The sequence below is a fragment of the Sorex araneus genome, chromosome 5, assembly GCF_027595985.1.
Source record: "Sorex araneus isolate mSorAra2 chromosome 5, mSorAra2.pri, whole genome shotgun sequence".
NCBI lineage: Eukaryota > Metazoa > Chordata > Mammalia > Eulipotyphla > Soricidae > Sorex > Sorex araneus.
In genome coordinates this window covers 56,692,688-56,828,839 of record NC_073306.1, presented here as the reverse complement: position 1 = coordinate 56,828,839, position 136,152 = coordinate 56,692,688, and the positions used below count along the sequence as shown (strand labels likewise).

Here is a 136,152-nt window from a genome sequence, read left to right as displayed (position 1 = left end):
TCCCCCAGCAGCCTGCAATGAGTAGCCCCTGAGCACTGCCGTTTATGGACCCAGACAAAAGCTGAACAGATGATCACACAGCTACCCTTGTACACATGATTAAGTAGAAAAATATTTGGGTAAATACTTAAAGATTTAACCAAGGGGCCGGAGCGATAGCACAGCGGGTAGGGCGTTTGCCTTGCACGCGGCCGACCCGGGTTCGATCCCCGGCATCCCATATGGTCCCCCAAGCACTGCCAGGAGTAATTCCTGAGTTCAGAACCAGGAGTAACCCCTGAGCATCGCTGGGTGTGACCCAAAAAGCAAAAAAAAAAAAAAAAAAAAAGATTTAACCAAATCTGGAGATACCGTGGTAGGGTGCTTGCCTTATACCTAGCCAACCCAGGTTTGATCCTTGGCACCCCATATGGTACTCTGAGCACCGTGAGGAGTGATCCCTGAGCACAGAGCCATGAGTAAGCCCTGAGCATCTCCAGGTGTGGCCCGCAAAAACAAAGCAGACAAATTTAAGGCACCTACAGATAGGCATATGCAAAAGACGTTTCTCGCTCCAATTTTTGCTTGCTAAGTTGGTGCCTCATTGTACTACGGAGAGTTGTAATTAGTCAGTGCACGGGAGATGGGGTGGGCCAGACCTGGCTGTGCTCAGGGTCCACTCCTGGCAGTGTTTCAGGGTCCACATGCAGTGGCAGGGATCAGACTGGGGTCTGGCGCACGCAAGACAAGCGCCTAACCCCTGTACTGTTACTGTCTCTTCAGCCCTCTGTGTTTTTTGTTTTAGTGAAGCAACATAGTTTTTACTGAGTGAAACTTGCTTAAAAAGATGTGAGAGAGGGGGCTGGAGTGATAGCACAGCGGGTAGGGCGTTTGCCTTGCACGCGGCCGACCCGGGTTCGATTCCCAGCATCCCATATGGTCCCCTGAGCACCGCCAGGGGTAATTCCTGAGTGCAGAGCCAGGAGTGACCCTTGTGCATCGCCAGGTGTGACCCAAAAAGCAAAAAAAAAAAAAAAGATGTGAGAGAAATCACATCGGATGGGATGTAAAGTAGAAGGCAACTAATCTTGATTAAGAGAATATTAACACACAAGGCTCAACCTATTAGTAATGTTAGTAATCTGTTAGCATGTTAGTAATCTCTTCTACAAGAACTTAGTGGCTCCAGTGTGAGATACAGCAATCTTCACACACTTTCTTTTAAGGAAATCATTTTTGATCATTTCAGCAAATTGGTCAGAGCAAGCAATACAAAATAAATTATTTAGGGCCTGCCATTGGGCCAGGCATGTGCTGTGGTTGGGAAAATAGGAAATAATGGTGATGGGAAGGTGTGATGGTGGTGGGATTGGTATTGGAACATTGAATGTAATAAATCACTGAGCAATTTTATATAAATAAATAAATTTTGTTTAGAAAAGGATACAAAGAGGCCATATCTACCTGCTCTTGTTAACTATATTAAAGACTGGGGTTGAACGTGCTAAGAAAAAAATAGGGGACTACATAAATAAATGAGATAGTGGCAAAAAAGAGAGAAAGATGTGAGAGGAGAGAAAGAGGAGAAATAGGTGTTCAGAGAGAATATGGGCTTACCCAGAGTGGAAAGGCTGAGCCAGAGTGATAGTGCAGCAGGTAGAGCATTTCCCTCTATGTGACTGACCTGTGTTCAGTCCCCATATGTTCCCCCAAGCCTGCCAGGAGTAAGACTGAGCATGGATAATGGATAGCTGGGTGTGGCCCAACGACCAAAAAAAAAAAAAAAAAACCACTGGCAGAAAAAGCAAAGAAACAAAGAGATAAGCTCAAGAACATGGGCTTGCGAGCCAGCCATTCTTCTGTCTCCCTATCCTCCTGTCTCCCCTTCCCCCTCCTCCCCCTCCTCCCCCTCTCTCTTTATTTTTCTTATATTTTACTTAAAGAAAACCCTGCCCTCACTGTGCATACCAGTCCTAGGCCGGCCCCCCTGCACTGTGGCGGATGTTAATGGAGACAAAGACTTGCACACACACACAAGCCACGCACCCGCTCACCGTCCTCTCACACTGGCAGGGGCTCCTCTGGAAACCCGTCACTTATTTTGTGGGGTGAGGATTGGGCCATCTTTTTTTTTCTTTTTGGATCACACCTGGCAATGCTCAGGGGTTATTCCTGGCAGTGCTCGGGGGACCATATGGGATGCTGGGAATCGAACCCAGGTCGGCCACATGCAAGGCAAATGCACTACTCGCTGTGCTATTGCTCCAGCCCCAGGAATGGGCTGTCTTTGGCAGGCCTCAGGGGCTCCTTGGGGCTGTGCTGCTCAGGGGACCATATAGCGCCGGGGTCCAACCCAGCCTCCCTTGTGCAGAGCAAGTGCTCTCGCCCTGGCCCCCAGAAGACAGGTCACTCTTCCGTCCTGTCTCTGCGGTTACGTTAGGTCAGCCTGCTCCAGCTACCTCCCACAGAGGTGTGCTCCTTCCCACCACGTCCCCAGCCCCTCTGCAGTCTTTCCAAGGTATGACAGACCCACCTGCCCCAGCATCCTCACCGCCAGGGGCCAGGCGACCAGCCGCTCCAGCCATCGTCCTCAGGGTGGAGCTCCCGCATTACTAGAGTGCGCAAATGTGCAAAGGGCCAGGGTTGAAGCTACTTACCTTGCCCGAAGCTAACATGGGTTTGATCCCCTGCACCCCATATGGTTGTGGTCTCCTCGCTGCCTCCCGTCCCAGCAACTGCCGGGCGTGGTCTCTGAGGGCAGAGACAGGAATAAGCTCTAGATACCACCAAACTCAAAAGAAAAAGAATGGGCCAGGCATTTTATTATGTTCCATAGAATCTGTTCTCAGTGTTTGGCAGTTTGAAATATGAGGGGATGAGATCTGTAAGCAGGCGCTCCTGCCCGCATGTTTCCGTGGCCCAGAGTGGGCCTGGTCTGGGTTCCAGAGGGCAGTCTGCCTGCCCGTGTCACGGGAGTGAGCCCTGCAAGAACAGCCTCAGAGGGGAGGCCGCAGGCTGACCCTGGTGTATGCTTTCAGGGGAGCTCTTTGCCCAGGCCCCAGTGGACCAGTTTCCTGGCACAGCCGTGGAGAGCGTGACAGACTCCAGCAGGTACTTTGTGATCCGCATCGAAGATGGAAACGGTAGGTGCGGGCCGTGGCGCGTGATCCCCCAAAAGAGGGGCTGTCTTCCTTGACAGTGGCCCTGACCATGTGCCATCCCCAGGGCGACGGGCGTTCATTGGAATCGGCTTCGGGGACCGAGGAGATGCCTTTGACTTCAATGTGGCGTTGCAGGACCATTTCAAGTGAGTGGCACCTGGTGCTGTCTCCTGTCTCCGGCCAGACACCCAGGAGGTTGGGTGTGCTTCTTCGGCTCGGAGGGCCTCAGGAAAACCTGGGGCTCCTGGGGGGCAGGTCCCACCTCTCTTCCCTCTGTGGTCTCTGTGCAACTGTCTCCTTTACCTGACACCCACCCCTGTCACCCGGTCAGCTGCCCTGCCTTTAAGGGGTCCATCTCCTCTGTCAGACCCCCGTGTTTTTCCTGGTCTGTCTCTGCGACATGGCTGATGCACTTGATTCCTTCCCAGACCCTAGGTAGTCCTTTCCGGGACTTCAGACAGCAGGAACGACTGCTCCTTCCCTTGGGCAGGCTCCCTCCACTGCCCATGAGTCAGGGTGCCGCTGACTCTGCCTGGCCTTGTACCATATAGCTGCTGGAGGGTGTGTGTGGGATGGGGGCCAATGCGTTGCTCTGTTGCTCTGTATTCCCCAAGCCTGTGTGTGCCTTATCTCAGTCTCTGTATGTGATACATTATCTCCATCTCAGTCTGTGTGTGTACCTTATCTCAGTCTATCTGTGTGTACCTTATCTCATTCTCAGGTTCTGTGTGTGTGTGTGTGTTCCCTTCCTTATCTCAGGCCAAGTTCTAGGAGAAGAGGGCCTGGCCCTCTGGTTTCCTGGAGACGAGTGGGCCCTTTGCATAGACAAGTGCCTTCTTTGAGTTTCCCTCCGTTCTGTAAGAGGTATAGACTTCTCATTCCCTCAGACTGGTAAAGTAATGTCATTCAGTGAGGCCCGAATTCAGCAGCACTGCCACACCTGTTCTCGCCATTCCTCCTCTCGGGGGCTGGCAGGAGGCCTGACGTGGGGGTGGGGGTGCAGAGTTTCTGGTTCACCCCCTTCTTTCTCCTCTCCTCAGGTGGGTGAAACAGCAGTGTGAATTTGAAAAACAGGCTCAGAACCCAGACCAGATCCCCAAGTTGGACCTGGGCTTCAAAGAGGGCCAGACCATCAAGCTGAACATTGCGGTGAGTGCCCTGCACCCTGGACGGGGCGGCCCCAGCCCGAGGCCCATCGCTCCTCCCGCAGAGCTCCAGCGCTTCCCGATCTGTTGCCAGGAGCTGAGCTGAGGGAGAAACACATGGTGACAGAAGAGCTTGTCCGACCTAGAGCCACCCTCAGTGCAGCCCAGAGTTAGGGCTCCAGGGAGGCATCCTGGGAGGGGCCTGAGGTGACTCCGCAGAGGGGACGGCGTCTTCAGAGCCTTGTCCTGGGTGGGAGAGCGGGGGTCCGCATGCTTGTCCCCAGCTGTGTCTTGGCCTTGGGCCTGTCGTGAGGGCCACTTGGGAGTTGGGTCCTGCTCCGTCCTGGTGCTGCTGTGCCTGGTCCCCCGGGGTCTTGGTCCTGAGCAGACTGCAGACTGCAGGCCTGGCACCCCCTCAGCTCCTGCTGGGAGTCGGGAAAGGTGGGGCTGGGCTGGGTTGCCAGTGTTTGGCTTTTCACCTGCCTACGAAAGTGGAGACGAGTGACTTGGGGGAAACCAACAACCTCATGGATTTTTTTTTTTTTTTTTGGTCAGAAGCAACCTGTAATGCTTAAATAATGCTCTTTCTCTTTACTTCTATCTCTCCTCTCTTCTGCTTCGCGCTGGTGATGATTTGGGACCCTTGAAGTTGGCCGGCTGGCCTTAGGAGGAAATGCAGGTCCTCCCCAGTGGACTGGTTGGGCTGAGATTCTTTCTCTTGCTTGGAAGAACTAACATTTAATGATCATCGGCTGTGTGCCAGGTAGTGTTGGTTTTTCTGTTTTATTTTTCAGGCATTTTCTCATGGAAATCAAAGAGTCGCCCTTTTTGTAGCAAAGTGGACACTCAGAGCTCAGGACCCCACGCGGCTGCACTCTCACTGCGGTCTGGCCCCAAGGGTCACTACCTGTGATTGAGCTGCTGTTCTCCTCATGTGCAGGGCCCACGTTTGCTCCAGTTTTGTTACTTATGCTGGTTTCTGGCTCCAATTTGGTGCCCAAGGGTTTGGCCACGTGCTTGGGTTTTGCTTTTCCAGGGGTGGGGGTCAAACATGGCCTCACACCTGCAAGACAAATCTGAGCTACAAACAAACCAGCCTGGGTTTGTTTGCCTTTTATGTTTTTCATCAAAGTATATATATGATACACGAAAGTGCATGCTTCATTAAGTGCAGGGCTCAGTGAAATTGGTTTTTCTTTTTGTGGGGAGGCCACACCCAGCAGTGTTCAGGGTTTACTCCGGTTTTGTGCTCAGAGGTCACTCCAGTTGGCACTTGGGGGACCCTGTGTGGTGCCAGGAAGCCAACTGGCATTGACCACTTGCACAGCAAGCACCTTCATGCTTGGGCTATCTCATCTGCCCTTGTGAAATTCTTTTGTGTATGTGACATAAGACAGTTTCTATTAAAAACTATTAGAAAGTTGTGAGGGGAGAGAGAGAGAGGGAGAAGTACATGTTTGAGAGAGAACACGGGCTTCTCCAAAGTGCAAATTAATAAACGGATAAGCAAGTAAGATGCATGTTCAAGGGAGAAATTGGTCTTGAAGAGCAAGGCCCTCAGTGAATTATTAAAAGCCAAATGTTGGGGCTGGAGCGATAGCACAGCAGGTAGGGTGTTTGCCTTGCACGTGGCCGACCCGGGTTCGATTTCCAGCTTCCCAGATGGTCTCCCAAGCACCGCCAGGAGTAATTCCTGAGGGCACGAGCCAGGAGTAACCCCTGTGCATCGCCGGGTGTGACCCAAAAAGCAAAAAAAAAAAAAAAAGTCAAACTTGTCTACATACAGCGTTCCCAGATCAAGAAGCGGATCATTTGTGCTCAAGGGCCCTCGCCTCTTTCCTTCTGCTCAGCACTCCTCCTATAACGGCTCTCCTGACGCTACCGCTCTAGGCTCTGCTGTTGACTTTCTCAGGGATCGTACACTTCCTACTCCTTCGTAGGTCAGCTCTTCCTTTGCTAGCGTAGGCTTGGTGAAGCATGCGTGCTGCTGCGGATGGCTTCTTCCTTCTCGTTGTCGGGAGGGTGTAGCCGCTCCCTTCCCCGTTGAGCGGTGAGCATTGCACTTCGGGCCACTTACGAGTAGTGTCGCTGCGATGGGCCAGCCTTGTGTCTTAGGAGCCCAACCTGCGTTTCTGCTGAGGATCTAAATGTCTGGGGTGGAACCTCACCTCACCAGTTCACGTGTCCAGCCCTGGTTGCTCCACCCGCTGCTCAGTACTTAGCAGCCTCTGATTCCGCCATTCCGGTGCCCGGAGCTTTGCTGAGCCATGAAGCCGGGCGCTGGGATTTCCACGAAATGCACTTGTGTTCTCTGTCAATGGGGGGTGATTGAGTAGCGCCCAAGGGTGGATGGCTTCGGGCCAGGTTTAGTTACAGATGTCTGGGCCCAGAGGACAACATGGGTCTGCTCGGAGGATTTTCTGCTGGCCGGGGGACTCCTGCAGAACTGACGCGTTCGCGTTCCTCTCCTTTAGAACATTAAGAAGAGGGAAGGGACAGCTGGGACCCCGCGAGCCCGGCCTGCGAGCACCGGGGGACTGAGCCTGCTCCCGCCTCCCCCAGGGGGGAAGGCCTCCACCCTGGCCTCTCCCCCTGGGGAGCACGTGGCCATGGAAGGGTCAATCATCCCACCAGCAGTGGCTCCTGGCTCAGGTGAGTGCTGACCGTCTACCCTGGGGCCCGTGGGTGCAGCTCTGTCCTCTGGCTTCCCTCCCTCGTCTCCGGACATGATGAGCAAAGGGGAGCACCACACGGGGTCTCCCGCACAGACGCACAGCTTCCTCTGCTCCCCTGGTGCTCACTGCTCACCCCAGGAGGGCCTGTCTGCCTCTGCCCACTGAGCCCGTGGAATCATCAGCAGGTGGAATCCTAGTTCTTGGAGGCTGTTCCGTGGGTACTGAGCTAGTGGGGGAGGGAGACGGGCTCCTGTCTGGTAGGAGAGAAAGTCACAGTCATAGCCACCAAACATACGGAGACCTCTGGCATAATCTGGGATGGCTTCATGGTAGAGGTGTCACTGAGCTGGGCCTTGAAGGGAGGAGAATGGGGCAGGGGACATGTCGCCTTCCAGACAGAGAAGGGCATGAGTAAGGCTTGAGCACTAAAGCCCCGGTGCACTGTGGGAGATGGAGGCAGTATGCAGTATGGGGTCTGCTGGTAGGGTGGTGAGAAGCAGTGAGCGGTAGACTGGGAGCATGCCCCTCGGGGAGATCGTGGGGTCCTGGGGGCACACTGGCCCCTCCCCCAGGCAGCAGTGCTGGTGCTGTTCCATGCATGAGGGTGTCTGTGGCGACCCTGGTATTCCAGGAGTGTCTTTTTTATTCTATTTGGGTCACACCCGGCGATGCTCAGGGGTTACTCCTGCTCTGCACTCAGGAATTACCCCTGGCGGTGCTCGGGTGACCATATGGGATGCTGGGAATGGAACCCGGGTCGGCCGCGTGCAAGGCAAACGCCCTACCTGCTGTGCTATTTCTCCAGCCCTCCAGGAGTGTCTTGTGCCAGCCTCTGACAGTCCCTCTACCTCCCCTCCTGGCTTCTTGGCCCAGTCAGAAGCTCATCTGGTGCCCCCAGCACATGATTGTCCCAGGCCCTCCCCCACCAGGCACTCTGGGGCAGGGTCAGCAGGAAGCTGCTGCTTTTTCCCTCTGAAGCCTGGACATTGGGGACCTTGAACCCCTGTGTGGAGGACCCATCTCCCCGGAGCGTGGCCAGGGTAACCGACAGTTGACCACTCCTGAGACCAGGCGTCTTGTTTTGGGGGGTGAGGGACGCTGGGCCTCCTGGCTTCTTGGCCCAGTCACAGTTACAACCGGCTGTGCTCAGAGTCACAGCAGCTTGTTGGGAAGGACGGGGCAGACACGTGGCAGCGCCGAGGGAAGTGCCACAGAGACCGGTCCCACTGCCTCCTGGTTTGCCTCTCAGTGAAGAGTCAGAAGAAGTACTGGAGTGTGTGATGCTACCGCGGGTAGGGCGTGTGCCTTGTACGCAGCCACGTGGGTTCCATACCTGGTATCCCATATGGTCCCCTGTGCCTGCCAGGAGTGATCCCTGAGCACAGAGCCAGAAGTAAGCCTTCAGCTTCACCAGGTGTGGCTCAAAAAAGAGCCACCAAAAATACCAGCTTTTGGTGGGCTCCCTCCAGCCCCAGTCTTTGACTCATGAAACTCAGAGCCTGCCTGGCTTATAATTTCCTGGGTCTAGCCCAGTCACTTTGAAGCAGGCTTTCTTGGGCAGTCACCTTGGCTTGGGGGTGGATGTTCTCCATTCCCAAGGCCGGGGCTGGTGAGAGTAAGTGGGAAGAGAGTTCCAGCATAGGTGGTTGAAGGCAAGGCGAGCTTAGAGGGTGCGGAGAGATGTGGGGCTCCCCTCTCTGTGTAGCTGTCCTCGTCTCCGGGGTGTGGGAAGGCGGCAGACACGTGGCCGAGTGCTCATTGGTGTTGGCGGCTCAGAAGCCCATCTGCGTCTCACTCAGCCACTGGAATCATGAGGCCTATCCCAGGGCCACCGGGGCCATCAGAAAGAGGTTTCTGACTCCTGTCTTTTCCTCCCTGGCCAACTCAGGGTCATCAGCAGGAAGTGCCACTGTTTCCTGGCCTCAGCCCAAGCCTACGGCAACGACCCCCACTGCAGACATCTGGGGTGACTTCACCAGATCCACCAGGTGAGGAGAGGGGTGTTCTCCATGGGGCCGTGGGGCCGGGACTGTTTCCCTAAAATCCCTGGGCCACTGCGGGTGTCCGAGCAGCAGCTTGGTGTGGACCTTGCTAGGACAGAGCCCCGATGTCTGCGTTTGGTGCCGCTCCCCACTGCCCCGTGTCCTGGGCCAGCTGTGGCAGCCTTTCCAGTCTTTCCCTCACCCACACCCCAGGACCGCCATCTCCCATCTCCCCAGATACCCCAGAGCTCTGGACTGAGAGACAGTAGGGGTTCTAGCCATGGCCCAGCCTCCAGACACATCTGCCCTCAGCACCTTCCCTCCCCTGGTTCCAGAATGTTCCTTGCCTTGCCCTGGGGCAGAATGAAAGGATGCCCACTGCCTCTTGCCCTCTTGTTACAGGGACAAGCAGTAGGACAGGAATGAGGACACCTTTTAAAGGAGAGCAAAGCATTCCCACGGTGTGGGTCATCTGGCCTCAGCTCTGCACCCGTGGCTCCAATGGGCGTGGCCCATTTACAGGAAAACTTAATAAAACCAGGCCGAAGTTTGGGTGCGTTTGGGTTGTAGTTTGCATTTTCAAGCCTATGAATCTCTGACTTCTTCCCCCCATCTTTCCCTTTACAGACCCGCTTCCAGCCAGACCCAGCCAGGCACAGGCTGGGTGCAGTTTTGACTGGGCACAGCTCCCTCTTCCTCACTCGGTTTCTGGAGAGGCACTGCCACCTCCAGCCTGAGGAAGGAAGGAGGAGCACACACTCCCCGGCCAGCCTGACTCTCGACCCACGGGGCCCATGAGACCGTAAATCGGCACCACGTCACTCCTTCCCGTGGGATCCCAGTGTGTCCCCTGAGGGCAAAAGTGAAGCTCCGCCGGCATCCCTGGCCCCGTCTGTCCTCGGGACACGAGCGAGTCCTGAGACTGCTGCTTCCGTCACGATGACCCGGTTAAGCGCCCAGCCCGGAGAGGGACTGCAGCTTCCCAGGCACGGCCCGCTCACGTGCTCCCTGTCCAGGAGGGCTTTCTGCACTCCCGCTGGCGGTTCCGCACGTCCCGGCGCCTGAGGAGAGGTTCCTTTCTGATCTCCAGCACCTTGATGGGCTGCCGCCTGAGCGGAGAAGCAGGAGGGAACTGTGGAGTATCGGCCCACTTTTAAGAACTCGTCCTTGTGTCGCTAACATACTGATCTGCACTCACTTGTCTTTGCAAAAGGAACCGCCCGCGCCGCTTGCCCCACGGGGCGCTCTGAAAGCACCCACAGGCCTGGGCAGGAAGCTGCCAGAAGCAGCGCTCAGCTGGGCCCAATGGCCTGGTTTCCGTTTCCCAGGCCAGGTGTGCACTGAAGGGCCTAGACGGCTCTGTAGCCTGGTGGAAGTGCTTGGACAGGAAAAGCCATTTCCATGGTGGGGGGAGGGGGGCAAGGCCCTTCCTGTCCCCTGGCGGCTCTCTGAGCTCTCGGCAGTTTCCAGTGGCCTTAATTGTCTCCTTGGTGGCTCCTGAAGTGCCTTGTCTGCAGACAACCTCTTTGTTTCTGTTTCTGGAACTGTACCTGCCAGGCAGAAGGAACTCAGAACAAACCGGAAGTCCAAGGTTGTCTGCATTACTGGTTTGTTAGAAATTTTATCTGAGTGCATCTCTGAGTTTGCTTTTATTGACTTATTACCTCTTAATTGTAAGATTACTTTTCTGAAGGAATAAGACAGCTGAAGAAACGAGTTGACCTTTCTGTGGGACCAGATTTCTGATTTTAAAAAAAATAAAATGTTTTTACTTCTGTTGAGTAACAGAACCTGAGTGGCATGTTGAGTTTCAACATGTTTTTAGATGCTCAAACCTCCAGGTGTCAGAGCTGCCCTTCGTACCTCTGGAAGAGCCCAGTCTTTGTCATTCTAGGGGCAGCCCTGAAAGTCACTCACATCGTTCATTTGCTAAGGACCCTGCAGTGAAAAGGCTGTGCTAGGTGCCTGACCCCTTCTGACCCAGAGGGGCTCCTGCCTCTAACCGAAACCTCTGCCGAAGTTTCTCCCTAGATGGTTGGGACAGATGCTATAGGACTAAGGCTCTTGCCTTGCCATGTCACCAATCCCAGTCTAGTCCCCAGCACTGTCAGGGGTTACTCCTGAGATCACCAGAGAATGAAAAGGGCCTTAGCACTTCCTGTGCCTTTGGGTTCTATAAGAAGGACCCTTTTCTTGTAGTCCAGAGGAGACAAAGATTAGCATGGAGGATCCCTTTTGCTGCTTTAGGGGCCCTGTCTAGAGATTGCTCCTAGCTCTGCACTAAGGAATTATGCCTGGCAGTGCCCCGGGGACCACATGGGCACCACATGGGGTGCCAGGGATGAACCTGGGATTCAAGCACCTACCTGCTATACTATCACTCTGGCCCACATCAAAGGATTCTTGAGGAGTGAACCTCTTCCTTTATTTCCCATTACTTCCCATCTTGTAAGTGCTTGAAGTCAGGAAATGAAGATCAGATTTAGAAAATTCTCCAAAGTGTAGTTCGGTAATCCAAGGTAAGCCTTTTGGTTCTAGAGGTAGATTTGGGATTTGGATCTCGGGTGTTTCTGGTTAGATGTGTGACCACAGGCTCTGCTAATAAGTCTTAGGGGAGGCATAGAAAACCCTGTAAGTGGGGCTGGAGTGATAGCACAGCGGGTAGGGCATTTGCCTTACATGCGGCTGACCCGGGTTCAATTCCCAGCATCCCATATGGTCCCCTGTGCACCACCAGGAGCAATTCCTGAGTGCAAATCCAGGAGTTTTGCACTCAGGAATTGTGCATCGCACACCTCTGTGCATCGCCAGGTGTGACCTGAGAAGCAAAAACAAAACAAAAAAAACCCTGTAAGTTCCTATTCCTGCAATTTGATCTTAAGCCTTTATCTGGAATCACTGTGATGGAGTAAGCAGCACAGATCTCACCAGAAATATACCTGGAGGCATTTGAAGGAGGCACAGGACAGGAGAATGTGCCCCATCATCAAGACAAGTCCCAGCTGAAAATCAACTGTGGCATCAGGGTCCCCCAGGAAAGCCACATTGTAAACAAGGCTTCTCTTTAAGTAGACCCTTGACTGGAGTTTCCAAACTGGTGGGAGACGGGGTGGTTAAAATAGCAGATGAGGGGCTGGAGCAATAGAGCAGGTAGGGTGGTTGTCCTGCATGTGATCCACCTGGGCTCGATCCCTGGTATCCCATACGGTCCCCCAACCCTGCCAGGAGTCAGCCCTGTGCTCTGCCAGATGTGGCCCCAAAACCAAGAATAAAAAGCAGATGAACATGGAGTGTGGTTTGTGATTTGCTGTGCTCCGTGCCAGGAAAAGCAGGTACTCTCGAGTGGGAGCGACAAAATGACCCTCCTGAGCCCCACTCATGGTATTCGTGCCCTGGTGTAGGCTGGGTGGGTGGCTTCAGCCAACGGTACAGGTGAAATGCTGCCCAGACAATGAGCTTGGAGCCATCCTCTGGTTGGTCCCTGAGCAGAGGCCCGACTAGATGCAGGGCACCCAGCTAGGCTACTGACTCCTGACCCACGGCACTCAACCAGTGTGCTACTGAAAGCTGCCCAGTTGTGTTACATGGCTGGGAGGAGAGAGGAAACAAGGGTATTTGAAGATGGAAATGTGAAGCATCTAGTGGCTGGGAGGTCACAGCATGCTTTTCCCATGTTGACAGCTTTGCTGATGTAATAATTCACTGCTCTGCACTGTCCTATACACAAGTAAAACTCATTTCATTGTGTCCCCATTAGCCCTGCGAGGGCTCACTCCCGTTTTATAAACGAGGCTGAGCCAGCTGAGATGATGGAATTTGCCCAAAGGCAGATGGGAATGGAACCCAGTCTGATTCAAGCATCTTTAAAAAAAAAAATTGTTTTAGAGCCACACCCAGTAGTGCTCAGAACTTACTCCTCACTCTGTGTTCCTGGATTGCTCCTGGTGGTGGTTAAGGGACTATATGTAGTGCCAGGAGTCCTGGGTTGGATGCTTGTGAGGCAAGTACTTTATCCCTGTGCTGTCTTTCTGGTCCCAGCATGTTTTTTGTTTTCTGTTTTGGCTTTTTGGGTCACACCCAGTGATGCACAGGGGTTACTCCTGGCTCTGCACTCAGAAATTACCCCTGGTGGTGCTCAGGGGACCATATGGGATGCTGGGAATCGAACCTGTGTGGGCTGCGTGTAAGGCAAATGCCCTACCTGCTGTGCTATCGCTCCAGCCCCCCACCATGTTATTTTTAATCAGGTCGATCTACTTGAACATACTGCCCGAGGAGTTGGCACATAAGATGAGCTTGATCCACAGAAAAACTCCCATTCTCTTCATTTGGGTTAAGGAAAAAAAAAAAAGACGATAATAGGAGCCAGAATGATAATACAGCGGGTAGGGCATTAGCCTTGCACACAGGATTTGTGTTTGGGTTTGACCCTGGCATCCCATATGGTCCCTAGAGTACTGCCAAGAGTAATCCTGAGTGCAGAGCCAGGAACAAGCCCTGAGCATTGCCGAGTTTGACCCAAAAAGCATCCCCCCACCACGTACACACAACAATGTGGCTAGTGTTGTGCAATGGACGGCGGGTGGGCCATTATTCCACAGGTCACTGGGAGCCTGGAATGCAGCATGGGCACACGCTTCAGTGGCTGTTGACTTCTCTCTCAGAGACAGACTGGACAGTACCAGTCTCTGTGGACACAGTGGACTGGAGTGAGGAGTTTTTCCTCGCTGCAACTTGAATCAGTCGTCATTTTTTTCCTGGAGGGTGAGGTGGGGGTTTAGGGCATACTAGCAGTGGAAGTAGTCCTGGTAGTGCTCAGGGAACCACATGTGGTGCCAGGGATTCAAACAGGGTCAGCAACATACAAGGCAAGCGCCTTCACCTCTGTACTATATCTTTGGCTCTAGACATAGAATTTTCTTTGGGATTGGGGCCGGAGTGATAGCACAGCAGGTAGGGCGTTTGCCTTGCACGCGGCCGACCCAGGTTTAATCCCCGGCATCCCATATGGTCCCCCAAGCACTGCCAGGAGTAATTCCTGAGTGCAGAGCCAGGAGTAACCCCTGAGCATCGCTGGGTGTGACCCAAAAAGCAAAAACAAACAAACAAACAAAAAACGCTTTGGGATTAATGACAGAAAGTGAAAGAAAAAAAAAAAAGAAAACAGGTGCCAGGGAGATAGAGGCTGGTGTGCATTCCAGGCATCTGTGAGGCCCTGAGAATGATCCCTGACATTGCATGGCCCCCCGAGCACTGTTCACCAACAACCAGAAAGATCCAGAACACAGACCAGGAAGACACTAAGACACTAAGATGTATACGGCCCCTGCCGACCTTGTTTGATGTCTGCGGGATTCAACCCCATATTGTTCCAGGAGTCCCACCAGGACTGATCTCCCTGAACACAGACCCAGAGCCCTGGATACTGCGGGGTGTGAGCCCCCTTCCCACCAAAAAAAAAAAAAAAACAGAAGTAATAGAGAATTTTGTTTTGGGACACACCTGGTGGGGCTCAGGGGTTACTTCTGGCTCTGCCCTCGTGGTGGGCTCTAGGGATCATATGGGATGCTGGGGGTTGAGTCTGTCGCTGCATGCAAGGCAAGTGCCTTGTCCACTGTACTGTCGCTCCGGACCTTGAAAGAACTTTTTAATTAAAAAGAAAATAAATTAAACCCAACCAGGCATTAGAGGACCAGGGATGGGGCTGGAGCGATAGCACAGCGGGTAAGGAGTTTGCCTTGCACACGGCCGACCAGGGTTCGATTTCCAGCATCCCCTATGGTCCCCTGAGCACTGCCAGGCGTAATTCCTGAGTGCAGAACCAGGAGTAACTCTTGTGCATTGCCAGGTGTGACCCAAAAAGAAAAAAAAAATTTTAAATAAAAAGGACCAGGGATATAACTTGGTGGTAAAGCATTTTCTTTGTATGTGTGAGGTTCAAGATTTGATCCCTGAAATCTCACACACACACACACACACACACACACACACACACACACACACACACACACACACACACACTCAATGGCAGGGGGTGGGGGATTGTGGCTGGAATGATAGTACTGTGGCTGGTAAGGTGTTTGCTTTGCATGCAGCTGACCCGGGTTCTACCTCCAGCATCCCATAGGGTCCCCTGAGCGCCATCAAGTGTAATTCTTTCTGTTTTTTTTTTTTTTTTTTATCACATTCGGCGATGCACAGGGGTTACTCCTGACTCATGCACTCAGGAATTACTCCTGGCAGTGCTTGGGATGCTGGAAATTGAACCCAGGTCGATCACGTGCAAGGCAAACGTCCTACCCGCTGTGCTCTTGCTCTAGCCCCAAGAGTAATTCTTGAGTGCAAGCCAGGAATAAGCCCTAAACATCACTGGGTGAAGCCCAAAAACCATAATGATGATGATAACAATAGTAATAATGAAGTCAGGCATTATAGTAAGACTTTGCAAGCTAGGGGCAGAAAAGTACAACAGACGGGGCGCTTGCCTGCCCTGAACCTGACTCAGGTTCGATCCCCAGCGCCCCATATAGTTCCCCAGCCACAAAGGAGAGGTCCCTGAACAGAGTCAGGAGGAACCCCTGAGTACCAACAGATGTAGCCCCCAAACAAAAGACTTTGCAAGTTAGCCTTAGGGTATCCTGTGAAGCAGCCAGAGGGGTAGTGCAGGAGCTACTGGGCTTGCCCTGCCTGTGCCCACCACAGCCTACTTCCTGTTCCCAGTCACCAGCACAGAGCACTGGTGGGTCACTCCTGAGCACTGTGGAGTGTGGCCTTAAAAAAAGAAATCCAGTGACTCCAATGAACTGGAACACTCCTCCTAAACCCCCTGGTTAATGTGGTTCTGCTGGTGGGCAGAGTCCAGCCCCGCTCAGCGCCCTGGGCCGGCAGGGACTACGTCGGTGCCAGCAGCCTGAGGTGGGAACTCCAGTCACTTGTTTCCCAGCTCCCTGAGTCGCGGGGTTTGGATCGTCCACGTTGGACAGGTGAGCACTGACAAGTCCTTCAGGGACCAGTCCTGGGTCTCTGCTTAGGGGGCAGGGGCTGGGGAAGGGCAGCCCTGGGATTCCAGCAAAGCCACCGAGTCAGCACAGCCGGAGAGTCAGTCTCCCTGCGGAAGGGGCTGGAAGGGCCTCCCGGCAGCTGTCCTCTGGGGGCAGCCGGGCCTGCTGTGCCTCCCCGGTGTAGGGATGAGCAGCACTACAGAGAGTCAAGACCATCCCTCCTTATTGGAGGCCCCGGAACTTCCTGCTGTGTGTCCTGAGGCAAGCGACTGCTACTCTCTGAGCTTTGTCTCTGAAACGAAGTCAGCCTAGCACCTGTTTCAGAGCCGAGATCCTGCCTTACAAAAGGATCGAGAGGGACTATGGGCAGAACGAGGAACTACAGAAGGATGATTCGCGGCTGGTGGGGGCTGCTGGGAAGTCCAGAGACCAGGGGTCTGTGCAGGTGTGTTGCAGAGAAGGGGAGCCCCAGGGCCTGAACCTGGAGCCTGGTGCTGTGAGGAGCCCTGAGCGGACCCTGGAATGGACTGTGAGGCCAGAGCCTGCCTGAGTTGGGTAGGACCCCACGGCCTAGGGGCTACAAAGGTGACACAGATGTGGCAATGTTGGGGGACAGGTGGGTGCCAGCTGTGCTCTTTCATCAGTCTGCCTTCCCTTGGCTAGGCCAGGTACACCTTGTGGAAACTGTCCTCCTGAGAGGCTGGAGAGAGTACAGTGGGTAGGGTGTTTGCTTTGTACATGGCCAACCCAGGTTTTGTCCCCAGCATCCCATATGCCTCACCCCCACACCAAGTACCTCCAGGAGTAATTCTTTTTTTTTTTTTTTTTGCTTTTTGGGTCACACCCAGCGATGCTCAGGGGTTACTCCTGGCTTATGCACTCAGGAATTACTTCTGGCAGTGCTCAGGGGACCATATGAGACACTGGGAATTGAACCCAGGTCGGCTGAGTGTAGGGCAAATGCCCTCCCCGCTGTGCTACTGCTCCAGCCCCATCCAGGAGTAATTGTTGAGTGCAGAGCCAGGAGTAACTCCTGTATTACCAGGTTCGGCCCCAAAACAAATAGGGTCCGGAGAGATAGTACTGTGGGTAGGGCGTTTGCCTTGCACGCGGTCAACCGGGTTTCATCCCTGGCATCCCATATGGTCCTCTGAGCACCACCAGGAGTAATTCCTGAGTGCAGAGCCAGGAATAATGCCTGAGCATCGCCAGGTGTGACCCCCCAAAAAAAGCCACAAAAAAAAATGTGTCTTTGCAATCTCTACCTTCCCCCCCTTCACACACACACACACCCAAACCACCACCTCCTAAAAACAGGGATTTTCTCAAATCCACTTTGACCAATAGTTCTCAGCTTGGTCCAAGTCCTGCCTGAGCTCACCGGGGCCCTTCCTGTCCAGCCCAAAGGGCACAGTCACTAGTGCGTGTCTCAGAGTCTCAGACATTAAACTCCAGTTCCTGTGGCCTGAGAGATAGCACAGCAGGTAGGGCACTCTTCTTGCATGGAGCTGACCCGGGTTTGATCCCTGGTCCCTTGAGTCCCCCTCAAAATGACCTCTGAGCACAGAGTCAGGAGTCAGCCCTGCGGCACCGCCAGGTGTAACCCAACACAAAACAAAACCCAGCTCCTCTGCGTGTGGGGGGACTCCCACTCAGGTCCAGGGCGGTGGCTCAGGCAGAGCCTCTGCGTGGGTCAGGGGAGGTTCCGGCTTCAATCCCTGGCGCCACAACAATCTCCCTGCCGCTGCCACGCGGAAACAGAACCATTAATCAGCTGCCTGCCTCCTTCCTGGTTTGTCTACTGTTACCAAGTCAGCAGGCTCCTTCAAAGCACAGGTTCCGAGCCCTAGAGTCAGACGCGCTTCTCCCCTTAAAAAGGAATCATCTCATCTGGTGCTTTGGATTTTTTTTTTTCAGGAGTGGGGAGTTGGATGGGTTGGGGATTGGAAAGGAAAAATGATTTGTTCCAAAGTTCAGGAACAGAGAGGGTGGTTGAGGAACCGTGAATGGGACGAGTGGGCGCAGCATAATTTCAACGGGAAGGAAACATCGCTGCCTCTCCGAGGCATGCATTTCTCCGCGCCGCCTCCTCCCTCCGCTTTGGAGGAGAAGGTGCAAGAGCCGGGAGCCGGTGAGCGAAGTCGGCAGCCCGCGGGGCCCAGATGTATTCTAGAGGAACAAGCTGCAGCCAGGGTGTCTTTTCCAAGCCCTGTGCGGATTTCTGGGGTTGTCTTTTTTGGGGTATGTTTGTATGTGGGACCACCTACAGAGAAGCGGGGATGTGGGGTCGGGGGAGGGGGGGGATTCAGGTGATAACATGTGGTTGGTACCCAGCGTTCCAAGACTGCAGGATAATCAGGAAAAACAAAGCACCCTCTCCCCTATGCACATGTTGGAGCCCCAGAATTGCCGCGGCGGGACTCCCAGGGGTCGGGCAGGAATCACTTCGGGGTTAGGGTTAAGGTGACTTAGGGGTCCGATCACAGTGGGATACCAAAACAGCTGGGTCTGGATTCCGCCCTGCACCGTGAGCTGCGAGGCCCGGGAGCTTGCAGAGGCGCAGATCCTCCTCCGGGAAGCCCTCCCTCCAGCGGCTCGCCCACCCCGCCGCGCCCCGCCCCGGCTTCAGGGGCGCGCCCTGGGCCCCGGCCGGCGCCGACGCGGGCACGCGGGCGGGACGTTGCGCCGGCTCCGCCCCCAGCTCGGCCCGGCCGGCCCGCTCGGCGCCGGCCCGAAGGTAGGAGCCCGGGGCGCGCGCTCCCGCGGGCAGGGCCGAAGGCGCACGGGGCGCGCTCCGGCCGGGGAGGCGCGCGGGCGCGGGGGCGGCGCGCGCGGAGGGCGGGAAGGCGGGCGCGCGGCAGGGGGCGGGCCGGAGCCGCGGGCCCCGCGGCCTGGGGGCGCTCTGGGGGCGCTCAGCGGGCGCGGGCTGCACGCCCCGCGGTGCCCGGCCCGGCCTGCGGGGCAGCGCGCCGCCGCCCCTGCGGACATCCTGCCAGGCGCCCTGCGGCGAATCGCGCCCGGATTCTGGCGGGCTGCGGGGGCGGGACGCGGCCTGTCCGGGCGCAGTGGCCTGCGGGCTCGCGGCGGGGACCCTCCGGGCCCGGGTTCCCCGCGCGCCGTGGACACCCTCCCCAGCAGTCGCGGCAAACAGCAGGTCCCTTCCCGCGGCGTCGGGGACCCGCAGTGTGCCCACGCACCTTTCATCTTCCTGGAGCCCCCAGGAGTGGACAGTGGCCGTGGCTCCGTTTTATAGACGGGGAGACTGAGGCCCAGAGCGGCCCCATTGAATGGTTTTTGGTGTTGACTTTTTGGGGGTATGTTTGGAGGTGGGACCACATACAGAGAGGCGGAGATGGGGTGGGGGACCCGCAGCTGGGCGCAGGGGACCACATGTGGATGGTACCCATCCAGCGCTCCAACTCCACGCCGTCTTCTCCACCCTGACATTTTGAACAGGCGATTCTGGTGCAAACCCAAGAGAAAGGTGCTCTTTTGGGGTCTGTCTCTCTAGGTTCCTTTGGACTTGCCGGTGGGGAGGGGCAGTGGGGTTAACTGGGCTTTCAGCTGAGATTTCCGGTTTTCCCTAGCTGAGCTCACAGCAGGGGCAGCAAAGTAAATCTCTTAGCAGGAGCGGACCAAGTGGCTGGGAGTGGAGGGGGGTCGAAGGGAGTGACCTCGGAGACAGAACCGGTCTTAGGGTTATCCCTGACTTCTTGTGGAGGCCTTGGAGACTAGGCTCCTCATGATGTGACCAAAACTTGGCCCATGTGTCCCCCACACCAAAGCCCAGGGGAAATTCTCCCCACCCCTATGTTTTCACTTAGTTTTCTATTCTCGGTTATCTTATAGTTTTTAATTTCACAGGACACCAAGTAGTGCTCAGGGGCCACCTCTAGATCTGTGGTGGCCTCTGGGCTGTGCTCTGGGCCCTTCCTAAAAGTGCTTAGGGGACCTGAGTGTGGTGCTGAGAATCAAGCCTGGTTCTTCTTTAGTTTTTTTTTTTTTGGTCACACCCAGAAATGCACAGGGGTTACTCCTGGCTCTGCACTCAGGAATTACTTCTGGTGGTGCTCAGGGGACCATATGGGATGCTGGGAATCGAACCCAGGTTGGCCACGTGCAAGGCAACCACCCAACCCACTGTGCTATTGCTCCAGCTCCCCTTTAGGGTTGTTTTTGTTTTGTTTTGTTTTATTTTTGCCTTTTGAGTCACACCCGGCAATGCTCAAGAGGCTACTCCTGGCAGTGCTTAGGGGACCATATGGGATGCCGGGGCTTGAACCCAGGTCGGCCATGTGCAAGGCAAACCCCCACCCCCTCACTGTACTATGGCTCCGGCACCCCTCCTTTAGGATTTGACCAGCTTTGCATACAGGAGGCAGGGCTCCAATCCTAGCACCGAGCGCCATCAAGCATGGTCCCCCCACAAAAGAAGTAATACTAGCTGATGGGACTGTGAAACTCTGTTCCAGTTTGTTTCTCATTCTTGAGATATCCGATTGGGTGTTTGACCAGTACCTTTTCACTCGGTGCCTCAGGAACCAGGCCCCTTCTTTTTTGACTTCTGGGCCACACCCAGCGATGCTCAGGGATTACTCTTGGCTCTGCATTCAGGAATCGCTACTGTGGTGTTTTGAGAACCATATGGGACACCGGGTATGAACCCAGGACGGCTGCGTGCAAGGCAAACACGTGTTCACTGAGCGCACCCAGGGATATTTTGTGTAAAGTCCCAGAGCACCCTATTACCCCACTCTATGGTCTCTGGTGCATTGTGAGAGCTGCAGGGGGCGTGAGTTCAGGTTCTCAGCCTTCCTTCTTCCCATGTTGGAAAGTGCCTTCCTGGCACTGTGGAAGAGCAACTATGTCACCCCCATTCTGGGTCCCCTCAGAGCATCTCCCAGACTCTGGCCTCTGCTGCCTCCTACATGCTGACCATCCCCCAACACACAGACACAGACACCACACATGCACACACCACACATACCACACTCCCCCCACAGTGCACACCCCCCACATCACACATACCACACATACCACACAGTACACACACAAGCACACACTTCATTAACACCACACATACACCACACATACAGTACACACCACATATACCACACAGTACGCACACAGGCACACACACCACACACACAAACAACACCCACCCCACACATACATGGTACACACATATGCATACACTACACACACCACATATACCACACGATACACAAAGGCACACACTACACACACCACAAACACACCACATATTCACTACACACATCATACGCTGCACACATACCACATCCTACACACATCACACACAGCATGCGTACAGCACACACACCACATATGACACACACTACTCCCTACCTACACATCATACACACCACACATATGCACACACCACACACACACCACATGCTGCATACATACGACATGCTGCACACACACCACAGGCTATACACACACATACCACACACACCAGACACATGCACACTCCACCACACACACGACACGCACACCACACGTGCATACACACCACACACATACACACCGTACACATACCACACATTCCCCCCCCACACACACACAGACAGACACAAACACCCGCACACACTGGGATGGAGGTCTCTAGGACCCAGCATCGGGAAGGGCGGAGAATGTGCCCGTGTGGAGTGGGGGTGTCTTCCCTCTCCCCTCCCCTCCTCTCCCCAACCTCTCTCCCGCCGCTACCGTCCCGATTCTTCTCTGCTTCCCCTTTCCCGCCAGCCCCGCCCACCTCCTTGGTCACGTGGAGCGCGGCCGGATTTAATCCCTAATCTCCCCAGTGCTTGTCCAGCAGTCCGGTGGGGTGGGTGGGTTGAGTTAGTGCTCCGGCCCTGGCCCAGGGGCTGGAGGGGTGCCTTGGAGCCTCCCCCATGAATTTGGGACAGGAGGGGTCGTTGGAAGCCCAGCTGGCACTGGAGACAGTCATCGAGGTGGGTCTGGGGGCTGCTCCCACCCTGTCTAGGATGGGGGCGATAGGCCAATCAGGAGGGGTGAGTGAATCCTGGGGGTTGCAGGGTGTGAGAGAGAGAGAGAGAGAGGTGCACTGGGACCCCTCTGGATTGAGTTGCAGGGGTGAGGAGTATCGGTCGTGCATCTTCTCCCGCTGTCTGTGTGTGGATGGGGGGGTCCCCACTCCCAGAGTTCAGGGCTGGGGTTACCTGCTGGTGCAGCGTGAGCCTCACTCTAACCCTGTCTGAGCGGGGTGGGAGCCCCCACACGGTGCTGCCCCGCTGGGATCTGTGAGTGCTTCTCGGGCCAGGAGGGGGTCCCCGAGAGTGTCCACCCCTGGGACTCTGTAACTCCACTGGGCTTCCAGGCACCCCCTATTTAGGGATTTCATCAAGTTTTCCTGGGCACCCACCTCTTGGGGGGGTCCCGGGTCTTGCCCCCCACCCACCAGACTCTCTTTCACTGCAGACCCTGGAGAGCAGCACCGTGGGGCCGGGTCAGGACGAGGGCCCGAGTGTGCAGGACCCGGCCCCAGACTCTCGGTCCACGTGCCTGCCCGCCCGCATCAGGGAAATCGTCACCCGCAACCTCTCCCCAGCCGCAAGCCCAGGTACCAGCCCGGGAATGGCCCAGACTCCCCAGCAGCTCACCGCTCTGTCTGCCCACAGTCCCACCGCTTCTTAAATACCCTCCGTGAGGCAGGTCTAGCCCTTCAGCGGAGAGACCCGTTTGGCAGACGAGAAAACAGAGGCACTGAGGTCGTGGGCATGGATTTGTCCTGCAGGTGGTGCAGCTGCAAGGCAGGGCCCAGCATCTCCTCCGTGCTGGCCTGTAGCCGCCTGCAAAGACAAACTCCCGGGGGTTGGAGAGACAGTTCAGCCTTTGCATGCCAGAGACCCGCAGTCAAGTCTTGACACGGCGTGGTCTCCTCTCCAGAGCTGTGCCAGGAATGACCCACCTGCCCAGCCCCCCAGAGCGGAGCTGGGAGGACCCCTTCCTCCACAACACTGCTGTGGAGTATAACAGTGTTGTGGGTATAACCTACAAAAAAACAAAGCAAACGAACAGAAAGGACCCAGTCCAAATCCCGGACTTCTTCCCAGGGCAGGTGTGAGGTGGTAGGGTGAGGGCCGCTCAGCTGGACTTGCATCTCGGAGGCTGACAGGAGGATGTACGCTCGTCTTGGATGAAGGCAGCCAACCCCGGTGTGATCCCTGGCTCCACTTACAGTTTGCTGAGCACAGAGCCTATAGAAGCCCTGAGCACTGCTGGGTGCTGGCTGGCTCAACGCCTCCCCCATAAAAGACACCTCCACCCACCGCCCCGGGGCTGGAGTGATAGTACAGCGGGTAGGGTGTTTGCCTTGCACGCGGCCGACCCGGGTTCGATTCCCAGCATCCTATATGGTCCCCTGAGCACTGCCAGGAGTAATTCCTGAGTGCAGAGCCAGGAGTAACCCCTGTGCATCGTCGTGTGTGACCCAAAAAGAAAAAAAAACAACAACCCAAACCCAAAACAAACAAAAACCCAAACAGACAAAATTCCCAACACCAAAACTTGGGTTTGTGCACAAGTCCAAGAAGTGGGACTGTCCATGCCCCACCAGGGCAGGAAGGCTGGTGGGCCTCTCCCTCCTGGTGGGGCGCCGCAGGTGCCCTGGATGGTTTGAGTCCAGGGTGGGCACGCTCAGTGGCAGCTGCCATTTGTGGTGTCCTGCCAGCCCTCAGTCTCCTTGGGAAGACCTCGGTTGTTGGGCCCTGGAAGCTCCGGGTGGGAAGAGACAGAGAAATCTGGGGCTGGAGTGATGGTACAGTGGGGGAGGCATTTGCCCCTGCATCCCACAGGGTCCCGTCAGCACTGCCAGGAGTAATGTCTGAGTATAGAACCAGGAGTCACCCTTGAGCATTGCCAGGTGTGCCCCCCCCAAAAAAAGAAAGGACCGAGAGATCCCAGCACCCAGGCTGAAAGCGTCCAGAGCAGAGCTTCTTCAGAAGTCCCTCGTCAGTAAAACCCATCGTTCAGCTTCCTCCAGAAATGTAGCTTTTAACTTTTTGGGGGGTCTTGGGGCCACACCCGGTAGTGCTCTGGGGTCACTCGTAGCTGGGCTTAGGAGACCGAACCTGGTTGGTGACAGGGATTGAACAGGGTTGGCTGCATGCGAGGCAAACGCCTTCCCCGCTGGGAAGCGCAGCTCTTTAGAGCAGGCAGAAAGCACCCCTACCTCAGTTGCACCTGAGGCTGCCACTGCTCCCCCCAAGTTACTCCAGGGTCCCCTGTCCCAGAGGGTGGTGTCACCCACTTTGGGAAACACTGACCCAAACACCGACTTGGGCTGTGTCCAGTTCTCCCAGAATGGAAAAGGGGACGCCTGGAGGGGGGATACTGGTAATTCTCTTCCTCTAACTCTTCCTTCTTCTTCCTCCTCACAACCTAGTCTATGCTATTTTGAGCTCCGGCCTCGGAAGTTTCCCGAACCTCTTTCCTTTAAAGTGAGACGGTTTCTGCTCACTGGCCTGGCCTGGCCTGGTGACTTTTCTGTCCATTTCACAGATCAGCCAAACTGAGACCCCCAGGGACGTGTAGTCATGGGGGAAAGAGGAGCGGCATGCCAGGCCCAGCCTCCCTCCCGTGCTTCCTCACCCGGAAGCAGCCCCTCCGCACCCGTAGCCCTGTCCCTTCCGTGTGTGCAGAAAGGGGCCTGTCTGCACCTTTCTTCTTACTCTTCAGCTCTTTCCGTGCATCCTGAGCGCTGCATCCACCCCCACCCCCAAAACCCCAAAACATACACACAGATACACACGCACACACCTGTACACACACAATCTCTCTCTCCCCCCTTCCTCCCTCTCCCCCTGGCCTGTCTTCCTGCCTCGAGTCCCGGGGGGGGGGCCCTGCAGGGGGAGGGCACAGCCCAGGAGCCCAGGTGGGAGCCAGTCCTGTGCCCCTGTCTCTCCAGCCCCGCGGCCCGGCCCGGAGATGGCGTCCCTGCTGTCCGTGCAGGAGGAGAACCAGCTGCTGCAGCAGGAGCTGTCGCGCGTGGAGGACCTGCTGGCCCAGAGCCGGGCGGAGCGCGACGAGCTGGCCATCAAGTACAACGCAGTCAGCGAGAGGGTGGGTGCGGCCGGCGTGGTGGTGGGACGGGCAGGAGATGCCCAGGCCAGGCCTGCACCCGGGGTGCGGGGCTCCCGGAGTCAGGACGTCGGGGCTGCAGGCTGCATGGCCGCAAGCAGACCCTCCACTCTCAGCCCCTCTCCTGCCCGGAGGGTGGTCGGGCGCCCTGGCGTGCCTGCATGCTCGTCCCCTCTCCCCCGAGCCTGCTCGCCCGGCTGCCCCCGGGCCCTGGGGGTCACCGTGTGCTCCCATTCACGAGAGTCCCCCTTCCTTGGGGTCTGCCCAGCCTGGTGTGGTCTGGGGAGGGGGGCCTGGGCACCGCTGCCCTGGGGCTTGGAGGGAGGGAGGGGTGGAGGGAAGAGCCAGGCCTGCCAGGACTCCCCCGCCCGGGTCGGCCCTGCTCTCTCTGCCTTGGCCTCTGGGCGGTGACCCCCGGGACCTGAAGGGAGCTGAGAGGTGGGGCGGGTTGGCAGGAGGGAAGCGTGCGTGCCAGTGGGAAGCAGGGCTGGTAAGAACCGCACAGCGACGGTGGGCTACCCGGGCCTGCTCTGTGCCAGGCACACCCTGGCACATGCCCCGAAGGCAGCACCCACCACCGTGGTGGTGCCCCTAAGTGCAGAGGAGAGAGCAGAGGCCCAGAGAGGGGGAGCACCGTGCTCGGGGCCACACAGCCAGTTCTGGCTCTTGATAACCCAACCCAGGCAGGGCTCTGTCTTGCCAGTTTGATTTTCTGGGCGCTGAGAGAGACAAATGGGCCAGCAGAATCACTGGCCCTGCTGCAACGCTGCGGGGACCTCGGATGTGATTCTCGGATGTTCCAGATGGGAGCCTGGATCCTGGAATCAGAGCCGGGCTAGGGTCCCCTGCGGGATTCTGGCAGAGCCAGGCCCAGCGGCTTGGGGGCTGTGTGTCTGGACTCTGGTGCCACCCTGATGTCTGCCCGCCTAGATAAGTCCCCAACTTGTTGGGACTTGCACAGAGGCAGCTGGGGGCCCTTGCGGCCCCACTGACCGGGATGGTTTCCCAGGGATTGCAGGGGACGTGGCGGGTGGGCTGGCCTGCGTCCACTGTCTGTGGTGGCGGCGTCCTGAGCCAGCCGCCTCCCGCAAGGCCTTTCTTCTGGGGGCCCCTGGCTCAGAGCCAGCCCCCCGGGGTCTGCCTCTTAAATGCCTATGTGCAGCTGGCAGAAGAGGTGGGAAGTGGCAGGTCCCCTTGCTGCGGGGACACGGGGGACTGCAGCTGGGGCACGGGCTAGAAAATGTTCATCGATCAAACTCGCTCCCAGGTCCCAGGGGGCCCCTAGTGAGGAGGAAAGGGAGCGTGGGGTGGGACTGACTTCGGCTGAGATGGGGGAGTGATGCCCCGATGGACAAGAAGGGCCTCGGGCCGGACTGAGAGAGTCCAGGGGGTAGGGCGTTTGCTTTGCACTCATTCAACCTGCGTTTGACCCCCCAGCATCCCATATGGTCCCCTGAGCGCTGCCAGGGGTAATTCCTGAGCATCACCCGCTGTGACCCAAAAAGCACCCCCCCGCCCCCTAAAAATGGGCCTCAAGGCCTTTCCCAGGGGTGGATCCAAGGACACCCACGAAGCCAGGAGATTTCCCCCTTATACAGATGGGGAAACTGAGGCCTGGAGGGGAGCCCAGCAGGCCTTTGGTCGGTGGCTGGGCGTGTGCCCCGGTGTGTTCTGCTTGTGTGTGTGTGTGAGCAGGATGCTGGCATCTGTGATTTCCAGGGCTCCAAGCAGTGCCCAGGGACCTGCGCCCACTCCCTAGCCCCAGGTGACTCCTGGCCACTCTCACCCCTCCCCAGCATGGTCACCAGCCTCTGGGCCAGGACTTGTGCCTGTAGTTTGAGCCCTCCCCTTACTGGTCCTATGTTCGCCACCCTGTGCCCAGCGGTATCCTGGGGGGTGCGGCTGGGCAGCATGCAGCAGGATTGGGCCCCACTGTGTTCCTGGGATGGTGAGGTCGCTGGGCTGGAGGCTCAGTGGCCCAGGCCTCCCCCCAGGCCAGAGGGAGGACCCCGGGGCACTGCAGATTCCACCCCCCCTCCCACGCCGCCAAACCCCCATTTCTTCCTGTCCCCAGGAGCAGGTGCAGGGTGGGGCAGCTGGGATGAGGGGAGGAGTGGCCGTGCCCCCTCGGCTCCTCCGCAGGAGGGACCCCTGGGCTCCCGCGTGGCCATGGCAACCTGGCCAGAGTGAATTGAGCTGCAGCACTGGGGTAGTGGTTGCCGGGGAGACCGAGAACTTTCCCCCACACTTGGCGGAAGCCCCAAATCACCAGTTAAACAGTTGGGTGAGGTGCCAGGGAACGCGGGGGAAGGGCGAGCGTGGCCAGGAGCCGCCCGTGGCTGGCCAGGAGCTCAGGGGAAGTGGGTGCGGTCCCTAAGCACTGCCCACACCCCGGGAAATCATAGGTGCCGACACCGGTTCACGGTCCCAGAACCCCAAACCACGGCTCTGGGCACCGCCGGCCAGTCCCGGCCAGGTGCACAGAGTGTCACCCCGTCACACTTCTGCTTACAGGCCCTCCGCCTCCACCCAGCACACACCTTTCTCTTCTTGGGTGGCGGGGGGAGGGAAACACCTCGCAGCGCTCAGGGCTTGCTCCTGGCGCTGTGCTCAGGAATCCCGGCAGGCTCGGGGGGCCGTATGGGGATGCTGGGAATCAAACCTCCGTTGGCCGTGTGCCAGGCAAGCGCCTCCCTGCTGGTCTGCGGCTCCAGCCCCTCAGCACACACCTTGCCTCATGTCTCACGGCCGTCCACGGCCGCACAGTCTCCGACACGATGCGTCCCTTTCAAGGTCCCCACCGGGACCTACGGCATGGGGGCTCTGACCGGCCCCCCACCCACAGGACACTTCTGTCCACATACCAACAAGCCCAGCGCCCAGCTGGGTCAACTCCCACACCCGCTGCCACTTCAGGCAGGCCGGGCCGAGTGACGCCGCGTCCGTCAGCCCCTCAGTGACGGGCGCCCCACTTCCCTGCACAACACCAGCCGCGCTGGGTGCCACACAGCTGGGTGCCCACAGCCCTCCTTTCGCCCTCCTCCTGCACCTGGCCAGTGCTATCCCTGGAGGTGGGGCGGAGTGCAGAGCCGAGGGGGCCTTCTCTGTGGCTGGAGGTCCCCTGGGTGTGTCCTGGGCATGGGGGCTTGACAGAAGCAGGCAGGGCGGTTGCATGAGAATGCCCGACACACTGAGGAGTGGGGGCTGTGAGTCGGGCGGGAGGGACTCTGGTGCTCTACCTCCCTTGGTCCTGCTCCTCCCAGCTGCCTCCTCCCTCCCGGACCACAAAAATGAAAGGATGCTTCCGTCTATGGGGGCAGCCAGAGCCAGGCAGGCCCGAGATCTGATGTCCAGGGGGCCGCACGCAAGCTGGAAGGGCCTGGAGGACGCGGGTGGCAGCAGGGGCTTCAGCGAGGCCCGAGAGAAGTGGGCATCTTAGCCCTGGCTGGGGCGGAGAGGGCCTTCGCCAGCCGGCAGCGCTCTGGGTATCAGAGGCTCTTACGGATCCCCGCGGGGTGGGAGGGCCAGGGGGGCGGGCCACCTGTGTGCAGTGCCCCTGTGCTAAGATCTGCAAGTGTGTCTCGATACCTCCTTTATTTGTTTTCCCTTTTTTCTTGTGTTTTGCGGTGAGGGGCTGGAGCCTCAGTGCCTGCAAAGCCTAGCGAAGGTGTTCCCGGGTGCTGCGGCCTTAGCCCATGATTGCAACAAATGTGCTACAACGGAGAACAGAAATCCAGACTCCCCCGGCTCGCTTAGGGTGGGGGTGGGGAGGCGCCGCGGGGAATCTAACAACCATCCTCCTGCGAGACCGTGTGCGTGGGCGGGCGGCCGAGACTCCTCCACCCCACCCCCTCGGCATCTGTGCCGTTCTGCACGTTGCCACTGCAGCTCAGCCGCGTGTCCGTGTGTCCGTGCGCGCTCTGTCTGTGCATGCCGGGTCTGTATGTCCATGCACGGCCGCCTTCATCCATGCACCTGGATGCATTGCATCATGGGCCTGCCCACACGTGCCTGCAAAGCATTGTGGGGCTGAGCTCTGCCTGGCGCGCCCCACCCCCCCAGCCCCCCAGAGACCTGGGCCTGCCATCTCCCCTGGGGCAGGCCCACGACTCTTTCCCCCCACGGGGGTCCTTCCCTGCAGCTGGAACAGGCTTTCCAACTGGAGGCCGGGGAGCTGGAAACGCAGGAGCCGCGGGGGCTGGTGCGGCAGAGCGTGGAGCTGCGCAGGCAGCTGCAGGAGGAGCAGGCGTCCTACCGGCGCAAGCTGCAGGCCTACCAGGAGGGCCAGCAGCGGCAGGCGCAGCTCGTGCAGCGGCTGCAGGCCAAGGTCAGGGTCGGGGCCAGCCCTCTCCTGCTCCTGCCCGCCCCCCCCCCCCCCGTGTGCCCACACTCCCTAGGGCCTCACCCCTGCCCCCCACACACACTCCCACCCACCCCCAGATCCTCCAGTACAAGAAGAAGTGCTCAGAGATGGAGCAGCAGCTTCTGGAGAGATCCACGGAGCTGAAGCAGCAGCAGCTGAGGGTGGGTGCTGCAGGGTGGGCCGGGGCCGCCCCTCCTCCCCGCTCTCCAGGGGCCCGCCTTGATGCCGCCACTCTCTCACCCAGGACACCGAGCACAGCCAAGACCTGGAGAGCGCCCTCGTCCGCCTGGAGGAGGAACAGCAGAGGTGCGCGCCGCAGGGGCGGGGTCCGCTTGAGGCCAGCACGCGGTGGGGGTGCGCCTCCCCGACCCCTGCCCGACCAATCGCCCCGCCTGCCCCACTCAGGAGTGCCAGCCTAGCCCAGGTGAACGCCATGCTTCGAGAGCAGCTGGGCCAGGCCAGCTCGGCCAACCAGGCTCTGAGCGAGGACATTCGCAAGGTGACCAGTGACTGGACACGCAGCCGCAAGGAACTGGAGCAGAGGGAGGCAGCGTGGAGGCGCGAGGAGGAGGTGGGCATGGAGGTGTGGGAGGTCCCCGGCCGCCGCGGGAAAGGGGACCCAAGGAAGAGGGTCTGCAGAGGGAGAGGGGGTCCTGCTGCCTTACCTTGACCCCACGCGGTAAGCGCTACCGTGGTCGCACGCTCAGTTTATTTAATCAATTTTTTTGTGGGGGGGACACACCAGCAGTGCTTGGAACTTGCTCCTGGCTCAGCGCTCAGGGACCACTCCTGGCCGTGTTCCACAGACCATTTCGGGATCAAAATGGGGTTGCCGTTGAAAATACCTAAACTCCTAATTTGAAATTTTTGGTAGAGCGCCCCACGCAGTGCTCAGGGGCTCACGGGCCACTCCTGGCACTTCTCGGACAGCCAGAACAGTGGTTCAGTGCTCAGGCCTAGGATTTGCTTCTGTCCTGGTCCTCCAGTGTTGGAGCCACGTACCCAGCCATGCTCAGGATCCTCAGGGCTGTTCTGGATGATGCTGAGGGGTGGGAAACATGTGATTCTGAGGATCCAACCAGGGTCAGGTCTGTGCAAGAGATAACTCTAACTCTGCACTAATGTGGTTTGATTTTGGTCTCCCCTGGCAGTGCTCAGGGCTTACTTCTGGCTCTGTGCCCAGGGATCACTCCTGAGGGGCTCAGTAACATGTGGGGTAGCACTGTAGCACTGTCCTCCCATTGTTCATCGATTTGCTCGAGCGGGCACCAGTAACGTCTCCATTGTGAGACTTGTTACTGTTTCTGGCATATCGAATACGCCACGGGTCGCTTGCCAGGCTCTGCCGTGCGGGCGGGATACTCTCAGTAGCTTGCCGGCCTCTCCGAGAGGGACAGAGGAATCAAACCCAGGTCGGCCGTGTGCAAGGCAGACGCCCTACCTGCTGTGCTATCGCTCTATATATTACTAAGAAAAAAAAAGTAGACCATGTGGGGTATCAGGAATTAAGCCCAGGTCAGTCGCATGCAAGACAAGCACCCTACCCACTGTACTATCTCCCAGGCCCTACTTGAGCTTAGTTTCTTTGGGGGGGTGCACATCTGGCCATGCTTAGGGTTTGCTCTTGGTTCTGCAATCAGGAATTACTCCTGGCAGTGCTCAGGGGACCATATGGGATGCCAAGGATTGAACCTGGGTCAGCCGCATGTAAGACAAGCACCCTACCCGCTGTGCTATCGCTCTGGCTCCTCCCAGGCCCTGTTTTATTTATTTATTTATTTATTTATTTTTTCTTTTTGGGTCACACCCGGCGATGCTCAGGGGTTACTCCTGGCTCTGCACTCAGAACTTACTCCTGGCAGTACTCGGGGGACCATATGGGATGCTGGGAATCGAACCCTGGTTGACCACATGCAAGGCAAATGCCCTACCTGCTGTGCTATTGCTCCAGCCCCAGGCCCTATTTTAGACATGCATTCTCACATGCTTACACTGAGATACTCCTCAGCTCCTCGCATCCTTAGTTTCATTTGGGGTTAAAGGGCCAGGCAGAGAGATCAGTGGGCAGCGCAGAGGTGCAAGGAGGAGGTAGACATGGAGGTGCAGGAGGTCCCCGACCTTGCTGGTTTGCCCTGACCCTCGGGAAAGGGGCCCTTGGAAGGCGTTCTGGAGGGTGGGCGGTCCCCACTGCCTTACCTTAACCCTACAGGGTTTAAGTACAGAAGATTTGGGTGTAATCCTCACTGCGTGGTCCCCTCCGCACACCAGGAGTGGAGGCACCGAGCTGGGAGTAGAGCATCAGAGCACCCCCGGGTGGGGCCCCCAAACCAGAAACACTTTCTAGTTAAACAAACTAACAGATAAATGATGCAGTGAGCTACCCAGGCAGTCGTGCCGCTGAGAGCTTCCTGCAGCGCCCCGGGAGAGAGGGAGGTGTGGGAGGACCCACTGGCTGGGCAAAGGTGCCCCCCAGCTGGCCAGAGCCCAGGGGTTGTGGTCGCCTGTCTGCAGCCCTCGTCCTGTTCGTTTCCCTGCAGTCCTTCAATGCCTACTTCAGCAGCGAGCACAGCCGCCTTCTGCAACTGTGGAGGCAGGTGGTGGGCGTCCGACGGCTGGTTAGCGAGGTGAAGATGTCCACCGAGAGGTGAGCGGGGGGCTGGGGGCACCCTGCGGCTGGAAGCCCTGCAATTTCGTCCAGGGCCCAGGGTGGGACGGAGGACCTCCCGTGTCGCAGGCCGCTGCGCTCCCGCTGAGCTGGCCTCTGGCTTCTCTGCTGATTGTTCTTTTCTCACTTTGTTTCCCGGACCCAGACCCGCTCGTGCTCAGAGATTGTTCTTGGCTCTGACTGAGGGCTCGCTCTAGCAGTGCTCTGGGGGATTGAGCCCAGGCCTCCTGCCTGCAGAGGGTGCACGTACCCCGCTGAGCTACTGCCCTGGTCACTCGAGCACCCACAATGTGATAGACACTGAGATTGTGACAGTCTTCGTTTGTTTGGGGACTCATCCCGAATTGCCCTGGCTTTTTCCCGGCTCTGTGCTCCGGAGTGACTCCTGGCAGACTTTGGGGGACCATATGTGGTATCTGGAATCCAACCTGGGCAGCCACGTGCAAGGCTGTAATCTGTACTGTTTGTACCTGCTGTACTATCACTCCTGCCTGGTCAAAGGGGTGTGTGTGTGTGTGTGTGTGTGTGTGTGTGTGTGTGTTTTGGGCCACACTGGTGATGCTCCGAGCTTACTCCTACTCTTCACTCAGGAATTACTCCCGGTAGTGCTTGGGGGACCATATGCAAGGCTAATATGTGTGTGTGTGTGTGTGTGTGTGTGTGTGTGTGTGTGTGTGTGTGTGTGTGTGTGTGTGTGTGTGTGTGTGTGTGTGTGTGTGTGTGTGTGTGTGTGGTTTTTGGGCTATTCTTTACTCAGGAATTACTCCCGGCGGTGCTTGGGAGACCATATGCAAGGCAAATGCCCTCCCTGCTGTACCCCTCTTATCACTGGGGCCCTTGCTCCCAGTAGTATTTCTTATTGAACAATGCTGCGCCCTGTCACCGTACATCCGAGGTCTTTCTCCTGGTCCTGGGGCTGTGCTGCAGTTCAGCGGGCTGGAGTGGGGGGTGGAAACGCTTCTTGCCCATTTGCAGTTTTCAGAGCTCCACTGATTGTCCTCCATGCCGGGCACAGTCACTTACCCCTGATGGCCGTCTCCCCAGAGCCTCCTCTGTGCACACGGGGACCTTTTTCTCTTGGGGCAGTCTGACAGGTCAGCCCAGTGTCATGGGTTTTGTTTTTTTGGGCCACACCCAGCAGTGCTCTAAGGGCTCCACCCAGCTCTGGATTTAGTGGTGCAGGGGCTCAAACTCCAGCCTCCCTCATGCAAAATATGTGCTCACGGGCCGGAGCAATAGTACAGTGAGGAGGGCACTTGCCTTGTGTGGCTGACTCAGGTTCAATCCCCTGCATCCCATATGGTCCCCTGAGTCTGGTGTGTTTCCTGAGTGCAGGGCCAGGAGTAACCCCTGAGCATCCCGGGTGTGGGCCCCAAACCAAAACCAAATATGTGCTCTGCCCCTTGAGTCATCTCTCTGGCCTGGTGTAGTTTATTATTTTAAAAATTAAATTAAGGGGGGCTGGAGCGATAGCACAGCGGGTAGGGCGTTTGCCTTGCACACGGCCAACCCGGGTTCAATTCCCAGCATCCCATATTGTCCCCTGAGCACCGTCAGGAGTAATTCCTGAGTGCAGAGCCAGGAGTCATCCCTGTGCATCGCTGGGTGTGACCCAAAAAGCAAAAATAAATAAATAAAATAAAAAATAAAAATCAAATTAGGGGGCTGGAGAGATAGCACGGCGGGTAGGGCATTTGCCTTGCACGCGACCAACCCGGGTTCGATTTTCAGCATCCCATATAGTCCCCCGAGTACCACAGGGAGTAATTCCTGAGTGCATGAGCCAGGAGTTACCCCTGTGCATCAGTGAGTGTGACCAAAAAAACATAAATAAATAAATAATTAAGGGGCTGGAGCGATAGCACAGTGAGTAGGGTGTTTGCCTTGCATGCAGCCGACCCGGGTTTGATTCTCAGCATTTCATATAGTCCCCCGAGCACCGCCAGGAATGATTCCTGAGTGCAGAGCCAGGAATAACGCCTGTGCATCGCCGGATATGACCCCCAAAAAATTAAATTGAAAAAATTTGCGGGGGGTCACACCTGGTGGTGCTCAGGGCTTACTCCTGGCTCTGCACTCATACATCTCTGCTGATGGAGCTCAGGGGACCATATGGGGTACCGGGATTGAATCTGGGTCCACCATGTGGCAAGCAAACGCCCTACCCGCTGTGCTATCGCCCTGGTCCCACGCTTTGATTTGCTTTTTGCACCACACTTGCTGGTGCCCAGGGCCTGCTCCTGGCTCTGTGTGTGGATGATTGCTCCCTGTGGTGCTCAGGAGACCATGTGGTGTCGGAGAGCAAGCTGAGTCTCTGGCATGCGAAGCTCGCACTTGGCCCTTCGAATAACTCTGCGGACCCCCAGCCTAGTCTTTCTGCTTTGGGGGTCTCTTGTGAGTCTGTACTCAGGGGAAGTTAGGTGCCGGGGATCAACTCTGCCGGCAAGGCAAGTGCCTCACCCCTGTCCAGTCCCTCCAGCCCGCCCCCTGGTGCAGCCCTCACCCACCCCCACCCCGTGTCCTCCCTCCTAGGGACCTGCTGCAGCTGGGCGGAGAGCTGGCCCGCACCTCCCGCGCCGTGCAGGAGGCGGGCCTGGGGCTGAGCTCCGGCCTGCGGCTGGCCGAGGGCCGCACCGAGGCAGCCCTGGAGAAACAGAGCCTGCTGCAGGCGCGGCTGGAGGAGCAGCTCCGCGACAGGGAGCTCCGGGACAAGGAGCTGGCCCAGCTGCGGGCGCAGAGTGACCTGGACAAGGCTGACCTCACCGCCAGGTCGGTGCCCCCCAGGCGGGGTGGAGGCTCTGCAGACTGGGGGGCGGGGGGCGGGATCAGTGTTTGTTGGCAGGCCCGGGCCCTTCCCTGGTGTGAGCTCAGCCATGCTGCCCGGGTACCCCATTTGGCAGAGGGCAAGACCGAGGCTCAGAGGGCTCTTGATTGAGGCACATGTGCCACCCTCTGATGTCAGGCCTTTTGCTGCAGTGACTTGGGCACTTCTTGAGACCCTCCCCTGGAACTAGAAGGAGAGATCACCTCATTCTCATTTCCTCGGAATGAGGTGGGGGGAGGGGAAGTGACTTGCCCAAGGTCACACAGCTAGGGAGCTGCACCCCAGGGGACAGTCTCAGGTTCGTGGAAGATACTGGGATTACAGACACGCTGGGGGTGGGTCTCCCGCTCACCTGTGTGGCCACTGCCCCTCCCCTCCAGAGTGTCCGAGCTGGCCCTGACGGTGGAGCATCTTCAGAAACAGCATCTGGAGAAGGATGAGCTCAACAAAGCCCTCACGGAGAAGCTGGAGGCTCTGGTGAGATGCAGGGAGGGATGGGAGCGAGCCAGGCCCAGGGTCGCGGCTGGGCACGGGGATGCTCAGGTCCCCCCTCATGGGTGGAGCCCCCAGACCGCGCCCAGCTCAGTGGCGAGATGTTGACCTTGATCCATTCAAGCCCTTGCGGCTTGTAGCTTGGCCCCCACTGGACAGTTGCAGAGACCCATGAGACCCTTGTCCAGTGTCTCAGTGAGTGGGGAGTTAGGACGTGAGCCTCCCCTGCCAGCTCAGGGCTCTTTCCCTCACAGCTCCATGGCCCTGGGGGAGAGTGCAGGGGCCGAGGTGCTTGCCTGGTATGCAGACGGCATGGTTTGGTCCCCAACACTGCACGGGCCTTGAGCACTGCCAGGAAGGAGCCCTGGGCCCAGAGTCGGGAGTAGCCCCCAGGCACTGCGGGATGTGGCCCCAAGGCCCCCCACCACCACCCCCTCTCAGGGACATTCAGGGGTACTTATAGGCAGCTGCCCGTCACTCTTTTGTTGCCCACCCAGCCTGGGTTCTCTGTCCAGCTGTCTCCTGTGGGCCGTGGGACCTGGAGCGGCCATGCCCTGCTTGAACCCTTCTGTCCAGGGGAGGGTTATGGGGCTGCTGTGAGGTCACTAGGGGTGGGAGGCAGGGAGGGGGGGTGAAGGTGGCTTCCAGATTCAGGCGTGGACCCCCTACCCCCTGTCTCATCTCTCCATCACCACTCCAGGAAACGCTGCGGCTCCAGGAACAGGTGGCTGTGGAGACTGAGGACGGCGAGGGCCTGCAGCAGACCCTCCGGGACCTGGCACAGGTGCGACCCCTGGGCTGGGCCGGGTCAGGCAGTCCGGGGCCATCGCGCCCTCTGGCGGCCATGGACTAAACTGCAAGCAGTTGCGGGCCCCAGGGACCCAGTCCCGAGGGATCAGAGGCCCTCGGCCGCTGCCCTGTCCACCCCGGAGAAACTGGTGTCTTCCCAGGCAAGGAGAGAACTGAGCTCGGGGGTTGAGGGCTGTGGGCTGGTAGGAGTGCCGTCAGGAAGACTTCCCGGAGGAAGGGAGCTTGGGGCGCGCGGCGGAGAGGGGGCGAGGCCGACGCCCCGGGCTTCTCCCGCCCGCAGGCCGTCCTGTCGGACATGGAGAGCGGGGTCCAGCTCAGTGGCTCCGAGCACACGGCCGAGACGTCTGAGGGCAGCCTGCGGGGGCTCTCAGGCGCGCGGACCCCGTCCCCGCCGCGGCGCCCCTCTCCCAGCCGGGGCCGGTCCCCACGGCGAGGCCCGTCCCCCGCCTGCTCCGAGTCCTCCACGCTCGCCCTCATCCACTCTGCCCTGCATAAGCGCCAGCTGCAGGTCCAGGTAGGAAGGGGCCTGAGCGTCCCGGGGGTGGAGCTGGGGTCCCATCGGGGAGGCCTGAGCATCCCGGGAGTGGTGCTGGGTTCCCATAGGTGGGGGTCTGCCCTTCCCGGGGCTGGACCTGGGGTCCTACAGGGATGGACATGCCAGGGGTGAAGCTGGGGTATCATAGGGGGGAACTGAGCATCCCAGGGGTGGGGTCCTACAGGGATGGACATGCCAGGGGTGAAGCTGGGGTATCATAGGGGGGAACTGAGCATCCCAGGGGTGGAGCTGGGGTATCATAGGGTGGACCTTGCACATCCCAGGGGTGGAGCCGGGATTTCCATAGGGCGGGGCCTGAGCATCCCAGGGGTGGAGCTGGTGTCCCATAGGGCGGGGCCTGAGCATCACGGGGGTGGGGCCAGGGTCCTGTGGGGCGGGGCCTGAGCATCCAGGGGTGGAGCTGGGGTCCCATAGGGCGGGGCCTGAGCATCACGGGGGTGGAGTCAGGGTCCCATAGGGAGGGTCCTGAGCGTCCCAGCATAGAGTCTGGAGGACTCTATGTGCCCAGCTGAAGTTGAGCCCATGGGCCTAGACCTGGGGGCGTGGCCTGGGTGGAGCTCGAGTCCTGGTTTAGGCAGGTGAAGGTCTTTTTTATTTGGATATTTTTTATTTTGGGGCCACACTTGGCCGTGCCCAGTGGTCACTCTTGGTGGTGCTCAGGGGACCATATGATGGTATGCTGGTGGTCGAGCCCGGGTCGGTTGTGTGCAGGGCCAATGTTGTACGTGCCCCCGTAGATGAGGGTCTTGGATTAACAGCCCTGGGCGACAGAAGCAGGAGGGAGAGTATTCCCCCCTCCTCTCTCCCTCTTTCTCTCTCTTCTCTCTCTCTTCTCTCTTCTCTCTGTTTTTCTCTCTCTTCTCTCTCCCTGAGATAAGATTGGGGGAAGAATCAAGCAGGACGAGAGGGACCTAGAAACCCCCCAAATTGGGACACAGAGGGACACAAGGGGCCTGGGAGCCCCTTGATAGAACCCAGGTGGGGGGGGAGGGCAGAGCCCTGACAGGCGCCTGGATTTCACCAGAGATTCCCAGGACCCCAGGGAGGTGGAGAGCCCAGGAGGGGGTCTGAGCCTCACTCTCCGGAGCTTCCCAGGCCCCCCACACCGAGCCGTTTCCCGTGCCGCAGGACATGCGCGGGCGCTATGAGGCCAGCCAGGAGCTGCTGGGCACCGTGCGGAAGCAGCTCGCGGACAGCGAGAGCGAGCGCCGGGCGCTGGAGGCACAGCTGCGGCGGCTGCAGGACCAGACCGACGCGGCCGCGCTCGCCCACGAGGAGGCGCGGCGGGAGGCCAAGCGGCTGCAGAGTTCCCTGGACCTCCTGACCAGGTGCCCGGGAGGTCAGAGGGGGGCCTGGGTCCTGCGAACAACAACGGGGACCGCGGGGGACGAGCCGCGTGTGGTTGCTAAAGGTCTAATGAAAGGGCATTCACTATTTTAAAATGAGTTTTAGTTTTTGATTTGGGGACTCACCTGACAGTGCTCGGGGATTGCTCCTGGCTCTGCACTCAGGAATTATTCCTGGTGGTGCTCGGGGGACCATAGGGGAAGCTGGAAATTGAAGCTGGGTTAACCATGTGCGAGGGAAGCAACCTACCCACTGTACTTTCGCTCCAATCCCTTCAATTTTTTTTCTTTTTCTTTTCTTTTTGGGTCACACCTAGTGATGCACAGGGGTTACTCCTGGCTCATGCACTCAGGAATTACTCCTGGTAGTGCTCGGGGGACCATATGGGATGCTGGGAATCGAACTTGGTTCTGCCGTGTGCAAGGCAAACGCCCTACCCGCTGTGCTATCGCTCCAATCCCTCCCTTCAGTTTTTAAAAATAAATTTCAGAGAGAGAGAGAGAGCGAGAGAGAGAGAGCGAGCGAGAGCGCGAGAGAGCGAGCGCTCAGCAGGATGTGGCACCTGCTTTGCATTCAGGAGATCCAGGTTCTCTTTGGCACCACCTGGTCCCTCAAGGACCCGCAGGAGCAGTCCCCAGACACTAAACCAGGGATAAACCCTGAGCACCGCTGTGTGGCCTAAAAGCAAATAAACATATACTTTTTTCATTAAAAGACATTTTGGAGGGGCTGGAGCAATAGCACAGCGGGTAGGGCGTTTGCCTTGCACATGGCCAACCCAGGTTCGATTCCCAGCATCCCATATCGTCCCCTGAGCACCGCCAGAAGTAATTCCTGAGTGTAGAGCCAGGAGTAACCCCTGTGCATCGCCGGGTGTGACCCAAAAAGGAAAAAAAAAGACATTTTGGAGGGGGCCTTCGTCTCAGTGCTCAGGAGCCGGAGGTCATTGTCAGCTGTGCTCAGCTCACAGCCGTAGTTCTGGCAGCCTTTGGGGTCCCGTCCTGCAAAGATGGCCTGACGGAGCCCGGCCTGTGGAGCTATGGGTTGAACTCGGGGCTTTGGGGTTTTTTTTTGTTTGTTTGTTTGTTTCGTTTTGATCTGGGGCCACATCTAGTGATGCTCAGGGGTTACTCCTGACTTTGCGTTCAGAAATTACTCCTGGTGGTGCTCACGGGGCTACATGAGATGCCAGAGATCAAACCCCAGTTGTCTGCATGTAAGGGAAGTTCCCTTCCTTGTGCTCTCACTCTGGCCTCCTGACTCGGGGCTATGTACATGTCACACATTTCTTCCAACCATTGGAGTCATCTCCCTGGATCTCTCTTTTTTTTTTTTTTTCTTTTTGGGTCACACCCGGCGATGCACAGGGGTTACTCCTGGCTCTGCACTCAGGAATCACTTCTGGTGGTGCTCAGGGGACCATATGGGATGCTGGGAATCAAACTCGGGTCTGCCACATGCATGGCAAATGCCCTACCCGCTGTGCTATCGCTCTAACTCCAGCATTCTGCAGTTTTTACTTACTAGCCAGCTTGTATTTCCCTCCTCCCTTCCCCCCTCCCCCTGAAGGGGGTCACACCTGGCAGTGTTCAGGGATCAGTCCTGGCGGGGGTCCGGGGGACCATATGGGGTGCTGGGGATTGAACCCAAGCCTGCAGAATTCCAGGCAAGCGCCCTCACCATGGTAGCGTCTCTCCAGCCCCAAGGTGGTGTTTTCCCCACTGGCCTTTATATCTCATGGGGGGGGGTTGTTTGTTTTGATTTTGGGCCGAGTCCCGTGTTGTTCAGGGGTCACTCCTGGCGGGGCTCTGGGAACCACATGGAATGCCCGGGGGGGCACCCAGTGGGTAGGGCATCCAAGGCACGCATCCTGCCCGCTCTCCTATTGCTCTGGCCCGTTTTGCTTTAGGGCCACATCTGGTGGGAGTCGGGCGACTCTCCGTTCCCAGCTCAGGAGACCGCGCGGTGCCAGGGCTTGAACCCGGGGCTCCCACGTACGTGCTCCCGTCCCACGAGCCGTCTCTCCAGGCCGTTTCTAGTGTACTTGTAGATGGACAGTGGGGGGCGGGGCTGGGGCTGGGGCAGGAGGCGGCCCCGGAGCCCCACCAGCCCGCTGTCCCCTGTCGTCCAGGGAGAAGAGCGGCCTGGCCGGCAGCCTGCAGACGGCCCAGCAGCGGGCCGAGGAGCTGCGGCAGGAGCGGGAGAAGCTGCAGGCGGCCCAGGAGGAGCTGCGGCGGCAGCGGGATCAGCTCGAGGAAGAGCGGGAGGACGCCGCCCAGGACCGGGCGCGCATGCGCAGGGAGCTGGAGCGCAGGTGAGGCGCCCCGCGGCCCTGCGCTGGGGGAGGGGGGGAGAGAGGGGCGGGGTGTGTATTCACGGGTGCAGCTGGGCCAGATGGCACTGTCCTGTCCCGGGACTCCTGCTGGGCTCCCACCTCCCCTCCCGTGCGGGTCTTCTTGCACACCGTCCCACTTAGGGAAACTGAGGCTCACGGGGGTCAGTCACTGACTTAGCATCAGAGAGCTGGTCCCAGGGAGGGAGGCTGTGGATGATGATTAAAAGCAATGATGCGGGTTGGGTGTGTGGGTGGGGGTCTGGAGAGATAGTACAGAGGTGACCCTGCTTTTACCCCACCGCACCTATGGTCCCCTGAGCGCGCCAGGAATGAGCCGTGAGCACAGAGCAAGGTTCCCCTGAGCACCGCTGGGTGTGGCCCAACACCCACTAACACCCCCCCCAGAAATAAAGGAAAACAATCATTAAAATGGTAGCAGTGGGGCCGGAACGATAGCACAGCGGGGAGGGTGTTTGCTTTGCTTGCAGCTGAGCTGGGTTCGGTCCCTGGCATCCCAAACAGCACTGCCAGGGGTAATTCCTGAGTGCAGAGCCAAGGGTAACCCCGGGCATCGCTGGGGTGACCCCAAAAGCCAAAATTAATTAATTCAGTGGTAGTAGTAGGGCTGGAACAATAATACAGCAGGTGACTCACATTCGATCTTGATATCTCATATGGTCCCCCAAGCCCAGCAGGAGTGATTCCGGAGCACAGAGCCAGGAATAACCCCTGAGCATCACTGGGTGTAGCCCCCAAAACAAACAAAACAAACTGAAGCATAAAAAAATAATAAAATAGTCGTGATCTTCATTCTTTGCTGATTTGGGGTCACAGCTGGCTCAGGGGTTACCCTCAGCGCCATGCTCAGGGGACCACACCCAGGCCTCCTGTCTGCTGCGGATGTGCTCTTGGAGCATCTGCCAGTCAATAGTAGTTTTAAGTTGACAGTTACGGCAATGGTGCCACCGAGATATCCAGGGACTAAGGTGCTCACTTTGCATGTGGTCATCCTTGGTTTGATTTCTGGCACCACACATGGACTCCCAAACACTGCCCAGTGTGGCCCCAGAACAAACAAAAAAATAAGTTACAGGCACAGAGAGGTCATGTGACTTGGCCAGGGTCAAGTGGCTCATCAGCAGAAGCCAAGCCAGATTGGGAGCTGGGCGTCCTGCACTGCATCCTTCCCGAGCCCTGGGCGACAGAAGCAGGAGAGAAAGTATTCCCCCCCCCTCTCTCCCTCTCTCTCTCTCTCTCCCTCTCTCTCTCTCTCTCTCTCTCTCCCTCTTTCTCTCTTCTTTCTCTCTTCTCTGTTTTTCTCTCTCTTCTCTCTCTCTCCTCTCTGTTTTCTCTCTCTCCCTCTCTTTCTCTCTTTCCCCCTGGTTTTGGGGGCACATCTAGTGATGCTGGGGGTTACTCCTGGCTCTGCACTCAGGAATCACTCCTGGCAGTGCTCAGTGGACCATATGGGATGCTGAGGATCAAACCTGGGCCATGCAGGACCCACGCCCTACCCGCTCGGGCCCCTGTATTCTCAGTACAAACGACCATGAATAATAGCCTTGTCACAACTTCCCCGGGCAGGTGTTGGCCTAGTTTGCAGCGTCAGATTTGAGGACTCCGCGTCTGTCCCGGGTGTGGCTGTCCCTGTGTGTGTGTGGGGGGGGTGGGGGTGCCTGGCTGCAGCAGCCTCAGGGCGGGGGGAGACCTGGCTCCCTGCCCTCTGCACACAGCCACCGGCAGCTGGAGCAGCTGGAAGGGAAGCGTTCGGGGCTGGCCCAGGAGCTGGTGGAGGTGCGGGAGGCGCTGAGCTCCACCACCCTCCAGCGGGACATGCTGCAGGCCGAGAAGGCTGAGGTGGCCGAGGCACTGACCAAGGTGAGGCCCTGTTGCCCCACGAGCACGGAGGGACCCCTGTCCTCGGCCCACGCCCTCTCACCCCAGCCGCGGACTGGCCCCGGTTGCAGGCTGCTCCTCCCCTGGACGGATCCTTCTGAGCACAGGCTGACATTCATTCCCAGGACAATCTGGGGACTGCCCTTGGCAGGTGCCTGCCCCATTTCCCATAACTGGGCCTGCGCTGGGCTGCTTTTCTCCAGCCACGGGGACCCTGTGACCTGCCCTGGACTCATTGCTTCTTGCAAGGCCCCCCCAACCCCCTGAGCTTGGGACATCCACCTCACCCTGCAGCAGCTTTTTGCAGATTGTTTCCCGCCACATGGTGGCGCCCTCGTCCCCTCCAGCCCCCTCACCTGGGCGGCAGCTTTTTGCAGGGATTGTTTCCCGCCACAGGGTGGCGCCCTCGTCCCCTCCAGCCCCCTCACCTGGGCGGCAGCTTTTTGCAGGGATTGTTTCCCGCCACAGGGTGGCGCCCTCGTCCCCTCCAGCCCCCTCACCTGGGCGGCAGCTTTTTGCAGGGATTGTTTCCCGCCACAGGGTGGCGCCCTCGTCCCCTCCAGCCCCCTCACCTGGGCGGCAGCCTTTTGCAGGGATTGCTTCCCGCCACAGGGTGGCGCCTTCATCCCTCTCCAGCCCCCTCACCTGGGTGGCAGGCTTTTGCAGGGATTGTTTCCCGCCACAGGGTGGCGCCCCCGTCCCCTCCAGCCGGGCTCTGGGCTCTCTGTCTCTCCCCGTCTCTCCCTCCTGTCTGGTCCTCTCTGGTGCCCGACACCCCGGCCCCGGCCCCGGCCCCCACCCTGCAGGCGGAGGCGGGCCGCGTGCAGCTGGAGCTCTCGCTGACCAAGCTGCGGGCCGAAGAGGCCTCTCTGCGGGATTCCTTGTCCAAGATGAGTGCGCTCAACGAGAACCTCGCACAGGACAAGCTGGCTCTGAACCGCCTCATTGCCCAGGTACGCTCTGCACCCCCCAGGCCACACGCCCACCTCTCCGGACCCCTCAACACTTGGACCTGCTTTCTTGGACCTGTCCTCTCTCTCTCTCTCCCTCCTCTTTTCTCTTGGCATCAGAGAAAAGAAAGCTCCTTGGGGGAGGTGGTCAGAGCGAGTACAGCAGGTAGGACACTATCTTGCACCCAGCCAACCCAGGTTCCATCTCCAGCATGCCATATGGTCCCCTGAGCACTGCCGGGAGCAATCCCTGAGTGCAGAGCCAGGAGGAACCCCGAGCATTGCTGGGCATGGCCCAAACCAAAAGAGAGAGAGACATAAACAAAGAGAAGAGAGAGAAGAGAGAGACAGAGAGAGAGATAAAGAGTGTGTGTGTGTGTGTGTGTGTGTGTGTGAGAGAGAGAGAGAGAGAGAGCTAGCTCTCCTTGGGGCGGGGCTTCGGTGCGGAGGGCTGGGATCCAAACAGGCTTCTCTCTTTGGGGGTCAGCCTTGGGGGTGCTCAGCAGTTGCTCTTGGCAGTGCCTGGGGGCTAGATCGTGTGGTGCTGGGGCTGGAAGCTGGGTTTCATACGTGCTCTGGCCTTTGAATCATCTCCCGGAGCACCTGCTTTGTATGCGGGAGCCCCAGGTTTGATACTTGCCCCCCCCGCCGTCCCCTAGGTACTTCCAGGAGTGCCCCCAAATGCTGTGCCCGGCAGGCAGGGGGGTGTAGAGAGAGAATACAAGGGCTAAGGTTCTTGGCTGGCAAGTGGCTGGCCCCAGTGTATTTATTTATTTTTTGCCAGACCAGGCAGTGCTCAGTGCTTACTCCTGAATCTGTGCTCTGGGATTCCTGTTTCAGCTCCAGTTCGATCTCTCGCACCAAAGTGCTCAGGGCTTACTCCTGACTCTGTGCTCAGGGATCACTGTTTAAGCTCCACTTCGATCCCTCACACCACACACAGGGTCCCCAGAGCACCACTCAGAACAAGCCGTGAGCACTAAGCCAGGAGCAGCCCCGGACCAATCCTGGGTGTGACCATCCCCCCGCTCCGCCAAAATCTTTAACAGTGAAGCTCCCCAGGGCCCCCTCGGTGCCCAGGCGCTGAGGCCGCTGTGCTGCGGGCTGCGGTGGGCGCGGGGCCGGGGCTCCGGGGCAGACCCCCTCCTGCAGGCAGGGCGGGGCTGAGCTGCTCCCTGGCCCCTCAGCTGGAAGAGGAAAAGGCAGCGGTGCTGGGCCGCCAGCGGCAGGTGGAGCAGGAGGCCAGCTCGGCGCGGGAGGAGCAGGAGCGGCTGCAGCAGGAGCGGCTGGAGCGGGAGGTGGAGCGGCAGGGCCTGGAGGGCTCCCTGCGGGCGGCGGAGCAGGCGCGAGAGGCCCTGGAGCACCGGCTCCCCACGCTGTGCTCGGAGCGCGGCAGGCTGCAGGAGCAGCTGGCCCAGGTGGGCGCGGGGGCGGGGCGGGGGGCGGGGGGCGGGGCGCGGCGCGGCGCCTGAACTCGGGCGGCCCGTCCTGGCTTTCCGTCCCGACGCGCTCGTTGCCCCACTTCCGGAGCCCAGTGGACTCCTTGGTGTGATGGGGATGGTGGGGGGAGGGGAGGAGGGCAGGAGGTCGTGTAGTCGCGTCAGCCCGGAGCTGCTCAGAGAGCACTGTGCGTGAGCACTGAGCAGGAGTCCACGTGGCCAAGGGAGAGGCAGGAGCTGAGAACCGGGGCGTGGGCTGTTGGCTCTGAAGGTTTCGGGGCGCCGTCTCGGGCCTCTGTCCTGGAGCTCGGGACTGGCCCCCACGTCCCCACTCTGGGGTGCCGCAGCTCTGTCTGTTCCGTAGATTCAGCCTCTCTGGAGGCGTCAGGACGCAGAAAGGCTAAAAGCAAGGGCCGGAGCCGCAGTCCAGTGGGGAGAGCGCGTGCCCTGCGTGCCACTGACCCCGGTTCCGGGCCCCCGGCCTCTCCTAGGGTCCCCTGTGTGCTCGGTCAGGAGCGGGCCCTGAGTGCAGAGCCAGGCGTGAGCCCCCTGTGCCTTGCCAGGGGGGGCTCAGAAAGAAGCACCGAGACGGGAGGAATGGCTGGAGCAGGCTTCCTCGGCTTTTTGCCTTGCTTTGTTTGGGAGCCACACCTGGCGCTTGGAGGCCGCTCTGTCTGTCGTCTCCCTGCCGTGCTTGGGAGACCGTGTCGTGCCAGGGATCGGCCCGGGGCTCCCACTTGCAGAGCCTGTGCCCCAGCGCGCGGCGCCTCTCCCCAGCCGAGGAGCCTCATCTCTGCACGCACGAGCACTGTAGCTCAGGGCAGGCCGAGCCTCCCCTGCGGCCACACGGCAGGGGCCAACTCCAGCCTAGGTCCTGGGGGCCACCACAGGCTGTGTGCAGAGCAGGGCCGGGTGCTGCCCGCTGAGCTGGCCCAGGGGCTCCTGCCGGGGGTGCTCACGGTGCCCGGGTGGGGGTCAGCTCTCCCGGCAGCTGAGCAGCCGCGAGCAGGAGCTGGAGCAGGCGCGGCGGGAGACGCAGCAGCAGGTAGAGGCCCTGGAGCGCTCGGGCCGGGAGAAGGAGGCCCTGGCCAAGGAGCAGGCCAGCCTGGCCGTGCAGCTGGCCGCCGCCGAGCGGGAAGGCCGGAGCCTGTCCGAGGAGGCCGCACGCCTGCGGTGAGGCCCTGGGGCCGGGGGTGGGGGGAGTGGGGCCAGCCGGGCCTGCCCTGGCCCCGACTCCAGCTCCCTGAGGGAGTGCGGGCAGGTGGGCTGGCCCCGCCCTGGCGCGGGGAGGCTGAGTCTCGGCTGTGCTGCAGCGTGGAGAAGGAGGCGCTGGAGGGCAGCCTGTTTGAGGTGCGGCAGCAGCTGGCCCAGCTCGAGGCCCGTCGGGAGCAGCTGGAGGCGGATGGACAGGCCCTGCTCCTGGCCAAGGAGGCCCTGACCGGTAGGAGGGGCTCAGCGCGGGCGCGAGGGACGGGTTAGCAGGCCTCAGCCTGGGACCCCACTGCCCTCTGGGGTCACACGGAAGCCGGAGGCCCTGGCCTCGGAGTCGGGCTGACCTGGGTTCGGGTTGTTCGCCTCCCCCGCTTCCTTGAGCAAGTTCCCGTCTCCCCGGGCCCAGCTCCCTCGCCTGGCAATGAGAGGTGGCCAGCACCTGCCTGCCCTGGTGGTTGCTGGGCAACGGGGAGGGAAGCGGGCAGAGGCCCTGGCACGGTGCCTGGCTCCGCCCACTTCACCTGCCGTCATGGGGCACTTGGGGAATTCGGGGTTCTCTGCGGAGCCATCGGTGCCTTGCCAGGAACTCAGCCCCACAGCACCCGCCCCGCCGCCCTCTCCGGCACAGCCCGGCTCTGAACTCGGGGCTCTTCCTGCCCAGCCTCTGCTGGGGTCACTGGTTCGTCTTGGCGCCCCTGTCCCTCCGGGCCTGAGCGGTGCCCGCCCCGAGGAGGGGTGCCCTGGGCCGTGTGTGTGGTGGTCCGAGGGGCAGCGGTGCTGCTTTGGTGAGGTTGTCACTTCCCTCCTCTGCGCCTCCACGGCCTCACCTGTGAGCTGGGGGTGAGTGCGGATCCGGGGAATGTTAGGAGGCTGCCAGGGGCCCAGCCAGGGCCCAGACCAGCACTCGGGAGCCGAGAGGGTCACTTCCGGTGCCTCGTTCCTCATCAGTCCTGGGCTTTGTTCCTTTCGTGGAGGGACAGAGGCGGCCAGGGCTAGGTGGGGAAACTGAGTCCCAGAGAGACAAGGAGCTTCTGAAAGGGAAGTCGGTGTGACCGGGTGTGTTCCCCCCACACACACACACACACATACACACAAACACTGTCCCTGCTCTGGGATTTTGCCCACTGGACTCTCCTGGCTTGAGCCCGCAGGGCCCCGGGGGGTTCCACTCCATGGCTCTGTCCCCACCTCCCTCCTGTGCAGTGGAGCTGGCGGGCCTGCGGCAGCAGATGGCAACAGCGGAGGAGAAGGCGGCGCTGGACAAGGAGCTAATGGCCCAGAAGCTGGTGCAGGCCGAGCGGGAGGCCCAGGCCTCGCTCCGGGAGCAGCGGGCAGCTCACGAGGAAGACCTGCAGCGGCTGCAGCGAGACAAGGTCTGTGTGCCGCTGGGGGTGGCGGCCAGGGCCTGGCTGGGGGACCTCGGGCACCACCCTCTGCGCTGGTCTCCACACCCACGAAGTGGCGCCTCCTGTCTGCTCCAGCAGCCCTGGAGGGCAGGGCTAGAGAGATGGCACCGCGGGCAGGGCGCCGGCCTCACACAGAGGCGACATGGTCCGATCCCTGAGGCTCCATTCGGGTCCCCGAGCACTGCCAGGTGTAAGCCCTGAGCATCACCGGTGTGGCCCCCACCAGGCGTCTGCTGAGAAGCCCTGTCTGCACAGGGGCGACCTGAGCACCTGGGGCGGGGCTGCCAGGGCCCCGGGAGCAGAGGGATTGCCACCACCTGCCGGGGTTTGGGTCTGATGCTGCCCGGGATTGTAGTTGTTAGGATCTGGGATACTCTCCTCATTCTGGACAGGGCGACTGCTGGCAAAGGGGCCCACTCTGGGGGCTGGAGCGATAGCACAGCGGGTAGGGCGTCTGTCTTGCACGCGGCCTACCCGGGTTCGAATCCCAGCATCCCATATGGTCCCCTGAGCACCGCCAGGAGTAATTCCTGAGTGCATGAGCCAGGAGTAAGCCCTGAGCATCACTGGGTGTGACCCAAAAAGAAAAAAAAAAAAAAAAAAGCCCACTCTGTCCACCAGGGGGCACCCTTCACCCCGCGCGCTGGCAACAAAGTACCCAATTTATCACAGTTTCTGGGGCAGGATTGTCCAGCCCCTGGGGCAGGGGCCAGATAACCTCGCTGGGGACCCAAATGGGCCCTTCTCTGCACATGGGTGCTTCTCAGAAGCCCAACCACCGGTTCCCAGCGAGCCGCCCTCTGCACTGCCCGAGTTCCCTTTGCACTGCCTTCTGCTATCGCCAGATCTCTCCAGCCGTTCAGCGGCCCCCAAAGCCCCTCCTGACCCATCGCCCCTTCGCCCCGCGCCCGCACTCTTCCTCAGCATCTACCAGCCTCCGGTCTGAATTTCAGATGGCTGGGCCTGGACCCGGTGAGGCCCTGGGTTCGATCCCTAGCCCTGCACATGACAGACATGATCCAGTCAAGTCCAGATTGCTTCTTGTCCCCCAGCCTTAGGCGCTCCGTTGTGCGCGCTGTCCCCAGCCAGGCCAGACCCCTGCGTGCAGCCACAGGGCAGGGCTGGCCCCACCGCTCTCCCCCGTCCAGCCGCAGTGAACAGCGGCTCCCCTGCTGGCTGGGTTGCTCTGCCCTCCTGGCCATGTCCTGCGGCCTGGGGTCCACTCCTGGGGTTTGCTTTGTCTTCTCTCTGGCCCACTGCGGCTCAGCTGCCCCCCGGGGAACAGCCTCCGACCACCCCCTCCACCAGGCTGCTCGGCTGCTGTTCCTCGCGCCCCTCAGCCTCGCCGTGTCCCCCACCCGCCTCCCAGTGACCCGTCCGCCCCTCGGCTGACCTCTCCCCCCCCTCCCTGGTGGTGGGCTCCAGGTGGGCCGTGCTGTGCCCCAGCCGCCAGGGTCCCACATGCCCGGTCCCGGCCCCCAGGAGGCGGCCTGGCGGGAGCTGGAGACGGAGCGGGCCCAGCTGCAGGGCCAGCTGCAGCGGGAGCAGGAGGAGCTGCTGGCCCGGCTGGAGGCCGAGAAGGAGGAGCTGAGCGAGGAGATCGCGGCGCTGCAGCAGGAGCGCGATGAGGGCCTCCTCCTGGCCGAGAGCGAGAAGCAGCAGGTGCGTGATTCCTGCGGACGCGGACGGGGTGGGGGCGGGGGCGGGGCAGGGGCAGGGGCGGGGGGAATGGGGGAGAAGGGGCTCCCAGTTTGGGGCTGGTCTCCGCTCAACCGCAGGAGTCCGGGGACCCTCTGGGGCTCAGTCTTCTTGCCTGCAGGATGGCAGAGCTGAGGGGGTGTCCTTGGGGCCGGGGAGTCCCCTTGCGTGTTTGGTCTCAGCCGTGCCGGAGAAGGGGGCGGCCTGTACCCTGTCTTAAGTGAGCCCAGGCCCGCAGCGGGAGCTGGCTGAGGGCAGCCACCCTTGGGACACGGAGCACTGTGGTTCCAGGGAGGGAGCCCACATTCTCACTGCCGTGCCCCTGCCCCGGCCCCGGGGTCCCTGATGGTCTTCAGAGGAACCACCTCCTGGTTGGGGTGAGGGGTCGGAGGGCTGGAGCGTGGGCTGCCCACAAGGCGGCCCTGGGTTCCGTCCTGGGTGCTGCTGGCTGTGGCCAGCATGAAAGGAAGAACCAGCTCCCGCTTTCCCAGCCTGTGACGGAGCAGGGATGCCCGTGACCGCTGGCCGCCCTGGCCAGTCCTGGCACTTTCCTGCTCGGGGCCTCCGTGTCCTCCTCTATGCACCGGCAATAACCAGAGTCCACCAGAGTCCAGGCGTGGATGTGGCCTGGACTTGGGGGGTCCGTTGGGTGTGTCATTGCCAGGGGGTGACTGGTCCAGCCCTTTTCTGAGGCCTCCAGGGCCTGAGGCTTTGCTTTTGCCCAGGGTCCACCAACCCCGAGCGAGGGCGGGCGGGGGAGGGGGCGAGTCCCACGGGCGCCCAGCACGGGCTGGTGGACAGCGTGGGCCGTGCCCCTGCGCAGGCCCTGTCCCTGAAGGAGTCGGAGAAGACGGCGCTGTCGGAGAAGCTGATGGGGACCCGGCACAGCCTGGCCGCCATCTCCCTGGAGATGGAGCGGCAGAAGCGGGACGCGCAGAGCCGGCAGGAGCAGCACCGGGTAGGGCCCGGGGAGGGTCGCGCCTCCGGGGAAGGGAGTCCCCGGCCGAGGGAGGGGGCGAGTCTGGGGGAGACGCCCGCTCCGTGGGGGCTGCGGGCGCGGCGACCCCGTCTGAGGGTCCTCGCGCTGCGGCCAGAGCACGGTGAACGCGCTGACGGCCGAGCTGCGGGACCTGCGCGCCCAGCGGGACGAGGCGGCGGCGGCGCACGCGCAGGAGCTGGAGCAGCTGCAGGAGCGGGCCCGGGAGCTGGGCCGGCAGCGCGAGCTGGGCGTGCGCGAGGTGAGCGGGCGCCCCCCGGCCCCAGCAGCGCGCCCCTGTGCCTCCGGGGCCCCAGAGGGAGGAAGGCTCCCCGGCATCCCAGAGGGACCCCCCAAGCACCCCCAGACCGGAAAATCTCACGGAACACAGAGTGAGGCATTGCCCCTGAGCATCATTGGACCCTGGAGTGGGGGGGGGGGGTTAAGGTTTGTTTCTGCCGGGGCCGGAGCGGTAGTACTGCGAGTAGAGCCCCCTTGCCTGGCACATCGCAGACCCAAACCCAGGTTTGGTTTTTAGCATCTCAAAGGCACCCCCCCCCCCAGCCCGCTAGGAATGAGCACTGCCAGGTGTGCCCCTGCCATCCCCAATAAGGTTCTTACCTCCCCCGCCTCCGCTCCGTCTGCAGGGACAGTGGCCGTGGTCAGAAGCAGGTGGCTAGCAGGTGGCTTGCACTTCTTTCTTTCGTGTTGCCATTCCCGATAATGGTCAGGCCTAGGAGTTCTGGGGGTCACCAGGACCGCACCCCCTCCCAGGGTTCAGGGAGCCCATGTGATGCCGGAGATCCAACCCAGGCCCACCCTCCGCTCCTCAGGCCAGAGGCCCTGGCCTCTGGGCGTGCCGGAGGGGCCTATTTGTCCGTGGGGGTCCCGGCACGCTCCGGGAGGGGCAGGTTGGGTGCACGCCATGAGCATTCGAGGCGCGGGCATCGCCGACGGCAGCGTGATCCGCTGCGCCGTGCCCCGTGCTGGGGGTGTGGGGACGGGCTGGCGCGGGGCCTCACCTGTCCCCTCCACCGGCCTCGCAGGCAGAAGAGCTCCGGAAGCAGCTGCAGCTTCTGGAGGAGGCCCGGGACGGGCTGCGGCAGGAGCTGCTGGAGGCGCAGCGGCGCGCGCGGGAGAGCCTGGACAGCTGCGAGGCCCAGCGGCAGGGGGCGGCCGGCCTGCGGCGCAGCCTGGCCGAGGGCGCCCAGGAGCGCGAGGCCCTGCGCAGGTCCAACGAGGAGCTGCGGGCCGCCGTGAAGAAGGCCGAGAGTGAGCGCATCAGGTGGGCGCCCGGCCTCCCCGGCACCCCTGACCGCCCGGGCGGGGGTCCCTACTGGAGCCCCCGCCTGCAGCTGGGGTGTCCTGGTGCTCTCCCCATCTGGAGGAGGGGAAGGGTCATGGCAGTGGTGGTGTGGGGGTGGGTACAGATATTTTTGTGGGGGGCCAGAACGACAGCACAGTGGGGGAGGGCATTTGCCTTGTACGTGGCTGACCTGGGTTCAATTCCCGGCATCCCAGATTTGTCCCCCAGCACCACCAGGAGCAATTCCTGACCACAGAGCCAGGAAGACTCCCTGAGCATTGCTGGGTGTGGCCCAAAAACTTAAAAAAAAAAAAATTAAAAGGGCCAGAGAGATGGTACAGCAGGGAGGGCGTTTGCCTTGCATGTGGCCAACCCGGGTTCGATCTCTGTCATCCCATTTGGTCCCCTGAACCAAATCAGGAGTGATTCCTGAGTGCAGAGCCAGGAGTAATCCCTGAGCATCACCAGGTATGACCCGAAAAAGCAAAACCAAAACAAATCAACAAAACCCCAGATGATCTCTGTGTATTGGGGCGGGAGGGGGTGTGGAATTTGCTTAGGGACTACACCTGGCAGTGCTCAGAGGACTGTGCATGACAAGCGCCTTACCCCCATGCTGTCTGTCCATGGGCCCAGGTTCTGCCCATCCCCCCACCCCCCACTGGAGGCCATGTGCCCGTCCCCTCCGCCCCCATGCCATCACTGGCCCCCTGCCTGACTCGGCTCAGAGGGCGCCAGCGGACCGGAGCCCCCGAGACCCGTTGTGGGGACGGACTGTCCCCCACAGCTGAGGCTGCCTCTGTCCTCTCCGACCCACCCCAGCCTGAAGCTGGCCAAGGAGGACAAGGAGCAGAAGCTGGCGCTGCTGGAGGAGGCGCGGGCAGCCGCGGGCAAGGAAGCCGGGGAGCTGCGCGTGGCACTGCAGGAAGTGGAGCGGTCCCGGCTGGAGGCCCGCAGGGAGCTGCAGGAGCTGCGGCGCCAGGTAGCCCCGCCCACACGCTGCCCCGCCCCTGCCCCGCCCCGTGCGCCGGACCGGCCACGCCCCCTCTGGAACTGGGACCGCCCCCCCATCTGTGAAAGCAGGAGCTTGGACTAGAACAGGACTTCTTCCTGCCTTCCGTCCTCCCTCAGCCCCAGGGCGGCCCTGAGCCCCTGCCACTGTGCGGGAGTGAGTGCGTGCGTGCGGGGTGGTGACCCGGCCCGCATTCACTCTCTGCACGGAGAGGGTCTGGACTTCTTCGCCCGCCCTCAAAGATCTGGGAACAGGGCCGGAGCGATTGTTCAGTACAGCAGGGAGGGTGTCTGCCTTGCATGCGGCTGACCTGGGTTCAATCCCTGACACCACCTCTGTGCCTCCAAGCCCACCAGGAGTGACCCCTGAGCATCGCCAAAAAAAAGCCAAAAAGAAGTAAGGCATCTTCAGGCTGGGAACGTGGCTGTGCACAAGAGCACTTGCCTTGCGTGCCCGAGGCCCTGAGTGTGCTGTCTGCGCTACGAGGAGACTCAGAGCCAGGCATCGTGGGGCCCGCAGCCATAGGACAGTGGGAGGGCGCTTGCCGTGCTTTCGGCAGACCCGAGTTCAATGTTACGGTCCCCTGAATCCCGCCAGGAGTGAGCCCTGAGTGCAGAGCCAGGAGTCATCCCTGAGCACTCTCAGGTGTGGCCTTCCCCCCAAAAAAAAACAAAACAAATGTCAGAGGTTGCGTGGAGGGGAGGGTGAGGAGAGCTGGGCTCCTAGTGTGAGAGGAATTCAGCCCTTCCTCCCCCGCCCCACCACTGGGGGTTCTGATGAGGGGGTAAACTGAGGCCGCAGGGGCCCAGCTGCCAGCCCGGCCTATCCTGGGGCTATCAGGTGCAGGCCCTGGGTGGGGGTGGCTCTCCGTGTCCCCTGAACTGGGCAGGACAGGGCAGCCTGGACTCTACGGGCTGTTTGGGGGCCACACCCGGCAATGCTAATGACTCCCTCCTGGCAGTGCTCGGGGAACCGAATGGGGCCTCAGGGATGGTGCCATGTCGGCTCCGAGGCCTCCAGCCAGGCCGTCCTGGCTGAGTGCCCACAGCGCTCAGGCTCCCGCACCCGCCCTGTCTCGTAGATGAAGGTGCTGGACAGCGAGAACGCCCGGCAGGCCCGAGAGCTGGCGGACCTGCAGGGCCGCCTGGCGCTGGGCGAGCGGGCCGAGAAGGAGGGCCGGCGGGAGGCCCTGGGCCTGCGGCAGCGGCTACTGAAGGGCGAGGCCAGTGTGGAGGCCATGCGGCAGGAGGTGAGCAGGGAGGCAGCCCCGCAGGGACCACACGCCCTAGCACCTGCCCCCGGCGCGAAGACTGTCGCAGGGCTGGGAGTAGGAGGGGGTGGGAGGGGGAGTTCAGTCCTTGCAGCAGCCCCGTGAGGTTGGCACAGTCAGCCCCCGTCTACAGAGAGAGCCAGCCACGGAGATTCAGAGAGGTCAAGGCAGCTACCCAGGGTCACACAGCCATGCAGGTCTGACTCCAAAGCTTGCGCTTTCTTGGGCCTTTCGCTGTGGTGACTCTCCTGTGTGACCCTGACTGAGCTGCTTTGGGGAAGTCCCAGGGGTCAGCCCGGCACAGGCCCTGGCTGGGTCATCTCTAGATGATGCTCACTGCTGGCTAGTGGAGATGTTGGTGAGAAGCAGATTCGTTCTCTAAATGAGAGGGGTGTGGGGGTTCGGAGCAGCAGCACAGAGGGTGGGGCACCGGCCTTGCCCGGGGCGTTCCGGGTTTGATCCTGGGCACCCCGTAAGGTCTCCTGGGCACCACCAGGAGTGCAGAGGCAGGAGTAAGCCCTAAGCACCGCCAGGTGGGGCCCACAAGCCAACAAACAAATTAAGTGATTGTTAGCACAGGTCCTCAGCGTGTCACTGTGCCCAGGCGGCAGTGTGACCTCGAGGCCCTGAGAACAGCCACCACTTGGTTCCTCACTCCGTGACCTGGAGTCAGTCGGCCACTTACCTGCTCCGTGCCTCAGTTCCCCCACTTATTTTTTTATTTTTAAATTTTTATTTGCTTTTTGGGTCACACCCAGCAATGCACAGGGGTCACTCCTGGTTCTGCACGCAGGAATTACCCCCAGCGGTGCTCAGGGGACCATATGGGATGCTGGGAATCGAACCCGGGTTGTCCACGTGCAAGGCAAACGCCCTACCCACTATGCTATCGCTCCAGTCTCCCCCACTTATGAAAATGAAAACTAGGGGCCGGAGTGATAGCACAGCGGGGAGGGCACTTGCCTTGCATGTGGCCGACCCGGGTTCGATCTCCAGCATCCCATATGGTGCGCCGAGCACCGCTAGGAGTAATTCCTGAGTGCAGAGCCAGGAGTGACCCCCTGAGCATTGCCGGGTGAACCATAGTGGTGAGGTGGGTGCTCTGGGGAAGTGCTTGCCTGGGCCTGGCGCAGTGAGTCCTGGCTGTGTTGGCTGTTGGTCTGTCACCGAGACAGCCCCAGGTTGTGCATGGAGGAGAGGTAAAGGCCAGTGGCCTCCGTCCACACCCCATGAGTGGACCCTTGCTTGGGCGCTGACCATTAGCTGCAGGAACAGGTGTCTGGGTCTCACTTCCCGGTGGATGGGCCTTCGGGGTGGGCTCTTGTGGCCCTGCTGACCCCCTTCCCCTCTCTCCCCGCCCCCTCAGCTCCAGGGGGCTCAGCGCAAGCTGCAGGAGCAAGAGAGCGAGTTCCGGGCCCGGGAGCGAGGCCTGCTGGGCTCCCTGGAGGAGGTGCGCAGTGCCGAGAAGCAGCAGCTGGACCACGCCCGCCGCCTGGAGCTGAAGCTGGAGACCACGCGGGCCGAGGTGGCCGAGCTGGGCTTGCGGCTGAGCGCGGCGGAGGGCCGGGCACAGGGCCTGGAGGCGGAGCTGGCCCGGGTGGAGCTGCAGCGGCGCACGGCCGAGGCCCAGCTGGGCAGCCTGCGCTCGGCCCTGCGCCGGGGCCTGGGCCTCGGCCGGGTGCCCAGCCCTGCCCCGCTGCCCGGGCCTGGGTCCCCTGCCAGGGGCTTGCCGGCGGGAGGTGAGCGGGCCCCGCCCCTGTCGGTTCTGGGCCCTTCTGTAGACTTTTCTTCTTTTTATTTTTCTTTTTGGGTCACACCTGGCGATGCTCAGGGGTTCCTCCTGGCTCTGCCCTCAGGAATCACTCCTGGCAGTGCTCGGGGGACCATCCGGGATGCCGGGAATCGAACCCGCGTTAGCTCTCCCCGCTGTGCTATGGCTCCAGCACTGGACCCTTCTGGAATGAGCTGTCCGAAGCCTCCCCTCCTTGCTTTTCCTTCCGTCACCTCAGCTCACCTCCCCTCGCCACCCCCTGCCCGGGCCCCTCCCCCTGCTTTACCTGCTCCCTTGGTCATGCTTTTTCGGAGGTGGTGGTGGACAGGGGGAGTGTCTGGGTTTGGGGTTTGGGGCCTCACCCGGAGGTACTAAGGGGCAACTCTTTGCTCGGGGTTTGCCCCCAGCAGTGCTTGGGGAGCCTTAGGGTCTAAGGGGTCTGACCGGACCAGGGCTCTGCCTTTTTGATGACCTCTCCTCTCCCATGGCCACTTCTCTGTTTTGGTTGTTGGTCCACACCCTGCGGTGCTCAGGGCTCACTCCTGGCTCTGAGCTCAGGGCTCACTCCTGGTGATGCCCGAGGTACCCTATGGGGTGCCAGGGATCAAACTGGGGTCAGCACATGCAAGGGAAGCATCCCACCTGCTGTGCTATCACTCCGGCCCCCCAGAAAGGCATATTTTGATGTTCTGGAGATTTTTATCATAAGAAAAACATTTGCTAAAATGATTTTGGGGTTTTGGCTTTTGGGCCTCACTCAGGGCTGACTCCTGGCTTTGTGCCAGGGATCACTCCTGGCCTTGTGCTCTGGAGTCACTCCTGGTGGGGCACTAGGGACCCGGTGGGTGCCAGGCACAGAACCAGGATGTGAGCCTGCAAGCCAAGCACCTTAGCCTCTGTGCTGTTTTTCTTCAGCCCAAGTAGAAAAGTGTTTTAAATTCCCTGAGGAGGTGGTTGTGAGGCCCGGGGCGGGAGTCTGGGGGAGCGGTGGGAGGTGCCTGCACGGTGAGGGGGCAGCTGGGAGAGGAACAGCCCGAGTGGGGGTCATGGCCTGCTCAGGTAGCGGTGCAGCTGAGGTGTGCAGAAGTGGGAGAGGTCCAGGGACAGTGGGGAGAGTGGGGAGAGGTCCAGGGACAGTGGGAGAGATCCAGGGATACTCAGGAAGGTCCAGGGACAGTGGGGGGGGGGCCCGGAGAGGTGCCTCTCTAGAGACCTTCAGGTGCTCAGCTGGTCCCGAGGCTGCAAACAGATGGCTCGCCCCTGGCCTGTAGTGCCGGTGTTGACCTCCAGGTGTCGCCTGTGCCTGTCCGCTCTGCCCATGTTGTGTTGCCCAACATCTCCCCCCTGCAGAGTTCAAGGTTTTCTGTGGGGAATCTGGTTCAAACCCCAGCCAGTCCTGGAATTTCCCAGCTTGTTTTTGTTTTGGGGCCACACCCGGCAGTGCCCAGGGCTCACTGCTGGCTCTGCACTCAGGGACCACTCCTGGTAGGGCTCAGGGGACCAGATGGCATGCCGGGGATCAAACCGGGGTGGGCTGTGTGCAAGGCAGGCGCCCTACCTGCTGTGCTCTCTCCGCAGCCCCGGGTCTCGGCTTCCAGCCCGCCGTGCTTGTGAAGGAGGGGAATCGGCCCTCTGGGAGTTTTGCTGTTTGGTTTTGGGGCCACACCTGGTGGTGGTCAGGGCTCACTCCTGGCTGGGCTCGGGGGACCATGTGTAATGATGGGGATCAAACCAGGGTGGGGGTGCAGACTGAGGTCCGAGTCTCCGGGACATGGCCTTTATGTTGGCCCAGCGGAAGGGTCAGGCCAACAGAGCCATAGGGAGAAAGGGGACAGCGAAGCCCCTACTGCGGAGAGAAGGAATGTTCTAGAATGGTCTAGAATGAGTGTGATGTTACGTTGCCAGTTGGGAAGAGGTGAACGGTGGTGCCGGGCAGAGGAGAGCGCAGGGTCTCTGGGACATGCCAGGGCTGGGCGTCCCGCTGTGGTGGCCAGTGGGGAGTCTTTAAGACCCAGCGTGTGCTGGGGTCAGCTAGGGATGCAGAGTGAGGCCCTGGGGGCCTCAGGCACCATCTCGGCCCCTGGCTGCCGCCTGGCTAAGTCCCCTTCCTCCCGCAGGAAGTGGAGACGGGCTTGGCAGCCCCAGCCCCCTGGAACGCAGTCCGGGCTCCCAGCCACCGTCCCCGGGACCCGTCCTCTCCCCGGGGTCTTCAGACCTGGACCCAGAGGCGGTGCGGGGAGCCCTCCGGGAATTCGTGCAGGAGCTGCGGACCGCCCAGAGGGAGCGGGTGAGGCTGGGCGTGAGGGGCCAGCCCGGGACAGGGTGGCCGAGGGCCTCCCTCGGTGCTGCAGGCTGTCTGAGTGCGGTTCCCCGCCCCCACCCGTGGGGCTGCAGGACGAGCTCCGGGCCCAGGCGGGCGCCCTGAGCCGCCAGCTGGCCGAGACGGAGGCCGAGAGGGACAGCGCCACGTCCCGGGCGAGGCAGCTGCAGAAGGCTGTGGCCGAGAGTGAGGAAGGTAGGCCTGGGCCTCGCCCGCACGGGGGTCCGGGACATCGCCCCCACCCTCCCCGCCGTGTCCTGACTCGGCGCTACCCCCCCCCGCCCCGGGGGGTCCTGCCCCGGTGTCCACCCCTCCAGGGCTAGCGGGGCAGTGGCGGAGGGGGGGTGGCAGGCGGCGGGGGGTGGTGGGCTGGGGGTTCCGGGCCTGGTGCGGGGCTGACGGGGCTGCCCGGCCGCAGCACGGCGCTGTGCGGACGGGCGGCTGAGCAGTGCCCAGGCGCAGCTGGCCCAGCAGGAGGAGAGTGCGAGGCGCAGCGAGCGTGAGCGCCGGGCCGCGCTGGACCAGGTGGCGGCGCTGGAGAGGAGCCTGCAGGCTGCCGAGAGCGAGCTCCGCGCCCAGCAGGTGGGCACCAGTGCCGGGGTCTCGGGCGGGAAGGCTCGGTCCCCGGGGCTTCGCTGCTTCTGGCTGAGGGGTGGGTGGGGGGGGTCTCGGGTGCGCTGTGGGTGGTGGTCCGTCCCCCCCACCCCACCCCGGCCCACACTCGGGCCTCGAGGCTGAGAGCAGGGCGGGGGAAGTGCTCCCTGCCCAGGGCCGGCCGGGTATTTATAGCCTCATTCACAGACCGTGCGGGAGAGGCCGACAGGAAGCGGGCCTGGCTGGCCGGGCCTGCGCCAGCGCCAGGCCCCCCTTGGCAGGGCGCTCGCCCCGCTGCAGACAAAGGAGGCTGTCATCTGTTTGGGGGGAGCAGCCAGTGGGTGCTCTCTGCCAGGTGCTGGGGGGTCACTCTTTGGCGTGGGACTCGGGGGACCAGGTTATGCAGGGGCTCAGACCCAGGCCTCCATGTGCAGAGCCTGCGGCCCCGCACTGAGCCTGAGGGAGGGCCCTGGGTTCAAGTCCTGGCCCTTGCTCTCAGCCTGCTGCCTCTCCTTCCTCATCTGTAACGGGCGGCCTGTGCGTGTCTGTTTGAGATCATACCCTGAAGGTGATGGGGGTCTTTCTCCACCGAGGAGTGTTCCTGGGCTGGGGGGTCGGAGACGTGTGTGTGTGTGTGTGTGTGTGTGGGTGTGTGTGCGCGCACGCGTGCACATCTGGAGCAGGGGACGCAGGCCCTGCTGATAACAGCCCAGACTGCTGCTGAAGCCTGGAGCCTTCCTCGCAGCCCTGAGCCCCTCCCTCTCCCCTGTCCTCCCCTGGCCCTCCAGGACTGCCCCTGGCCCACCCCTGCCGCTGGCTCCAGGCCCAGCCCTCGCTGGATTGTTGTGTCTGCGGCTCCAGCTCTGGCTGTGGGCCCAGCTGCAGGAGCCGCAGGAGGAGGCCGGGAACAAAGCTGGGCAGCAGCCAGGGTGGGGAGCGGGCACGGCCCAGGCGGGGCCCTGAGCAGGGGGCGCTGTGGGGGGAGCGTTGTTATAATCTCCCCTGGCCCGCCCGGTCCCAGGAATGGAAGGAGCTGCAGTCTGTCTCCCAGCACTTTCCCCCAACCCTGCTAAGTCTCCCCTCCTAGCCCTCGAGGCGGGGGCGGCAGGGGGAGCAGCCCCCAAAGCTGGCGGGCCGCGGGCTCCTGCTGACTCAGCTCAGGGCACACCCACAGCCACTGCTGGGGAGAGGGAGCGGCACTGGCACACGTCTCCCCACAGCAGTGTGAGCACCCGGGTAAGGGTGCCCCTGCACCCATCACCCCCACTGAGCAGAGGGGCAGGAGGGGTGGTGCGGTGCGTAGGGTGCCTGTCTTGCATGTGGCAGGCCCGGGTTTGATCCCGCATGTGGTTTCCGGAGCCCCACCGGGAGAGATCCCTGACTTCAGAGCCAGGAATAAGCCCGGAGCACTGCCAAGAGTGCCCCCCCCATAAAAAAACCCAAAAATAAAGAAATAAGGCAGGAAGGAGAGATAGCACGGTGGGTAGGGCGTTTGCCTTGCACACGGTCGACCTGAGTTCGATTCCCAGCATTCCATATGGTCCCCGAGCACCACCAGGAGTAATTCCTGAGTGCATGAGCCAGGAGTAACCCCTGAGCATCACTGGGTGTGACCCAAAAAGCAAAAAAAAAAAAAAGCAGGAGGAGGCCGCCTGCCCGGGACGGCTTGGCCTGCCTGACCGCCTCCACGGGGTGCGTGCTCCGGGGACCCCATCCCTCGGAGGGTCCCAGAGTGCATGATGGGCCGGGCCACCCGGGGGTTGGGGGGGCTGTACCCTCACTTCCTCCTGACCCTGAGGGAGAAGGGAGCGGCGGGGTGGAGAGTGAGTGGGGACTGAGTGTCCTCCCCCTCCGGCCCAGGAGAAGGTCAGCAAGCTGAAGGCCAGCGAGGGCAAGCTGGAGAGCGACAAGCGGCGCCTGAAGGAGGTGCTGGACGCCTGCGAGAGCCGCAGCATCAAGCTGGAGCTGCAGCGGCGCTCGCTGGAGGGGGAACTGCAGCGCAGCCGGCGGGGCCTGGGCGACCGCGAGGCCCAGGCGCAGGCCCTGCAGGAGCGCGTGGAGTCTCTGCAGAGGCAGGTGAGCCGCGCCGCCCGCCCCTGAGCACTGGCATCGCCCCCGTTCAGACGAGCAGGGGCCGCTGCTCAAGAAGCGCCTTGCTAAGAAGAGGCAGAGAGGAGATATGTTTGTTTGGGGGGGGGCTGCCGGGGGTGATTCCTGAGTGACTCCAGGAGCAACCCCAGAGCATCGCCAGGTGTGGCCCCCAAAACCAAAAAAGAAAAAAATCTTATGCAGAGGGTATTTGGAGCACTCACGGTGCTCCCGGGTGGCTCCCATTGGTGCTCCGGGGACCATGTGGGGTGCTGGAGGTGGAACTGGGTTGGGGGCCTGGGAGGTGAGCGCCTTAACCCCTGGACTATTGTCTTTGCGGCCTGGTGTGAGGATTTCAGAGTGTTTGTTTGATGATAGAATCTCCAAACCAAACTCACCAAAAGGCGAGTGGGACGAGAGGTGACTTCACTCACTTCCCTTCCTGCCGGGGCTCCCAGGAAGCCCCGCGCTAGTTGGGGTGTGGAGTAAGGTCACACTGAAATCCAGAACACTCACGGCTTCCGAGCTGCTTTCCTGGTCCCCTCCACAGTGCAGGGGCCGGGGGGCTGAGGGCGCTGTGGCCGAGGGGGCCTTGCCTGGCAGTGGGTCAGAGCCAGGTTCCAGCTGCCCGGGGCCAGCGGGCACTGGCGGGGGTGACGAGAGACTCAGGGCAGGTGGTCAGCCACAGTAGTGCCCAGCGGAGCAGCGGCCCTGTGCCTCCCCCTGCCAGGTGGCAGACGGCGAGGTGAAGGCAGAGACCCTGCAGCTGGCGGTGGGGCGGCTGAGCGGGGCCCTGGCCAAGGTGGAGGAGAGCGAGGGGGCCCTGCGGGACAAGGTGAAGGGACTGACGGACGCCCTGGCCCAGAACAGCGCCAGCCTCACCAGCACCCAGGACAAGAACCTGCAGCTGCAGAAGACGCTGGCGGCCTGCGAACATGACCGCCAGGTGCTCCAGGTACGGGGCGACCCCGGGGCCGGCCAAGAGGGGCGGGCCGGAGGAGCCCGGGTGGAGAGCCAGCCCGTAGGACCGTCCCTCAGGCACTCTAGGAGGCCCGTCAGTGAGCGCCCCAGCCAGGGAAAGGGGGCCGGGGTTGGCGTGAGCGCAGCAGGACCGGCCTCTCTGGGCAGGTCCCGGGGGATATGCTGCCAGACCAGGGGGCAGAAGCGCTGAGGGGCTTGGACGGGGCAGGCTGGGGATTGAACGCGGGGCTGCACGCACGCCAGGCCAGCTCGGGGGGACCGAGCCGAGTGGTCCCTGCCCAGGGCAGAGGGCAGCCAGGCGCGGGCCGGGCCTGCTGTCTGGCTCACTCTCCAGGGGGCTTGTGAGCCCCGCCCAGAGGTCCAGAGCCGGAGGGGGGGCGGGGGGAGCCCTTTGCAGCCCGGGACCACCCGCCCCTGCCCCCCAGGAGCGGCTGGAGGCCGCAAAGCAGGCGCTGTCCGAGGCTCGGAAGCAGAGCAGCCACCTGGGTGAGCAGGTGCAGGCCACGCGGGCCGAGCTGGCCGAGCTGGAGCTGCAGCGGGCTGAGGCCGAGGGCCAGCGGCAGCAGCTGCAGGAGGTAGGGGGCTTCTCCTCTCTCTCCGGCCCCTCCCGCGCCCAGACTGTCTCCTTCCCCGGAGAAAGCAGGGTTCAGCCTGCCCGCGGCTCCTACAGAGGGGGAGACTGAGGCCCCGAGGGAAGCGGAGGGGGGGGTTGCAGGGGAGAGGGCCCGAGCAGCAGGTGGGCACTGAGGCTCAGCCAGGCCCCGCGGCTCCTCCCAGGCGCTGCGGCAGCGGCAGGAGGGCGAGGCGGCGGCCCTGCACACGGCGCAGAAGCTGCAGGAGCGCGTGGGCGGCCTGCAGCGCTCGCTGGCGCAGCTGGAGGCCGAGAAGCGGGAACTGGAGCGGTCAGCCCTGCGGCTGGAGAAGGACCGCGCGGCCCTCAGGAGGACCCTGGACAAGGTGGGCTGTGCCTCCCCGCGTTTGCTGCACGTGTTCCCTCCCGCCACCGTTGGCTCGGGGGACCCCGCCCTGCTGTCTCCGCCCCCGTCCCCTCCCCGGCCCTGACCCCTGACCCCTCTGCCCACCCAGGTGGAGCGGGAGAAGCTCCGGAGCCACGAGGGCACCCTGCGGCTGAGCGCGGAGAAGGGACGCCTGGACCGCACGCTCTCCGGGGCGGAGCTGGAGCTGGCCGAGGCCCAGAAGCAGATCCAGCTGCTGGAGGTCCGGGCCCCGCCCACTCAGCCCGGACCCCAGCCCCGCCACAGCCCCCGTGCCAGGCAGCCCCCACAACCAGGAGCCCCTGAGACCAGATGCTTGAGGGGGTGGCCGGGAGCCAGGCCGCAGAGCAGGGCCCGTCCCCAAGGAGAGAAGAGATGCCCCGAGCCTGCCAGCACGGGCCCGTTCACCCCGGCTGCCGTGGCGTGAAGTGTCCCTGGGCATCGGGTGTGACTCACACACACACCCGGGCTTGGCAGCTCCCAGGCATGAGTTTTGGGCTTTGTCACACATGCATGCGTGTGTCTGAACATGGCCGAGTGCCCACAAACTTGCTTTTGTGCCTGTATGCAGGCGGGCTCGTAGGCCCATCAGTGTGGGTTTTGTTTTTCAAAAATTTGTGTGTGTGTGTGTGTGTGTGTGTGTGAGGTATTTTTTTTCTGGGGCGGGGGAGGCACACTAAGTTGTGCTTAGGATTGACTCCCGGCTCTGCAGTCAGGAATCACTCCTGGCGGGGCTCCGGGGGGACCATGCTGGAGAGTGAACCTAGGTCGGCCACGTGAAGCAAACCCCGAACCCACTGTACTATCGCTGTGGCCCTCCAACAAGATAGTTTTTACTGAAATTTAGTTAGAAAGATGGAAGGGGAGGGCCGCAGGGATATTGCAAGTGGCTGACCCAGTTCAATCCCTGGCTCCCCAAAGGCCCCCGAGGACCTCCAGGAGTGATCCCTGAGTGTAGAGCCAGGAGTCAGCTCTGAGCATCACACAGGGTGTGACCCGAGACTGGGGGGGGGGGAAAGATGTAAGGGGAGAGAGGGGAAAGTACTGCACCTGAGAGAGAACTCGGGCTTCTCCAGAGCTGAAGTACGCTACACACAGAAACACAGAGATAAGCAAGAGCTGTGTTCGAGGGAGAACGAGCATCTGAAGAGCGAGCCCCATCTCTGTTTAAATGCACCTTCGTGTGCCTGGGCCGGTCACCTGCCTGAACGGGAAGGAAGGAGTGCCTTGGGCCCCGGCCTAGGGTTTGCAGCCAGCAGGGGGGAACCTCTAGGTCCTTATGACACACACACATACACACTCACGCACATGCACGCACGCCCCTGACGAGCGGCCTTTCCTGCAGGCCCAGGTGGAGGTGCTGGAGCAGAACCACAGCCCGGCCCAGCTGGAGCTGCAGCAGGAGGTGGAGCGTCTGCGCAGTGCCCAGGTGCAGACGGAGCGCACGCTGGAGTCTCGGGAGCGCGCCCACCGGCAGAGGGTGCGCGGGCTGGAGGAGCAGGTACCCAGGCCGGGCTCGGGCGGCCCCCCCAGGGCTGAGCAGGTGAGGGCTGCTGACCCCACTCAGCCCTTCTGCAACGGCTCTGCTGACTTTTTGTCCCAAACCCAGAGGCCTCACCCACTCCAGTGGGGGGGGGGGGATCACCCCGGCTCCGAGACCCCTGAGGAGAGGGGTGTCGTGTCCTAGGGTCCCCCCATTCCCCACCCAGAAAGGTGGCCAGTTTTCCCACTCGCAGGCCAGCTGGGATATCAGCCCCTTCCTTCCTGGGTCTCTCCCGATCCTGTCCCGTCTGGCCAGGCGGGTCAGGGGGACGAGTGGGGTGTAGTGGTCCCCAGAGGCGTGGTCAGTCAGGGTCAGAGGGTGCAGTGGTCCCCAGAGGCTGGTCAGAGTCAGGGTCAGAGGGTGCAGTGGTCCCTAGAGGTGTGGTCAGTCAGGGTCAGAGGGTGCAGTGGTCCCCAGAGGCGTGGTCAGTCAGGGTCAGAGGGTGCAGTGGTCCCCAGAAGCATGCTGAGCAGCGGGCGACAGCCTGTGTGCGCCTTACGTGGGGCATGCAGAGGGGGAGGGAGCCTGCTCAGTGAGGCCCCAGCAGCCCTCAGCCCCTGGCATCAGGGGGCCCTGCCTTCCCCCCCCCCCCACAGGTGTCCACGCTGAAGGGGCAGCTGCAGCAGGAGCTACGGAGGAGCTCAGCGCCCTTCTCGTCCGGCGCCGCGGAGAAATGAGCCCCTCCTCAGCCGGCATCCCCCAGGGCAGCGGGGAGTCAGCTCAGCAGCAGTGGCCCCACACCCCACCCGAGCCCAGCCCCGGATCTCTGCAGGGTGGGCGGGGGCCGGGGGGCCCAACTGAGAGACTGATTCTGGCCCCAGAGCGGCCACCAGGTCGGTGTTCCCACATCTGTGACCGCCACCTCAGTGCAGCCCCTCCTGATTGCACGTGGTGCCCTGAGCAGCTGAGGGAGGTCGGGCTGGGGCCCCTTGCCTCTCCTGGGAGCAGGGGCTCTCGGGGAGGAGCGAGCCGAGGAGGCCCTCGGGTCTCACCGCCTTCGTTCAGAGGATTAGTCAGGAAACCCGTGTCCAGAGTTCCTGTATTTTTGTACCTTTTTTACGATGTTAATAGTTCAGAACAGTTGGATTTTTGTAACAAAACCCCATTTTTCTACAAACCACTGGCATCTGTGTCCTTTCCTGTGAATGTGCCGCAGCCACCCCATGGAGATGCTGGGCACGGGGCGGGGGTGGATGGGGGGGACACCGGAGAGGTCTGGACTGAGGGGTGAATTCCCAGGAGCCCAGCTGGCACTTACCGCAGGGCACAGTCCGCGCTGCAGCCCTCCTGCCCACTCCCCGGCGCCAGGGAGACCACAGCAGGGGGGCCCCAGCCCTCGGAGCCTCTGTTTACCCGTCTGTAAAGTGTGCACCTTGCTTCCGGGTGGCTCTGAGGAGGCGCTTGGGAAGGCGCCTGCCCCCCACAAGGAGTTGGGAAGTTTCTCTCCTGTGGTCGCTCCCCCTCCGGCATCAGGCCCTCAGCTGGGGGACTTCCTGCCTCTGGGCTGTGTCCCCCACCCCCACTAAGGTGGGATGGTCACAGGCCGCCTGAGGCCCGTGGAACAGAGCTCTACTGCAGGGCTGGGGGACACACCCCTCAGCATGGATGTGTCTGACCTCCCACTTACACTCCCACTTAGACCCCACCCCACACCTCACCTCCCTCTGTGGGCGGGACACGACCCTAAGAGCAGCCCTGACCTGTGAACTCTCTGGAAAAACATAGATGCACGCCCTGGCTGTGCAGCAGGGCTGAGACATACACACCACACACACACACACACACACACACACACACACACACACACACACACACACACACACACACACCAGTGGTGCACAGGCGAAGCCTCGGGTTGGGGGGCTGTTGTCTGGGCTCTGTGAGCCAGGCTCAGCCTCCTCCCCTGGGCCTCCAACTGAGAGGCTGAGTCTGAGTCTTTTATAAAAATGGTTTTTAATTTTATGTAAAATCAAGGTGGCCAATGCCCCGGGGACTGTAGAAAATCCAAGCAGACCAGCTGGGTTGAGGGGCACAGCATACCTCAGGGTGGGGGGCAGGGAGGGGCCCCTCCTCAGAGGGACTGAGGGGCAGGGCAGTGCCCCTGCTGCCCCAGGGAGCCCGGGGCACCCGCAGGCTGGGGGAGGCCGAGGCAAGCCCAGGCCCAGCACTGCCTCTGGGCAGAATACACGGGAGGAGGGGCCGGGGGAGAAGCACCAGGTCAGGCCGGGCCTGAGGGCCGAGACTTGGGGGTGCCGACTGCCCCCTAGCAGCCCCCGCAGCTCCTGGCACAGGAGGCGGACACGGACTGGCACAGGCCACTGAGGGCCATGACGCCGCACTTGGAGAACTTGTCCCGACAGAGGTCAGCTGCAGGCAGGAACGGGACAGAGCTGGGGTCAGGGGGGCTGGAGCTGGGTTTTGCTTTCCTTTAATTCTGGGTTTTGTTCTGGGGCCCCACCGGGGGTCGCATCCAAAGCATGAGCATAGCTCTCCGAGCTCTCGCCCCATCACCCCGGACCCCAACACGCTGAGTTTAATAAATGGGGGGGTGTTGATGGGCACATAGCGAGGGGCAGGAGGTGGGGGGCGGGACGCACTCCTACCTCGGAGCAGCTCCTCGTGGGCGCAGACGGTGCGGACACAGATCTCCCTGTTGACCACGTACACCCGGCGGAGGCTGGGGGCACGGGGCGTAGGAGGCGTCAGCTACCTCGCCCACCCCCACCCCTGCCCCACCTGGAGGGCCCAGACAGGACCTGACCGGGCAGCGGAGTGCGCCGCCCCGCCCCCACGCTGGAGCGCCCCCTGCTGGCCGCCCCCGCCGGCGCACCTGTAGAAGCAGATCTCGTTGACGCATTGCTTGCAGGGCTTGTGAATGGAGTAGAGCCGAGTGCAGGGGTACTGTTCCTCACGGCAGTCTGGGGGACACAGAGGGTCAGAGTCCAGGGTCCCCGTGGCGGGCCCCGGGCTGCGGAGGGGCTGCCCCTCAGGCCGCGGGACCCTGGACTCTGCCTGTTCCCGGGCCCCACCCATTGGGGCAGGGTGCTTGGGGGGCAGGCAGAGGTGCTGGGGATCATGTGGTGCAGGGACAGAAGCCAAAGCTTGCGCTTCGCCCTGCGAGCTCCCGCCCCAGCCCCAACTGCTGTGCATGTGTGTGTTTGTGCGGTCCAGGATCCGTCCCGGCACCCCACATGTGGGAGGCAGTGCTCCAGCGCGGAGCCACCGCCAGCCAGATCTCTGTCTTCTGGCCCTCGGGGACCACACCCGGTGCCGCTGCAGGGAGGGACCAGGCATTCTGGAGACTGGACCTGGGAGCCCTGGGCGCTGTCCTCCTGGCCCGCGGTCTGACTGTAGAGGTGTTATTCATGTGTGTGGAGCCACAGCCGCACTTAGAGGCAGCCGCTACTCAAACATCAGCTCACAAATGCACACACGCGGCACACACGTCCATACCCGCCTCACAGGCAGGTCCGCCAGTGGTACCTGAGCACCTGAGAGGGTAAGGGGTGCTGGCACAGCTGCCCTGCTGCCTCTCAGCGATAAGACAGCACAGGGAGCCCAGCTGCCAACCTCCCACCCCCACCCTTAGTCCCACTTGCCTGGTCCCTTGGCATAAAGAGGAAAGACTGTCCACCTGGTCGCAGCGCCTGAGGCCTGGCACTCTCTCGGAACAGGTCCATTGCCCAGCTCCACCCCTGCCTGGCTCCACCCCTGCCCCAATCCACCCCAGCATCCTAGCCAGGCTGACTCCCCGGGGCAGTGCTTACCCAGAGGCCCAGGCTCCGTGGGCTCCGTCTCCGCATTACCTGGTTCTGGGGTGGGGACAGCAGAAGTCACTGAGGCCTCCCTTCAGGGCGGGGGTAGGCACAGCCCCCCAGAGCCCCCCATGGGGACAGACAGCAGCCTACCAGGGGTGGGGGCTGAAATGACCTCCTGCTGAACCTGCTGCTGAGACTGGAACTGCCTCTCGGGGGACCGGGAAGTCACCTCTGAAACTGGAGATGGGGGTCTTGTCCTGCCCGCCAGTCCCCCCACCTGCCCCACACAGCCCCACCCGGCCCACCCGGCCACCCCCCTCTGCTCTGCCCCCATCCCGTGTACCTTGATAATCATAGTAGTCTGCAATGTCTGAAAACAACAACAAGAAGAAGAATGTGAAATGGGTGGGAGGCAGGCTAGCCCCCAGTTCCAGGGCAAGCGAGGTCACAGACTGAGCCAGACACCCCCGAGATTCCCACCCTCTGCCAGCCAGCTGCCGGCTGGGGCCTTGTGGTGGGGCGGTGCAGGGCGGGGAGCAGGGGGCGGGCAGGGCCTCACCGATCTGTTCTCCATACTGGTTGTACTGTATGTGGTCCGGGAAGGGAGGCACTGGGTCCAGGTCGTACTGGCCCTGCGCCAGCAGGCCTGCAGGGAGGGCAGAGTGTAAGGGGTGCAGGAAGGGCAGCGGGGACCTCGCCAGGAAGGACGGTAGAGGGCCTCAGGGGGAGGACCCTGCAGGACCAGGATCCTACAGCTAGGCTTTGCTTCGTTTGGGGGGCCGCACCACGTGGTGCTTGGAGGCTAATCCTAGCTCAGTGCCGGGGGTGCTCTGGAGACCACGTAGTGCCGGGGATGGAATCAGGCCCCCTGAGTGCAAAGCCTGTGCTCAGCCTTTGAGCCATCTCCCATGTCCCAAGTGAAACTGGTGTCCAGGAGAAGTTGACTCATTCCCTAAATGAGGGGCATGCGTGTGTGCATGCAGTGTGTGCGTGTGGGCATGCGTGTATGTGTGTGTGTGTGTGTGTGTGTGTGTGTGTGTGTGTACGTATATTGCATTCACTGGCCATTAGGTAACTTGGAATTCAAGATTCTACAAGATGGGGGCCAGAGACAGCGCGGTGAAGGGGCTTGCCTTCCTCATGGCCAATCCCGGTTTGATCCCCGGCACCCCCGTGGTCTCCTAAGTACAGCCAGGCGTGATTCCTGAGCACAGGAACCAGGAGCGAGCCCTGAGCACCACTGGGTATGACACAAAAGCCAAACAAAGCAGAAGCTCATACAAGACGGCTGGACCCTTCGATGGCCCTAGAACCTGGTAGCCCCTGGACATCTCCAGGTGTGGTCCTCACCCAACAAACAAAATAAGAGCCGAAACAAAATGAAACGGAAGCTCAGGCCTCTAGACTCCCTGCCATGGCTCCCCCGCCCCCTGGAAAAGCCCAGACCTTTGGGCGGAGGTTGAGCCTGGACCACTCTCTGGATGCTGCTGAGGATGGCTGGGGAGAGCCATGGACATGCTCAGATGTGGGGGGGGGGCACTCCAGTCTATGAGCTGGGGAATAGTGGGACCTGGCCACTGGGTGACAGATAGCTTAGTGCTGCCTCCCACCCCCCAAAACCACCCCACCCCCAGAAAGGGGGCCCCCACTTACCGGGCAGGAGGAGCAGGCAGAGGCTTGCAGCTTTCATGGCCACACGGTGAGGGGGGCTGGGCTGGTGTCAGAGGACAGCTGGGATGGAGGGGACAAGCTGCAGCCCAGCCACCACTACCCTGGCCCTGCGCACACCCCTGCCCCCCTAGCGCAGAGAAAGAGGCCCTCAGAACAGACACGAGGCGGCTGCAGTGAGGGTGCAGCGGGTCAGGCACCTGCCGTGCACGTGGCCACCCTGGGCTTCATCTCCTGCATCCCTGAGCACCGCCAGGAGTGCTTACAGAGTGCAGAGCCAGGAGCAAGCCCTGAGCACCGCTGGGTGTGGCCCCAAAGGGACAGACAGACAGACGAACATTGGGGAGGCTGGCTAGTGGTGACTGTGGGGGGGAAGACCCTTCATCTTAGGAGCTCTGGGCCCTTCTCCTGTGTTGTCTGAGAGACCGGGGAGGGGGGGGCTCCCACCTGGCTCCTGGGCTGTTCTCAACCCGCTGACAGACCTCTGCTACGCCGCACAACGGGGACACTTTGGGGTGGTGCTCAGGGATGCTCAGGGAGGCTTTGGCAGGCCACAGACAAAGCATGCACTCAGCCCCCCTGAGCTCGCTTTCTCTCCCTCTCTCTCTGTCTCTCTTTCCCTCTTTCCCTCTCTCTCTCTCTCTCTTCCTCTACCTTCCTCTCCCTCTCTTTCTATCCCTCTCTCTTCCTCTCTCCCTCTCTCTTCCTCTCTCTACCTTCCTCTCCCTCTTCCTCTCTTCCTCTCCCTCTCCCTCTCTCTCTCTCTCCTCTCTCTCTCTCTCTCTCTCTCTCTCTCTCTCTCTCTCTCTGCCCCCTCACCCTCCTCTGACATCCCAGGGGCTTTATTTAATTGAATTGTGCATTGGGGGGTTAGGACTACACCTGGGGGTGCTCGGAGGCCACTCCTGGCTGCACTCGGGGGACCGTATGTGGTGCCGGGGGCTTCACAGGAGCAGCATGCAAGGCAAGCACCTTCCCCTCCGTACTGTCTCTCCAGTCCAGGGGTTATTTTTAATCCCCACCAGCTTGCTTTCATCCTGCCCGCTGCCCTCTGACCCAACACCTCCCTGGGCATCAAATGCACTGATCCCCGGCTCAGCTCCAGGCCCCCCCACCCCGCCCAGCGCAGCCAGTTCCCCAGACTCAGCAGCACGGGCCAAGCCCACCACCTGCTCCCAATTAGCCCTGGGCCCCCTAGGGCAGCCAGGCCTGGGCAGGGCTCCCAGCCCCCAGAAGATTCCTCTCTCGCCAGGCCTCCCCCAACCTGGCGGTCTGCACCAGGGCCCCAGACGGCTCGTCTGTAGCTGCAGGAAGCGGTAGGGAGGAGCCCGAGGAGGCAGTGGACCGTTCGACTGTCTCCCACCCCCGGGGTCCTGACAGCCTTTCTCACGAGGGCTGTCCAAGGGCCTGGGTCCATAGCTTTCAGCAGGTTCTTGAACTCCAAGAGCTCCTGGGATATCCAGCCTCTGTCTCTGGCTACTTGGTGGGCCTGGCAGGGTTGACCGGGCCGGAGCGTGGCTCTGCGCGGTGGGGGGCAGCCGTGTCACTGCTGGACACTCCTTGGGAGCACTCCCAGCCCCCTGCGGCCAGGGCAGCTCTTGCACGTGGCTCCCAGTGAGTCTGTCTTGTTGTACTGTACCCCCACATCCCCTCCAGCACCCCCTCCCTGAAATCTTGGAAAGAGCAGAGGCCTGGAGGGCTGTAGTGATCATACAGAGGGTAGGGCATTTGCCTTGCATGCGGCTGACCCGGGTTCGATTCCCAGCATCCCATAGGGTCCCCTGAGCACCGCCAGGAGTGATTCCTGAGTGCAGAGCCAGGAGTAACTCCTGTGCATCGCCGGGTGTGACCCAAAAAGCAAAAGAGAGAGAGAGAGAGAGAGAGAGAGAGAGAGAGAGAGAGAGAGAGAGAGAGAGAGAGAGAGAGAGAGAGAGACAGAGACAGAGACAGAGAGAGAGACAGAGAGAGAGAGAGAGAGAGAGAGAGAGAGAGAGAGAGAGAACAGAGGCCTGGCATGGTTCCACCTCCCTCCCTAGTCCTGGGACCCTTGCACCCCTATCTCCTGCATTCACCCCCTCAAGCCCCCTCCATCGCTGGAGGCTGGAGGCTAGGGAGGAAACTGAGGTATGGCCCTCAGGAAAGGGTCAGCTGGCTGCCCCCTATTCTGCAAACTTTGGCCTCCTCATGTTGAGGGGACTTGAGGGAACCGGAGCAGCTTCAGGGTGACCCCCTCGCCCCCATGCCTCTACCCCTGGTTTGTCCTCCATAGCCAGGTCAATGGTCACCCCTCAGACAGCAGCGACCTGAGTCAGGCCCTCAGGGACTCATAAAGTGGGTGGGGGGCGGGGGTGCCCCGCTGAAGCCTCTCTGGCCCCTGCTTGGACACTTTCCTTCCCCAGAAGGTCTGGAACCCAGCATCCCAGGTTTGGGGGGAAGGGGCACCCCGGGTAATAAGAGGTGGGGCTGTAAAGAGATGTTGGCATCCAGGACCCCTCCAGGGAATCAGGTCTCGGAGCACTTGTAGGAGTTTCCGGGTGTGTGTGGGGGTCCAGGACTTGCCCTAGAAGGCTGCGCTTCTGCAGGGGCTCAGCCGGGAAGCCCCGACTCGGCGGCGGGGGTTGCGGGGTCGCGGTGGGGGCGGCCAGATGCGGCCCCACAGCTGGGAGCAATCAGCCCGGAGCCCGGGGCGCGCTCCCCCGGTCTCTCGGCGTCTCTGTCCCCGCGCGCCCACCCCACGGCCACATTCCAACCTCCCCGGGAGAACAAAAGCCGACCCCCCACTCGGGGCTGCCCCCGAACTTCCCGAGGAGCCGCAGCATCCGCCCGGACGGCGGCGGGCGGGGGTCCCCACGGCGCGCGGCACCCCTGCGCCCCGGGACGGCCAGGCCCGCGCCTACCTGTCGGGTCACTCAGCCTCCCGGTCCGAGGTCCGAGTCCGCCGCCGGAGCCGCCCCTGTGCCCGCGACCAGCCCCCCTCCGGGCCCCCCGACGGGGCCTGCGCCCGCCCCCCAGTCCCGGAGCCGCTGGGTCCTAACGCCGCCCGGGCGCCACGCAGCGCTCTCGGGGCTCCAAGAATGTTGAGGGGGCGGCCCCGGGGGAGGCGGCGCCCTGGACCGTGCCGCTGCTTCTGCTACACATCTGGCTCCAGCACAGCGGCGAAGAGGGCAAAGTGGGCACCACCCGCTTAGGGCACAGATCTCAGCTCTGTTCCCCTGGCCCCATCTCTTGGCCTCCCTCCTGCCTGGTTGCGCCCAGGTTTCCTTCCTTGGCAGGTTCCCAGCAGTGACCCCTGGCCACGACTAGCATTTATTTTCTTTTTTTTTGGCTTTCTGGGTGACACCCAGCGATGCTCAATGGTTACTTCTGCACTCAGGAATCACTCCAGGGTGCTCAGAGGACCATATGGGATGCCGGGGATTGAACCCGCGTGCTGGGCGAACGCTCAACTTGCTGTACTATCATTCTGGCCTCTTCACGTTTCTTCCACAGCAACATACAGACAACAGGGCCTGACCCCACTAAGAATCCCAGGGAACAGAAGCAGCAAGGGGGGTCCAACTCTAGATTCAAGGCCTGCTGATTGGCCCCAGAACTGGCCTAGGAAGGTGCTCCCTTTTGGGGAAGGGGGTTCTCTTCCTTCCGTTCCTGGACCTGCTCTCAGCCCTCAGCTGCTGGTGCCCCATCCTGTGGTCCCAAGGTTCCTGCCCTTGTCTGGATCTCATCCCTGCTTCCCATGGCCACAGTGGTCTCTGGCATCTTCCTTCCTTCCTTCCTTCCTTCCTTCCTTCCTTCCTTCCTTCCTTCCTTCCTTCCTTCCTTCCTTCCTTCCTTCCTTCCTTCCTTCCTTCCTTCCTTCCTTCCTTCCTTCCTTCCTCCTTCCTTCCTTCCTTCCTTTCGAAGTAAATAGATTTTATTCAGAGGTTTCTGAGGGAGGGAGGAAGGGATAAGTGGGAGAGAGAATAATAAGAATAATGCGCGCAAGAGAGAACACGGGCTTTTCCAAGGTGGAGGAAGCCCCTACACATGACCAAGCTTTAGACACAAAAAGTATGAAAGCATGAAAGTACACATCTCAAGAGGGGAGATGCAGGCGACACATGTGCTCGGGCGACACATGTGCTCGGCCACGTAGGCACAAGCAGCACATGGGCATATGCACTTGCTTTCTTTCTTTTTCTTCCTTTCTTTTCCTTTCTTTCTTTCTTTCTTTCTTTCTTTCTTTCTTTCTTTCTTTCTTTCTTTCTTTCTTTCTTTCTTTCTTTCTTTCTTTCTTTCTTTCTTTCCTTTCTTTCTTTCTTTTTTTTTTTTTTTTTTTTTGCTTTTTGGGTCACACCTGGTGATGCACAGGGGTTACTCCTGGCTCTTTACTCAGGAATTACCCCCTGGCAGTGCTCAGGGGACCATATGGGATGCTGGGATTCGAACCCGGGTCGGCCGTGTGCAAGGCAAACGCCCTACCCGCTGTGCTATCACTCCAGCCCCTCTTTCTTCTTCTTCTTTTTTTTTTTTTTTTGCTTTTTGGGTCATACCCAGTGATGCACAGGGGTTACTCCTGGCTCATGCACTCAGGAATTACTCCTGTGCTGTGCTCGGACATACGGGATGCTGAGAATTGAACCCGGTCTGCCACGTGCAAGACAAACGCCCTGCCCACTGTGCTATCACTCAAGCCCCTGGCATTTTCTTCTTTTGTTCTTTTCTTTTTTCTCTTTCTCTTTCTCTCTTTCTTTCCCTCCCTCCCTCCCTTTCTTTCCTTTCTTTCTTTCTTTCTTTCTTTCTTTCTTTCTTTCTTTCTTTCTTTCTTTCTTTCTTTCTTTCTTTCTTTCTTTCTTTCTCTCCCTTCCTTTTCTTCCTTCCCTTTTTTCCTCTCCCTTCCTTCCTTTTCTTTCTTCCTTCCCTTCCTTTCTTTCTTTCTTTCTTTCTTTCTTTCTTTCTTTCTTTCTTTCTTTCTTTCTTTCTTTCTTTCTTTCTTTCTTTCTTTCTTTCTTTCTTTCTCTCCTCCTCCTCTTTCTCTCCTTTTTTTCCTTTGGGCCAACCAGGTGGTGCTCAGGGCTTACTCCTGGTTCTGCACTCAAGGATTACTCCAGGGACCATATGCAGTCCTCGGGACTGAACCAGAGTTCTTGGTCAAGCACCTTAACCTCTAGAGGATCTGGCAGTTTATTAACACCTTCCTCCTGCCACCTGCACTAGAGGCTTTGCTTCAGCTATTGCTTCCTCCTAGAAATTCTACCTGAGGTTTACCTCCACCAGATCAAGCCCTCTGTTCCTCTACGCATCTTCTGCTCTCCTGCTCACAGCTGTCTTGCAGACCTGTTTGTGACCCTTGAACCCTGCTGTGCCCCCAGAGCCATCAGCCTCAGGAAGACAGGAAAAGCTCCATTTCTGCTCCCAGAACACAGTGCCAGGCTGCTCTGCCAATGCTTCAGAAGTGAATGGGTGGATGTGCCCCAGGATGACACTTGGCCATGCTTTTTTTTTTGAGGGGCCACACGTGGTGGTGCCCAGCAATTACTCCTGGCTGTGCCAGGGGACCATATGGGATGCCGGGGATTGAACCTGTGCTGGCCTTATGCAAGGGAAGTGCCATCCAGGCTGTCCAGTCTGCAAGTCTTGCTCCCGCCCCTTAGGAGGAAAGCCTGGAGGGTGGGAACTGGAGGAGATCCGGCCCTGGGGTGGGAGTTCCCGCCTTGCGCACACCTATATGCTGAGCTCCAATCCCTGGGGACATGCCTCCACGGGGCACTGGCCTGGCAGTGCCACTGTCTGGGATCCCTGGCACCACAAGGGACTTCCAGCTGCACGCAGGCAGGTATGTGTGAGCACCCCAAAAAAGGACTGCGGTCCTGGGGAGCACCAGAAATGCAGCTTGTGCACTTCAAATAAGGAGTGAGCCCTGATGCACGTAAGCACCATGTGTAAAGGGGGGTGAGCCTTGGAGCGGCCCACAGCTGTGTGGGAGCACCACCACATCATGTGTGGGAGCACCGCAGGCCAACATGAAATGCAACATCAGCCAAAGATCAGCCCCACCTCTGACTACAGGGGTGACTTAGAAGCCTCAGTTTCCTTCTCTGTAAATTGGGACAGAGTTAAGTGATGATGTACATACAGAGCTGAAAGGCGTGCAGGATACCTGCTGAATACAGAGGAATTATTACCACGGGATGGAGAAGGCAGGCCCAGGTAAGGGTGTTGGCCTCTGCAGTCTGAAAGATTTGGTGGTGCCGGGAGCAGATGAGTGCCAGGGGCTGCCAGGTCGGCACCGAGGTGCAGGCTCTTGGGTGAGGGACAGGTGGAGGCATCAGGAAAATATGAGACTTTATTTGTTACACCGACAACAGCTCTGATGGGGCTGGTGACTATTGTTTGGACCGGGAGGGTCTCACGTGGGAACCACAGTTCGTACTGCCCCCCAACAGTGGAGACAGGAGAGATGGGGCCAGGCGGATGCACTTGGGGCACAAGTGTGCGGACTGCCAACCTCAGGGATGTAGGGAGGGATGGCGATGGTGTCTGCAGACGGGCCCAGGAGGCTCAGTGGCAGGGATGCAGTGTCCAGGGTGTCGGCCGGGGGCCTGTACTACCTCATGGGCCCAGTAGGGGGCGGCCAGGGCTGCTCGGCCAGCTCCTGCTCCAGCTGCTTGAATCTCTTCTTGGAGACCCGCTTGGGCCGGAGCCACTGCAGGCAGGTGGGGAGGCACTGGTCCAGCACACTCTCCACCATGAAGGCCCCCACGAAGTTCAAGGCGACGAGGCCCAGCAGCAGCAGCTTGAAGCGGGTGTCCGCGATGGGCTTGAGTGTCAGCGGCCCCTGCAGGAGGCCGGGGGCCAGGAGGAGGCCCACCAGAATAGAGGCCAAGAGCGCCAGGACCACCAGGAAGGACACTGCGGGGAACAGGGGTGTGAGGGGTCTATCAGTTGGGGAGCACTGCCCCCAGCCTGGAGATCCCCACTTCTCTCCCACCTTCCTCCCTCTCTGCCCTGCTTCCCCCCTGCCCCCCCACGCAGGAGCCGGCACCCCCACCGCGGGCTGGCACCGTTGGTGTAGAGCGGCTGGCGGAAGGGCGCGCCCTTGGACATGGCCACGGCCAGGATGAGGTACTGGAAACTGGACAGCGAGAAGACCACCGTGTTCTCGTAGTTGGGCAGGTTGTCGGGAGCTGGTGCCGTCCTGTTCAGAGGCACGAACCTGGGCGGTGCAGGGAGCTGGTGTCAGGCAGCAGGTGTGGGGAAGACGGGGAGGGGGCGGGGGCTCCCGACTCACCAGGGCTGGGCCACCGTCAGGAAGTAGCCCCCCAGCTGCACGCCGGCCACCAGGGCCACCTGCAGCAGCAGGCTGCTGAGCACGGGCACGCTGAGCAGGGCCCCGGGGGGCCGCACCTGGCCCAGGGCCCGCGCCGGCCCTGTGCGGCTCATGAGCACTGCCACCGTGGTGGTGATGGCCAGGTCGATGGCTAGGAACTGCACGTCGCCCAGGTTGGTGTTGATCTGTGGGGAGGACAGAGGGGAGACTGAGGCTTGGCCCCAACTCAGGTTGGCCAGAGTCAATACTGGAGGCACCAGCAATTCCTTCGAGAAGTCTGGCGGGGAAGGAGGCTTCCATCCGCCAATCTAACAGGGTGGCCGCACCCCCTAACCATGAGGAGCCTTGAGTCTAGTGGATAGGGGCTGCACTGCCTTTAAGAAGTCCCTCTTGGGGGCTGGAGCAATAGCACAGTGGGTAGGGCGTTTGCCTTGCACGTGGCCGACCCAGGTTTGATTCCCAGCATCCCATATGGTCCCCTGAGCACTACCAGGAGAATTTCTGAGTGCATGAGCCAGGAGTAACCCCTGTGCATTGCCGGGTGTGACCCAAAAAAGATAATAATAATAATAATAATAATAATAAAATAAAAAATAAAAAGTCCCTCTTTCCCAGCAGTCATGACCAGGAACCGCCTCCGGCACCAAGTAAGTTCATTCACCGGCCATGATCTAGAGACTCATAACTAAATCTTGAGAGAGATCAACAAGTTGCAGAGATGCTTTTGGCCCTACGCAAGGCTGAGTCATCCAGGGCACCCAGGAGATAGTGGGTGAGCTCAGCGCCCGCCCAAACAGATCCCCGGTAGCCGAAAACCTCCACTCTCCACAAGCACTGCCATGCTCCCAGCCACACTCTAGTGCTTGGATGAGCCTCCAGAAATTAATCTACTGAAAAACTCAGGTATGCAGGTTTTGAGACCAAAATCTCCAGGCTTTCATGGAGCTGGGGATGGGCCACCTCCCCTCATCTCTCTGTACTTCGGGAAGTCCCAGCAGTCAGGCCCACGCCCCAAAGCCGCCACCCAGTTAAAATTCCAGCTGTATCACCGTGTTGTGAACTTGGGACTTCCCGGAGCGTGTGGTTGCATTCATGGCCAAATGACATCTTTAACTCTACAACATTAATAAACCCGGAGGACCACACCAGATTGGATGAAATGTAATGCAGAAGGCAACCAATCTCTATTAACAAAATATGAACACCTAAGACTTAACCCTATTAACATCTTAATAATCTCCTACACAGGGATTTCATGATTCCACGGTGAGATGTAACAACCTTCACCACCTTTCTCCAAAGAAGCATTTTGATCATTCTTTTAGCAAATTATTTATAACATGCAATATAAAATAAATTATTGAGAGACTGCCCTGGGGGCAGGCTTAAGGGAGAGTTGGGAAAATTAAGATAATGGTGGCAGGAAGGTGCAAAGGTAGTAAGACTGGTGTTGGAATACTGGATGTCTGTAACAAATCACCATGAATAACTTCATAAGCCAGTGTTTATATAATGTGTAAGGGGAAAATGAAATTTAAAAAATAAATTAAAAAAAAAGTCCCTCTTAGATGCCAGAGCAATAGAGAGATGCCAGAGCACAGAGCCAGGAGTAAGTCCTGAGCACTGCTGGGTTCGGCCCCAAACCAAAATAAATAAATAATAAATAAATAAATAAAAATAAATAAAAAGCCTGGGGCTGGAATGATAGCACAGTCGGTAGGGTGTTTGCCTTGGACACGGTGGACCCGGGTTCGATTCCCAGCATCCAATATGGTCCCCCGAGCACCACCACGAGTAATTCCTGAGTGCATGAGCCAGGAGTAACCCCTGAGCATTACCAGGTGTGACCCAAAAAGAAAAAAAATTAAAAAATAATAAATAAATAAAAAGCCTGTCCTCCAGCCTGATGCTGGGAGGCCTAGCCTGCTGGGGGAGTGCCCCTACACCGGGCAGTGTGAGGGTCTGTATCGCTGGCCCCTTAGGTTACTGGTCACCACAGCCTTGGGCCTCGGGACACTCCGAGGTTTACGGGGAACACAAGGACAGACACGGGCACAGGATCCACACAGCCCCACGGTGTGGCCCACTTCCGTGAACGGGGGTGGGAGGTGAAGGTGGTGTCGGGACCGTGAGGCTGGGGGGAGAGGGGCAGCAGCCTGGGGCCCCCTCAACCTCCCCTGTGGACACAGAGCTCCCTCCCGGGACCCACCCGGGCTGAAAGAGGGGCCCGGAGCAGTGGCTCCAGATCCTGCTGTCACCAGGTCCCGCTCAGGCCCCGCACCCCAGGCTCTGACCCCCCCCCCCCATGGGCTATGCAGCACGGAGCTTGCCCGGGGCAGCGAGGGGCTCACCGTGTAGAGCAGCAGGACAGAGATGAACTGCGTCAGGCTGTACAGGGCCATATACTTGAAGACGCTGAAGGACGTGTCCAGGGAGCAGCGGCCTTCCCTGGGGGCGGGGGGGGTGGGGCGTCAGGGGCCACCACGCCACGCTGAGCCAGCGGTGCCCGCAGCCCCGGGGGCGGGGGAGGGGGGGGCTGCCGCCTCACCTGATGACCATGGGCACGCACTCAATGCTGTCCATGCTCGAGGTGAAGGGGGAGACCACGGAGGCCTCGGCCTGCGACAGCGAGATGCCCACGTCGGCCGCCTTCAGGGCCCCGCAGTCGTTGGCGCCGTCGCCGCACATGCCCACGCAGTACCTGGCACACGGGAGGGGGCGCAGCCCAGCTCACACACAGGCAGGCGCCGGGCCCGGGATGCGGGATGCGGCCCCATCCCCCCCACAGGCTGGCTGGCTGAGTCCAAGGGACGGCGGCAGGACGCTGACTGCCCGCCCCCAGGACGGGCTTGGTAACGTGAAGGGCCTGTCCACTGCCAGCGGGGCTGGGCGGGTGCTCTCTGAGGGGCCCTGCTGCCCGCTTGTACTCACTGAAGCTTCTGCAGCTCCTGCACCAGCTTCGTCTTCTGCTCTGGGGCCATGCGGGCAAAGACACAGCCCTGGACCAGGACCTGTGGGCAGTGGGGTGAGGCGGAGGACTGCAGGGATGAGGCAGGGGGTGGAGCAGGGGGAGGCGAGGGGCTCCCTACCTTGGGCAGCAGCCTGGGGAAGTGCTTCATGAGGACCTCAAATGTGGACCCGCTGAGCGCCAGGTGGCGGGGTCGGGGGTCCAGCTCCGGAGTATAACTTGAGGTCTGCTCAGGGTCCTGGGGTATACCGGGAAGCTCAGCTCAGCTCGGCGTGGGGCCCAGGGTGAGGTGACACAGGTGGGCCCCTGGGGCAGTGGCACGTGTGGCGGGCACGCTGGGTCACACTCACCATGGCCCCGTTCACAGCGGCCGTGAGGTCATCGGGCAGGAGCTCCAGAGAGGCCGGCTGGCCTGGAGCCGGGGGGCGGGCATGGAGGATGACCAGTTGCTCCTGGGGCCCCACCATGCCACAGCTCCGTGCCACGGTGACCGCTGTCTGCAGGTTATCCCCTGGGGAGGGGGAGGAGTCAAGGTCAGGGTTCAGAGGTCACCGGCCCCTGCAGAAAGGGGAACTAAGCGGGGTAGGACCTCACTCTGGCGAAGCAGCACCTGTCTGAAGCCCAGTTCCCTGGCCTGTGGCAGGGTCTTAGGAGACACACAGGGCTGGAGCCCACTGGCTCCTGAGGGAGTGCGAAGGGGTTCTGCTGGAACGTGTGTGTGTGTGTGTGAGAGGTGCATGGGGAACCCGCTGACTGAGCCTGGCACCCCATTGGTGTTTTCCTTTTTATGGTTTTCCAGCCATGCTCAGAGGTTACACCTGGCTCTGCACTCAGGAATTATCCCCGGGGGTGCTCAGGGAACCATATGGGATGCTGGGGATTGAACCCGGGTCGGTTGCATGCAAGGCTACCCACTGTTATCTTGCTCCGGCCTGAGAATCTCTTTTCCTATTCCATGAGATTGTCACAAACTCTGAGGTGCTGAAACCACCCCATCTCCCCCACATTTCTCAGAGGTGTAAACTGAACTAGCCTACTTCTCCCTTTGGGAGAACCTGGCAAGCTGCCGAGAGTTTCCTGCCCACATGGGAGAGCCTCACAAACTCCCTGGGGCATATTCATATGCCAAAACCAGTAACAATGCTGGGTCTCATTCCCCTGACCTCCAATGCGGCACCATTGGAAAAGACAAGTAAAGAGAGGCTGCTAAAATCTCAGGGCTGGACAAATTTGAGACGTTACTGAGACCACTCGAGAAATTAGATGATCAACGGGATGATGATGATGATGATGATGATGATGATGATGATGATGATGGAAACTGAACTTGGGGAGGCCAAGGCCACGAGCCCTGGGTTTTAGCAAAGCCATTCCTGGGAGTCTCACTTTCCTCTTGGGGCAATGGGAGCGGCTGGGGGAAAAGCACCCTGGAAAAAGCCCACGAAATGCCTGGACAGGACCGGACTGGAAGCGGGGCCAGGAGGCGCTGTGGAGGGCACCTGTGGCCATGATGGTGCGGATGCGCGTGCTCCGCAGGGCCCGGATCACGGGGGTGGTCTGTGGCTTCAGCAGGTTCCGCATGACCAGCAGCCCCAGCAGACTCAGGTCCTGCTCCACGCTGTCCCTACAACGCCACAGACCCGGATCAGAGTCTCTCCCCCGAGGCTTTCTGCCCGGCCTGGGTGGGAGGCTCCAGCCCCGGGGGCCCGAGGGAGGGGCCAGGCCCACCTGGTGAGTGGCTGAGCGGCTTCCAGGGTGGGGGCAATGGGCAGAGGCTTGCCCGCCAGGGCCACGACACGGTAGCCAGCAGCTGTGTAGTTCTGCAGTGTCTGGGCGAAGTGGGTGGGCACTGCCAGGGAGAGTCACATCACAGGACAGAAGACTGGGTGCCAACTCACCCTCCCCCATGCTGGGCACCCCCCGTGAGCCTTCCCCCATTCTGGGTACCTCCCCTTGGCACCCCCCAGGCGAGGCACCCCCTTGGCCCCCCTTCTGATGGGCACTTCCCTTGGCCCTCCCCACCCCCACACCCCCTGGCCCTTGCTGGATCCACAGACTTGTCCTGCTCCTCTCACCTGTCTCGGGGTGGCAGAGGCCGGCCACCAGCTCGGGGGAGCCCTTGACGTAGGCCTCTGGGTGGGTGGCCCCCGGCCACGCTACCACCACGTTCATACGCTGCAGGACCGACGAGAAGGGGAAGCGGCCCAGGATGCTGATGGGCACCACGGGCTCCTCCTGCGGGGCCGAGAGGTGGCTGAGGGGCTGGCCCCCCGCCCCCCCGAGCCCTCTGGCCGCACCCCTCCCTCTCCTCGGCTCACCATTCCCTGCGCCCGGGGCTCCTGATGTGGGGGTCTCATCACGGCCAAGACCTGGGTGCCAAACTCCGAGTCTGCAGCTGGCCCCTCCTCCAGGAGCTGCGGGCAGGCAGAGAAGCCCTCTGAGCACGGGCTGCGGACTGGGGCCAGGACGGCCAACCCTCGCCCCATCCCCCCCACCGGGGCAGCAACTAGGCCCCCGCTCCCCGATCACAGGAGATAGGACCAGCAGCGTCAAGAGTGTGGCCTTGGCTGTCAGCCCCCACAGGGGCGGGGTGACAGCCGGGGACGGCTCCTTCCCGCTACCCCCGTTTCCTCCCTTGGCAGGTTCTGAGCTGCGTCCTGGGGCCCCAGGCATTGCGCGGGCACGGGGCTGGTGGTCAGCACGCGGCCAAGGCCATTTTTGTCACTGATGGGGACCGAGGGGGCACATCACAGAGCCCACCCAGAGTGCCAAGGTGGGCAGAGCTGCGGCAGGGGCGGCCCTGCTCCGCCTCCTCACCCAGCCAGTCGATTCCACCATCTTGAGGTCCATGGGGTCGCCCACTGCGCCGTCCTGAAGCCGGCTGAGGGCATGGCAGGTGGCCAGTGCTCGCAGCAGGGGTCCCATGGGGAGGCGGCGGGGCTCGGGGACCAGCGGCAGGAAGGCGCGGTCCTTCAGCGGTACTACCCCCATCACGTCCAGGCCGTCCTCTGTGAGCGTGCCGGTCTGCGGGGGGCGAGGGTGGGGCTGGCCAGGGAGTCCTACTCGAGCTGCACCCACGTCAGTCATGGGGTGGGGGCTCCCAGCCCTCTGCCGGGGTCACCCCCTCCCCATCCTTCCTGTTCCTTTGGCTGGCACCACTTCCCGTGGGGTCCTTAACACCCGGGCCAGCAGGCTGGTGCGGGGCACTCCGGCCCACTCCCCTGGCCCACCACATGCTCAGCAGTGTGAGGCGAGGGGCCGGGGGTCGCCGCCCGCTGTGTGTGTGGGGAGCGCACTTCCCATGTGCCTCTGACCACCAGTTCCACAGTGGCTCCCGGGCTCGGATTCTGATCCTGCCCCTGTCCCTGTCCCCGTCTGAACACTGTGGGGCTAGAGAGGGGGCTCAGTGGCGAGTGTGTGCTACGTACGCAGGAGGCCCTAGTTCGATTCTCAGTACTACATGGTCCCCCCCACCCAGCATGGTCCCCGGACGCAATCCCCCAGCAGGCCTGGGAGTAGCCCCCAAGCACGGTGAGGCTGTGGCCCCAGAACAAACAAACAAGAATTGAAAACGCTCCAAGGCCACATCGTCCAGCTCCCCAGAGGCGTGCCCGGTCAGACTCCGCCCTCCTGAGACCCCCTCCTCCATGAGCTCCTGAGGGGCCTGCTCAGAGCTGCCCCCCTCAAATTCCCCTCTCAGGGAATGACCCCATCCCACCCCTCACATAGCCCCCTGGTTCCAGTCCTTAACGCCTGTCCCCACCCTCGGCGGCATGGCCCCCAGCTCTCATTCGGGAGGGGAGGAGGAGGATGAATACCGGTGTGGGGATCCCATCCCTGCCTGGAGGTATGGGGGGGGTCCCTGCTGGCTCTCCAGTCCCCAACAGACCCCTTTCTGGGTCCCCAACAAATGAAGAAACATTCTGGGCCATCACCCCTGCCACTGCAAGGGTTCCCAAGTGTCCCCGCCCGGCACGGATCTCTAGCAGGATCCTGGACCATGGGGTCGAAGGGCAGGGGCAGGTGGGTGTGTCCTGGTGTCTGCCCAGGATGCTGTGCCCTGCCCTGTGGCCCCGGCGCTCACCTTGTCGAAACACACCAGCTGCAGCTTGGCGCCCAGGTTGATGCGCAGCGGGTGGAGGCAGAAGATGCCCTGGCGCTTGAGCCGGCCCTGGGCGTAGAGCGTGCACACCGTCATGGCGGCCGGCAGCGCGGGTGGCACCACCACCGTCACCAAGTCCAGGGCCCGGATCACGATCTCGCTCACAGGCACCTAGAGGAGGGGTCGAGCGTGTCCAGCGCCGGGCCGGGAAGGGTCCCGGGAAGGGTGCCCCCGGCCCCCCGCCAAAGCCTACCCGGTTGCGGTGCAGGATGAAGATGCTGTAGATGGTGCCGAGGAGAGCTGGGGAGACAGCGTGGGGCTCAGTGGCAGCTGGGCCCGGGAGCACTGCAGCAGCCAAGGAGGGGCACCGGGGGGCACTCACCCAGCACAGAGAGGGCAGCCACGAACTTCATGCTGTGTTTGTAGAACTTGAAGTTGACCGGCCGGGGGTGCAGGATGGAGCTCACCAGGCCCCCTTTGACCGTGCAGAACCCTGAGAGAGGCAGGAAAGCAAGGCAGGGTCCATGAAGGTCAAGGACGGCTGCCCTCGTGGGGTCTCAGAGTGCGGCCAGCCGGCTCTGGCCCAGGGCCCTCTGCAGGCCAGGAAGTGAGGGCAGTGTCTACGGAGTAGGGATTGCATTTCACGCAGAGCTGGGGCTCGGGCTGAGAAGGTCACCTCTGGCGACTCTGACACTGGGTCCCCTCCCGGTGCAGCCAGAGGCACCCAGCTGTGGCGTGGCTGCTCCAATCCCCTGAAGCCCGCCCGAGTGGGCAGGGCAGGACAGGGCTGGGCCCACCTTGCCCCCATGCCCCCGCGGCCACCCTGATTCCTACCTGTGCGGGTGACCACCGCGAGCACGCGGGGGCCCGTGAAGGCGCGGGCCTGCAGGACGACCGTCCCGCAGAAGAGCGAGTGGCGTCGGTGGGCGTCTGGGCAGTAGGGGATTGGTGCCTGCGGCAGGGCTGTCTTCAGCACGGGGACACTCTCCCCTGAAAGGGAGGCGGCGTGAGCCCACCGGGGCCCTCTGCCCACCGGACCCACCCGCCCAGGGCGCAGGACTCCTGGTCTCTTTTTCCCAGAGAGGGACCCTGAGGCTCAGAGAGGGCGAAAGGCAAGGGGAGTGTTTCAGCCAGGCCAGGCAGCACCCGGGCATGGGGGCGGGACACGTCCTCCTGCTGGAGCTGCTTGTTTAGATTTGGGGGCTACTCCCAGGGATGCTCGGGGGTTACTCCTGGCTCTGTGCTCAAGGAAGGATCACTTCTGGTGGGGCGTGGGGCACCGTATGTGTTGCCAGGGATTGAACCTGGGCTGACTATGTCACGGCAAGTGCCCTCCCCGCTGGACCAGCTCTCTGGCCCCTTCTGTTGGGGCAGTTTCTTTGGTTTGTTCTTTCTTTTTTCTTTTTGGCTGTGCTCAGGGTTTACTCCTGGCTCTGAGCTCAAGGCTCACTCCTGGCAGATCCTGGGAGTGGCTTATATTCAAGCCAGTAAAGACAGTGACCTGTTCGGCTCTGTAAGGCCTGGCAGGCAAAGAGAGGCAACCTCGCAACGCTCAAGTAGGGGAGCATTTGTCCCCGCGTGGGTGAGGCCCTGGCTTGGATCCCCACAGCACACGGCCCCTAAGAGCTGGGAGTAGCCTCTGGAGCAATTTAAAATAATTTTTAAAAATGCTGGAGTGTGAGCTGGGGGAGAAGGCAGCTGGAATGGAGAAGGGATCACTTAGTCAATGATGGCTGGAGGGATCGTTCGGGATGGGAGATGCGTGCTGAAAAATAAAGGACCAACCGTGATAGCCTCTCAGTATCTGTGTTGCAAATCATAATGCCCCAAAGTAGAGTTTGGGGGAAACTGTCTGCCATAGAGGCAGGGGGAGGTGTGAAACGAGGCGGGGGGATTCTGGGGACACTGGTGGTGGAAAATGTGCACTGGTGGAGGAATGGGTGTTCTATCATTGTATGACTGAAAAATATGAAAGCTCTGTAACTGTATCTCACGGTGATTCAATACAAATTTTTTTGTATATATATTTTTTAATTTATTTTATTGAATCACCATGTGGAAAGTTACAAAGTTCTTAGGCTTATGTCTCAGGTATACAATGCTCAAACACCTGTCCCTTCACCAGTGCCCATATTCCACCACCAATAAAAACAAAAACAAAACAAAACAAAAAAACCCAGTATACATCCCACCCCTCACCCCGCAACCCCCCCCCCCCCGTGACTGGTAATTTCACTTCCTTTTCTCTTTACCTTGATTACATTCCATATTTCAACACAAAACTCACTATTGTTGTTGGAGTTTCAACACAGACTCACTATTTTTGTTGGAATTTATCCCCCAAGAATACAGCTCTATTGACAAGGAAATATTTGATAAGTTTTCCACTGATGAGAATGAAGAGATAAAAAGTCACGCAGCTGCTACTGCGGTTTACAATTTCTAATACAAAAATGTTTTTAAAAAAATTCAGAAAATGCTGGAGTGACAGTACAGTGAGTAGGGCACTGGCATGTGGCTGACATGGGTTGGATCCCCAGTACCCTAGATGGTCCCCTAATTCCTGTCAGGAGTGATCCCTGAGCACAGAGCCAGGAGCAAGCCCTGAGAATTGCTGAGTGTGGCCCCAAATCAAAACCAAAACCAAACTAAATAACAACAACAACAACAAAAAACCCCAAACCTCAGCAACCCTTTAGCGCATGTCGATGAAAATATTACTTTTGGCTTTGAGGCCACACCTGGTGATGCGCTACCCCCAATTTCGTGCTGGGGGTCGGTGCTCCAAGCAATACTTGGGGACCACTCATGTTGGGCTCAAATGCAGGGTCCACTGTGAGCTCAGCCCCAGGAGGAATCTTCATCGGCCCCAGGGGCTCAGATAGTTAGGAACCAGACCCGGGTCCACAGTTCACTATGGCCCCACTCAGGCTCCGGAAGCACTGAGTGAACCTGACCCAAGAGGAATCTGAGACTCAGAGCATGGAAGCCACATCCCCCAGGGGTGCGGGTCAGGGAGTGAAGCCAGGATGGTTCCTTGAAAACACAAGGCAGGGGGCTGGAGCGTTAGCACAGTGGGTAGGGTGTTTGCCTTGCACGCGGCTGACCCAGGTTCGATTCCCAGCATCCCACATGGTCCCCTGAGCACCGCCAGGAGTGATTCCTGAGTGTAGAGCCAGGAGTAACCCCTGAGCATCGCTGGGTGTGACCCCCCCCCAAAAAAAAAAGAAAAAAAAAACACAAGGCAAAGCAGAAATCTCAGCAGAGAGAGCATGCTCTGACCCAGGGCTGAGAGCATCGGGGGAGGGAGCATTGGTGGGGAGCTGGTGAGGGGGGCGTGGCCAGGGGAGCTAGGGCCCAGGGCTTGGGTGGGGGGAGGGGATGCAGGGCTAACCTGTCAGCGAGCTCTCGTTGACCATGCACTCGCCAGCCACCAGGGCGGCATCACAGGGCATCAGCCCGCCCTCCTGGGGCAACACCAGGCAGTCTCCGGGCACCAGCTGGCTGGAGTCCACCCATTCCTCCTCTGCGGGCAAGCAGAAGGCTGAGCATGGCCCATGGCGCCCTCCGGGGCCCTTCCGCACCCCCCCATAGCGCCCGGGCTCCTCACCTCCCCCCGGCCGGCACACACACACCCGCACAGACAGCTGGACCATGTCCCTCAGGGTCTGGCTTTGCTGTGGACAGGCAGAGATGGGGGCAGCAGGTGAGTGGAGGCCCCCCTGGAGGAGCCGTCTGCCCTGGTCCGCCCCGCCCACCGGGCGGCACCCACCTTCCTGGTCTTGTACAGCGACACGCAGATGGAGAGGGTGGAGATGAGGAAGATGCACAGGGCATACCAGTAGTAGTGGTCGGCCAGCCACAGCCCGATGCTAAAGGCCTGGAACCCGTAGTAGGGGTTCAGTGCCTGGGGGAGAGAAGGAGGGAGGCAGCCTCAGGGCACGGGCCCCCTGGAGCAGCCGAGCCACTGGCCTGGGGGCGGTGAGGCAGCTGCCCGAGGACTGAAGTTAGGCTTTGCTCCCGGCCAGTGCTCGGAGCAGCCACCCCCTGAGGCCCGGCTTCTCCGCTCTCAAGCCCCAGATGTCGGGGAAGACAGGGGCCCTCCCCGCTTCTCTACCAGCACCGTCCACTCCCGGGTACTTCCGCCACCAGATCCACTCTACCCATGAGGAAACCGAGGCACAAAAGGGTTAGGCCGCTCGTTTAAATGATTTTTTTGGTTTTTTTTTTTTTTTTTTTTTGCTTTTGAGGTCACATCTGATGATGCACAGGGGTTACTCCTGGCTCTGCACTCAAGAATTACTCCTGACAGTGCTCAGGGGACCATATGGGATGCTGGGCATCGAACCCGGGTCAGCCGTGTGCAAGGCAAACGCTCTACCTGCTGTGCTATCGCTCCAGCCCTAAGGCCGCTCGTTTAAGAGCTACTTTACTCCCAGTGGCTGAGGGGGTCCACATGAGGCCAGACCCAAGATGCTTCCTTCATTTCTCAGAGGGTTGGAAGGATGCCCTTCCCGGGGTGCCAGCCCCTTCGGTCCTTGAGTGACCCTAAAGCTCAGGTTCCTCCTGAGTGAGTGGGCATCCCTAGTCCCTCTTCACGGGACTGCGGACAGATTAAAAATGGGCAGTGGGGGCCCCATAGAGACCCTCCCCACTCTGAAGTGTGGCTCTGAGAAGTGTGCTGTGCGGCTAGTCCCTGAACCCCTGCCCCCAGATGCAAGAGGGACAGGGTGTGAGGTCAGCTGCCTCCGTAAAGCGGGCAAGAGGCCACCCTACCTCGTCCACCAGCAGCTGGAGATAGGACTTGACGGGGATGCTGATGACGTTGGGGCCGTAGACGGCCTTCCTGTGACAGGAGAAGCAGGAGGCTCACGCTCCTCATGCTGGAGCCCGGCCGGACCCCTGAGCGCCAAGCCAGGGCCAGAGAGGAGGCTGCCTCCCTTCACAGCTGGGGAAACTGAGTCCCAGGCATGCAGGTGAGAGGAGTGACCAGCCCTGGGGTCGAGGGGGGCTCCCTGTGTCCAGGATCCTCTGTTCCAGCCACTCTCACCTCACATGCTGGTCCTGGAGGTTGAGGCCGGAGCGGGAGAGATGGACGTCCTCACACGTGCGGCCTTGGTCCAGCAGACTGGGGGGCAGGCGGGCAGGAGGGAGAGGGGGCGCCGTGAGGGGCACAGGCACAAACTCTGCACCCCCAGCCCAGGAGGGCCCCAAACCCGTTCCCCCAGGACAGGGAAGGGCAGAGGCTCCAGGCGCTCCTCTGGTGCAGAAGCATGATCTGAGGGGGGCCCGTGACTGCTCAGAGGGGCCTGTCTGCTCTCTGCACTGGGGGACAGTGAGGGCACTGCCCAGCAGAGCCTGGACAGGGTCTGGCTGCAGAGAGAGCAGCTCTCAGGCAATGCAGTCACGGAGGCCGCCGCCACCCGCTCGGGCCCATCTCTGCCCGACACCTGCCCTTACTGGGGGGCTCCCGGACCCCGTGAGTACACCCACTCCAGCAGAACAGACTGGGGTGGGGGGCGGGGGCCGAGGGCAGCCCAGAGCCTCTCCTGGGAGGGATGCACCCCCCGGTCCCTCACTCATGGCACAAGGGTACCCAGGACACAGGTTCTGAATTGGCTCCAAGAGATCCCCATGAGCACTGGGCACCCCTCCCCGGGCAGACTCACTGCCCCAGGCTTTCCGGAACCACGTTCCAGACAAAAGTCCCTGAGCTCGCACCCGGGTCTGAGGGGCCGCAGCTTAGGGCTGGAGGGATGAGGCACTGGGTCCATATGATCAAGCCTCAGCGGGTGGCCCAGCAGGGACGAGGCTTGGGACAGAAGGTCCTGACCTCGCGAAGGGTCTGAGTCACAGCCACCCTTGAGGCTGTCCACAGAATCGGTCGCCCGCCCAGTGCTCGGAGAGCCATCTGCCCTCACCCCCGCTGGGACCCCGCCTGCTGAGTAAACACTGCGGGGGTGGCCTGGGACGGCCCCCCACCTTCAAAACAAGGGGAGGAGGTGGAGGAGGGAGGATGCTCTCCACCCGGCGGTCCCCAGCCAAGAGCAGAGCCAAGGCCAGGCCCCTTCCGCCACCCCACGCCTGACCCGGCCCCACGGAGGCGTGCGGAAGCCTCCTTGGCTGTGGCCTACCTGACGTGGCAGAAGGCCTGCTGGGTCTCCAGCCAGATGTAGCGGCGGCCCTGGAAGACGTAGAAGCGCAACAACCGCTTCTGGGGGGAGAGGGGGCGGGAGAGACCGAGCTTCAGCACGGAGTGACCCAGGTGCAGGGTGTGTGTGTGTGTGTGTGTGTGTGTGCATGTGTGCGTGCGTGCCTGATGTGTGTGAATGTGTATGCCTGTGTGTGAATGTCTGTGTGTGGATGTGTGTGTGCATGTGTAGCATGTGTTTATATATGTATATGTGTAGGTGTAAATGTATGTCTGTGGGCATGTATGTATGTGTGTGCACATGTGTCTGTGTACATGTACACATGTGTCTGTGTGCGTATGTATGTGCATGCGTGTGCATGTATGTCTGCATGTATGTGTGGTGTGTGTTGGGGTTTTTAGCGTGACAGGAAGAGGCAGGGAAGGCTTGGGTGCACAGCTGGCCGGGAGCAGGTGGTTTTGTTTGTTTTCTGCTTTGCTTTTGGCCCACACTGGTGGAGCTCAGTAATCAGTCCTGGAGGCGTTAGGGAACAGGGACAGAGCCAGAGTGGGCTGTGGGCAAGGCAGTGCCCTACCTGCTGTTCTGTCTCTCTGGCCCCCTGGCTTTGTTTTCTGCTCCAGGGGGCCACACCTAGCAGTGCACAGGGGCTGCTCCTGATCCCGTGCCGGGGGTGGGAGGTTTGCTCCGGGACCGTGCAGTGCTGGGGATCAAACCTGGGTCTCCACACAGGAAGCCTTGCACTCAGTCCTTCGAGCCATCTCCCCGCTCACATGCCAGCATTCGGGGCAACGGAATCAGAACACAGAAGCACAACAGGAACATGCAGAGGGGCCTGCACAGGCCCCGAGGGGCAAGGCTGCCTCCAGGGCCCGCTGCCCACTCACCGCCTCTTCTCTCCCGTGGAGCTGGGCTGTGTCCTCCCACAAGCCCGAGGGCACGGCACCCACCGCGGCCTGGCTCCGGCCATCCTCTACCGCTGTGGCCTGCAGCGGCTGCTCCAGGCTGGAGAGGAACGCGGCAGCTCTCCATCCCGGGGTCTCCCGCCATCACACCCCAGGGGTGGCACCGGTGGGGGGGGGCTGGGGGGAGGAGGGGCGGCCTCACCTGTCCTCGCTGACGGCCTCGGTCTGCACCCGGACGGTATAGAGCCGCCACGCACTATCCTGGAACATGAGGGACAGGCTCAGGCCGGAAGTGCCCGCCCGCCCCGCGTGCCCCCTGCTGAAGGAGGCTGGGGTGTGGGGCAGAGACCACTCTCAGGTGCCGCCCAACTGCCCCTCCTGCCTGCGGCTGGGATGGGAGAGCCACGGCAGGTCTGGCGCGGACGAGCCCTGTCAGGGCTTACAGGAGATCAGCAGCCAAGCAAGTGCCGCCCCCGGCCCCCACCCCTTACCCTGGCCCCACTCACCTCTTTGTCTTTTGTTTCGATGATGAGCGTCTCGGCGCTGGCCAGACTGCACGGCTGGAGTCGCAGCCGCACCCCCCAAGCCGGCTTCCAGCGGAAGAGCAGCAAAGGGATCCCTGCCAGCAGCCAGACCACAAGGTGATAGCCGAGGAGCCGCCACGGGCTGCTAGAGTAGCCTCTGAGCCTCTGCCGGGGCGGACAGGGCCACGGTGGGGCGGGCTGTCTGCGCGGGCGGCGGGGGCGGGTCCGCCTCGGCCGTTCCCAACCCCACCTACCACGGATGAAACTGAGGAGCTGAGGGCCTCGAGAGAAGGCTCGATGGTCAGGGTCCCATAACCAGGGGCCGTGCTGCCCACAAGAGGGCTGTTGTCTGCGGGCGGGAAGGAGAAAGGGCGTCTGCGGGAGGCGTCTCCCGCTCCACGTCCCTCCTGAAGCCACCTCCACACCGGCTCCTGCGTCCCACTGCCGGGCTCCACTCGCAGCTGCTGGGCCCGGCGACCGAGCGGTGGGAGCCCAGAAATGGGGGGTGGTGGGGGCGGGCACCCAGGCTTCCCCGGCTCAGCCCTGCCTGCAGCGGTCAGTCTCTGGGAGCTCCGTGCCCCTCAATCCCATCCGGGCCCCACTCCAAGGGCAGCGACCAGACCTGCTGGGAGGAGGGGCTGAGTCTAGACTGACCAGATGCCCAGCCTGGGGCCAGGCAAAGGGCTGGCACATGCGTGAGTTTGAACCCCAGCATCGTACGGTGCTCCTTGAGCACTGCCTGGTTTGGCTGGTGCCTTCCCCGGTCGGGCCTGAACCGCTGGGCCAAGCGTCACCAAGAGTGTGCCTGGGCTCCTGCCAACGTCAGCTGGGTGGGGTCCCTGTGGAATAAACGTCCAGGGTGGTGCCAGGGAGATAATACAGTGGGTAGGAAGCCTGCCTTGCATGTGGCTGGCCTGGGCTCAGTCCTCAACACCCCTATATGATCCCCTCAGCTGTGCCAGGAGTGATTCCCTGAGCACGGAGCCAGGAATAAGCCCTGAGCACTGCCAGGTGTGGCCTGCAACAAAAGAAAAAAAATGTCCAGGGTGCAGAATGTTGATGATCTCTTTGAAGAAGAAAACAAAGCTCAGAGAAGTTCATTAACTTGTCCAAAACCACACAGCAAGTACCCAGTAGTGTCAGAATGCTCGTCTAGGAGGCTGACACCAGAGTGGACTTTCACTTTTCTTTTGTTGTTGTTTTTTGGCCATACCAAAAAAGAGTTAGTGCTCAGTCCCCTGGACTGAGTTGGTCAGTCCCCTGGACAGGCTCAAGGGACCATATGGTGCACAGGGGATCGAATGGCTGTGCAAGGCAAGTGCCCTGCCCACTGTCCTGTCTCTGGACACGCGTAGGCATTCACCCTTTTGTTTGTTTTTGTTTTGGGGCCACACCTGGCAATGCTCGGGGCTTACTCCTGGCTCTGCACTCAGGAATCACTTCCGGTGGGGCTTGGGGTCCGTATGAGCTGCCAGAGATCAAACCTAGGTTGGCCATGTGCAAGGTGAGCACCGTCCCCACTATACAGTCGCTCTAGCCTGGCTTTCACTTTTGGTAGGAGCCAGCAGTGTTGGGAGCAAGGGTCACTCCTGAAAACACTCAGCCACCCTCAGGGCTGTGATGGGGGAACAGACCAGGCACTGCTCCAGGGCGTTCTGCAGACTCAACAAGTGGCAAGCAGATGCCCTTTTCACAGATGAGGAAAGGGCTCAGAGAGGTGCAGAAAGCCGCCCAAGGGCCACACAGCCTATGAGTGGTGGGGCCTGACTTTTTTTTTTTTTTTTTTTGCTTTTTGGGTCACACCTGTTGATGCTCAGGGTTTACTCCTGGTTCTGCACTCAGGGATTCCTCCTGGTGGTGCTCGGGGGACCATATGGGATGCTGGGAATCGAACCCGGGTCGGCCGCGTGCAAGGCAAACGCCCTACCCGCTGTGCTATGGCTCCAGCCCCGGGGGGCCTCACTTTTAACCATGGTGTCACCCTCAAGATGTCCTCATCTTGCTCACAAATTATGTTTCCTGGCTTGACAAGCAGGTTGTGCTCTGGAAAGTAAGTGCCTTAGCGTCTCTGGGCTTCTACTCCCATGGAATAGTCCGGAAGCCGCTGCTGCTGTCACTGTCTGAAGGGTCTTCTGTGTGGACTGCAGGGGAGCAGGGCCAGCTTTCCTGCCAGCCAGGTCTCAGTCTCCCTCGACTTTCCCAACAGTGTCTGAAAAGTCCAGGCTGGGGGCTGGAGCGATAGCACAGTGGGTAGGGCGTGTGCCTTGAATGCAGCCGACCCGGGTTCGAGTCCCAGCATCCCATATGGTCCCCCAAGCATCACCAGGAGTAATTCCTGAGTGCATGAGCCAGGAGGAACCCCTGTGCATTGCCGGGTGTGACCCAAAAAGCAAAAAAAAAGAAGAAGAAAAAGAAAACCCAAGGGTGGAGGCTGGGCCACAGCTCTCTGTGGGCCCCCAAACACAGCACTACAGCTTGTCCACAGCGGGGGAGAAGTCTGCAGCATTGCACTGCAACCCCTCCCCAGCCCCCAACACACACACACACACACACACACACACACACACACACACACACACACACACCTCATGCGGATGTGACTTTATGCATCACAGCCCTGCAAGCTGACACAGCTTACAGCTGAGAAAACAGAGGCACTTCACCCCTGGATGGGTCCTGGGCCAGGACGGGCCTGTTTTACTCCGGTCCACTCTGCCCATCTCCTTCTCACCCACAGACACCACCGTGACATCTTCAGGTCCCTTGTCCTGCTCGGGGTGTGGTCACCAGGCCAAGGCTTGGGAATAAGTGGATGAGGAATGGATGGACTCATGTTCAGCTCTCGGGACTGGATGGAAGCGAGGGTCCACTCCCTGCCTTCCAGTGGCAGTGGGTCAGCCTGGAGGAAGGGCAGGGCCTCTCCCTGCAGGGCCCTGCCAGAGACCAGCCCGCACCACCCCTTCACCTGGGAACAAAGACGCTTCCTCTGGGAAGTTCTTCCTGTGTCTGTCACCCCACCTGACCCCAACCACCTCATCAGGGTCCGTTCCTAGGCAGCCTGAAGGGGACGCTTATGAAAGTCTCTGGAAAGCGGTAGCTGGGGGAATCCTATCTCCTGGCAGACTCAGGCGCCAGGCTCTCTCCTGCAGGGTGTCACCCACACACTCTGCTGTAGGGGTGCCAGGAGGTAGCTGAAGGGCTGGGCTCACAGGTTTGGCAAGTGAGAAGCCTGGGTTCTGGCCCTGGCACCACTCGGAGTCCCAAGCACCAAGCCTGGTGCCGGCGCTGAGCACTGCTGGGTGTGGCTCAGCAGGTCCCAGCAAAAGCCAAAACCAAACACTCGGTGTGTGTCTCTGGTCACCACTCACTCTCCCCGGGACGGCTCAGGAAGGCTCAGGCTGCTTCAGGAGCCCCTGCTCGGGGCAGCCAGGAAGGGGCAACCCAGGCAGACCGTCGGCATGGGAATCTCTCCCTGCTCCTCTGACAGCCCAGGCCTTCCCAGCGGCCCCTGGGCGGGAGGAGACTAGACTTGTCCAGAGCCCCGGGGGCAGTTCGAGGGAACCAGAGTCAAAACCATTTGGGAACCTCTTGTTTCCTGCGGAAGTCCTGGCTTCCTGCTGGGGACCTGACCACTGGCCAGGGCGCAAAGGGGCTTCCTCTGTGCTGTCCCCTGTGGTCGCTGCCTTCTTTTTTATGCCAGGCTGAGGATGGGGGACAACCCTGCAGGTCTACCTGACTCTAGATGTAGAGCCCAGAAGCCTTTTTTTTTTTTCCTTAGCACCCTGCCCCCAACCCCATCATCCTGAGTGCACTCTGGATTGGGGAGACGGGTTGGTGAGGGGGTAGATGTGGAGGGAGAGATCTAAGCTGAGGAGTGCCCAGCAGCTGAGAAGTTCCCTGCCCCCCCCCCCCCCCCCATGGCACAGAGGGCCTTCAGGATAGGAGGAAACTACCATCTGCATGGGTGGGACTAAAATGCAGACCCAGGCCAGAGCCATAGCAGAGAGCAGGATGCTTGCCTTACACACAGCTGAGATGGGTTTGATCCCGGCATCCCATATGGTCCCTTGAGCACCGCCAGGAGTAGCTCCTGAATGCAAAGCCAGGAGCAAGCCCTGGGCACAGATGGGTGTGACCCCCAAACACACAAAATATAAACGAAGACTCTGGAAGGCGTGGGCCTTGGGCTCTCCTGGCCCGGCTCGGGTAGGATGGAGAATGTGCATGGCCCTGGCAGCAATGTGGGTGGCGTGGCTGGCCCAGGATCCAGGCCACCTGGTTTCTGCAGTTCCATCATCCGCTCAGCCCCGAGGCCTGGGACGCAGGGCCCCAGCTGCCTTCCCAGACACCACGGGCCCAGCAGGGGGTCGAGTGGGGCGTCTCCCCGCGCATAGCCACGGCGCGTCCCCAATTAGCGTCTCGCACCAGCGCCCGCAGCTGCGTGAGACGGGCGCGGAGGCGCGCGGTGCCCGGCCGCGCTGCGCACCGTCCCGGGCTCGGGGGCACATCGGAGAACGACCCGATGGGGGGCTCAGATCCCCGCGACGTCTGGGTTGCTGGGGGTCTCTCCCCCCGGAGGTCGCGATCGGGGCCGGGGCCCCTCGGCAGGCGCCGTGACAGGTGGCCCGGGGACCGCGCGGCTCCCGGCGCACTCACCTGCGCTCATGTCGGCGCTTCGAGCTCATCGCCGAGGCCCGGGGTCGCGGTGCCCCGCCGCGGGGACGCAGGCGGCAGGCGGCAGGCGGCAGGCCAGAGGCGCGGGGCCCTGGACCGCGGGGCGGGGCGGCCCGGGGGCAGCGGCGGGACCCCGCAGCCGGCGCGCAGGGGACGGGGCTGCAGGCGGGCTCCGAGCGCCGCCACGCCCGGCCCACTGCGGCCCTACGTCCGCCCGCCGCGCCGCCCGGGCTGCTGGGAAGTGTAGTCCGAGCCGGTTTCTGCCAGTCCGCAGAGGCCAGGTTGCTCTGACCCACCCGCCGCAACCCGCCCCCGCTCACTGGCTCCCACAAGACACCGGACAACGCAGTACCCTCAAAAGCAGGATCCAATGACGCAACGGCCCCCGGTCTGGTATGACTCAGAGACAGAGACGCAGCAAACCTAAGTGACAAACACATAGACCCAGAGGGGCATGAAACACCGGTACACAACGAACCTCCAACACACACACACACACACACACACACACACACACACACACACGCTCACACACACACACACACACGCACACTCTGAGCGCAGCACAGAGATGACATTAACAACCCTTCAGGGCTGGAGAGATAGTGTGGTACCTAAGGTGTTTGCTTTGCGTGTGGCCACCCCGTTTCAATCCCTGATACTACATATAGTTATGTAATTTCCCCCCCACCCTAGCACTACCAGGGGTGCCCCTGAGCACCAAGATTGCCTCCTGACCCCCCACCCCCTACCCCATGCTTTAAGAAGTTCTTAGATTCATATGAAAAGAAAAAGCTTGTAAAGCACTAGGGGCAGTGCCTGGCTTTGCTGACAAACTGTCACCGGGAGGCAGCTCAGTGGGCCAGAGCGTGATTCTGCATGCAGGAGGCCCCGGCGCAATGCTCCTCACCACAGGGTCCCCTGAGCACCTCCAAGAGCGTCCCCGAAGCTGAGAGTCGCCCCTGAGTACCACCAGGTGTGGCCCCACACGAAAAACTGAAAACAAAACTCACTTTAGCATGGGGATGGGACTGGGCCTGATGCACAGGCATCTCTCCCAGGCCAGAGGAACTGCTCTCGCAGGGGCAGCGAGCACCGGGAAGCAGAGCCCACCTCCAGCTACACCCTGTCACGCGAAGGAGTCCCCTTGACGACGGCTGGGGGACCCGAGAAGGTGAAGCAGGGAAGGCTCAACACTGCCTGAAATGTAGCAAGGACTTGAGGCAAAGGGGCGAATCTGAGCAGGACTCGGTGGCCGGCAGAGTCAAAGATGCCATCCGCGTTGATGGGGTTTGAGCAGCTGGGGGAGAGTGAAGCCCTTCCACAGCCTGGGCCGGCCCCTGGGGTGGGGGGAGGGGCCAGTTTCCTTCTCATTCAGTTCAGGTGAGAGGACCTGGTCTATGCGGGTCCATGGACCATGTGACTTCTCAGAGCCCCTTCCTCCCCCCTGAGCCAAGGTGGGCCTGGTGGAAGCGGCAGGCACAGGTGGTGTGTGGTATGCCAAGGAGAGTCTGAAGTCATCACTGGCCTCCCCCTTCCTCTCTTTCTTTCTTTCTTTTTTTTTTTTTTTGGTTTTTGGGTCACACCTGGCAATGCACAGGGGTTACTCCTGGCTCTGCACTCAGGAATTACTCTTGGCGGTGCTCAGGGGACCATATGGGATGCTGGGATTTGAACCCGGGTCGGCCGTGTGCAAGGCAAATGCCCTACCCGCTATGCTATCACTCCAGCCCCTCCCCCTTCCTCCCTTTCATGTGAAGTGGTTGAGAGCCGAAACAAGTGAGAAGGCAGGTGGTTGGCTGAAGCCGCTTTCTTCCTCTGTCTATCTCTCTCTTCCTTCCTTCTTTTCTTGCCACACCCAGCAATTCTCAGGCTCCTGGCTCTGCATGCAGGAATTACTCCTGCTGGTGCTCAGGGGGCCATATGGGATGCCGGGGATCGAACCTGGGCCGGCCAAGTGTAAGGCAAGTGCCCTCCCCGCTGTACTATCGCTCCGGCCCTCATGAAGGCAGGTGCTTTCAGATCTGGGCGCTGCCCTAGAAGCTTCCCAAACCCCAGGGTGGGCCTTCGCCTTCCCATTGCCGACAACGCAGCTCCACGGTGGAGGCTCCATCCTCTGAACTATTCGGGAAGGAGCTGCACCTGCCACTTGGCCCCTTGCCTTGTGGGGGCAGGAGGCCAGGGCAAGCTCTTCCAAGCCACAGAGGAAGTGGGAGGCCCCGTCACCTGCCAGGGGTTACCTCTGGGGAAGTGGCTCTGACTGTGTGGTTGTCTGGGGCAGCTGAGGGCTGCTGGGCCCTGGACAAGCTTCCCACAGGGGCTGCTCTTCCCTGGAGGCGTATGAGGAGGTCAGACTGTGTCTGGTTCATGTGGCCAAAGGCATGAGATGTCACCAGTTTGGACCGGTTTATTCTAGATCACGGTCTTACTTCTTGATTTCTCTAGTTTCACTAGATTTTTTTTTTCTTTTGCAACAAAAGGGAATTTTTTCTTACCTAGTTTCAAGTCCCGTGACCAGATTTTTGGCTGTCTAGGCCCAGAAAGTAGGATTCAGCGATTTATCATGGTGTTTCCTAGGCAACAGGAAGGGGAAGAGAGAAGCCAGAGTGACAGTACAGTGGGTAGAGCATTTTCCTGGCAAGCGGCTGACCCAGGTTCGATTCCTGGCATCCCAGATGGTCCCCTGAGCACCAGTAGGAGTGATCCCTGGTGCAGAGCCAGGAGTAAGCCTGAGCACTGCTGGGTGTGATTCAAAAAAACAAAAACAAAAACAAAACAGAGAAGAAGAGGAAGAGAATGTGGGTGATAGCACAGGTGAGGGGCGAGCTGCCCTCCCCACCGCAGGGGATGTGAGATGAGCAATAATAAGCTCCAGCCTCTGCACAGAGGCCTCTAACTCTGTAACTGGGTATTGACGGCCCTCGCCGTCCCCACAGCCCCCACAGTTGCCTTCCACACTGAGGGTCTTCCCACAGAGACCTGTTGGTTGAATTTCTGAAGCATTTGTTCCATTGTGGGCTGCATGTGGAAACCTCATTTATTCTCTTTCTGGGGGTGTGACAAGGCTCTTCCTCAGGCCTCACATGTGTGAAGCATGTGCTCTTCACATGTGCTGTACTGCTACGTTGCTGCCCACGTTGCCCCTGATTTCCACACATGCAAGGCCTGTCTTCCACCAGAGCCACATCCCTGGCCCGCACATTTCACATCGGGCCACACCCAGCTGCACTCGGGTGGTACTTCTGGCTGTGGGCTCAGGCATCACTTCTGGTGGGCTCGGGGGACCATCTGGGTGCCAGATAGAAACCAGGTCTATCACACGCAAGGCACGTACCCTACCTGCTGTATCATCTCTCTGACTCCTTATTTAAGAGGGCGGACGGGCACACCTAACCGTGCTGGAGAACCAGGTCGTGCTGGGGATGGAACCCAGGGCTCCTGCAGGCAAACCAAGTGCTCAGTCAATTGAACTATCTCTCTGGCCCTTCATATTTGTGATTTTGTTGTTTTTGTTATTGTTGTTGGTATTCTGGGGCCTATCCTGGCTCTGTGCTCAGGGATCAGTGACCCCTCGCAGTGCTGGGAGACCATATGTGCTGTTGGAATTCAAACTTTCAAACTGGGAATGGCCTCATGCAAGGCAGAGACCATATTCATTCTTTTTTTCTGTTTTTTTTCTCTTTTGGATTTTTTTTTTTTTTGTGGATTCTTTTATATTTGTTTGTTTGTTTTTGGGTCATACCTGGTGATGCACAGGGGTTACTCCTGGGTCATGCACTCAGGAATTACTCCTGGCAGTGGTCCGGGGACCATATGGGATGCTGGGAATCGAACACGGGTCGGCCGCATGCAAGGCAAACGCCCTACCCACTCCGGGCCCCTATCTTTTGGATTCTTCCCACCAAAAGAGTGAGAGAGGAGAGGGAGAGAGGGAGAGAGGGAGAGAGAGGGAGGGAGGGAGAGAGAGAGAGAGAGAGAGAGAGAGAGAGAGAGAGAGAGAGAGAGAAAGAGAGAGAGAGAGAGAGAGAAGAAGGGGGAGAGGGAGGGAGAGAGACAGAGAGAGAGGGAGACAGGGAGGGAGAGACAGAGAGAGAGAGATGCTTTACCTGGAGAAACAAAACATTCCACAGTGTATCTTTTTTTCCTCTGGCTTTTTGGGTCATACCCAGTGATGCACAGGGGTTACTCGTGGCTCTGCACTCAAGAATCACTCCTGGCGGTGCTCAGGGGACCATATGGATTGCTGGGGATCGAACCCAGGTCAGCCACATGCAAGGCAAACGCCCTCCCTGCTGTACTACCACTCCAGCCGACCACAGCCTATCTTTAGTGAACAAAGGTATATCATCTGGACACAATTAGGGCAGAGAAGTAGCATAAAGCACAAAATAGCTTTTCTCTTCAGGACTGCAGATATATTTACTTATTTATTTTAATTTTATTTTGGGTAACAACCAATAGTGCTCAGGGTTTACCTTTGGCTGTGCTCAGGGACCATTCCTGGCAGACTCAGAGGATCATATGGGGTACTGGGAATTGAACCTGGGTCAGCCACAAGGCAAGCACCTTACGCTGTACTATCTCTCAGGCCCCAGGTCTGCAGTTAGAAAAGTCTGGCATGCAACCCAGTGAGAGATGAAACAAGTGCTAAATTAAGTTACCTGTTGCTGCGGGCCGAGTCCAGCTGAGTTTAAATGAGGTGAGCACAACCTACAGTTGCACAGCGTCAGAGGGAGGGACTGCAAGGGGCCACCTCCCTGGCTCCTCCTGCCTCTTATCAGAGCTAGAGTTGTGGAACTGCCCCTACACGCCAGGAGACACCCTCATGGCTTCCTTCTGACCTAGAGACAGGGACAAAGTCCCGTTCTGCAGGAGCCCAGGAACTTGACCTTCCTTCCTCACGGCAGAAGGGAGCAGGAGGTGTGAACACCACAGGGAACACTCCTTTCTCCTGTCTTCTGTGGGTGGTTTGCCAGTCCTCGATGAGGAACATGTACTGTGTGATCTTACTGAGGTGGCCAAGAATCCTGCAGTGCAGGCCAGAGCAATAGCACAGCGTGCCAGGAACCTTGCCTTGCACACGGCTGACCCAAGTTCGGTCCCTGGCACCCCATATGGACCCCTGAGCCCCATCAGGACTCAGGACATCAAGACTCATGACTCCTGAGCACAGAACCAGGGGTAAGTCCTGAGTACCACAGGGTTTGGATGGATGCCACCCCTTTCCCCCAAAAGGCATGTAGGTCGGAGAGACCCTCAAGGGGCTGGAGTGTGCTGTGCTTTGCATGCAGGAAGTTTACGTTCAGTCCCCAACACCAGATGGTCCCCCTTGTATGCCATAATAAGTCCCTGAGCACTGCTGCGTGTGGCCCTCAAACACCAAAGGTACAAACCCCAAAGGAAAGAATTCTGAGAAACTTAAGGACAAAGACCCTGTTCTCTGCATTTTAGTGTCCTGGGCTTCTGGTGGCAGGGAACGAATCAGATCTTGATCCTTTTTAGCCCAGCATCGCATCCCTCGCAATGGCAGAGATGAATTGTGCAATTTGAATTGTGTCCCATTACTGCCACAAAGCTTGTTAGCGTTCATGCTCAGTGCCTTAGACCTTTATCGTAGCCACCTAAGATGACTCAGGAAGTCCGCGTTGCCTGATACGCTCACTGCTTCATCCCAGAAAGCAGGCGTGAGGAGCTGGGGCGACAGCACAGGAATGGGAGTGCTCAGCTTGCAGACCACAGTGCCGGTCCGGTCCCTGGCAATGGATATGGTCCCCAGGAATTGCCGGTAGGAGCACCTCTGGGAGTGAGCACCCAGGTGTGTGGCCCCAAGACCACACGAGTTCTTGGATTTTTTTTTTTTTTGCTATGCTTCGATATATTCAGGGATCACTCCTGGTGGTGCTCGCTCAGGGTTCATATGTGGCGCTCGGATTGAACAGGGGGCGGTTGCAGGCAAGGCAAAGCATCTTAACCCTTAGCCCGAGGCTTCCACATTTGTTTTGGGTTTTGTTTGTGGGCCACTTCCGGTAGTGGTGTTCAGGGCCTACTCTTGGCGGTACCTGGGAGACCAGAGGCAACGCAGAGGATCACAGGTTGTCCGTATGCAATGCAAGTGCCTTAGCTTCTGTCTCTCCAGCCCAAGGCTTCCACTTTCCACTTGACATACTTTTGTATGTCTTCAGAATGTTGCTGCCTCTCGGTTATTGCTCCTGGACTACACCTGGTGGGGACTGAACCTGGGCTTCAGTGGGGAAAGCACTCTGGCTTGTGGACTTCCCTCTCCAGCCCAGCATGCGGCGACTTTTGAAGCACCCCAGAGCCGAAGCAGCAGCATGGGAGTCCAGGCTTGCTGTGAGGGGTCCCTTGAGTCCACTCGTTGTTTGAGGAGTCCTTCGAAGCCTGCCCGGAGCAATCTCAAACCTGGCCTCAACAAAATGTAAAGGCTAAATAAAATGGTTTCTTCTGTTTGGGGGGTCACGCCTGGTGATGCTCAGGTGTTCCATCTGGCTCTGCACTCAGGAATGACTCCCGGCAGAGCTCAGGGGACCATGTGAATGCTCGGGATTGAACCTGGGTAAGATACATGCAAGGCAAGTGCCCTACCTACTATAGTATCTCTCCAGTCCCCCAAAACGGTTTTAAGTAACACTGAAAGCTGGAGAAACTGGTATTAAAAAGCAAAACTGTCTGGGGAGAGAGAATACAGGGTGCGCTAGATGCTGTTTTGATCCCCGCACCACAGAGCCCCTTTATCTCCTGCCCCTGACCTCCAGTATTGTGTTGTAGCCCACCGGGAGGTACCACACTGAACTGTGATCAGATCTGGGAGGCTGAGTATTGCAGGGAGGGCCCTCAGGTCCCCGAGCTTGGCTTGGGAGGCCCTCCACAAAGCAAAACCTCAAAAGATACAGCTCAAGAAACATCGAGACGTAATGAAAGAATTCATGCATCGAACAGCTTCTAGTCTAGCAATGAGAAAGGCTCTGTGGCCGGGCTAGCACCAAAAGGAGGGTTCTCAGCAGGAAAGGCCGAGGGACGGCAATTAGCAAAACCAAAGGATTATCTCAGGTGAAACCAAAACTGCGGTCCCACCTCGGGTGTCAGGGCCGATAATTGGATTGTTTCACTGGTGCTAATCTAGAATTTGCAGCTTGGTTTAAGTTTATACTTATGGGGCCAGAGACAGTACAGGGGGCAGGGCGCTTGCCTTCCGTGCGCTGACGTAGGTTTGGGCCCAGATACCACGTATGGTTCTTAGGGAGACCCTCCAGGTGCGATTCCTGAGCACAGAGTCAGGAGAGAGTCCTGCATACCAGTAGGTGTGCCCCCAAAACCATATAATACAAAAAAAGATCGTACTTTTAGGGGCTGGAGCGATAGCACAGCGGTTGGGCGTTCGCCTTTCACGCGGCCGACCTGAGTTTGATTTTTGTGCCCCTCTCGGAGAGCCTGGCAAGCTACCCAGAGTATTGAGCCTGTGCAGCAGAGCCTGGCAAGCTATCCGTGTGATATGCCAAAAACAGTAACAATAAAGTCTCTCAATGAGAGACATTACTGGTGCCCGCTCGAACATAATCGATGAGCAATGGGATGACAGTGACTTTTAGGGGAGGCTGAAAACTGCTAGTAGGTTATCAAGTCTTAGCGGGACCAAGCATGAATGACTTCATTTTGGGCCTGTTTTCTCTCTTTTTTTTCCTTAAACACAGGGGGATCTGTAACAAAAACTAAAACTCAGTGGGTTCTCAGAGTAAGTGCCAGTATGGGTGAGGAGGGCGCAATTATGATACCCATTTCCCTGATGAGCAAATGGAGGAGGCAAGGGTAGTTCCTTGCCCAAGGTAGTTCAGCTGGTGCGGTGAAGAGGCACCATTCCATCCCGCACCCGGCCCAGCCGCTGTGGCTCAGGGCTTCAGACCACACTCCTGCTGGAGCCCTTCCATTCTCCGCAGTGCATAAAGAGAGACAGGCCTCTTTTTTGTTAGTAAAGTATCATTTATTCTTTCCTTACATTTTTTTTTTATTATACATGCAGTATTCATGAAAATCAATAATTCTGAAGGAACCAAATTAGATATAAATTATGTCCAGCTCTGAGCCGACCAGGTCACGTTGAACCGTGGGGACAGTCAAGCAGACGCTTTCTTCTCCTTATAGGTTGCCATCATTTTCTTGATTTCAGCGATTGCTTTTCCCGGATTCAGCCCCTTTAAGAGAATCAGTACCTTTTAGAGCGCAACTTTTCCACAGCATAGTCAAGGAAGGGGGCGTGCAAATCTAGTCCTCTCTAACCCGGGGGATCCGAGTTTCTCCAGTCTGTCTTCAGACATTTGAGACCTTAGCCCAGGGCTGGAGAGACAAAGGCTGCCTGATGCAGGTGGGAGGCCTGCTTCCATCCCAGCACTGCAGGGGACCCTGAGCACTCCAGCTGCGCCCCTGCTGCAATGCTCGGCTCTCTCCCACAAGGGCCCCGCCCCTCTGACACCCGGGAAAGAGCGTCTCTTCTGTCTGCAGCCAAAGAGCTCAGTCTCTCACACGTCACCGTCGGCATCTGAGGTATGTGACAGAAACGACTGGGATGCAGAAGGCCACTTCTGGCCCTGACCCGAGTGACCTTGGGAAGTGGTGCCAGCCTCCTCACTGCCCTCCATGGGAAACTGCCCGGCCCGTCTCTGCGGACAGGGCGCGCGTGTGCAGCTCTGTGGCCTGTGTGCTCCCTGCCTGCTGACCTGAGGCTGAGCCGCCCTGCGTGTGCCGCCGTGGAAAGCCGAGCTGGGCAGTGAGGTTCTCTTGGAGGAAAGGGGGCCGAGGAATCGGATGGGAATGGCTAGAGGTTGGGAGGAAGCAGGCAAGCAGGGGACAGCGAGAGTGAGGTGAGCCAGAGAGCAGAGCAGAGCAGCACCGAGGAGAGGCAAGGAGAGAGACTAGGTCCCTCCGGAGGCTCCCTCAGGCAGACCAAACGCAGGATCCTGTTCAGAGACTCCTGCGGGGAGCTGGTGAGTCTAGTCTGCCCCTGGAAGAGTGTTCACCCGGGAGGACGGCAGGGCGAAGGGCAGCCCCTCGTACCTTCGGACACGTCTTTGTGCAGTTCATGATGGTGTGGCAGCGGTACAGCGAGAATGGGTCCTGCAGTTTGGCCAGGCGCTCCTCAGTGAAGTCATCTCTGGAGTCGATCATCCAGCGATAGGCCTGGAAAACCAAGGCCCGGAGAGCTGAGCAGGGCGGCACTCGGCTCAGCCCGAAGCTCCCGGGCGCAGAGGCTGACGCCTCTCACTGAGAGGACTTGTCCCGCTCTGCTTCCTGCCATCTTTTTGTTGTTTTTTAAGACACATCTGGCGGTGCTCAGGGACAACTCGTGGCTCTGAGCTCAGGAGTTACTCCTGACGGAGCTTGGAGGACCGTATGGGATGCTGGCACTCAAGCCTGGGTCAGCCGTGTGCAAGGCAAGCACCTTACACGCTGTGGACAGCTCCAGCCCTTCCTGCCTCCTTTCAGTAAAGGTCCTCAGTGATGCTATGACTCCTTTTGATGGAGGATCCCCACAGACCTATAATCCACATGTTCCTGCTCCCCTGGTGTTTAATTACATGCCACCTGGCATCTAATTATTTCATGTTTATTAGTGCTTATTAGCCTCCCACCCAGATTACAGGCCAGAGAAGGTAGGGACTGTGTTATGAGTCTCTTCATCTGTCTTGGCGATAGAAAAGAATTTCCACTGATAGGTTCTCTGTTTTTGGCTATCCAATACGCACGGGTAGCTTGCCAGGCTCTGCCGAGAGGGCTCGATACTCTCGGTAGCTTGCCGGGCTCTCTGAGAGGGGCGGAGGAATCAAACTCGGGTTGGCCGCTTTAACATTTTTTTTTTCTTTTTGGGTCACACCCAGCGATGCTCAGGGGTTACTCCTGGCTTTGCACTCAGGAATTACTCCTGGCGGTGCTTGGGGGACCATATGGGATGCCGGGGATCAAACCCAGGTAGGCCGAGTGCAAGGCAAACGCCTTATCCGCTGTGCTATCGCTCCGGCCCCAAGGGTCGGCCGCTTTAAAGGCGAATGCCCAACCGCTGTGCTATTGCTCCAGCCCTAAAAACAGTAAGTCTCTCAATGAGAGACGTTACTGGTGCCCACTTGAACAAATCGATGAGCAACGGGATGACAGTGACAGGTTCTCTATACTATTTTTTGGTTCTGAGCCACACCCAGCTATGCTCAGGAGTCACTCCTGGTGGTGCTCGAGGGTCAGAACCATATGCAGCGCTGGGTAATGAACTGGGGTTGGCCCAGTGCAAGATAAGCGCCTCAATCTCTCTAGCTCTCTGGCCCTCAACCCTTATTTAAATTGTTTTGTAACTGTTTTGTTTTTGGGTCACACCAGGTGGTGCTCAGGGGTTATTCCTGGTGGTCTCAGGGACCACATGGGGTGCCAGGGATTAAACCTGAGTCAGCCATGTGCAAGGCAAGCACTCTCCCTGCTGTACTCTCTCTCTTTCAACCAGTGTATCTACTCAGTCACCTGAGCCCAGCTAGCTGAAAGCCGATGAAGTCTATTACCACTGGACTTGGACTGGACTTGAATTTCTTCTAAAGCAACTAGGGAAGCACCTTACCTGCATGAGAACCGCAGGCCCCAGGTATTTGTCCCCATTCCACCAGTAGCTGGGGCAGCTGGTGCTGCAGCAGGCGCACAGAATGCACTCGTAAAGCCCGTCCTGCACGGGGAGAAAGGGGCGGAGTTAGAGATCATTCAAAAAATAGCTATGGGCCAGGAGCGGCGCAAAGAGCCAGAGTGCAGGACTGCACGGGGGAGGCCTGGGTCTGAGCGTGACACTGCAAGGCCCCCAAGCACATTAGGTGTGCTTCCTCCCCTCGGACAGCTCTGTGCTCCCCCCAATCATCTCCAATTATTAAGGGCCTAAACCTTTATACTATCCCTCTAGCCCCCATTATGACTTTTTAAAATTGAAAAAAAAAAAAAAAGGTCATGTTCAGGATATTTATCTAAGGAAGTACAAAGGCTATGTAAAAGCTGTGTACTTAAGTAAATCTTGATTACCTAAAAAATAAATTCTGGGGACCCCTCTGATGATTGAAACCACATCAAGGAGACATCTGCTAGCCCCCCCCCCCCCCGCCCCCGGAGTGTGAGCTGGCCAGCTGGACCAGAGCAGCCAGTCCAGCTTGAATCCTGATGTGGCAGACACCCTGGGAGTTTGACGTTTCTGTGTTTTGTGCCACACCCAGCTGTGCTCAGGGATCATTCCTGGTGGACTCACGGGACTGTATGTATGGTGCTGGGGATCGAACATGGATCAGCAGTGTGCAAGGCAAGCGCCTGCTTTACCTGCTGTGCTGTCTCTCCAGGTCTCCTTTTATGAGTTTATGTTTCATTGGAGGGGGTGGTGTTAGGCTAGACCAGTCCTGCTCAGGGGACTGACTATATGTAGCACTCCTGGTGGTGCTCAGGGGACTGACTGTATGCAGTACCAAACATTTGTTGAGACATTTGTGTGTACACAACGCAAATGTCTCAACAAATACTCTCTCTGCAGCCCAACCCTGGGAGTCTGAAAGGGTGCAGAGCTCTGTCCTAGAAATGAGACTCTTGAAAGAGGAGCGGGCTGCCAGCTCTTACAACATTACCAAAGTGACCCTCATCACCTCCAAGACAGGCATTCTCACTCAGAGCCTCGCACATGCAAAGCATGCATGGACTCCACTGCTGAATCACATCCACAGTCCTAGGGCTGTCTTTTATGGAAAAATGTTTAATATTCTGAAGGCACAATTCTTCCTTTTCACCAATATCGACTGGCAAACTAATAGACAGCAGGATAGTGGGATGCAGTGTGTCAGAGAGAGCCCCTGCCCGTGAGTGCCAGTGGCCTGGCGGGTAGAAGAGTCTCTCGGTGCTGTGTGGAGGAGCCCGTGAAGTGGGGACTCTCGGACACATGTCCTTGGCCCCGCGCACGGACGTTGCGGGAACCCATCCCCATTTGACACCCTTTCCATCTCTTCCTCTCCCTCAAGGACACTAATGGAGCAGGGTGCTGGGAGAGAGGACGCAGATCAGAGACGTGTCAGCAGGGAGAGTGGTACAAAAGGAGACTAGTGGTACAAAAGGGCCTAGAGACAGAATCAGCAAGTCCGAGGGGACAGGGGCCTGTGAGCGCCCACACAGCAGAGGTGCGGCAGGCAAGACCCTCGGGGCTCTGGCCCGGGTGTGCTGTGAACGATCCCACTCCGTGGGTACGACGGGGAGCTGGCAGGCAGAGGTGCACTCACACGCTAAGGCAGTGCGGTGAGGAGCAGCTGGTGACAGCTAGGTTTGTGTGTGCACACTATCTGACTGGTCATGCCACAATCACGTGCAGGCATGTCCCAGGACGTTTTGCTGTCATTAAATGACACATGACTGTGGGTTTTTTTGTTTGTTTGTTTTTGGAGGGGAAGGACTAACAGCTGGCAACATGGTAGCAGTGGGCAGGGCAGGGCAGGGCAGCCTGGTCCATTCTGGACTCACACCTCGAGGCCTGAGAGGATCCCCATCAGGGCTTGCCTTTCAGGACACACTGAATGGTCCAAGTTATCTCATTGTTGCCTCCCAGAGCTGTCCGCCTTCCCCCCCAACCCCTCCCACCCGCCCCAGGCACACTGCCTGGCAAATATCCCTGCAAAGACATTCTTCAAATCAAGGCAACAAACAGGGACTAATGACCAGTTTCTCACGATCTTCTATGGACTGCAGATACTGCTTTTTGCCTTCCTGGGATTCATCCTTCTTCTTCAAATATGGTTCGATGGATTTGTACTGAGCATAGAAGTTGTTCAAATCCTGAAATTTAAGAGGAAGAGGAGAAAAACGGGTCATATTTCATCTTTATCCCTCAGCTTTCAGTTACCCCATTCCTTAGACAAGGCCTACTTTTCCTGTCACCCCGCCCCCCCCCGCCCCATTTTTGGGTCGTAACTGGCAGTGCCAGGGCTTACTTCTGGCAGGCTTGAGGGGACCATATGAGATACTGAGGATTGAACGCAGGTTGGCTGCCTACAAGGCAAACGCCCTATCCGCTGTGCTATGGCTGGGGCCCCATCCTGCCCTTTGACAGACAGAAGTCACTCTTCCTCTGGCACGGACACTAGGAAGATTACGCAAGGAGAAATGCTCACGCTGTTAGCTGGGGTTGAGCAATCTGCCCTTCACGCGTGTGGGAAATGTCCCGAGCCCACAGTCCTTTCTCCCTTTCCCCAGAGCACAGTGTCCAGTACAGAGACAGAGGTGAAGGCTTGCAACTGCTGATTTCCCAACTGGAATTTTTCCACAGGAATTTTATATCTGTGGCCAAATTTTTCGTTTCTGGGACTGTCCCAATTCTAAAATGTGTCCTGTGATCCTCAGACACCTCTCAGCAGATGAGCTGACGGATGACCATCTTGCGGTGCTTATCTTCCACCACTCAAATTCCTTAATGAAACAAACAAGTCTGCTCCACAGAACCAAAACGCAACACATACACTCGTCTCCCCCATGCAAACAATATTTCAAGTTAAAAAAAAAAAAAGAGGGGTGGTGGTGGGAAGAGATGCAGCAACTCACAGGAACAAGGTCCTTAATCACATACATATGTGGGAGAGGGTAGATTTTGGAGACTTTGTTGAGGTTGGTGTCAATCCTTCGGGTGCAAGCCAGCGTGTTGCCTCCGTTGATGTTCATTGCACAGGAGCCGCAGATACCTGGGAGAGAAACAAACAACACCTTGGCACCTGTACTATGTACTATGTCGCTGGCCCTTAAAGGCTGTAATCTGGGGGCTGGAGCAATAGCACAGTGGGTAGGGCATTTGCCTTGCATGCAGCCAACCCGGGTTCGATTCCCAGCATCCCATATGGTCCTCTGAGCACCGCCAGGGGTAATTCCTGAGTGCATGAGCCAGGTATGACCCAAAAAAAAGAAAAAAAAAAAAAGGCTGTAATCCTAAGAACCATTTTGTGGGGCCAAGGATGTGATGTAAAGTGTGAGTTAGGTGTATAAAGCTTAGAGTTTAATCCTTGGTACTGCAAAACGAAACAAAACACCATTTTGTGGCCATGAGACAACCTTGAGGGTGGAAGTAACAAAAGGACAGGCACTAGGATGGCAGCAAGGGTGGAAGGAGTCCGGCACCGCCGGCCCAGGCCCAGTTCCATGCGGCAGTGTTTATTTTTGGGTGTGTGTGATGACAGAACCTAGGGTCTCACACTTGCAAGGGAAGTGCTCTACCTCTGAGCCGCACCCCCAGCTAGTCGCACAATATTCTGGGAGATAAATGAGCCTGTATCAAAAGTCACTGTTATTTGATGAAAACTCGAACACATATAGTAAGTCAGAGCAAATCAACATTACCTTTGTTATCTCAAGTTTAGGCTCAGTTACAGATTATCCAAAGAGTTTATTATTCTGTTGTTTCCACAACGCATGTGCTCCACGGTATGTGTTTGTTAGAGAATATATACAGGGCCAGCGAAACGGCTCAAAGGGCTGGAGTGTATGTTTTACACTTAGGAGGCATGGTTTGATCCCCAGGACTACAGTCTCCTGAGCACTACCAGGTGTAGATCCCCCAAACCCTGCACACAAAACATCAATCTAATAAATCATCTCTTTAAAAGCCCCCTTGCCCCTGAAAAAAGGAAAAAAAAGTGAGTCATTTTTCAGTCCACATGGGTCACACCTTATATGCTTGACTCTGAAAGAATCTTATGTAAAAAGGTAATTGAAAAGTATTCATATTTCCTGTGTTGCCAAGACTCAGATGGGAACGAATGGGATTAGTGCCGAATGTGTTTTGAACATCAGGATTTAGTCAAACAATTAGAGTATCTTTCCATTTTTTAAAAAACACATTAACTCTAGTTCTCTAAGAGTAGCTCAATCTCAAACAGATGTCTTAGAATCAGGATTTAGGATTAGGACTCCCAAGTACTGTTCCTTGGGGACAACTCCCGGCAATTCTCCAGTGGTTCAATGTCAGGACACGAGGATGTAGTACTGAGAATGACCCGGGCACAGCAGTGACGATACTGGGAAGGCATGCGGTGCTGAAACGCAGGCAGAGTCAGCCGCATGTAAATATTAAACACTTGAAAGGTGCCTGGGCTGGAGCCACAGTACGGGGTTAAAGGGTTTGCCTTGCACATGGCCAACCTTGCTGGGACCTGGGGGACAATACGGGGTGCTAGGGATTTGAACCAGTTTTGGCCATGTGCAGGGCAAGTGCTTTACCAGCTGTATTTTCTCTCTCCAGTCCCGAGGGAAATGCTCTATCAATTTAGTACATTCCTACCTGCTGTGCTGAGCACTAGAGGCTGGCAGCTGGGGTGGGGCATATGCACCCCCAGGGTGGACAAGAATTAAACATGCATATGCATCAGCCGTAGTTGACAAACTCCATTTCCACCCCCTTTAAGAACAAGCTCAGCAGTTGGAAATGTGACTAGTAGCGCATGTGAATTAAGAGCCTGAAGGGTGTGGCAGTGCATGAGAAACCACACGAAAGAAAAGTTCCTGGAAGGAAGCAAACTCTGAAACCAATCTGAATTGTGGTTTGGTGGTAACTCATGTACCGAAGAACAGGAAGCTCCCTGTTCAGCAAGGTCCAGGGCCAGAGGGCTGTACCTATTCTGTGTCTTGGCAGTCAGGGCCGCGCTGGGGCTCCTGTGGGAATCAACGAATCAAGGGGGAAGGAAAGACTTACCTTCTCTGCATGATCTTCGGAAAGTCAAGGTAGAATCAATTTCGTTCTTAATTTTGATTAAAGCATCCAACACCATAGGACCACATCTGACAAAGATAAAAAAATCCCAATTACATGATGGGAAAGGCCTTCTGTGCATAACTGATTGGTGACCAAGGAGGCACTATGGTAAAGGCCTTCTGCGCACAAACGATCAGTGACCAAGAAGCTCTGTAGCGGTGACTCCTCATCCAGCCGGCCTCCTCAGGTCATTTTCAGAATGTTCACTGGCCTTAGTTTTGTCACATCTTAATTTGAGATTTTAATTTATTCCCTTTTGTGGTGCGAAGGATCAAACTCAGACTCTGCATGCATGTGCTCGCCTGCTGAGCCACACCGCCAGAGCTCGAGTTCAATAATCATGGCGTGCGCATATACCCTGTGAAGAAATGGAAAGCTAAAGCAGGGACGCCAGGAAGTTATGAAACAACTTCTGTATTCTAGCAGTTCTGTTTGAATTTTCCTTTCTCTCCTTGGGGAAGACCATGCCCGCAGTGAGGTGTCTGGGGCTCCTCTGGGCTCTGTGCTGCCCTCCCACAGGCAGTGTGCACGGCTCACCCCTGGGGCTGGAGCTTCACTCCCACCTGATCTCGACTATGTTTTGGTATTGGGGTCACACCTGGTGCTGTTCTTTTTTTGCTTTTTGGGTCACCCCTGGCGGTGCTCAGGGGTTACTCCTGGCTCTGCACTCAGGAATCACCCCTGGCGGTGCTCAGGGGACCGTATGGGATGCTAGGATTCGAACCTGGGTTGTTCGAGTGCAAGGCAAACGCCCTACCCGCTGTGCTATTCCTCCATCCCCGACACCTGGTGCTGTTCAGGGGCTCTCTGTTCAGGAGTAATTCTTGGCGGTACTTGGGGCACCATATGGGGTGTTGGGCATTTGAACTGGACTAGCCACATGCAAGGCAAGTGCATTACACCCTGTACTATCCCTCACCTAATTTTATAATTTCTAGTGTTCCCTGCAAAGTCTCCCTAAATAAGTTATTTAATTTTTTTTTTGTTTTAATATTAAGGATCTAGGCATTAAGTAGTTTTAAATGTCTCATTAGTAATGTATTACCACAACAGAAAGCAAGGCTGGGAGATTGGAGAAATAGGAGAGCAGGGAAGGTGTTTGCTTTGCATGTGACTGACTTTGGTTTTTTTGTGCAAATGCCCGCTGTACTATCTTGCTGCCCCTGACCTGGGTTTGATACCTGAAACTGCTATGGTCCCAGATTCCTGCCAGGAGAGACCCTGAATACAGAGTCAAGAGAAAACCTTGAGCAGTCAGGTGGAAGCCCCCCAAACCAACCACCCCAACATGGTACAGAGAATAAAAGAAAAATCACACAGGTCCCTAGTCCAGGGCACTGAGTGCTCTGTGCACATGGGAACTGGGAGGAAGTACAGGAGCAGGAGCCCTCACACCTGGGGCCTGACAGTCTCATCTGACCCATGCTCGCCAGGTCACAGGCACACCACTCAGTCTCTGCTTAGCTTCCCCGCTATGTGGCACAGAGAGCAGCAGCACACAGGACTGCTGCTGAGGAATCGGTGCACGGGAAAATAAAACTTAGAATGGTGTCGGTGACACATTTGGTTTATTAGGACTACCGTCACACAGACTAAGTCTACGGAAATACCTCATTGAGTCTCTTTATTTAAAAGATGAAGTTAACATTTCTCCTTTATTTTTGAGTCATATCTGGTGGGGGTTAGGGACCGTATTGGGTGCTGGGGACGGACTTTGGGTCAGCCATGTGCAAGGCTGACCCAACCTTATGTGTCGTACTCTCTAGCCCTAAGCTAACATTCCTATCATAGAATTTTGTGAAGTTAAATAAAAGCACGCTGTTTTCACAGTTCCTGGCACATAGATAAGTGCTCAATATTTCTGGGGTTGGAGCGATAGCACAGTGAGTAGGGCGCTTGCCTTGCATGTGGCTGACCCAGCTTCTGATTCCTCTGCCCCTCTTGGAGAGTCTGGCAAGCTACCGAGAGTATCCCGCCCTCACAGCAGAGCCTGGCAAGCTACCTGTGGTGTATGTGATATGCCAAAAACAGTAACAAACAAGTCTCACAATGGAGACGTTACTGGTACCCGCTCTAGCAAATCGATGGGCAACGGTGTGTGTGTGTGTGTGTGTGTGTGTGTGTGTGTGTGACAGTGACATCTACTTCCTTGCTCATTCCTTTCAGCATTTTTCTAGGTATGGAATTTAAAAGAAATCCCATCTCCCTTATTTCCTACAGTTTTATCCATATCTCCTCCCAACTCCCACCAGTTTTACTGATGTATTTGACAGATAAGACTACAAATTTAAAATGTGACAACTGATGTATACATGAATCTTGCAAAATAACTAAAAAGTTCGGTTAACATGCACTATCAGCAGTATACATATACCCACTTTTTTTGGTTTGTTTTTTGGGCCACATTTAAAGATGCTCAAGGTTTACTCCTGCTCTGTGCTCAGGGATCAATCCTGGTGGGACTCGGGACCATTGGGGGTGGTGGGGTATCAACCCCAGGTCATCCTTACCTGCAGTACTATCTCTTGGATCCCCATACAAACACCCTCTGCTAAAAATGGGAACTGCAACCTTTAAAAAAAAACCACCTCTGCTATTCTAGGATGAGGAAGTGTTATCATTAGTGTTTTGAGGTCTTCAAGTGCCACAGTAGACAAGCTGATGGTTGCTTGCTTAGTTCTTCACAGAAAGCCGACCGGGAGCCAGGTTTCATTTGGTGTTGAGTTACATCAGTGGTTAAAACAGAATTGTGGCATGGGGCATCCGTTTTGGCAGAATAACTAGAGACTTGGGCTGGCCATGGTGTTTTTGCCTCTTCGTTTCTGAGAACTTGGTAAATTCTTTAAAAAAGATAAGAGCCTAAGTCTACCATGTTTTTTTTTGGGGGGGGTGGTGGTGGGAAGCAGTCACACCTGGCAGTGCTTGGGGGCCCCTGTGGTGCTGGGAACTAAATCCAGGGCTCCCAGGTGCAAAGCATACAGCGCCAGCCCGCTGAGCCAGTTTCCTGGCCTAGACTTTATCATCTTTTCTCTTCTGTTTTTTTTTTTTTTTTTTGCTTTGTTTTTGGGTCACACCCGGCAAAGCACAGGGGTCACTCCTGGCTTATGCACTCAGCAATTACTCCTGGCAGTGCTCAGGGGACCATGTGGGATGCTGGGAATCGAACCTGGGTCGCTGGGTCGGCCGCGTACAAGGCAAACGCCCTACCTGCTTGCTGTGCTAACGCTCCAGCCCCTTCTGTTTTTTTTTTTTTAGATCCCATCATCTTACATGGAAAAGCTCTTGTTTTTCTCTACTATTATTCTTTTTCAGTACTTAATTTCTTTCTTTCTTTTTTTTTGCTTTTTGGGTCACACCCAGCGATGCACAGGGGTTACTCCTGGTTCTACACTTGGGAATTACTCCTGGCAGTGCGCAGGGGACCATATGGGATGCTGGGATTCAAACCCAGGTAGGTCGAATGCAAGCCCTACCCACTGTGCTATTGCTCTAGCCCCTCAGTACTTAATTTCTAACACTTCAACTCACCAAATGTGTAGGTGTTATCCCTACATCAAGCCATCTGTAACAAGGAGTCCCACATGTAACTCAATTTTGATACTAACACTTTTGTTAAAAATTTAAAAAAAAAAAAAAAGAAAGAAAAGAAACAAGGGTTGGAGCAATAGTATAGCAGGTAGGGCTCCTGCTGTGCATATGGCCAACTCAGATTCAATCCTTGGCATCCCATAAAAGTCTCCCAGAAGAGTCAGAGGTAAGCCCTGTTGGACACACACAAGGCAAACGCCTTAACCCACTGTACTATCTCTTCAGCCCAATAGCTATAAATTTATATTAGATATAAAATACACTTCTAAATCTAAAAAAACCCCAACAAATCCTCAGGTTTGATAAATACCAAAAATTTGCAAACACTTTTACCCCTGTCTTAGCTCTCTGGCCCCAAATTAAAATGAAAGCTCAGGGAGTAACTCCTGAGCACTGCTGGATCTGGCCCCGACAAAGCAAAAATTCTAATAAAAAGTTACTATAGGACTCTAAGCCTTAACTTTTCTAGAGTTAATATTGTATCACTTAGTTTAATATGAGCAATTTGCAATCTTGTGGGCAACTTTATTTCTTGCTCTTATGTTATAGTAACAATATGCATGATCAACACATTATGCTAAATGATACAATATTACAGATACCTTATGTATGATCAATACATTACATTATATGTGATATCAAGATTTAATTTTGGTTTGAAAGTGTTTTATTTCTCTTTCACTAAAACAGTTGAGTGCCACCTCATTCTATTTTTCCTCAACCTGAGTAACTTTCTCTAGCATTTCATGTACTAAGTCTTTTGGCTACCAATTCTTTAATTTGCACTTACTGGAAAGTCTTATTTTCTCTTTGAAATATCTGCTCTCTAAATACCAAACTCCAGGGCTGGAACAACAGTAGGGTTTGTTCTTTGCACACGGTCAACCCAGACTCAGTTCCCAATGCCCTATAAGGTTCCCTAAGCATCGCCAGAAATGATTCCTGAGCAGAGTCAGGAGTAAGCCCTGAGCACTGCCAGGTGTGGCTCCCCAAACCAAAGTGAAACAGAATTCCAGTGGTGTCCTTATTTTGGGTGTTGAGGGGAAGGGGCTTGGGCCACACCCTGTGGCTACTTTGCATCCCACTGACCCCAGTTTGAATCTCCGGCACCGCATGTGGTTCCCCAAACATTGTCTGGAGTGGCCCCTGACCACTGAACCAGGATCAGCCCGAGTACAGCCAAGTATGGTCCAACCCCCTTCCACTCACCCCCACCCCCCCCAAAAAAAAAAACAAAACCGAAACAACAAAAACCAGGGCACCTCTGTCTCAACTGTATGGAAGTGAATTCTGCCAAATGCCCAAGGGAGCACAAAGTGGTCACCCCCTCAGTTTTCAGAAATGAACACAACAGGCTGACGCTGACTGGGCTGAATCTTATCAAACTTCTGACCCACAGGGCCTTACTATGTAAATGCTGTCTTCAGCTACTGAATCAGTGGCAATCTGTGGGCAGCGGAGCTGGCTCAGTGAGCTGGAGTGTCCGCTTTGCATACAGGAACCACTGGTTTGATACCTGGCACTACTTGGTCCCCTTAGTGCTGGGCTGAGAGTAGCTCTCGAACTTACTGTGTATAGCCCCAAAACCAAATAAAACTTGTGGCAATTTTATGACAGAAATAAAAAACAGGAGCTGGATACATAGTATAGCAAGGAAGGCACTTGCCTTGCACGTGGTTAGCCAAGTTAAGAATCCCTGCAGCTCCAGGAATAAGCCCTGAGAAGAGTCCCGTGTGGCCCTCAAATTAAAAATAAATAAAAAGAAAAAAAGGGTCAGGACATGGCTCAGTGGCAGAGCATTTGTCTTGCATGTGTGAGGCCTTGAATTTAATAAACAACCCCCCCCCCGGAAAAAAAAGCCAACAAAAAGAAATAGAAAACTAACATAGGTAAGGCCATTTTGAATATTTAAAGCTACTATTCTATCTTGTCCTATCATCATCCTAAGAAAATTAGTATTGGGGTTAGAGCAATAGTACAGTGGGAAGGGTGTTTGCCTTGCACACGGCTGACTTGGGTTTGATCCCTGGAATTCCAAATGGCTCCCCAAATACTGCCAGGAGTAATTCCTGAGTGCAGAGCCAGGAGTAACCCCTGAGCATTGCTGGGTGTGACCCAAGAGGAAAAAAAAAATTCAGATTAAAAATAAGCAAATTTAAAACCATTCAGCATTTAAAAATTAAAGTGGAATTTCATTCTGGGTTCACGCACATCCCTTGGGGCATAAAATTCCTCTCTTTTACTTCATGATGCTCTCTCCTCCTTCTGGTGAAACCCACATTTTTTCTAATGCCATTTTTTTTTTGGAGGAGGGCGTTCCACACTTGGTGGTGCTTGGGGTTTATTCCTGGTAGGTTCAGGGGCCATAAGGAGTGCCAGGTATTAAACGTGGGAAGGTACTGTACAAGGCAAGTGTCTTAATGCCGTGTACTCTCTCTCCAGTCTCCTAAGCACTTTCATTTTTTTGCTTTTTGGGTCACACCTGGGGATATTCAGGGGTTACTGCTGGTGGTGCTTGGGGGACCATGTGGGATGCTGGGAATCAAACCCGGGTCGGCTGCGTGCAAGGCAAATGCCCTACCCGCTGTGCTATCGCTCCAGCCCCTAACTTCTTCTAAGAATGGGAAAAGCATGTTCTTGAATCAGATCAAGAACTTACCCTCATCATCAAATACCTGCTTTCTGGGGTACTCACTTATTCAGATCAACTTCGTAGGTTTGCATCCGAGGTTTGTCCCCAGTCTTGTCGGGGTCCCATCTGTAAATCGCGAACTTCTTGATTCGAGGAGCTGCAGCTGCAGCTGTCTGAGTTCCTCTGCAGGCCTGGGGAAAACAAACAAACAAACAAACAAACAAACAAACAAACAAACAAACATCAGAAGGAAAACCAATTACTGAAAATCTGAGGTAGACCCTATTTAGCTGGCACTGTAAGTTACAATAATGATTCAAATCCATACATTACTGACATGGTTTTCCTGGGAAAGGAACAACATCCAACAAGCAGCACCCATCATGTGGTGCGGGGACCCGAAAGGCATGTGGCAGCACACACACAGCCCTTGCCTTTTAGAGCCTACTTTGTTGTGAGCAAGAAAGGATTAAGGGTTCGCAGCAACAGGAGAGAGATACGGTGAGAAAGTAGAGTGCTGTCAAAGAACACAGCAGACACGCGAGTGAAAGAAACCCAAGATTACATGTAAGCCGGAACCCGATGGAGAAAGGGGTGATTAAAGCTGAGGAACATGCATCAAGGCCTAGGAGAGGTGGGCACAGGGCAGCTGAGAAGCCTATCTGCCCAGAGCCTGCCTGGCCCCACTCTGCAGTGGCATTTTGTGGAGTGAGGCCGTTTATCTGCTGGGGACTGACGATTAATTTTATGTGTCAAGTTAAACGGGTCTTGGGTTGTGCAGACAGTTGCCACACATTTGAGGTATTTCTGTGAGGGTGCTTTTTTGATTTTACTTGCTTTGGGCTTGGGGTTACATCTGGAAGTACCCCGGCATTCGATATGGTCCCCTGAGCACTGCTAGATGTGATCCTTGAGTACAGAGTCAGGAGTAAGCCCTGAGCATAGCTGGGTGTGCCCCCAAAAACAAAAAGCAAAACAAACAAAAAGAAAATATAAACATTTCTCCTCCATGAGAGGCAAATGTGTGAGGATGAAAGCTGGACTGTACGATTCTATCACCAGCTGGGTAGGAACAGCCTTCAAACTAAAGTTATTTCTCAAATGAATGCTTTCCAACTAGAGATCCCTTCTGCAAAATGGCAGGAACAACTGGTTGATGCCACCTTGTGGTACAGAGGAGGAAAAGGAGTTTTTAAAAAAATGGATAGCTCAGTAACGTTTCTTTGTTCAATGCTTCCCACCACGACTGTTGCTTTTGCTAGATTTAATGAGGTATGAAATTGTAAGAAACACTAAGTCCACAAACCTCGTATCTGGCAACAGCTTGTGAGTCCTAACACAGTCTCAAAACTAGAACACTAACAATACATTTACACTCATAAGGCTTCCACCAGGGATTACTTTTGTCTATTTTTGAGTCACACCTACTGGTGCTCAGGGGGCCACACGGGGTTCCAGGAGCAGAACCCGGGTGGCTGTGTGCAAGGCAAGTGCCCCATCCACTATCTGTCTGGCCTCTGAGTGTGAGACTCTTTTGGGGGCACTTTTTTGTTTTGGGCCACACCTAGTGATGCTCAGGAGACCATATGAGATTGGGCCTGGTTTGGCCACGTGCGAGGCAAGTACCTTACCTGGTGTATGGCTCCAGCCCCCAGACCTTTTTATCCCATTCAGCATAATTCTCTGCAAGTCCAGCCAATGCTACTGTGTACTTCAATATTACTGAGTAGTATTCCATTGCCAAGATGCATGCACCCACTGACAGATATCTACATCAGTAGTTTTTGACAGCTTCTCTTTTATTCCGGTGCCAGTACACAGGCAAACAATGGTGTAGGGTGTGCATTATTTGAGGCTATCATGAATAAAGTTGTAATGAGCATCTGTATCTGTGGGCAGGTTTTTGTGTGAACATTAAGTCTAGTTTCTCTGGGACCAAGTCACCAGGATGGTAACCACCAGGAGGTACTCTAGTTTTGTTTTTTTGTTTGTTTTGGGCCACACCTGGTTGTGCTTGGGGCTTACTCCAGGTTTTGCACTCATGAATCACTCCTGGGGGGTTTGGGGACCGTATGAGGTGTGGGGATTGAACCTGAATTGGCTCCGTGCAACGCAAACACTACTACTGGCTGTGCTATTGCTCTGGCCTTATGTCTTCATTTTTAAAAAATCACCAAACTCTTTCCAAGTCAGTGAGACAAGTGCCAGGGAGAGAGATAGTAGGCCTGGGCTTGATCCATGGGCACAAGGTGCCCAGAAACACAGGAGCAACCCCTGAACACCAGAGTAAGGCCCAGCCCCAGATAGATAAACAAAAAGAAGGCCCAGGAATAGCATGGGGCAGGCAAGCGTACAGGCACCAATTTAAATCCTTGGTGTCCTGTGTACTCCGAAGAGTGGTCCAGGGAGCTCTGGTGTGTGGGATCCCGGATGCCATGAAGGGTGCAACTTTCCAGTTGCAGTGCATGAAACATTGCAACTGGAAAGATGTGTAAGTGCAGTCAGGAAGCGTGGGCTCTAGGTACAACCATTGACTGCACTTCAGCTGCCAGTGTGCATCCTGGAGAGAGCACAGTGAGGTGTGGGAGTCACCCCAGGCAGGGCTCAAATTAACCACCAGGGGAATAAAAACAAACACATTTGTTTCCTACTTAAGTACTAGTGAAGGCCACTGGACTTCAACCAACCGGTTTCCCACCCCCACTCTTTGGGTCACACCTGGAGATGCTCAGGGGTCACTCCTGGCTCTGCACTTAGGAATTACTCCCGGCGGTGCTTGGGGGACCATATGGGATGCCGGGGATCGAACCTGAATTGGCCCTGTGCAAGGCAAATGCCCTACCCGCTGTGCTATCACTCTGGCCCCACCAATCTTAGTTTGATCTCCAGCACCTAACTCCCCCCAGAGGTCCCAGCCTGCAGGTCAGAGTAGCACCACCTTCCCTCCAGTCCTTGCACTAAGTCCCCTGCCCCTAAGCTTGAGGCCAAAACAAAAACAAACCTGAGGCTCGGGGTTGTCAGTGTCACTCCAGGGTCCCAAAGGCTGACGCAATTCCATTATCTGCAGGCTGCTGCCAGGTATATTTTACACCTGGAGGGCTAATGCTCAGATTGATTTGCAAGGTCCTGACTTTGACGCCATAGTCTAATCCCCCACTTCCTATCTACTTTTAGTCTGGGTAGCTGCGGCTCAGTGGAAGAGCACTTGTCTTCCTTGCACTTGTGAGATCTTAGGTTTGGTCTCTAAAAGGAACCCCCGTCCCCACAAAGTTGACACAGCTGACTATGTAGTAGATGTTCCTCAAAGGGGTTGGATTTATCTAAAAACTACTATCATATCGTGATGTGAGACAGAAGAAATAAAAGGCCGCATCACATCCCGGTATCATAAGACAACACACTGCAACATGTTTTGGCATACCCTAAAAATGTCACTATTTTTTTTTTCAAAACAACTAATTTAAATTCAAGTTTGGGGTGAGGGAACCGATCCCAGGAATTAGGAGAGGAAACTGAGATCACAATGAGTGGAAAATGTGATCAGATGATCTGAGAATGAGGTGCTATGCTCATCCAGGCACACAGGGCTATTGGGGAGGTTGGGGGATTACTCAGGTACCCCTGGATCTGTACTCAGGAAGCAGTCCCTTTCCCACTGTACTATCTCTGGCCCAAATTTGCTTTTCTGTTTTTGGTCCACCTCTGTCACTGCTGAGGATTAAACCCGGTCGGCAAGCCAGACACCCTACCCACTGTACAATTTAACCAGCCCTTGCTTAGTTTTTTTCGTCTACCTTCATTTGTAACAGCGTGTTTTACAAACTTTTCATAATGTCATTTCAGGCAATGTCTCAACACCAATCCCACTACCATTGTGACCCTCCCTCCACCCGTGTCCCCATTTTCCCACCACCAAGCCTGCCTGACTACCATGCACAAAATAATTTTATATTGCTTCTTACAAATTATATCTCACAATGGCATTATTAAGTCTTCAGTCAAGTCTGGGGATTTATCTTGCTGTGCTGTTGAGCCTTCCGTGATACTGTTTTTGCTTAATGGGCTTAGTGGGCTTCTACGCTACTTTGCCATTTAATCTGCTGTGCTCCAACGAGGCTGTCAGTATTGTGGAATCTGGACAAGCAATACTGCAGCATATGTGGTCACATGCTCCCAGACCTGTAGAACTGGGCTCTTCCTCTTGAGATTAGGTCTCCTGAGATTAGTTGTGAAGCTCGGATGTTTATATGCCAGAGGCCGTGAGATGTGGCCCTGCTGGGACTTCGGCAGGGCCTGAGCCCCTCCAGAGAAGGCCCCCGAGTTTTCAGCCCGAAGACTGGTATACCTGGGCGTGTCACTGGCTTGAAGTCTCTTCCAAGATTAGTCCTACTCAGTGCTAAACCTGACACCAATACTGGCTAATGTCCTCCCTGCCCTCTAGCAACGTGTGCTCACATCCTCAGTCCGCTAGGGCTAGGCATTTGGGACTCAGCATGCTTGGACCAGGCTCGCTTCCAAGCTGGGAAGCTCCTGTGTCTGGAAGCCCCTCCTACTTCTTTTTTGAAGATGGGAAAAATTTCGGCATGCTTGTGGCCAGAGAGAAAGCACAGTGAGAGGGGCATTTGCCTTGTATCAGACTAACCTGGGTTCGATGTACAAAACCCTGTATGGTACTCTGAATTCTGCCTGGAGTTATTTTGTGGCACAGAGCCATGAGCACTGCCAAGGGCGGCTCCAAAACAAAACAAAAATAAAATTTACAAATGCTTGCGTGTTGTGTTTGGGAAAGCCAGCAATATGAGAACAGAATGGAGAACTGTTGGAAGTTATTCTTGAGTAAGTAATGGGATGGAGAGCATGAGTGTAGGAACACACACACACACACACACACACACAAGCAGTCAATTTTTAGTCATAGCAAGACAAGGAGGATATAGGGAAGCTGGGAAGTGGGCAAAATTTGAGCTTTTTTCTTGTTCCAGCAATTTATAGCAACACCCACAATGGAAGACAGTCCATGTATTTTTGGGGAGCCACACCCAGCAGTGTGTGGGGGGCTGAGGTGCCAAAGAGTGTCAAACCTGGGGTTCCTGCATGCAAGGACTATTTGAGCCATCATCTCCTCTGGCTCCTTAAAAGCATTTTTGTTGTTGTTCTTTGGGCCACACTCGGCTGTGCTCAGGGGTTACTCATGGTTCTGCACTCAGGGTACCATATGGGATAATGGGGATCAAACCCGGTCAGCTGTAAGTGCCCTTCCTGCTGTATTATATCTCTAGTCCAAAAGCAATTTTATTTTTGCCTCAATCTATAACACCTAGTGGCTGAGTATACTATGAAATCTGGGTAATGTAAATTTTTAATGAAGCAAGACATCAGTTACAGAATACTTCGAAAGCATTTTACCTCATTCTATAAAACTGAGTATCTGAGACTGCTCTCTCTCTCTCCTAAGTGGGATATGAAGAAACAAAGTAGGGCTGTAACAAATGCCCAAAGGCAACAGAGACTGAGAACTGGTCTTCAGTAGGAAGCTCAGCACAGGAGGGGCGCGTGGGAGTAAAGGGGGTTTGGCACTGTGTGGACAATGGAAGTAGACGCTCTGGTGGAGGGTACGGTGCGGTGCAGGAATGTGTTATGCATGAGGTGTTGTAATTAAAGTATTATAAACCATGGAGCTTAAAATGAAAATGAAAAAAATAAAACAAAACTGAGTACTGGAAGATAAGCATAACTTTCCATGGGAGCTTGAGCACTGCTGGGCAGGCCCTCTCAGAAACGAAACAAAAAAAGTGCGAGTGCTATTCAAATCCAAGCTCTGCCGCCACTTGGTAGTTATGAGTTTAGCGGCAAACTGTTTAACTTCTTTGTATTTATTTCCTCTTTTTCAGGATGTATTAAAATCTAGCCCATAAGATTAAGAGGATAAGAGCACCTGGCATAGCCCAGAAAATAGTGGCAATACTGGAGAACGCTATCAATCCTTGTATTCTTTTTTTTTTTCCTTTTTGGATGACACCCAGCGATGCACAGGGGTTACTCCTGGCTCTGCACTCAGGAATTACTCCTGGCGGTGCTCAGGGGACCATATGGGATGCTGGGAACCGAACCCGGGTCACCCATATGCAAGGCAAACACCCTACCCGTTGTGCTGTCGCTCCAGGCCCCAATCCTTGTATTATTCTTTTTAATCCTTGTATTATTCTGATCAGAGAAGTATTCTAGGTTTTCAACCTCAGGTCCAAGCAGCCACGATGCCAACAGTTAACACCTGGCAGTTAAATACTTAGAGGCAGAACGGTATTTCCACAGCATAGAAAAGGAATTCAGAGGAAAAATCCTACTATGTTTACAGTCCTGGGAATATTACAGATGGGGACCCAGCCACTAAGCTCACCACTAGATTGTCTGGGGTGGCTTCTGTGGATATGGACTGCACGTTTACCATAGGAGTTGGGCAGGCTATTCCATATCTCTGCCCTCAGGAAGCTCTGCAGGGCCTCGCCTAGAATCTTAGCAGTGACCTATGAAACTAGTCTCCAGGGACCGAGCAGAGCTTTAACACGCTCTCACAACTGCTGGTTCAGCAATTACGAAAGGAACAGCGAACAAGGTCATTATTAATCACAATGAACGCCCAAAAAACATCACCTTGGGGTTCTAATAGGCACTCTTCCTCCCCTATTTCCTTTCTGAAAGATCATAAAACAATTTGCTCAATGTCACCCTGGAAAGTTAGGATTAGAAGAAGCCACTTAAAAGGAGTGATATTTTCACGTGAGTGCAAGAAGGGGTAGGAACCACTCCTTATACGCTTTTCCCTCTGCCCAGATGTATGCTAGAAGTTTTTTTCAAAAGCACAAGCACATGGGTATAGATTCTGGATGTGACATTTCTTCCTAAAACAAATCTTAAGTGACAGCGTAGGTAATAAGGTTACCAGGAAGTATCCAGTACACAGTTACCGCGCACCATCGCCACTATTTCCTCATCGATATTCTGAACAAGTAAAAATCACTGTCACTGTCATCCCGTTGCTCATCGATTTGTTCGAGCGGGCACCAGTAATATCTCTCATTGTGAGACTTACAGGTAAAAATAATAACAACATATATATATTTTAGGGGGGGGGCCCTAGTTTCAAATCTCCAGCAGGACATGAATTCTCGCTTGCCCCACCTTACAAAGCCTCCGCGGGAGCCCGCGCAAGGAAGCGGCTTGCAAGGCCTTCGGACACCCGGAGCCCCTGTGCCCACTGCTTCCCTTGCCCGGCAGAGCGGAGGTCGGAGCGGAGGGGCTGGGGTGGGCGCGGAGCTGGGGCGCCCGTTTCCCGCTGCCCCCCGGCCCGGGCCGCGTCGGGGACGGGTCCAGCCAGTGCCGCAGGCCGGCAGCCTGGGGCGGGCGCGGCGCCCGGGCCCCGTTACTCGGCGCGGGCACGTCTCCTCCGCAGCGGCCGTCGTCGGGGGCAGAGACGGGCGTCGCAGCCCGCCGCTTTCCCTTCGGCGTCCCCTCCTCCCCCACCGGCCATGTGACCTTGAGCAACCCAAGGTCCTTCTCTGGACTTCACACCTATTCTTCTTAAGGAGAAAAAAAAAATCTTAAAAAAAAAAAGTTTGCACTGCGCAATGCACAGGCTGCCGCCAAGCTGGCAGAGCCGCCGCCGGCGCCGCTCCGGGGCCCGAGGGGCGCTCACGCCCCGGGGGCCCGCAGGGTGCTCCGGGCCCGGCCCCGCGGCCGCCGCCGCCGCCGCCGCCCCGCGGGTCCCGGCCGGGCCCGCGCCCCCAGCGCCCCCCGCGGCCGGCTCCTGGCACTCACCTGCAGGCAGGCTCCGCCGACCGCGGCGCCCGCGAAGCGGCGCCTCAAGGAGACCGCAGCCACGGCCGCCATCTTGGTCTGACGCCCCGCCCCTCGGCCCCGAGGTCGTCCTCCGCCCGCGTCCCGCCGAGCACCGCGCCGCCGCCGCCGCGGGGAGGCCCCGCTAGCCGGCCAGGAGCCACCGAGTGCCGCGCCGAGAGGGCGGGACCCGCGGGTCGGCGTGGCGCATGCGCAGTCGCGCCTTCCTCCCGCGTTCCTGCGGTGAGACCGTCCTTGAGGAAGGGAGGGGCGGAGTCTGGGCGGGCGGGCGAATCTGGGCGGAGTCATGGAAGATGGGCGGGGTCTCGGAGGGTGGGCGGAGTCTGGGAGGGAGGGTGGTGAAGGGGTGGGGCTAACAGCACAAGGGGCGGGGTCTTTCAGGCGCTGTGGGACTTTTCTGTTAGAGAAAGGGCACAGAGGGCGGCTGGTTGGACTGTTCGTCCAGGTTGTAGCGCTGCGCGTCCGGATCTCGCGAGGAGCCTCTCAGTGCAGCGCAAAGAGGGTTGGTAAATGAACTGAGGATTTCAAAGAGAAGGCAAAGTTGTCGTGCATGCATTCCTGCCTTCCATTCATTCACTTAGTTATTTGAAAATATGCATGCAGCGCTATACTTGCTTGTGAGAAAATTAGCCAGGCGCAGTGACTGCTCTCACCGGGTGGCTCTCTAATAGTGATAGTTCAGTTACACTGCAGTAAGGTCTGTGATGCGTGTATTTTATTTTATTTTTTTATATTGGGGATACTTCCCAGGCAGTGCGGAGCATTCCGTGAGATTATTGGCCAGTTGGTCTGCAATGCTCAGGGAACCATATGATGTCGGGCATTGAACTGGGGTTGGCCATACGTAGGACATATTCCTTAACCCTTGAACTGTCTCTTTGCCATCTTTCATTTATTATTTTGGGGGCCTAAGGGGATCCACTTAAAGCAAGGCTCAGGAGACCTTGAGACCACTTCTGGTGATACTCAACTATCCAGGTCAATGGTATGGTTTGTTGGGGCCACCGGGTATATACCTGGCATTGCTGCGGCAGATGGAGGTGGGTGGGGGACTGGGATGCATGGTGTGTCAGGGATTGAACTTTGGGCCTCACTCATGCAAGGCATATTTTTAAGCTATCCCTCTGCCCTAGATCTGTGCTTTAAGGAAGGCTGAGAGGGGCTGGAGAAGTGGTGCAGCCAGTAGGACACTTATCTCGCACATGGCTGACCCACGTTAGATTCCGGACCACTTACGGTTCCCCGAGCAATGTTAGAAGTGATCCCTGAGCACAGAGTCAGGAGTTGTCCCAGAGGATAGTTGGGCATAGCCAAACAGCACCTTTCCTGAAGCCGTGTCCCCCTAGTGTCCCCAAACCTACCCAAAGAGCAGTGAGAAGGAAAGCCAGTGATGGCAGCTTACCCACTTAAGGTCAGAAACCATTTTTTTCCCCTTTTTGACCACTCTCATGCAAAGTAAGCACCCTATCTGCTATACTATCTCTCCAGCCTCCGAATCCATTTCTTATTTTGTGTGTAGGGGGGCATATCCATCTGTGCACTGGGCTTACTCCTGGATCTGAACACAGGGATTACTCCTGAAGGGGCTTGGGGAACCACATGGGGTGCCAGAGATTGAACCTGGATCATACAAGGCAAGCTCCTTATCTGCTATACTATCTCTTTGGCCTCTGGAAACCATTTTTTTTTTTTTTTTGCTTTTTGGGTCACACCCAGCGATGCACAGGGGATACTCCTGGCTCTGCACTCAGGAATTACTCCTGGAGGTGCTCAGGGGACCATATGGAATGCCGGAGATCAAACCCGGGTTGGCCGCGTGCAAGGCAAACGCCTTACCTGCTGTACTATCGCTCCAGCCCCCTGGAAACCATTTCTTGAATATACAACAAACCAAACATTTCGATCCACCATCGTATTAATTGCAAACAGTGGTGTGCGTGCCTGTGTGTGAGCATGTGCATATGTGAATGTGTGTGTGTTTACACTCTTTCAGCTGCTTTTATCAGGCCCTCATCAGGTCATCAGGAGTCACTCTGGGGGCTTGATAACTTGGCAGGGATTGACCTCAGTTCAGTTCCCTTGTTGTCTTCAACCTCCGGGGATTTGAAGGTAGTTAACTTGGCAGGTACTGGTGGTACTCAGGGATATTTCCTTCTCTGCTCACGTGTTTGTGAGCTAGGCAGGGCCTTGTGGTTTCCAAACTCAATGCTCATTTACATGCTGCTCACCACTCATTAAGATGGCAGGAAGAGTTGGCCGGAGAGGGCTGGTTTTCCGGAGGCTGGTTTTCCGGAGGCTTGGAACAAAGTGTGTAGTGAGGTCTTGAGAAACAACTTGGACCCCTGGGCCTTACCTTGCATCTTCTCCTCAAGGCTCATAACTCTTATGACCCTGGACAAGTCCTTCCTGCACTAGAGACCCATCCTTGCCTGTGGTTTCTGAGCCCATATTGAGAAGGGTGTGAGCACAGCTGGTTAACATTCTGTGATTTACCTGTCTAAGTCGGCTGCTTTGAGAGTAACGTGGCAGAGCTGAGATCACCTTAATTTTGCTGTGGGCTGACCCAGCCCTGGAACCCCAGGATTTTTCTCAAGGGTTCTCTGAGATCACCTAGTTGGATGAATTCCTGAGAAGACTGTCAGGCTCCTTCAAACACCTACAGACGGAATTGTCTTCTGAGATGAAAGAAGGATGCATTTCTAGAGAACTGTTCCTCTCGGCACCCTCAGGATTTTCATTTCAAAGGCAGATGCCACTCTGAAATGAGCCTCTGCCCTTTAGCTCTGCCCAGCTCACCTTGGACAAAGTTGTCTGAGACCCACAGAAGTGAGACCTTGATTTATGGAGGGACCCTGGGTGCCAGTGTGCCCACACACGCTGTTGTCACACCATTTCCCGGCTTCATGGGGATTTGGGGAGCTCAAGGTTATGGAGGAACAAATTCCCGGGCAGCTGTACCTCCGCCCTGAACTTTAGGATTCCAGCAAGGCACAGCTGCAGATGGCCTTGGAGATTTTCATGGTCTGCTCCTGCCTGGTCTCTCAAGGTGTCCCGGTGGTGTGACCAAGGTTTTGTTGTTTGTTTTCATTTGTCTGTAGAGTGGGAATTGCTTTTCGCCAGCAGGCTGCTAGATTGTTCATATTGTACTCACCACTTACAGTGTTAACAGTCTGTTAGCCCTCACACTGACCCTTTGGGGTTGGAAGAATGATCCCATTTTTTAATATTTCCCTAGTGTTTGGATAACAAGAAAGTTGAGCAATCTTGGGTGAGTGTTTTTTTGTTGCTTTGTTTTGGGGCCATCCCTGGTGGTGCTCAGCATTTACTCCTGGGTCGGTACTCAGGGATCATTCATTTAGGGCTCAGGGTGCTGGGGATTGATCAAAACCAGGTTGGTTGCATGCAAAGTCAGCAAGTGCCCCACCCACTGTACTATCTCTCTGGCCCCTTGATTGGAAATCTTATTTTATTTTATTTTATTTTTTTTGTTTTTGGGTCACACCCGGCGATGCACAGGGGTTACTCCTGGCTCTTCACTCAGGAATTACCCCTGGTGGTGCTCAGGGGACCATATGGGATGCTGGGATTAGAACCCGGGTCGGCCGGGTGCAAGGCAAACGCCGTACCCGCTGTGCTATTGCTCCAGCCCCGGAAATCTTATTTTAGAAGCATTTTCTTCCCCAAAGACTGGGAGTAAAATCCATAATAAAAAATTAAGGCTGGCAGAGCCCAGAGAGATAGTATAGTGATTAATGTGCTTGCCTTTCCTGTGGCAGACCCTGGTTTGACCCCCAGTACCATCTCTGGTCCCCTGAACACTTCCAGGAGTGAGCTGGAGACACAGAGCCAGGAGTACCCCCTGAGTAAGCCAAACATGACCCCGAAACAAATAAAAATTCAAGTCTAGGGAGATAATTCACAGAGTTAGAGCGTGTGTTTTGTGTGCAGGAGGCTGGGTTCCATTTTTGGCACTGCATGGTCCCCTGAGAACCACCAGGAGTAACCTCCCCCCACACAGCCACCAAGGCTTAGTGTAGCTCTGAGCACTGTCAGAAATGTCCCTACAACAACACAAAACTTAAAATCTGAAAGCATTGCATTTTATCAACTGCCATTGGTACAATCAACTGTATTTCTAATCTCATGCTTGGTTTGCCCCCAATAACTCTAGAAAGGCTTAGATCTGGGAGGAGGGGCGGAATATCAGTTGATTTTATTGTCTTGGAGCTTTATTTGCCTCTGAAAGAAACCCACATCGCCCCAATTGATCCCTGGGGTAGGCATCAAAGGTCTTCTTGCTCAAAATTCAGGGTTTCATCTTCCTTCTTCCAGAAATGATTCTGCTTCCATTTCCCTGACTTTTCCCGCTGTGTCCTCAATGTCTCCATCTGGGCATCTCAAAGGATTATACAACCCAGGCCAGGCCTGACCACACCGGGCATCAAGGAGCTTGCTCCTCTCTTCTTATTGGCGCCACCATCTACCAATCTCCAAGCTGGAAATCTGGTGTGGTCATTGGTTCTTCCTCCCAAGCACCTGTCACGACCTCTCAGACCTCCAAGATTGCTGCCCAACGGGCCACTGTGGTCTCAGCTTTCCCCAAGTTAGACCCGGCTCCCCATCTTGCTCCTCAGCTCTGGGCCTGGCTCACACTCTAAGTGGCTTCTCCACTCGGCCACTTCCTCCGTATTTAAGTCTCCGTTCTGGTTTTCTCTTGCCATTATAAATAGCTCCTGACCATCCCCTCAACCCCTTTGTACCTCCATCAGTGCCCGGAGCCCCGGGTCTAACAATTCCCCACTCAGGTCTCCTTGTGCTCCCCACAGACTGTGTTCTTGACACCAACCGGGTAGAAGGAGAAGGCACAGTATCCCTACCCCGTGTCCACGCTCAGCCTGGGCCCTTTGCCCAGTCTATATTGTGAATGAATCTGAGGATTGGGTGGGGGAAATGACACAGAAAACAAGTAAGACTATTCCCCATTTAAGTCTCCCCAATCTGTGAGTGACCTTTGTAAGCACATGGCCCCAACACTTTTTCTTTTTAAATTATCACTTATTTATTTATTTTTGCTTTTTGTGTCATACTTGGGCTGGAGCGATAGCACAGCAGGTAGGGCGTTTGCCTTGCATGCGGCCAATCAGGTTTGATTCCTCTGTCCCTCTCGGAGAGCTCGGCAAGCTACCGAGAGTATCTCACCTGCACAGCAGAGCCTGGCAAGCTCCCCGTGGCGTATTCGATATGCCAAAAACAGTAACAACAAGTCTCACAATGGAGACTTACTGGTGCCCGCTCCAGTAAATTGATGAACAATGAGAGTACAGTGACAGTGACAGGGTCACACACACAGTGATGCTCAGGGGTTACCCCTGGCTCTGCACTCAGGAATTACTCCTGGCGGTGCTTGAGGGACCGTATGAGATGCCGGGGATTAAACCCGGGTCGGCCGTGTGCAAGGCAAATACCCTACCCACTGTACTGTCACTCTGGCCCCTCTTTTTCTTTATAGAACATATTGCTACTTTTTCTGATTTTTAAAAAAAAATTATTAAAAATTTTTTTTTAGCCACTCCTGGCTCAGCCTGGAAGTACTCAGGGAAGATTATTTTGTGTGTGTGTGTATGTGTGTGGGGGGGTGAGGTCCTAAGCAATTACAGATGGCTTAGCACCTCCACCCCATACTCACCCTAGTTGTACTGGCCTTGATGGCTCAGTGCTCAGGACTTGAGACGACGTTGCTTGAACATGGTGACACTGGGGTCCATCAGGGTCACACCCAGCGGTGCTAGGGGTGACGCCAGGGCTCAGTATATGCCAGCTTTTTTTTTTTTTTTTGTCAAACCTGGTGATGTTAAGGGCTTACTCCTGGCTCTGCACTCAGGAATCAGGAATCCTGGAGGTACTCAGGGACTGTATGCAATGCTGGGTAGGTCATGTGCAAGGCGAACACCCTACCTGCTATTCTATCTCTCTAGCCCCAGCGTGCCGTGTTTGATCCCAGCCCTTTGATATATCTCCCCATCCCCTGGGGAATACTTTCTTTTGGAGGGTGGGCGGTTGGTGTTGGAGAACCCAGGGTCTACACCTGTCAGGCCTAACTCTACCACTGAGCCACATACCTCGCCCCTGCTTTTAATTTGTTGGGAATATGCTTTTTGTCTGAACTTCCCACCCCAGAGGCAAGAAGTCTATTCGCTGTCCTTCACCAGAGTGGCTGGCACACAGCAGGGGACCAATGCGTATTTACTAGTCGAACAAACTTTCTTCTTGCTTCCAAAGGGACCGAGGTGTGGAGTGTTGCACACAGGAGGTTCATAGCCCATGAAGGAGGAAACAGACACGGAAGATGCATGGGATCTGTCCATCTTGAGAAAGTGAAAGGAGACAGTGGGCAGGGGGTGGTTAGGAGACAGGGAGTCCATTGAGGAAGTGGTGGCTTTAATCTTAGGGTCAGCACCAGGATGAGGGGAGTGCACAGAATTGAAGAGGGTCAGAATCTCAGTGATTAAGATGAGTAGCATTTTGGTGTGACGTTTTAAAAGAATAATTCAAAACTCTGTGATGAACCAAAAATAATGTTTTGATTTTGGGGGGCCTTAACCTGTAGTGCTCAGCGTTTGCTCTCACTTTGGGCTTGAGGGTTACTCCTGGATGGTGTTTGGAGAACCATGCAGAGTCAGGAGTCATACCCTAGGCCTTATATGCAAAGCACATCCCTTTGAGCTCTCCCTCTGGCCCTGACCCATCAAAAATTTAAGTGAAAACGTATATTTGGGGACCAGAGCGAAAGTACAGCAGGTAAGATGTTTGCCCTGCACGTGGCCGACTGGGGTTCGATCCCCGGCATCCCACATGGTCCCCCCCCCCCCCCCAAGCACTGCCAGGAGTAATTCCTGAGTGCAGAACTAGGAGTAATCACTGAGCATTGCCAGGTGTGACCCAAAAAGCCAAATGAATAAATAAAATCTTAAAAAAAATTGAAAAATAAAAGTATATTTGTTGTGACTGGGAAGAGAGCTCAGAGGTCTGCAACTCCTGTCTTGCATTCACAAGACCCAAAGTCTGTCCCTGCTACTCTGTACTCCCTCCCCCCCCCCCCGCCGCGCGCCCCCCTGCCTGCCATTGGCACCTCAGGAGTGGCCTTGAGCAGTGCTGCATTGCTAGGCTTGAGCGCAAAACTGCCTGATCCCAGGTGCTGGTCAAATATCACTGGGACTGTCCCCCAGCACCCTCCCCACCTAATACTGTTTAGGAGTCCCAAAATGAAGACATTTAGAAGGAGACCGAATTAGCCAAGAAAAAATCAGAGCACTGAGTCAGGAAAGGAAATGGGAGCAATCTCTCGAGTTCCTTTTTGTCTCAACGAAAAGCAGAGATTCCCCTTCCTTGACTGTTTTCTGCAACCTCTCTTGATTTCCCTAGGGTTATAAGCAGGAAAGAACTTGGAGGAGAGATCACAGGGTTGGATTTTTTTCTTTTTTCTGTTCTGGAGATCAAAGCTCATGCTAGCAAGACATGTGCCCTACAGCTGTGCCCTGTTCCTGGCCAGGTTGGGTGCTGTTCCAGAGACTGGAGGGGAAGAAAGGAGAGAGCCCGGGGTGGGCTGTGTGGCCTGGTTGGACAGAAACATGGGCAGAGCCCAGGGTTCCACCCGGTCCAGCCTCTAACTTACAGGAAGCGGGGTGGGTGTAGGTCAAATCAGGAGACCTGAAGAGAGAAGCTGGAGGCTTGAGTCACAGAAAAGATAAAGCCACCTTCCCTGCTTTCAGGGACAGAAAGAACATGTCCTGTGAGATTTGCAAATACCTGGGCTCCTCCAGGTACATGCCGGCTCTCTTGGTGGGCTGTTTTCTTTTTTGGGGGGGCACACACCCAATGGTGCTCAGAAAATAGTTCTGTTGGGCACAGGGGACCGTATGGGATGCCAGGGATTGAAGATGGGTTGGCCGCGTGCAGGACAAATGCCTCACCGGCTGTACTGGCTCCAGCCGGAGGCACTTTCCTCTCAACTCTTCAGGGAAGAGGAGGGGATGGAAACGTCTTTGTCTCCATGGGGACTAGACGTAGCTGGCAAGTCAAACTGCTGCCCTGGGACGGGGGACACAGCCCAGTGGTCAGGAGTGGCGGCTGGTTTGATTTCTGGCGCCACTGGGTGTAGCCTCAGAGGCCCCCAGGTCCCTCCAGGCGTGGCTCTCATGGCCCCAGAAGCACTGCATTGAACTGTTTGGTCCAGTTGACCAAGTTGCTGGGAATGGTCCCGGGTCCCCTGAGCACTGCTCAGGAGTCCCTCCCAGTGCTAACTGGCTCAGGTCTCCCCTGGCCCTCAGACTGTCCTTGCCCTCCCTGTGTCACCAAGTTCCCTCACTGTAGTTCAAGATGCTGATGACGTGGCAAGGAGGGGGCCGCTGCAGGCAGCTGGCTTCCTGCACAGTCGGTCCCATGCTGGGCCTGTGCTGCAGGGATATTTCCTCTCCCTGATCGTCACAGCAGCCCCGGGAAGCAGAGATTGTTGTCTTTGGTATATAGTTGAGGCATCTGGGGGCGCCAAGGAAGGTTTGGTTGCAGTCACCATAATCTAGCTGCAGGGGGCGCCCTTGTACCACAGAACAAGTCAAAATTCCCTACCAGGCATTGCCAGCCTGCCCAAAGGGCCAGGCTAAGCCCTCTTCCTTTCAAACCCCACCATATAATTAGACTTCTCAAAATATTCTCTGAGTGGGTTTGGGGCAATCATATGCTACAGCCTTCTCCGATTTCACGAGCAGACTCTACGGAGCTCCGGAGCAAAAAGTCACGCACCATTCACACTGCAGATGGGGCCGCGTTTTGTACAGCTGAAGTCAGCTCAGCCGCTGGGATTTAGCAGGTGGCCAAAAGCCTGCTGGAAACAGTTGCATTGCTGGACCCTCTAACACCACACACCACCGCCACACACACACACACACACACACACACACCCCACACACACCTCACCCAATTTCTAGCCTCTCTCTCGCTCCCGTCTTGGCAGCAGACTCTCAAGTCAGCAGTTGATTCGGTTTTCTGCACATGTGTGAGTAATTTGGTTCTCTGGATGTGTGCCAGCATGTGCTGTGAGTACAATGTACACTGAGCACGATAAAGCTCTTTCCTTGGGGCTGGAGGGATAGCTCAGTGGTAAGGGCAACCTGGATTCAATTCTGTATGGTCCTTTGAGCACCACCAGAAGTAACCCCTGAACATCACCGGGTGTAACCCAGAAATAAGACAAAATAAAACCACAAGAAAAAAAAAGCTCTCTTTTTCCAGTTGAAGCTCAATTTCTGAGATTGCCACATGAAGCTGGAGAGATAATACAGGCGCTATGGTGCTTGCCTTGTATGCAAAGGACCCTGCACCACATCAGGTCTCCCAAGCACCACCAGGAGTGATCCCTCGAGCATGGAGCCAGGAGTATCCTGGGCACAGCTGGGTATGACTCCAAAACAAAACGAAACAGCAAAGGGGAGTAATGGTTAGATGTTCATTCCTAGTGGCAAGATCTTGGCTTTGGAAAACAAAACCAGAGTGAGATATAAATGTTAAAAGCAAGTTAACTATCTAAAGAGGTAGGGAGGTGGAGTGGTTAAGTATGCAGACCTGGTGAGGGGGAAATTCGACTTCTGTTAGATCAGTCATTTACTGTGTGACCTTGAGCTGGTTACTTAACCTCTCTCTGCCTTAGTTTCCTTTTGTTTAAAATGAGGGAAGAGCTGGGGAAGATCCCTCTGCAGCTCAAAGGACTAGGGTGCATGCTTTCTATCTGGGAGCCCCACAGACTCAGTGGGTGAAGCCAGGAATATCACCCCTGAACACCTCAGGAGTGGCCCAAAATGACAACGAAAGCAAAACAAAGCACAAAACACACATAAGCACACAAAATAGGGACGGAGAATTATAATCACTTTACAGAGAGGAGTAAGTTGCTGCTTATCTCCAAAAGGAGTGAACTATTCATCCTAAACTGGTGGTAGGATGCCCAACTGCAGAAGGAGAAGAGGAGAAGAAAACTGTGACTGTGGGTTGTCAGAGAGAAGAGATTATGCTAACCAGGAGGGGAACTGCTCAGCACAAGTACGATGCCAAGGGTTTTAAGCCGCTTAAGAAATTACTTAAAAATACATATGTAATTAAATTCTCACTATGTAAAAAATTTCAAGCAATGGAGATAAAGTTTAAATCCCCTCAGTCACACTGCCTTTTGCAGAAGCGATAACTATTGTCAGTTTTATGGGATTGCGTCCGTATCTCTCTCATGGCATGTTTATACCTATGTAAGTTTCTGCAGACATCCAGGG

At 57.7% G+C, this 136,152-nt stretch overlaps 5 protein-coding genes and 1 non-coding gene across 11 annotated transcripts in view; 3 read left to right on the top strand and 3 right to left on the bottom strand.

Moving 5' to 3' along the window:
• Window positions 1-12,214, top strand: part of NECAP2 (NECAP endocytosis associated 2) — a 17,344-nt gene extending 5,130 nt beyond the window's left edge. Inside the window, exons 3-8 of the mRNA XM_055140149.1 lie at window positions 3,018-3,122; window positions 3,205-3,286; window positions 4,181-4,289; window positions 6,760-6,937; window positions 8,849-8,948; window positions 9,570-12,214. Of these exons, the coding sequence (XP_054996124.1) occupies window positions 3,018-3,122; window positions 3,205-3,286; window positions 4,181-4,289; window positions 6,760-6,937; window positions 8,849-8,948; window positions 9,570-9,618 (623 nt within the window). The 3' untranslated portion in view covers window positions 9,619-12,214. The remainder of the gene's footprint in view (window positions 1-3,017; window positions 3,123-3,204; window positions 3,287-4,180; window positions 4,290-6,759; window positions 6,938-8,848; window positions 8,949-9,569) is intronic.
• Window positions 12,215-21,776: 9,562 nt separating this feature from the next.
• Window positions 21,777-65,026, top strand: CROCC (ciliary rootlet coiled-coil, rootletin). 4 transcript variants are annotated; one of them, XM_055139090.1, is made up of 37 exons: window positions 21,777-21,918; window positions 22,406-22,547; window positions 24,894-25,048; window positions 29,208-29,393; window positions 29,507-29,590; window positions 29,674-29,735; window positions 29,835-30,000; window positions 31,967-32,073; window positions 34,627-34,863; window positions 35,299-35,395; window positions 36,111-36,194; window positions 36,501-36,734; window positions 37,905-38,104; window positions 40,255-40,437; window positions 42,192-42,336; window positions 43,161-43,307; window positions 44,492-44,722; window positions 45,723-45,916; window positions 46,057-46,184; window positions 47,159-47,328; window positions 48,844-49,023; window positions 49,883-50,017; window positions 50,154-50,297; window positions 51,082-51,320; window positions 52,164-52,323; window positions 53,435-53,602; window positions 54,990-55,362; window positions 57,512-57,681; window positions 57,789-57,909; window positions 58,133-58,296; window positions 60,169-60,384; window positions 61,127-61,351; window positions 61,803-61,952; window positions 62,155-62,334; window positions 62,464-62,595; window positions 63,718-63,915; window positions 64,512-65,026. In XM_055139090.1, exons 1-37 carry the CDS (start codon window positions 21,859-21,861, stop codon window positions 64,590-64,592), a joined length of 6,048 nt encoding a protein of 2,015 aa, XP_054995065.1. In that variant the 5' UTR covers window positions 21,777-21,858; the 3' UTR covers window positions 64,593-65,026. The 4 variants fall into 4 exon arrangements, with proteins under 4 accessions (XP_054995065.1, XP_054995064.1, XP_054995062.1 ...); XM_055139091.1 differs by having other exon boundaries at window positions 21,778-21,918; window positions 63,718-63,873; XM_055139089.1 differs by having other exon boundaries at window positions 29,674-30,000; window positions 63,718-63,873.
• An 847-nt stretch (window positions 65,027-65,873) lies between these two features.
• On the bottom strand, window positions 65,874-72,345 carry MFAP2 (microfibril associated protein 2). The gene is made up of 9 exons (XM_055139092.1): window positions 72,239-72,345; window positions 69,327-69,404; window positions 68,233-68,319; window positions 68,017-68,043; window positions 67,824-67,910; window positions 67,683-67,727; window positions 66,746-66,833; window positions 66,519-66,592; window positions 65,874-66,282 (listed from the first exon to the last, which is right to left on the bottom strand). The coding sequence occupies exons 2-9, from the start codon at window positions 69,361-69,363 to the stop codon at window positions 66,179-66,181; spliced, it is 549 nt and encodes a 182-aa protein (XP_054995067.1). The 5' UTR covers window positions 69,364-69,404; window positions 72,239-72,345; the 3' UTR covers window positions 65,874-66,178.
• A 3,300-nt stretch (window positions 72,346-75,645) lies between these two features.
• On the bottom strand, window positions 75,646-96,142 carry ATP13A2 (ATPase cation transporting 13A2). Of its 3 annotated transcripts, none has more exons than XM_004603663.2 (28): window positions 95,952-96,141; window positions 91,550-91,644; window positions 91,278-91,460; window positions 90,974-91,032; window positions 90,754-90,871; window positions 89,852-89,931; window positions 88,768-88,845; window positions 88,494-88,563; window positions 87,490-87,624; window positions 87,328-87,394; window positions 87,112-87,243; window positions 84,552-84,707; window positions 84,100-84,210; window positions 83,971-84,017; window positions 83,700-83,888; window positions 82,433-82,639; window positions 81,934-82,029; window positions 81,691-81,850; window positions 81,344-81,464; window positions 81,115-81,239; window positions 79,966-80,126; window positions 79,737-79,853; window positions 79,579-79,658; window positions 79,196-79,348; window positions 78,999-79,095; window positions 76,609-76,832; window positions 76,382-76,533; window positions 75,646-76,229 (listed from the first exon to the last, which is right to left on the bottom strand). In XM_004603663.2, the coding sequence occupies exons 1-28, from the start codon at window positions 95,959-95,961 to the stop codon at window positions 75,925-75,927; spliced, it is 3,528 nt and encodes a 1,175-aa protein (XP_004603720.2). In that variant the 5' UTR covers window positions 95,962-96,141; the 3' UTR covers window positions 75,646-75,924. The 3 variants fall into 3 exon arrangements, with proteins under 3 accessions (XP_004603720.2, XP_054995393.1, XP_054995391.1); XM_055139418.1 differs by lacking the exon at window positions 95,952-96,141 and adding an exon at window positions 91,950-92,025; XM_055139416.1 differs by having other exon boundaries at window positions 91,278-91,644; window positions 95,952-96,142.
• A 7,801-nt stretch (window positions 96,143-103,943) lies between these two features.
• Window positions 103,944-126,014, bottom strand: SDHB (succinate dehydrogenase complex iron sulfur subunit B). The gene is made up of 8 exons (XM_055140358.1): window positions 125,798-126,014; window positions 118,046-118,173; window positions 111,703-111,788; window positions 109,566-109,702; window positions 108,687-108,803; window positions 106,579-106,680; window positions 105,036-105,158; window positions 103,944-104,176 (listed from the first exon to the last, which is right to left on the bottom strand). The coding sequence occupies exons 1-8, from the start codon at window positions 125,867-125,869 to the stop codon at window positions 104,099-104,101; spliced, it is 843 nt and encodes a 280-aa protein (XP_054996333.1). The 5' UTR covers window positions 125,870-126,014; the 3' UTR covers window positions 103,944-104,098.
• Window positions 126,015-130,640: 4,626 nt separating this feature from the next.
• LOC129405408 (small nucleolar RNA SNORA51) lies at window positions 130,641-130,771 on the top strand. The gene has a single exon (XR_008630559.1). It is a non-coding gene; the product is annotated as a small nucleolar RNA SNORA51 (small nucleolar RNA).
• The last annotated feature ends 5,381 nt before the right edge of the window (window positions 130,772-136,152 follow it).

What these genes read in the sequence shown, in the direction of transcription:
- CROCC (XM_055139087.1), top strand. Translation starts at nt 21,859, where the DNA reads ATGAATTTGGGACAGGAGGGGTCGTTGGAAGCCCAGCTGGCACTGGAG. An exon ending in GGCCAAGGAGGCCCTGACCG is followed by an intron (nt 46,185 to 47,158) that starts GTAGGAGGGGCT and finishes CCTCCTGTGCAG; the next exon opens with TGGAGCTGGCGGGCCTGCGG. An exon ending in AGCGGCTGCAGCGAGACAAG is followed by an intron (nt 47,329 to 48,843) that starts GTCTGTGTGCCG and finishes CCCGGCCCCCAG; the next exon opens with GAGGCGGCCTGGCGGGAGCT.
- MFAP2 (XM_055139092.1), bottom strand. Translation starts at nt 69,363, where the DNA reads ATGAAAGCTGCAAGCCTCTGCCTGCTCCTCCTGCCCG. An exon ending in AGACTACTATGATTATCAAG is followed by an intron (nt 67,911 to 68,016) that starts GTACACGGGATG and finishes CCCCATCTCCAG; the next exon opens with TTTCAGAGGTGACTTCCCGG. An exon ending in CATTTCAGCCCCCACCCCTG is followed by an intron (nt 67,728 to 67,823) that starts GTAGGCTGCTGT and finishes TCCCCACCCCAG; the next exon opens with AACCAGGTAATGCGGAGACG.
- ATP13A2 (XM_055139416.1), bottom strand. Translation starts at nt 95,980, where the DNA reads ATGAGCTCGAAGCGCCGACATGAGCGCAG. An exon ending in AAGCGCCGACATGAGCGCAG is followed by an intron (nt 91,645 to 95,951) that starts GTGAGTGCGCCG and finishes TCCCGCCCGCAG; the next exon opens with ACAACAGCCCTCTTGTGGGC. An exon ending in CCTCTGCCACCCCGAGACAG is followed by an intron (nt 81,465 to 81,690) that starts GTGAGAGGAGCA and finishes TCTCCCTGGCAG; the next exon opens with TGCCCACCCACTTCGCCCAG.
- SDHB (XM_055140358.1), bottom strand. Translation starts at nt 125,869, where the DNA reads ATGGCGGCCGTGGCTGCGGTCTCCTTGAGGCGCCGCTTCGCGGGCGCC. An exon ending in TCGGCGGAGCCTGCCTGCAG is followed by an intron (nt 118,174 to 125,797) that starts GTGAGTGCCAGG and finishes TGTTTTCCCCAG; the next exon opens with GCCTGCAGAGGAACTCAGAC. An exon ending in CCGAAGATCATGCAGAGAAG is followed by an intron (nt 109,703 to 111,702) that starts GTAAGTCTTTCC and finishes TTTCTCTCCCAG; the next exon opens with GTATCTGCGGCTCCTGTGCA.